This window comes from Pistacia vera, unplaced genomic scaffold (genome assembly GCF_008641045.1).
Source record: "Pistacia vera cultivar Batoury unplaced genomic scaffold, PisVer_v2 Contig291, whole genome shotgun sequence".
Classification (NCBI taxonomy): domain Eukaryota; kingdom Viridiplantae; phylum Streptophyta; class Magnoliopsida; order Sapindales; family Anacardiaceae; genus Pistacia; species Pistacia vera.
In genome coordinates this window covers 142,808-286,986 of record NW_022196103.1, presented here as the reverse complement: position 1 = coordinate 286,986, position 144,179 = coordinate 142,808, and the positions used below count along the sequence as shown (strand labels likewise).

The 144,179-nt window shown below is 36.2% G+C and overlaps 10 protein-coding genes across 14 annotated transcripts; 4 read left to right on the top strand and 6 right to left on the bottom strand.

Moving 5' to 3' along the window:
* The first annotated feature begins 50,137 nt into the window (after nt 1–50,137).
* On the top strand, nt 50,138–52,250 carry LOC116134783 (leucine-rich repeat receptor-like serine/threonine/tyrosine-protein kinase SOBIR1). The gene is given in 1 exon segment (XM_031420429.1): nt 50,138–52,250. A coding segment is annotated over 1 exon segment (1,911 nt). The 5' UTR covers nt 50,138–50,189; the 3' UTR covers nt 52,101–52,250.
* An 8,118-nt stretch (nt 52,251–60,368) lies between these two features.
* On the bottom strand, nt 60,369–61,512 carry LOC116134816 (protein JINGUBANG-like). Its single transcript, XM_031420467.1, has one exon. The coding sequence runs from the start codon at nt 61,500–61,502 to the stop codon at nt 60,405–60,407; it is 1,098 nt and encodes a 365-aa protein (XP_031276327.1). The 5' UTR covers nt 61,503–61,512; the 3' UTR covers nt 60,369–60,404.
* A 26,938-nt stretch (nt 61,513–88,450) lies between these two features.
* Nucleotides 88,451–89,680, bottom strand: LOC116134742 (aspartic proteinase nepenthesin-2-like). Its single transcript, XM_031420401.1, has one exon. It carries the CDS (start codon nt 89,678–89,680, stop codon nt 88,451–88,453), a length of 1,230 nt encoding a protein of 409 aa, XP_031276261.1.
* Nucleotides 89,681–95,103: 5,423 nt separating this feature from the next.
* On the top strand, nt 95,104–101,389 carry LOC116134725 (alpha/beta hydrolase domain-containing protein 17B). Of its 3 annotated transcripts, none has more exons than XM_031420385.1 (5): nt 95,104–95,540; nt 99,319–99,355; nt 99,442–99,678; nt 99,784–99,831; nt 100,832–101,389. In XM_031420385.1, exons 1-5 carry the CDS (start codon nt 95,239–95,241, stop codon nt 101,321–101,323), a joined length of 1,116 nt encoding a protein of 371 aa, XP_031276245.1. In that variant the 5' UTR covers nt 95,104–95,238; the 3' UTR covers nt 101,324–101,389. The 3 variants fall into 3 exon arrangements, with proteins under 3 accessions (XP_031276245.1, XP_031276244.1, XP_031276246.1); XM_031420384.1 differs by lacking the exons at nt 99,319–99,355; nt 99,442–99,678; nt 99,784–99,831; nt 100,832–101,389 and adding exons at nt 96,444–96,480; nt 96,567–96,803; nt 96,909–96,956; nt 97,958–98,679; XM_031420386.1 differs by lacking the exon at nt 95,104–95,540 and adding an exon at nt 98,956–99,012.
* Nucleotides 101,390–101,850: 461 nt separating this feature from the next.
* LOC116134724 (autophagy-related protein 16) lies at nt 101,851–104,835 on the top strand. Its single transcript, XM_031420383.1, has 5 exons — nt 101,851–101,976; nt 102,135–102,261; nt 102,352–102,533; nt 102,616–102,811; nt 103,541–104,835. Coding segments are annotated over exons 1-5 (1,533 nt in total). The 5' UTR covers nt 101,851–101,974; the 3' UTR covers nt 104,567–104,835.
* Nucleotides 104,836–106,501: 1,666 nt separating this feature from the next.
* Nucleotides 106,502–108,362, top strand: LOC116134727 (vignain). The gene is made up of 4 exons (XM_031420387.1): nt 106,502–107,182; nt 107,278–107,513; nt 107,592–107,732; nt 107,933–108,362. The coding sequence occupies exons 1-4, from the start codon at nt 106,735–106,737 to the stop codon at nt 108,194–108,196; spliced, it is 1,089 nt and encodes a 362-aa protein (XP_031276247.1). The 5' UTR covers nt 106,502–106,734; the 3' UTR covers nt 108,197–108,362.
* LOC116134729 (peptide methionine sulfoxide reductase-like) lies at nt 107,036–110,071 on the bottom strand. Of its 3 annotated transcripts, none has more exons than XR_004128796.1 (4): nt 109,633–110,071; nt 108,557–108,815; nt 107,635–107,751; nt 107,036–107,158 (listed from the first exon to the last, which is right to left on the bottom strand). XR_004128796.1 is itself a non-coding variant. In XM_031420390.1 (2 exons), exons 1-2 carry the CDS (start codon nt 109,942–109,944, stop codon nt 108,561–108,563), a joined length of 567 nt encoding a protein of 188 aa, XP_031276250.1. In that variant the 5' UTR covers nt 109,945–110,070; the 3' UTR covers nt 108,443–108,560. The 3 variants fall into 3 exon arrangements, 1 of the variants encoding a protein (XP_031276250.1); XR_004128795.1 differs by having other exon boundaries at nt 107,635–107,741; XM_031420390.1 differs by lacking the exons at nt 107,036–107,158; nt 107,635–107,751 and having other exon boundaries at nt 108,443–108,815; nt 109,633–110,070.
* Nucleotides 110,072–112,948: 2,877 nt separating this feature from the next.
* On the bottom strand, nt 112,949–115,400 carry LOC116134728 (BTB/POZ and TAZ domain-containing protein 1-like). Its single transcript, XM_031420388.1, has 5 exons — nt 115,177–115,400; nt 114,929–115,062; nt 114,359–114,662; nt 113,944–114,260; nt 112,949–113,153 (listed from the first exon to the last, which is right to left on the bottom strand). Exons 1-5 carry the CDS (start codon nt 115,315–115,317, stop codon nt 112,976–112,978), a joined length of 1,074 nt encoding a protein of 357 aa, XP_031276248.1. The 5' UTR covers nt 115,318–115,400; the 3' UTR covers nt 112,949–112,975.
* Nucleotides 115,401–124,327: 8,927 nt separating this feature from the next.
* On the bottom strand, nt 124,328–126,173 carry LOC116134788 (probable pectate lyase 5). The gene is made up of 4 exons (XM_031420433.1): nt 125,986–126,173; nt 125,120–125,860; nt 124,870–125,008; nt 124,328–124,775 (listed from the first exon to the last, which is right to left on the bottom strand). The coding sequence occupies exons 1-4, from the start codon at nt 126,102–126,104 to the stop codon at nt 124,554–124,556; spliced, it is 1,221 nt and encodes a 406-aa protein (XP_031276293.1). The 5' UTR covers nt 126,105–126,173; the 3' UTR covers nt 124,328–124,553.
* A 1,313-nt stretch (nt 126,174–127,486) lies between these two features.
* LOC116134741 (probable pectate lyase 5) lies at nt 127,487–131,181 on the bottom strand. The gene is made up of 5 exons (XM_031420400.1): nt 131,102–131,181; nt 129,078–129,194; nt 128,212–128,952; nt 127,962–128,100; nt 127,487–127,867 (listed from the first exon to the last, which is right to left on the bottom strand). The coding sequence occupies exons 1-5, from the start codon at nt 131,179–131,181 to the stop codon at nt 127,646–127,648; spliced, it is 1,299 nt and encodes a 432-aa protein (XP_031276260.1). The 3' UTR covers nt 127,487–127,645.
* Nucleotides 131,182–144,179: the final 12,998 nt, after the last annotated feature.

The window sequence follows — 144,179 nt, the reverse complement described above, 5'->3', positions numbered from 1 at the left end:
CGGAGCAGGACAACGCACGATGAAGCTTGTTTCCAAGGAANCATCCAGCAAATTGAAGGTTAATAAATCTAAACTCATTAAGCACAAGAATCCTAGATTGATTTCATTGGTTCTTGAATCTATCTCTAGCATCCAATACTACAATGGTGATTACCCAAGAAGCCTAACATGATTCATTTCTCAATCTCATCATATTCATCACATATAAACAGTCAATTTAGAGTAATCACACAATCAATCAAGTTCATATGAAAATAAAATCATTCAATCAATTAACCCATGAAATTCCGAACTACAATCAAAACGCTAACCCAAATTAGGTTAGTTCATGTCTAAATCAATAAAACAATTAAAAGAAATGAAAAATTCCAACTTCAACATCATGGACACAAGAGAAAAGGAAAAGAATGTCCCCAATTGATGAATCCACTGGTTTCACCTCGAATCTTCACACTTTGTTTAATCCAAAATCACTCAAAAATAAATCTAAGAAAATGGAAAAAACTGCTATCTATCTCTCCACGAATGCCCTAAACAAAAAGACTAAGTATTTCTTTTATACCTCGCCCAAAATCCTAAAACTTAGCCTAAAAATGAAACTGTGCGTTTTACAAAAACTGGAAAATGCAGACTTCGCCGTGGCGAAGAAGGAATCTTGCCGTGATAACAAAGGAGCTGAATCTGGTGTGTGATTGGCTCATTTCGCCGCGGCAAAGGACTACCTTCGCCGTGGCGAAGCTTCCTGAAGAATTCTGAAATTACAGAATTGCCCTACGCTTGCTTTTGAGTCCAGAAACTCCAAATCTGTCTTTATTAGCTCAAAATGTCCATTTTAACCTGAAACACGAAATGTAAGGAATTAAGTAGCAATTCAGGCAAAAATAAACTAAGAAGTATCTAAAATTCGGCCTAAAAGCTTAAATAAACTAGTATAATCCACGAATTATCAATAATTCTTTCTAAATTCACATGTTTAAATGCAATTATGCGATATGGAATGCAAACATTTCATTCTCTACCATCTACAAACTCATTTCAATATAACACATAATCATACTCATACATGCACTTCTCTTTGACATTTCATCTAACAACTTATGTGCACAAAGCAACTCTAATTTGACTACACTTCTATCTCTTTTCTAAGCCACCAAAAATTTGGTATAACATCCTCCATATTTAATGCAAAACCTGTCCAAAATGTACACTCCAAAATTTCTACTCCAATTCATCCAAATTTCATCAAATCTCACATCAAATATCAAATATACGAACACTACTTCTCATGGATATGTTCTAATCATCATTCAACACCAAATCCATCAACAATTCTTCATATAAAACACGCACACGCACACACACACACACACACACACACACATTATATATATATATTTCGGTTGGATTGTGTAGGTTGTGAGATTAGATACCCTACCTATAATTTTAATATGTATTTTCAACCTAACTTTTGTATTTCAGTCTAATTTTTGTATTTTAAATTCCACCTATTTTGCATACCCATATTATGATTTCAAACCTTATTTATTGTAAATAATAAAAATTAGAAATTTAAATNATATTACTTAAATCATACTTAGGGTAGGATTTACTTACCTTATATGTGAGCAATCCAACACTTTAAAAATCTTCTTTGAACCAACTCTCTTTCTCTTAAATCCTATGAACACAAATCATCAAAATTCAACATTTTAAAAATTAAAACTCACTTCTTGGTGTAAGGATTTTACCTAAGGATGCTTGGGATTGAAAATCCACTAAAAAGTACCCAAAATCTATGAATTTCCCTTGAAGAAGAATTGAAAAATTGAGAGGATTTGAAGGTGAAGATGGCGCGAAAATGGATGAAGAATGGCTAGGGTTTCATTCTTCAATTCTTGATATAACATATTATTATTATAGTTTCCCATTTTGCCCTTGCACTTTCTATGAAATTCCATCTGTGTCCCTTAGTCAATCACCAAAATGCCCTTATTTTTATTAACTTCTCCATGTTATTCTATCTCTTTTCACTCACTACTTTTTCAACTAATTATGAGTGAAAAGACCATTTTACCCCTAATGAATTTTTAAGGCATTTTCTTCACACTTTTTTCAAAATAACTTTAACAAAAATCAACTAAGGGTAAAAAAGCATAAGTAAAGCTATGTATCTCGATGTGGGCGTTATAGTAAGAGTGCATGTAGATAAGGACTATACTCACTCACATGGCCAGAGTTTTGAATCGATGCATCAACCGAGTCCGATCAGTAAAGAATAAGAAAGCATAAGAAAGAATAAGCAAGAAAACAAAGAATAGAAAAGAAAAGAAAGAATAGAAAAGTAAAGAAGAAGAAAGAAAAGAAAGAATAGAACAGAAAGAAAGAAACATAGAAAACAGAAAGAAAACAGAGCAAGAAACAAAAAAGTAGAAAGTAAATACATCTCTATGCATTTGTGCATGTGCATCATACTTATGCATGATACCATGATTTCTATCATAGGTAGTGAGAAATTAGAATAAAGAAAGAACAAAGAAAGTTAGATCGAAAGAACAGTGAGAACTAGAAATAGTGAAAGAATAGAGAAAGAACAAAGAAAGAATCAAGAAGAAGAAAAAGAGTAATGTAAGGAAAGAATACAGAATATGAGCAACAGAGATAGAGGAATAGTGTAGTGGATTTACTTACTGAGCAACTAGTGCTCACCCTGTTGTTTCTAAATGTTTTTGCAAGAAATAGGTAAGAAACGGTAGGATGGTTGTCGATAAGTGGAGAGAAACGGCACTACTGTCCACTGTTTTTAAGCTATTGTATATAATATTTTTGTTATGTAAAGAATTTAATGTATAAAGCAAAGAAAATTTTCAGGCCCATTATCTCTCACTTATATGCTTATGTGTATTATTATATTATGTTTCCCAAGTATACTAGCTAGAAAGAGTCACTACATTTTTGGTATCAGAGCAAAGATTTTGGGATTTGACAGTGTGCCACTCTCACTGCGTTGACGTTCCATAGCTGACTGTTGTAAGTTAATTCTTTCCTTACTCAAAGTAGCAAATGAGTTATTTGAGTTGATTCAAGTGTGGTTGTCTTGTAGATGAGACGTAGAACCCGAGCAAGTAGTAAGAAGACAATGAGTATGGGGGAACCTTTCAACCCGCCAGAACCTACTCCCCCTACCCTCGATGAGGCGAAAATCTGAAATATTATACAGCAAGTGTTAGAAGAGAGGCAGGGAAGAGTGGTACCAGAGAGAGTAGAAACCCCCATTCGTGTATCAACCACCATGGAAGAAAGAGAAAGACCAGTACCCCCAACTGTACAGAGCCATATTGAGCCTATTTATGGGCTGCCAAGCCAACACCAACCGTCGAAATTTAGAGGTACAACAGACCCATTAGTGGCAGAAGAGTGGTTTAGGTCTGTAGAGTATACGACAACACTTTTTCCCATGACAGACCGAGAGAAGATCCGGTATGCTAGTTTTCTATTTCGAGGTGATGCCCGAATTTGGTCGGAGTTAATGGAAGATACTCATGAGATATCAGTTATGACTTGGGGAGAGTTTAGGAGATTATTTAAGGCTGAGTACAGAATAGTTGATCGGGTTCATGAAAAGATCCAGGAGTTTATCGGTTTGTAATAGGGCACCAGTATAGTGAAAGAGTACTCAGTGAAATTTAATTCCCTGGCAAGGTTTGCGCTAAGTGTAGTGAGTACCTCAAAACTGAGAAGAGATAAGTTTGTGCATGGGCTGAAGCTAGAAATAGCCCGTGATGTAATGGCAGGTGTCGAGCCCCTCAGACCTATAGTGAGGTTTTGGAGCGAGCCTCAAGGGTTGAGATCTTTGTGAACAAGCTCACCCCAGCTGGTCCATCAACAGCGGGATTGAGTGAGCCATCTCCCGCTCCACACACAGAGAGAGAGAAGTGATGTTTTTAGAAATAGGGAGGTAAGAAATAAGAAGAAACTTCAGCCTGAGAAAAATAAAAGAGACTGGCAAAGTAAACGGCCAAGGACTATTGAGTTTTCCCCATGTCCAAAGTGTGGGAGAACGCACCCAAGTGAGTGTTTAAGGGAGTTAGGCCGGAACGTATGTTATAGGTGCTTACAGCCGGGGCACTTGATGAAAGATTATAAAGCCCCTCATGCACTCGCGACATAGACTTCCAGAGGTACCAATGCTCGGGTGTTTATAGTGGCACAGAGTGAAGCCAAGGGTAACCCGTCTGTAGTTACTAGTTAGTTATTATTTCATTCAATTCCTCTTTATACATTGATTGATTCTGGAGCTACTCACTCTTTTGTTACTCATGGCATGATAGAAAGATTAGGTTTGAAACCTATTAAAGTGAGTCAGCCTATTAAGATAGAATTACCTGATGGTGTTAATGTGGTTACCCATGAGATGCTACCAGGGGAGTCCATAGTGATCCACGGAAGGGAGCTACTAGTTGATTTGATAGTATTTGACATGCCTGACTTTGATGTTATTTTGGGCATGGATTTCCTAGGGAGGTATGGAGTAGAAATTGATTGTCGGAGGAAGAAAGCAAGATTTAATCTTGATGATGGAGATAAGTTTAGGTTTGGAGAGGGCCATCAACTGAGTATGTTAATTAGTAGTGTAAAGGCTAGAAAGATGTTAAGAAAAAGGTGTTCCGAGTACATTGCCCATCTGGTGCAAAGTAGTGACGTCCCACAACCAGAGATTCAGAATGTGCTACTAGTCTGAAAATTTTTAGATGTATTTTCAGAAGAATTGCCGGGTTTACCTCGGAAAGAGAAGTAGAATTTAACATTGAATTGGCACTAGGGACAGTACCAATTTCCAAAGCCCTTAACCGGATGGCCCCGACCGAGCTTAAGGAATTGAAGAAGCAACTCCAAGAACTCCTAGACAAGGGATTTATCCGACCTAGTCATTCTCCCTGGGGAGCTCCAATTTTGTTTGTGAAGAAGAATGACGGGTCGCTACGGATATGTATAGATTACAAAGAGTTGAGTAAAGTGACAGTGAAGAATAAGTACCCGCTACCTCATATAGATGACTTATTTGATCAGCTTAAAGGAGCAATAGTGTTTTCTAAGATTGATTTGAGGTCGGGTTATCATCAAGTAAGAGTAGCAGAATAGGAGATTGCCAAGACTACTTTTCAAGCTAGATATGGGCATTATGAGTTTGTGGTGATGCCTTTTAGGTTAACCAATGCCACAACAGTCTTTATGGACTTAATGAACCAAGTGTTTCATGATTGTCTTGATCAATTTATAGTGGTGTTTATTGATGACATCCTAGTTTATTCTAAGTCAAGAGAGGAGCATAAAGAACACTTAAGATTTGTGCTACAGCGATTGAGAGATAAGAAGCTGTGTGCTAAGTTTTCTAAGTGTGAGTTTTGGTTGGTTCAAATTATCTTTCTGGGCCACACTGTTTCTAAAGAAGGTATATCAGTGGATCCTAGCAAAGTGAAGGCAATCCTTGAGTGGAAAAAGCCAAAGACAGTGAAGGAGGTTAGAAGTTTCTTAGGACTAGTAGGCTATTATCGGTGGTTTGTAGCAGGATTTGCCCAGTTGGCTAAGCCGCTGACAGCTCTTACCAAACAGAGAACTCCTTTCATATGGTCAGATGCTTGTGAAGAAAGTTTTCAGGAGTTAAAGAAAAGATTAACCAATGCTCTCGTTTTGGTGTTACCTCAAAAAAGTGTAGATTACGACATTTATACAGATGCCTCACTACAGGGACTTGGTGCTGTGCTGATGCAGTTAGGTAGGGTAATAGCTTATGCTTCTCAACAGTTGAAAGAGTACAAGACGAGATACCCTACACATGATTTAGAGTTGGCACCTGTGGTCTTTGCATTAAAGATATGGAGGCATTACCTATATGGTGCAAAGAGTAATATCTACACCGATCACAAGAGTTTAAAGTATTTCTTCACTCAAATGGAGCTGAATATGAGACAGAGAAGATGGTTAAAGCTGGTGAAAGATTATGATTGTGACATTAAATATTAGCCTGGGAAAGCCAATGTAGTAGCTGATGCTTTAAGTAGAAAAACCTATTTGTCCTGACTCACAAGGCAGAAAGAATTATTAGAAGAATTGTGCAGAGAACAGATTGAGGTGATACCGAGAAGAATTGCTAGATTGGAAATTCAGTCCACTTTACTAGAAGAAATTAAAGAAAATCAAGTTGCCGATGAGCGGTGTTAGAAAATAAGTTAGCAAGTGCTTAAGGGCAAGATACCAGAATTCCACCTGCTAGATGGTGTCCTCCATTTTAGGAATCGCTTATGCATTCCCTAAGATACTGAGTTAAAGAAGAGAATTCTTATAAAGGCTCATGACACACTATACATTGCTCATCCTGGAGCCACTAAGATGTATCAAGACTTAAAGAAGGGCTATTGGTGGCCAGGTATGAAGAAAGATATCGGAGAATATGTGGCTACATGCCTAGTTTGTCAATAGGTGAAAGCAGAACACCAAAGGCCATCAGGTTTGCTTCAGCCATTCTGCATTCCTGAATGGAAATGGGAGAGTATATCAATGGATTTTATCACAGGTCTCCCACGAGTTCAGAATGGGTTTAATGCCATATGGGTGATAGTAGACAGATTAACTAAATCAACCCATTTTCTTCCAGTAAAGGAGAGTACTACCTCGGTCAATTGGCCCAGATTTATATTAAGGAGATAGTTAGACTTCATGGGGTCCCTAAGACAATAGTATATTCCAGATTTGTTTCAGCTTTCTGGACCAATTTACAGAGAAACTTGGGTACTAGTTTGGCATTTAGTAACCTATCACCCTCAGACAGATGGCCAGACTGAGAGAACGAATCAAATACTTGAGGATATGTTGAGGCCATGCTGTATGGATTATAGAATGTCTTGGCATGAGATGTTACCTTTGGTGGAGTTGCCTATAACAATAGTTATTAGTTTACAATTAAGATGGCTCCTTACGAAGCCTTGTATGTCAGATGGTGTAGATCTCCACTACATTGGGATGAGATAGGCGAGAAAAATGTTTTGCATACAGCTCTTGGGCCAGAAATAATGTAGAAAATGATAAAAGATGTCCAGTTGATCAGAAATAGAATGAAGCAAGCCCAAGATAGACAGAAAGTTATGCAGATATGAAGAGAAAAGATGTTGAGTTTAAAGTGGGTGATAAAGTGTTTCTAAAAGTTTCCCCCTATAGGCGAGTAATACGTTTTGGTGGCAAGGGAAAGTTGGCACTGAGATACATTGGTCCATTTGAAGTGTTACAATGAGTGGTAAAGGTAGCTTATAAGGTGGCACTACCACCGAGTATGGACAGAGTTCATAATGTGTTCCATGTCTCGATGCTTCTAAAGTATGTCAACGATCCCTCCCATATATTGACAATAAAGGAAGTGGACTTAGAAGAGAATCTCATTTATAAGGAGCGTCTAGTACAAATATTGGATAGAAAGGTTAAAGAGCTCCAAAATAAGAGTATCCCTTTAATGAAAGTCCTATGGAGAAATCATAAAGTTGAAGAAGCTACATAGGAGGTAGAGCAAGATATGCAGAACCATTAACCGGAGTTGTTTGTTTGAATTTCGGGGACGAAATTCTTTTAAGGGGGGCAAAATTGTAACGCCCACATTGAGGTAAGATATTTATGTTTTTATGCTTTTAATTCCTTGAGTTTTGCTTGTTTTAAGATGGAAGATTGAAAATTTGGGAAGTACAGACTTCATTGCGGCAAAGGAAGTTTGTCGCTGCGGCAACAAACTCTCTGCCCAAATCATGTTCTAGATTTTTCAAGCTTCGCCACAGCGAAGAATAAAATTCGTCATGGCTACGTATGCTTTGGAATGCTTCGCCGAGGCGAAGAAGAATTTTCGCCGGAGCAAAAAATTGGGTGGAAATCTTGAGAAGATTTTAGAGAAAATTTTCTTAAGGGAAAATGACCATTCTACCCCTAATTAGTTGTAAATGTGGGGAGTAAAAAGTAAGGAAATTTCATGGAGAATGCAATGAAGGTGAGGGCATTCTTGTAATTGACTAAAGGACAAAGATGAAATTTCCAAGAAAGTGTAAGGGCAAAATGGGAAAGTATGCATATTAATATGAGATATTAAGGGTTCAAGAAGTTAAACCCTATCATTCTCTACACCTCACACGCCACCTTCACTCTCAAATTCTCTCAATTCCTTCATCAAATTTTCAAGGTATTTAGAGGACTTTTGGTTGGATTTTTGGTAGAGATTCAATCCTAAGCATCCCAAGGTAAGAATTCTTGTAAATAGATGAGAGATTAATTTTTAAAGTGTTGAGTTCTTATAGTTTATATGCTTAGGATTTTAGAGAAAGAGAAAGTCTACCAAAGAGAAAGAGATTCTAGTGAAAGTACTCAAGTTCAAGGTAAGTAAATCCAACCCTAGCCCTTGATTTGAGCAATACTTGAGTAGAGGATTTCCTTATATGTATTTATATGCTTGAGTATTGAGAATTGATGATGAATTTGATGTTGAGTGTTGGTTTGAACTCCACCATGAGAAGTAGTATTTAGTATGAGATGAATTGGTGGAAGTTTGAAGAAATTACGAAGAGGTTGAGATAGAATTTTGAAGTGTGAATTTTCTATCCAGGTTTAAGGTTAATTGTAGAGACTTGTGCTACAAATTTTGGTAGCTAGAAAAAGAGATAGCAGTGTAGCTAATCTAGTGTTTATTTGTGCATACCACTTGTTTGATGAAATTCCAAAGTGAAGTGCATGTATGATTATGATAGTATAATATTTTGGAATGAGTTTGTAGACAGTAGAGAAAGTAGAGAATGACATGTTTACATGCCATATTGCATCTTTGCATTTCATTAAGAATTGAGAAAGAACAATAAGAAGAATCCATCTACATGCATACATGCATACAAGCACACTAAAGAATAAAGAGAAAGAAAGAAAAGCACTAAAGAACAAAGAGAAAGAAAGAAAAGTGCTAAAGAAAAGAAAAGAAAAGAAAGGTTCTTGCTATAGGGAACCCGTGGGTGACAAGAAGAAGAATATTCCCACATGCACGCCACCTTCAGTGAGCGGCCTAAGAATAACAAGAATAATTTATTCGGCCCGTAAGAGTGCATGTGGATGAGGGCTGTACCCAGAAGAATATACCTACATGCACGCCGCTTTTAATGAGTGGCCTAAGAAGAAAAAGAATTTGTATAGTTCGTAAGAGTTCATGTAGATGAGGACTGTACTCACTCACATGGCTAGGGTTCTGAATCCATGCATCAATCGAGTCTGATCGGAAAAGAATAAGAAAGAATAAGCAAGAAAAGAAAGAATAGAAAAGAAAAGAAGAAGAAGAAAGAAACATAGAAAAGAGAAAGAAAACAGAACAAGAAATAGAAAAGTAGAAAGTAAATACATCTCTATGCATTTGTGCATGTGCATCATACTTATGCATGATACCATGATTTCTATCATGGGTAGTGAGAAATTAGAATAAAGAAAGAACAAAGAAAGTTAGATCAAAAGAACAGTGAGAATTAGAAATAGTGAAAGAATAGAGAAAGAACAAAGAAAGAATCAAGAAGAAGAAAAAGAGTAATGTAAGGAAAGAATATAGAATATGAGCAACAGAGATAGAGGAATAGTATAGAGGATTTACTTATTGAGCAATTAGTGCTCACCCCATTGTTTCTAAATGTTTTTATAGGAAATAGGTGAGAAGCGGTCGGATGGTCATCGAGAAGCGGAGAGAAATGGCACTACTGTCCACTGTTTTTAAGCTATTGTATATAATATTTTTGTTATGTAAAGAATTTAATATATAAAGTAAAGAAAATTTTCGGGCCCATTATCTTTCACTTATATGCTTATGTGTATTATTATATTATGTTTCCTAAGTATACTAGCTAGAAGGATTCACTACAATGTAAGTGAGCTAACAAAAATAAAACATTAACTTTCGAAGATGGGTTTTGAGAGATTGAAGACGAACGAAACAGGGATCTGAATCTCAAAGCCTCTATTTTAAAAATCAGACCGGACCAGCCGGTCGGACCGGTTGGACAGGTCGGACTGGGACTCGGCAGCTTCTTCAGTCTAGTTTAGGTCTTATGGTTTTTTTGTAATATATCAAAATTATAAGGGTTAATTAGTAATTTTATGGGGGTGTTTTGGAGATATGTCAAAAGTTTAGGGATTAACTGGAATTTTTTGGGGCATTTTTGAAATAATTAAAAAATTTAGGGACTAATTTAAACTTTTAGGGGAATTTTTGTAATATATTAAAATTTGAGGGATTAATATGTAATTTTTAAAAAATAAAATTGTCGTTGACGTCATCGTTCCAACCGGTTGGACCGGTTGACCTGTGACTTGGGCAGCAAAACGGGTTGCCCTCTGATCCAGGTTTTAAAACAATGCTCAAAGCCATGTATGTAGAGTGTTTTTGTGGGTCGTTTTTTCCGAAGTAAGGTCATTGCAAAAGGCAAATACGTTAAACAACCTTTAAGGTTTTCAAAATTTTAAACTTATGTCAAGTATCGATCTTTCGTATTCAAACCGCCTTTATGATTTCGAATATTGTTCACTTGAAGGTTAAAAATGTAAATCCGCGTTCTACTGTTTTTGGGTATGAAGAGTGTTTTTTTAGGGTTGTTTTTCCGAAGTAAGTTTATTGCAAAATGCAAATGCATTAAACTGATTAAAGAGAAATGTTTTGACAAATTTCATATACAACCTTCATGATTTCGAAAATTTTCACTTAGCACACTGAAGGTTAAAAATGTAAATCCACCTTCAACCTTCAGGTGCTTTTCGGTTTGACTTTTGAGCTAGTTTTCTACTAAGTCCAAAATTATCAAGTTGATCAAACAAAATGCAACCCATCAATTGGAATTTTTTTACCTGTTTTATTTATAAATTATAAGATTTAAATAAATATTCTATTGAAGTTTGGATTTAATTTACAATGATATTAAAAATATTTTTTTTTTTCTATTTGTTCTTAGAATTTTTAAATATACCAAAATTGATATTTCACACAGTCGAATGTGATATAGTAAAAATTCAAGGGATGTTGTTTTTTACTTTTTAGAGGTTATATGAATAATGTTTCCTTATCATATTAGTAAGATTATCACACTAATTATATTGTTGAAATATCCATACTACTAAAATAATATTATGTATAGTGTAATATGATTACTAATTCTAAATTATATAATAGAGTTATATTGACAACCTTGAGATTTAATATAATAAACTTAATTAAATTTATGAAATAATAAAAATCTCCACTGTTAAATTATATGGGTTAAAATAATAGAATGAGAGCAATTTAATAAATATTTATTAAATTAAAGATATATGTTCTAGCGAACTAATAGTTTATTAATAATAAGAGAAATTTTATTATTTCAAAAATCTTAAAGTGAATTTCTGTAATTATAATAAACCTCAGAGGAGTTGACTTCATGTCCTTAACTCTTTATGATACTATTCTAATATCCACACATTAGCTTATCGACAACATACACTACACATCAACATATATGATTGTAAAATTTGGAAACAATGGTATCTATCAAAACTAAATTCTAAAAACAGTTACAAGACTCTAAAAACAATGTTTGGCACTAGGCTTTCAATGACAGAAAATTTCTGAAATAACTATCAAGCTGTTTCGGATATCCATGTTTTACATAATCCATCAAAGAGGGAATTCAAGCTATCGAGGTCAACTGCAAACTTATTATTTACTAAAGTATGAAACATTTCCACGGCTTTCAAAATACGTCCATTCTTGCAAAGTTTATCAAAGAAAATGCTATGTGTCTAAGAATCAAGTAAAACACCATCAAGTTTTATCTCACCAACTAAGTTCCGTGCATCTTTTACATTAGCTTTAAGAAAAAGGCCAGTTAACAAAATGTTATGTATAATCACATGAGGCCTAATTCCTTCTAAAATCATCTCTCAATAAAGACTAAGAACTTCGTTGACTTCTTTATTCTTGCAATACCAATTGATTAAAGTATTGTAGAAAACAACATTAGGTCCATATCCCTTTCTAGTTAAAATTTCTTCATTTATAAGATCAGTTTTTATGTTGTTTATTAGAGACAACTATCAGAGGTGCGCCACAAGGCAGCGAAGTCAAATTTGAAGTTCATTAGAGACTATACTTTAAATAATAGATGGAATCAATCAGAAGAGAGAAAATTTTTACAGCTATAAGACTTTTCTATTCCAATTTTTCAAGGCATCATACTTTGCGAGAGAATCGATGAGACATGAGGTAGAATCTTGAACTTTTCTATTAATGGTCTTGACATGCTATTCTCTCAACTAATTTCTCTTATTCAACGATAGTGGATGGATCATTATATATTTATTAACATTCATTTGTTGTTTATTGATTAAATTTTCCATCTTCTCCTCTTTGTTTTTATGTTTATCCTATGCAACACAAATTTTATGAGATAATTTTAATAATGTTTAATCAAGATGCTCATAATCACTGTTTGCTTATTGATTAAAATTTTCTTACGTCAATCGACAACACAACTACTTTTATAAGATAACTTAAAAATGCTTAATCAAAATGATTATATTAATTTAATCTTCTTTATAAAAATATTATTTAAGTGCAAAACATTTAACTTATTTATGACTTTCATTTTAAAATTAATATTTTCATTTTAAAAGAAGGACATTTATGACTTTTCAACATTCATAGGAAACCTTTGGTTTTTCCCTGCTTTCCGCCCTTTTTTTCCTTTCCTCTTTCCTCCCTTCTTTCTTTTCACTCTCTCCCCCCCTCTTCTTCCTCCCTTCTCATCGGGCTACCCCATGGCCAGATCAAGTTCTAACAATTGCATAGAGATTGGATCTGGCCTCTATTGGCCCAAAGAGGGTTAAATCTGACCTTTATCAAATTCAGCCTCACCATCATCATAAGCCAAATCTAGCCTTTAGGCACTAGATCCAACCTTTACGGTAGGGTTGTAAAAACCTTAAACCTAGTCAAGCTTGCCCTAGCTCGACTAGGACTATCAGTCGAGCAGCTCGGCTTAGCTTGACTTATTAAATACTCGAGCTCGACTCAAATAGTACTCGTAATAGGTGCCGAGCCAAGTTTGAGTTTACCTCGGCTTGGTTCGACTAGGCTTGCGAGTCAATATGGCTTGTTTGGGTTTTTATGTGATAATTACAAGTAATAGGTCTACTTTGTAATTGACATGCAAAAGGTGCAAAAGGTTTAAAATTGTTGTGCATTGCCGCACGCGGTTGCGCCTGGTTGCGTGTTGTTGCACGCCACCAGGCAATCCCAAGGGTCCTTCGTCTTGCCTTCATGCACGGTTGGCCCTCAATCAAGGGGGTATGTGCCTCACAACGCATTACCCTTGGCACATGGTGCCTAGGTGCTTGCTGGTGCAAGTACACTAGACTAACCCATCAAAGGATTCCACATAAGATGGTAAACCTAATGTCTGTGAAATATATCCTCTTAGGGATCGGGTGAACGTGGTCCTTCGACTTGAGATCACCAGAGTGCTGTGTGTAAATATTGATGTAATTTGACACTAGCCTAACGTCATCTCTTTTAGGGATTATCATAACGATGGTGATTGGTTACATCGAGATGTACACTATGGCTATGGTGGATCAATAAAGGATTCATCATTCCTGGTTACAGGAGATCTTATCTCAGCAAGATATTTGGTTGGAGAATTATGACCTCAAATTTGTGGCCATGATGAAATTGAGCTGGTGCTTGAACCCAATAGTCGTTAGATTCAAAACCAAATGTAGAACATGTCAAGGTAGCTTTTGAGGCAGACACTATTTCTGTACTTCAGACCTTAATGAGATGAAAGATGGTGAAACGGATCGAATTGCACAGTAACCATATTGAAGACAAGGTAAGCCTAAATAACTGATCCTTTACTTACCAGGGAATCATAATCCCTTGCTAGAGGCCAATCTTGATTGGTGTACGAAAACACTAATTACTTGATGCTTAATTAGTTATCAGGACACTGCTGGTAACGTGAAAAGCCTTTGGGTCACACACATAGAAGGTAGTTAAGTGAGAAGTGGAAATGGAAGGACAATCTTGTCCTTGGGCCGAAAAGGGTATTTTGGTAATTTGGGAGTCTAGGGGCATTTTTGTCATTATGGGCGAAAAGGGCACTTTGGTAATTTTGGTAAGGGGTTGATGCCATTATCCAATTTATTGGGAGAATTTTTAGCAAAACTGGAATCATATTAATTAAAATTAATATGGACAATATATATTTAATTTAATTTAATATATATTAAAGCCCATGTATTAAATATGATAAAAATATATATAAGAATATATGGATTAAATAAATAGTAATATTTATTTAATTAGAATATGTATTTATATAGGCAATAAATAAATAGGAATATTTATTTAATTAGGATTCATATTTAAGGAGAATATCTTTAAGAGATATCTTAATCCCTTATATCAAGGATTGCAATCCAATTCAAATGGGAATTAAAAGGATTGTAATCCAGTCCAAATAGGAATTAAGGATTTACAATCCTTATTGGATTCTTATTTGGGATTGCCTATATAAAGGGTCATTGGGTTTTGATTTAATAAAGCAATTATCAAAAAGTTTATTTTGCAAATTAAAGAGCAAAATTAACTCTCCCAAAAACCCTAGCCACCAACCATAGAGAGAGAAATTCTCTCTCCAAAATCCGCCATCTCCCTTAAGCCCTCTGATTGATCTAGTAGTCAATCTTAGGGTGATCCCGAGCTTGCCTTTGTGTGGGTACTGTCAGACTCGATTCTACGTTGGATCAATAGCGAAGTACTTGTGAACAATACTAGTGAATAGTACTCATAAATAGTACCCAATGAACAGTGTCATTGAATAGTATGATGAACAGTACGTGAACAGTGCATGAACAATACTGAAAGTTCTAATCTAGAGAAAGAGCCACCAACGAGAGGTATAATCCTATCCTTGTATGGGTTAAATTATGTAGGTTAATATATCGAAATTGTGATCTTAGGTAATTGAATCATGGCATGGCAAGAATTTTTTTTCGTTATTATTCCGTGCTTGCCACAACATGTTCCTACACCCACCCCAGCCAAGAAAATCCTTCCCTATAGCTATGCCAACTTACTCTTCGTAGACTCTATAGCCTTAGCCGAGGTGCCTCACAAATTCTCCATTCCAAACATGAGGTCCTATGATGGCACGACTGACCTAGATGACAACATAGCATCATACAAATAGCAGATGTTTGCCGCATCAATACCAAGAAACCTAAGAGAAGCCTACATGTGCAAGAGCTTCAGATCTAGCCTCTTAAGACTAGTATTACAATGGTACACCAACCTCGCCCACAACACCATAGGTTCATTCGCCCAGCTCACTGACACCTTCGTCGATCAGTTTACCAGTAGCAAGAAATTAGAAATGCTATCAGTCGAACTATACCAGGTCTATCAGAAAGGGGGTGAACCACTCTGAGAGTAAATTAGTCGGTTCAATAAAGAGAAGATATCCATCCCATCCTGCAATCTTGAAATAGTAGTGGATGCTTTCAAGAAGGGACTACTCCTTGAAGGGGAACTCTATAAAGATCTCACAAAGTTTGACTGCAACACCATGGAAGATGCCCTAGCTCGAGCAATCATCTAGATAGGTGGGAGGAGGACTAGATGAATTGTAGGATATACACACCTTACCAAGTGTTGTGAGTTCCACCATTATCATGGCCATAACAAAGTCGACTACATCTCTCTAAGGTTAGAGGTTATAGCCTTAGTAAAGAGGGGACACCTTTAAGACTTGCTGACAGACAAAGGCAAGAACACCATCAACAACATAAGTGACAAAAATCGATCCTCACTTCCCTAGACCCAAAACCAAAAGGCTTTTGCCACATGATATCCGATGAGTCAGAAGTCAGTGGAATGAGTTACTCCTCGGCCAAGATACATGTCCGAGCCAGCTATCACCCCGAAGCCTGCTCTACCCATTTACCCACACAAACACCTACCAAGTAGGTCATCAAATTTGAAGATGATAAGCTAGTCACCCTGACCTCTCTACACTATGATGCCCTCGTAATCACCCTACAGATCACGGATATCCTGGTCAAGAGAATATTCATGGATGGAGGTTCCTCAGCCAACATCCTCTTCTTGGAAGCTATAAAAACAGTGGGCTTGGATGAGTCAAATATCAATAGACGCTTCACCATCTTAGTCGGGTTCAACTCCGAATAGAAATATACCATCGGAGAGATCGCCCTTCTTATCTATGCTAGTGGCGTAAACTGACAAACAACTTTCCTTGTTCTTAATTGTCTCTCACCCTACAATGTCATCTTGGGTCGACCTTGGATCCATGACATGAGAATCGTCCCATCAACCTTCCACTAGACAGTCAGGTTTCCCACCAAATTGGAAGTGAGAGAGATTAGAGGCGATCTTAAGGCCTCAAGGGATTGTTACAAGAATTCCTTTAAAGGCAAGTCCCATGCATTATAGCAACTACAGACTCACCCGACTCTTCCAGCCAAGCCGGATCAGCCATCCATGGAAGAGTTGGATGAGGTCTAGATTCACCCAGACCATCCTGACTAGAAGGCTCAGATCAGATCCTCACTGAGTCTTAAGATAAGAGAGAGGTTCATCGACTTTCTCAAGTAGAATCATGACTACTTCACGTGGTACCACATGGATATGATAGGGATCAAGCCTAATGCAATTGTGCATCATCTCCAAGTCAACCCTGATTGCCACTCGGTCAGACAGGAAAGAAGAAAGTTCATTCTAGAGTGAAACTAAGTCATCAATAAAGGGGTAGATAGGCTGCTAAGTAATGGGCTCGTCCGAGAGATGCATTACCCTGATTGGCTCGCTAATGTTGTGGTTGTTCGAAAGAGAAATGGGAAGTAGTGACTCTACATAGATTTCACAGGGAACAAGGCATGCCCCAAAGACTCATTCCCATTCCCTCACATCGACATGCTGGTTGATGCTACAACCGACCATGAGTTGCTTAGCTTCATAAACTCCTTCTCTGGCTACAATCAAATACTTATGCATCTGGGCGATGAAGAGAAGACAACTTTATCACAAAGAAGGGCACCCATTGTTACAAAGTGATGCCTTTTGACCTCAAGAATGTTAGGGCCACCTACCAACGATTCGTTAACAAAATGTTCGCAGAACACTTGGGGGACACAATAGAAGTATACATCGACGGCATATTAGTCAAGTCCTTTATAGTCGAACAGCACTTGGATCACCTCAGTCAAGCCTTCCCAATCCTTAGGAAGTATAAAATGAAGCTCAGACCTAGTCAAGTGCTCATTTAGGGTCTCATTTGGTAAGTTTTTGGGATATATAGTGACTCAGCACGGGATAGAGGCTAACCCTAATCAAATCCAAGCCATCCTGAACATTCACTCACCCTCATGCATCAAGGACATCCAACGCCTTTCTAGAAGAGTGGTAACCTTGAGTCGGTTCATCTCTCGATCAGCCAACAAGTGCTACCACTTCTTCACGACCCTTTGAAAATTAAAGCAATTTGAATAGACCCTATCTTGCGAAGAATCCTTACAGCAACTAAAAAGGTACTTGACTTCTCCCCTACTACTTTCCAAGCCACTAACTGGGGAAAAACATTACACTTACTTGGCAATCTTGGAGTCAACCATCTCAACCATCTTGATTAGAAAGGATAATGGGAAATAGTTATTGGTCTACTATGTTAGAGAATGTGCCCTAGAGCCAATCAATTATTGTAAAATTTACTCTTTGTGATAATGTTTATTTATCAATAAAAGGCATATTCTTTTATATTGTGTAAATCATAATTGTGTGTATTGATATATGTTCTTAGGATGATAGAATAATGACGAGGGTATCAAGTGTTTCAAATCTTGATAGTGAGAACCCTATGATCACATATGGTGGCCATTCTAGAAATGTCCATAGCCCCAATACCAAGGATGCAAATAATGTGGTAAGACTATCATAGTGTTGAACGACCCTGTCAAAAGATAGTGACTGATCTCACTTGTCAAGGTTGTTTACTAACAATCTGGTGTAACACTTGGGTGCTTACTGTAGGCAAGTTCACTATATAGACCCACCAAAGGATTCCATATAGATGGTAACCCTAGTGTTTATAGAATAAATCCTCTAACGGATGGTGGTGCATGCGATCCTTAGACTTGAGATCACCAGAGTGCCTTGTGCACCAATTGGTGTAGTTTGACACTAGCCTAACATAGTTCTATTTAGAGCTAGCAGAACAATAGTGATTGGCTGCATTGAGAAGTGTATCAAGACTATGGTGGATTGACAAAGGATTCATCACTCCCGGGTATGAGAGAAGTTATCTCACTGCACAGTTAAGTAAATGACAATGACACTGAATCTATGGCCATAGTGGGATTGAGTTGTTGCTTAATCCAGTTTATTATTCTGGTCATTGATCCAGTAACTAAATACAAAGATATCGAGGATATCTGAGGTTGACACTATTTCTATACCTCGGCCTTGATGGGATAACAAATGATGAAAGGGTTTGACTGCACAGTAACCATATCATTGATAGGTAGCTATTTCATTGAATCTGAATCATCGGGTGGCCATGATGCCTTGCTAGAGGCCAATCTTGGTCTGTGTGTAATGAGACGATTAATTGGTGTCAATAATATTCATTATCGATATGATAAGAAGCCTATGCGTCACACACTTAGAAGATAGTTTAAGAATCAATTTGTGAAAGGATTATTTTCATCTTTTAGGATGAAAGAGTATTTTGGTAATCTCACAATGCAATTAAATTTGCTAAGGTTGTTGCTTGTATTCAATTTTAATATTGAAATCAAAATTAGTGAGATTATATTTAAATATATGTGCGCATATATTTAAATGGATTATTTTTAATTAAATGTTAATATATTAATTGATTTTAATAATAATAATTATTATTTAAAATTAAAATACCATAAAGGAGGTGTTTAGTTGCAAGGATGGATTAACATGAGAATCTATGGCTATTCCTAATAGGATTAGGGTTTTAATTAAGTGACACTATATAAGTGAAACTTAAATTAAAACATAATTAATAATTCATTCATTGAATTAAAAGAAACCCTAGCCACCCTATCTGACCCTCACGTTTTTCATTGATTGAAGAGAAGAAATTTTTCTCTTCTTGATTCGTTGATTATTCTTGAAGCCTTTTATTGTTCTAGCAAAACAATACAAAGGTTTTATGGATTATCTTCATGTGGATGACGTGAGTGCAATTCTATCGGGAAGCGAAATCAAATCAAAGACATTTGAAAGAGCCTCCAAATGTACGTAAGTATTCTAATCATTGTATGGATTTGCTTTTACACTAGTTTTCATTTTAACATGTAAAACATTATATCGTTGCCCGGATTTTGGGTTTTTGAGTAATGATTTATTCGGTTTTTAAATATTTTATTGAGTTTTTCTGCTGCGTGAATTTGACCATTTACATACAGTGGTATCAGAGCCTCAGGTAATAGATTATAATGTTTTAATTGATGTTTGATAACATGTGTATTTGACTAATAACAAGTTATAGTGTAAACTGATTTTTTTAAAATCTGGAAAAATTCTGTTCATTGCATGTTTTACATGATCAAATATTTGACTAATGTGTTGATTGAATTTGTTATTGGTTGGTTGGTTGGTGTCATGGTCAAATGCTTGTGCATTCAATTTGATTTGGATTAGCGCCATTATGTGAAAAACTGCAAAAGAGGTGAACTGCACGATTCACTGATCTGCGGCGTTCACCGCGACAAAATAACACTTGCGAAAAAATAGATCTCGCCACAGCGAAATAAAACTTCACTGCAACAAGAAACATTTTGGAAATCCTGAGCTTTCTAGAGGTTCGCACTTGCCATGGCGAAATAAATCTTTGTCGTGGCAACCGTGGTGTTTTTATACGTTGCCGCGGCTAAATAAAACTTTACCGTGGCAAGGAAGCTGCTGGACCATTTTTGTGTTTTTCGTGTAGGGACCAAACTATAGTTTATTAGAACCTTTAAAGCCAATAATTATTCTCACATTTAAGAGGGTAATTTAATAATTTCACCCTCCCAATCCAAAAATGTTTATTTTGAATGCATGCAATGTTCTTGTTTGAAAATTGCATGGTGCCTGCTACATGAGCCTTAGACCTTTGGTTTGTTCATTTAAAAATAAAACCTGCATGTCCTGCCTCTCTCTAATATCTCCATGTATTTCTTCTTCTCATCTCACTCCCCTCGTATGTAATGTGAGGTTTCTATTTTATGATGTAAATTAAAATAGGATTTTATTTTGCAAAATTTTTGTAATGATCGTGATGAAGAAATGAAAGAGCAATGAAGCGGAAAAACTTGAAGACCCAAGTTTTATTTTTTAAACTCTAGGTTGACCTACCGATTCCTTTAGGCTTGAAGAAATCGGTCTTAGTGGGCCATGTATCAACACGTTTAATTTTTTGCTTAGAATGCATGCTAAGGTTGAATGTTTCATAACATGCCGATCAATGTCATTCTGAAAGATAATAAATTGGTGAGACATAAAATAAAACCCCTCAAATAAAGGATATTAAGTCAATAATTAAAACGCCTTTTATCATCACTATTCGTTGGAACCTTGTTCGCCAAAGCGAAGAGTATACTTCTACCAGTGAGACTTAAAGCTCATTGGAGTTTTTCTTAATGGTGATGGGTTGACTTAAATGATATGTTTTGCTTGTTCGCCAAAGTGAAGGTTGATAAGCATATCATAGACATAGCAGAGAAGTACACTTGTTATGTGTACATGGCAACATGGAGTGTCTGCTTTACTTACATTGAGAATCACAAAGATGACAACCTACCACGCCCTAGACTCAAAGATGACAACTTGCCTCAACATGGTTAAAGAACTCCAGTTGGCCTTCAAGGAGTTCATCATCAACCAAGTCCCAAGGACTGAGAACACCCATGCTAATGCACTTGCCAACCTTGGCTTAGCCCTTCAAGGAACTTCCTAATCATCCATTCCATTCTTGTTCCTCCAATGGCCAGTCAACTGGAAAGAACCCCAAATAGAAACAAAGCTCATCCCAAACGAAACCTTGAAGTAATGGACATCAACTCGGTCAACAAATGGATGACACCCATCCTCTAGTACTTCAAAAAAGATGAACTCCCCTCTGATAAGAATGAAGCCCACCAGCTTAGAGCTAAAGTAGCTAGGTTCACCATCCATATGGGTCAGCTACTTAAGAAGTCATTCTCCGGGCCTTACCTCAAGTGCATCACTCCAGAAGAAGCTTAATATGTATTCGCAGAACTCCACAAAGGCAAGTGTGGGAACCTTGCTAGGGGACGTAGCCTGGCCCATCGAGTGATCACCTCTAGATTCTATTAGCTCATTATGCACTCGGACTTAGCCTTATATGTCAAGATGTGTGACAGTTACCAACGGTTTGCTCATGTCTCGCACTCACCCCCTAAATGACTGAACTCCATTCTCACCCCTTGGCCATTTATGAAGTAGGTGATGGACATCGTTGATAAGCTCCCAATCGCACCGAGCAACAAGTGTACATGTTAGCTGTCACCAACTATTTCACTAAGTGGATAGAGCCCAAGGCATTCACCCAAGTTAGAGACAGAGAGGTAAAAGGGTTCATCTAGAAAGAATTTCATCTGTTAGTTCTAGATACTGAAAGAGATAGTCACCGACAACAAATCTCAATTCATCAGCTTTAGATTTAGAGACTTTTGTGAAATGTAGGGGATCAAGCTCAGCTTCTCAACACCTCACAACCGTCAGACAAACGGCTAGGCCAAGTCAACCAACAAAACAATAATGTAGACTATGAAGAAGTGCCTTTAGAAAGCTAAGGGCGCATGGGCGAATGAACTACTAAGAGCCCTATGGTCTTACCAAACCACTGCTCGTTCGTCCACTGGTGAGACATCTTTCTCTCTTACATATGGTTCAAAAGTAATCATCCAAGCCAAGGTATCGGTACCATGTCCCAGACTTCAGTGGATGGATGAAGAGTCAAATGGACAGAATCTATGCCATAACCTGGATACCATCGATGAACTCTAGGAACAAGCCCATATTAGAAATGCCATTTACTAGTAGCATGTAGCTCGACATTACAACCAAAATGTCCAAGTACGAACATTCAAATAAGGTGACTGGGTCCTCTAAAAGTCTTTCAAAACACTAAGGAGATTAATGCCAGCAAACTCGGTCCTACTTGGGAGGGACATACGAGGTCACCAAGGTAGTCGGCAAGGGTGCCTATAAACTTTAGTCTCTAAAGGGTAAAGACATCAACCACAACTGGAACGCCATCCATCTCAAGCGCTATCACTTCTGATAGGCCACGACTCAACTCCATTTTTATGTTGTTAAAAGAGATGAGTGGGCTTGTCCACCTCCCCACCTTCAATCGGCTCAACCGAACTATGCCTCAAGGCACTTATGTTTCAATAAATTAATAAAACAATTCCAAAGACTATGCACTCACCTTTAGTTGGTCATGTTGACTCAGCCTCAAGGCATTTATGTTTTATTGATTGTCTCTCATCTTCAATTGGTCATGCCAACTCGGCCTCAAGGCATCAATGTTTATAAAAATCCTAATGTTCACAAGCTTTCATATTCAATCGGTCATACTAACTCAACCTCTATGGCACTTATGTTTTACTTATTATCTACAATATGCTTACACCTTCAGTCGACCCATATCGACTCGGCTGCCAAGCCTTAAGATTGACTTTCATTCAAACATAACACTATTAGTTGACCTGACCGACTCAATGGCACTCGACGCATTTCACTTTCAGTTGACCCATACAAACTCAAACACCAAGACTTAAATAGAATAGAAATTCAAATCTACCATGGTCAGTCAGACAACACTAACTCGGACTCGGAACACTTACACTTTAGACAAGTTAATACATCTACTAGAAAGTACAGTGAATAAACATCAACATGATATTCCATATATAGAAAGCCTTACAAAGCTGAGTCAACTACAAGGTAATGGGTGCTTCGCATCCCAAAATTACAAGTTAAAAAAAAAAACAGAAAGATACATTAAGGAGCACAATGTTTCGACTCGTCATCCCAAGTAGATTGCCACATGGTCGGCTTGACCTCCTTCCTCTTTCCAGTAGATTCCACCACAGCCGACTTGTCCTAAGGAGCAGCTTCAGTTGACCTAGCTAGAGAGCCTTCTAGGTCCTTAGCAAATTCCTCCATCTGATTTTTGGGATTCGGCTGGCTTGATCATCCTCTGCTTGACCTTCCCTCTGGCTGTCTCAGCCTCTATATCCTCCCAAACCTCGATATCATCATTGGGATTCTAATGTGCAGTGTTCTTGACCTTGAATTCCTTCATCAGCTCGACACGGACTTTGGTCATGGAATCCCTTACAATGGATTTGCATCACTTTCTAAGTGTGACCAACTCCTCTTCTTTCTCAGCCAACTTCCCATTTGACTTAGCCAGCTCATTTTTTACCTCTGCCAACTCCAACTTGGCCTGTCGCAACTTGGCAAAGCTCTCTTTCACCAGCTTCAGTATTGCGGTCTCCTAGTTGTGTAGACTAGTATTAGACTTGGTTAGCTCTAGGATTTTTTGCATCTTGGGCAACCGCGACCTTCTTCAAGTAAAGGCTCTTGCATAATGCCTACAAAAGAGCACACAATTAGAAAACTGAAACTTAACAAAAGTATTAAGTTAAGATATACATGAAGTTGCTGAGACACCCCCCATTCTACCACAATTGTCATCCCCATTTAAGTCAATCGACTCTCGTCCGCGGGGAGGAGAAAAAAGTCTGCCAGATTCCTATTCTAGCTGCGTCAGAATAAATAGAGGCCGTTGTTGGAAGGGTGATGGTTAGCATCCCACCGTCCTCATCAATCTAGACATTCTTCAATGACTCAACCTCGAACAACGACTATCTAGCTGGTGGAGTTGGCTCGATTCATTTCTCTCGAACCTTCTCCTTCGACACTCACTCTCTCTTCCTTTTGGCTTAGCATTGTGTGGCTACCTTACTCGCACTCGATAAGTCCACGTTAAGGTTTTTCATCAGCCTCTCTATAATGGAAAACTCTTTAGGTGTTAGAGGATTAAGAAACGAATGCTAGTAGAGGATGTAATTGTAGTAGCAAATCAGTAGCACGTGCCAAACTCGCTTCAGCTAAGGGAAAGAGGTACCTTTCCTTATAGTCGCAACCCCATCCCAAAGGTGACTCACCCTTAGGTTTGCTTCCTGTAGCACCACTCATGAATCTCGTTGTTCCTTCAATATGGTGAGAACCTTCCTTGTGGTCTTGACCAATCTATCGCCACTCTGCATGGCTTTGTTGAATGAGAGATCTACAAAAATAATGGAAGATAAGATTCAGTCATCAAAGTACAACGACAAGTGAATTAGTCACTCACTCGTGGCTCTCCAAGTGGATGGGATGTCACCCTATCCCCTTTCACCAAAGTTTCCCTTCCAATTCTTATCACTCGACTTGAGACATATCACCAAATGGAGTCGGTCATGATTCAGGGTTATGGTGTACCTTCTCTTGTCCTTGTCATGCTCCATCAGATAGTAAGAGTTTAATAACCTCCACCCGTTCAGTAGTATTTGAACCGGCATGATCATGAAGTGATTCAACACCTTCTAGACCAACTAAGGAATCGGTAGCTTGAACCTGTCATAAAAGTAAATGTAATACATGTCGATCCATCCTAGCATATCCCAATCGAACCTCTCATAATCTCTCGGGATCTTGATCTCCACCGAGTCAGCTATGTAATACATTATTTTTATCCTCCATTCATTATCTTGCTTTAGCTTTGTAGGATAATCCACTAGTAGGATACCACCACCTGATTGGCTTGGCTTAGCTCACCCCTAGAACTCCCACTTGTCGAGGCTCATCCTCAGAACTATTGCTCGGTTCTTCATTGGTCTCTTCCCCACTCTCCCCTTGTCATTCAGAATCATCACCACTCAACTCAGTAGGAGACAGTTCGGCCACAGCCATACTTAACTCCTTGGGTATCCCTACTAGTACGTTACCTACTTCTAGCATTACCACCATAGTAGGAGTACTCTCATACTCATCTCCCATTTCCATCTCCATCTGACTCGCCCCACCGGAATCAGTATGCAAGATCAAAGAATCCTTTACAATACTTCAACTCTATCTCACTTCACTCAACTTGGTTTGGCTGACCGAACAAAGACCCATCCTTGACCTAAACCTCCACACCTAACTCTCATAACTTGAACACACTTGACTTAGTTAAGAACACCAAGACGAGCCAAAGGAGACACTGGATAACTTAGCCTTTTCTTCTTTCCTCCAAAACCCAAAAACCAAGAACAACGCCGAAGCTATCCAGCTCAAACTACCAAAAAACACTCCCCACTCAAAATATACTTCTTCCTCCACTAAAATCACACTAAGGAGACACCAATTATGACCTAAACCAATCGAAACTTCCAGTGAACAGGTCCCAACACCGTATTCCAGAAAACCCCAACCTTTTCTACCACCTAAACACACTAGAAATTCCCTGAAATCACCCTAAATCGCTTCTAAAGTTGTCAGAGTTCAAAAAAGGTTCAAAGAAATGCAAGAACAACAAAAACTTGAAGTGAAATTAGAGATTTATCGTGAAAGAAGAGGAAAATTGTGAAGGGAAAAACTTCTTTGTAGAGTCTTCTTTCTAGAAACAAGAACATGAAGAAGTGAATGGTCACCCCAAACGCATTTCCCCACTTTCTAAATGCCTAGCCTGTTAGAGGTGGCACATGATAGCTGTCAATTGGTAGCGACTGTTTGAATTCCCGCTTGAAATGAAGGCGAAATCTCATTCTTACATGTGTCAAGTGATAAGCTCATCTCGGGAGCTATAATCCTTCATTTTCCTTCTCAAAATGCGTAGAAACCTTACCCTACATGCATTGCATTCTCCTGGCACTATCAAATCTCACTCGGATAGAAATCATCTCATTTGATCGAGCTGCATGTGGACTACACCTTGAAATGTAAAAATTTTCCACTTAAGTTCTCACAAGCAGACTACGCTTGCACTCGGCTCAATTAGCCAAGTAGAGACATCTACCAAGGATGCTCCTTGCATCCTCCCACTCAGCTCGGTCAATCAAATGAGGATACCTTCAAAGGATGTACCTCGCATCCTCCTACTTGGCTCGGTCACCTGAGTGGGGACATCTACAAAGGATGTACCTCTTATCCTCCTGTTTGGCTCGACTGACCGAGTGGGGACATCTATGATAGAGGCACTTTGCTTTATTCCTCATAATATAACACCTTCACTCGGCTAAGGGTACACTCGCTTGCCCTGGGACACCATCATCCAGCCTAGTTAACCTCAATTCAGATCGATTACTCTCCAAGCTTAGTACTCCTTAACTCAGAGAGTGGTGGGCTAACTATATGGGCCAAAAATCATCTTGGGCTTTATTAGACCTTAGCAGGTAACTTCTACTATGTAGGCCCAAGGTCGTGGCATAGTTTTTGTTAGGCCTACATGAGAGTTCGTGTCATGGGCCATACCCCATGACCTAAACCCAACCTCTATCAGATTAGGCATCACCATTAGCCTACCTAGGCCAAGCCCATTGGTCCTTGATAACTTCTAAGGGTTCAGAATCCCACTAAAACCCTAATACACCTTTTAGAGTAAGTGCACTAGAGCCAATGTTTTAGCTCTTGTAAACTTATTTCAAATAAATGAATAAAAAGGTATCGCTTATTTATGAGCATATATACTATAGCATCTATTTACTGCATGTAAAGAAAAATAGTATATGTCCTTAGAAAGGTTGAAACCAGTGATGAAGGAATCAAGTGTTACAAACCTTAATTGTAAGAAGCCTATAAGCAAAAATGGTGGCCCTTCTTAAACTATCTGTAGTCATAGTATAAATTTGACCAAGGATACAGATTATATAGAGAGACTGTCATCGTGTTGAACAACCCTATCGAAAGGTAGTGATAGATCTCACATGTCAAGGTTGTGGGCATCAACCTAGTGCAACGCATGGGTGCTTGCTTGTGCAAGTACACTAGACTGGACCATTAGACGATTCCACACAAGATGGTAAACCTAGTGTTTGCGGAATATATCCTCTTACAGATGGTGATGCATGTGGTCCTTCGACTTGAGATCACCAGAGTGTCGTGTGTAAATATCGATGTGATTTGACACTAGCCTAACGTCGACTCTTTTAGGGATTACCAAAATGGTGGTGATTGGTTACATCGAGAAGTACACTATGGCTATCGTGGATCAATAAAGGATTCATCACTCCTAGTTATAGGAGATCTTATCTCATCAAGATATTTGGTTAATGAACTATGGCCTCAAATTTGTGGCCACGGTGGAATTGAGATGGTTCTCTAATCCAATTTTATAGTCGTCAGATTCAAGAACCAAATATAGAACATGTCAAGGTAGCTTTTGAGGTAGACACTATTTCTGTACCTCAAACCTTGTTGAGATAAAAGATGATGAAATGGATCGAATTGCAAGATAACCATACCGAAGACAAGGTCAGCCTAAATCACTGATTCATTACTTACCAAAGAATCATGATGCCCTGCAAGAGGCCAATCTAGATTAGTGTACGAAAACACTAATTGCTTGATACTTAATTAGTTATCGGGACACTGCCAGTAAAGTGAAGAGCCTTCGGGTCATACACATAGAAGGTAGTTAAGTGAGAAATGGTAATGGAAGGAAAATCTTGTCTTTGGGCTGAAAAGGGTATTTCAATAATTTGGGAGTCCAGGGGTATTTTTGTCATTATGAGCAAAAAAGGCACTTTGGTAATTTTACTAAGGGGTTGATGCCATCATCCAATTTATTGGGAGAATTTTAGCAAAATTGGAATCATAATTAATATGGAGAATATATATTTAATTTAATTAAAGTTATATTAAAACCCATATATTAAATATGATAAACATATATGGATTAAATAAATAGTAATATTTATTTAACTAGAATATGTATTTATATAGGAAATAAATAAATATGAATATTTATTTAATTATGATTCATATTTAAGGAGAATATCTTTAAGAGATATTCTAATCCTTTATATCAAGGATTGCAATCCAATTCAAATAGGAATTAAAAGGATTGTAATCCAATCCAAATACAAATTAAAGATTTACAATCCTTATTGGATTCTCATTTGGGATTGCCTATATAAAGGGTCATTGGGTTTTGATTTAATAGAGCAATTCTCATAAAGTTAATTTTGCAAATTGAATAGCAAAATTAACTCTCGCATTCATGCCAAACCTTAGCCACCTTGTGAGTTTTTCTCACACTAATTTCTGCCACCTTCACTTAAGCCCTTCGATTGATCTAGCAGTCAATCCTAGGGTGATCCTAAGCCTGCCTTTGTGTGGATATTGACAGACTTGACCCTACGTTGGATCAATAATGAAGTACCTATAAACAGTACCGTGAACAGTGCTCGTGAACAATACCCATGAATAGTACTGAAAGTTCTAATCTAGAGAAGGAGCCGCCAATGGGAGGTATATCACATTCACATAACTTGTATGGTTGTTTTAATTTATGTTGATTAATTTAGTCAAAATCGTGATCTTGGGTAAGGGAATTGTGCCAAGGCAAGAATAAAATTTTTGTTATTCCGTGCTTGCCACAACATGATTCCCAAAAGTGGTATCAGAGCTTTGATTTGACTATTAATTGCATATATGTGATTTAGTGCTAGATTGGCATGTGTAGGTTTTAATTTTAACTTTAAACCTGCTATTTTTGGATTCAATTGTGTTGATGAGTTTTTTGAATATAGGTTGGATTAGGGTTTTCAAATTGGCGGCTGAAATTTTGGGGTTACGCGTTGCCACTGTCCATGGTTGTGCATTGGCACGCGTAGCCCCCTGCTCCTTGGCAATAAGTTGCCGCATGTAGCCACCTGACCATGGTTGTGTGTGGCTACACATAGCCACTCAAACAGGGTTGTGCATGGGTGCGCACAGCCCTGAGGTAACCTGCCCCTCCTGTTGCACATTTGTGTGCGTGGTAGGCTCCCGCATTCTACACATTTGGCATACGTGGCAGTTCCTCCTTTTGCGCATTGCTGCACATAGCTGATCCTAGTTATGCGTCGCCATATGCCACTAGGATGCCTCAATGTCCCTTGGCCATGCCTTCATGTACAACTGGCCTTCTCGAGGCTGTGCACCTCATAGCGCATGGCGCATGCCGCGCATGCAAGCACTTGGCGACTGCCCTTACCATGCGTGCAAGCATGCAACAATGCCTTGCCTTGGTAAGACATTTCTAGGCATTAATGTGCCCAATTGCCCAGGACTTATGTGCTTCGCACTACATGCATGGGCCTAGTGGGAGTGGCCCGTTTTGGGCTACTAGGATTTAATGGTTGTTGCTGTCAATGAGGATAAACCCCACAATCTTTCCTGAGGGAATTAGGGGGTTGAAAAGGAATTATTTCGTTGCCGTGGGATAAGGGTATTTTAGGGATTGGAGAAAAGTATTTTGAACTTTTACGCTTAGCAATCAATAAAAGAATAAGTTGTTGTTATTTTGGACTGTTTAGTCATTTTTTAAACTAGATAGGGACTAAATTGTAATTTTACAAAGTTTAGGGACCCATAAAACTCTACAAAATTAAAGGGGTAGTGAAATTTACCTGATAATTCAAATATGGTAAATTTGAATTTATGCATTATATGATTGGTGTCTATTATGCATGGTGTTTGGTACTTGGCCATAGACCTTAGGTTTTATTATTTTGGATTTGTTTGTTTTAAATAGGGCTTGCGTGTCCTGCCTTACCTCCCATTCTCCAATGTAAATTCTCTTCTCATCTAAATCCCCTCAAATGTAACTCGAGGTCTCTTTGAATTAATATGTAAAAGTAGAATAGGCTTTGAAGACGAGGCGAAGTCATGACAAATCCCGAAGATGTTTTATTCTTTGTAATAGAATATTAAACCTAGGGTGACCTACCAACTTCCTCTAAGCTCAAGCAAATTGGTGTTAGAATGGCCATGTACCAACACGAGTTTGTTGAGTATCTTATTTGTGGAAGCATGCTAAGGTTGAATGCCAAATGATAACATGCTAAATAAGATAATAAAATGGTGAGAATGATTAAAGCATAAACCCCTCATAAAAGATATTAAGTCAAANCTACTTTTTCAACTAATTTTGAGTGAAAAGACCATTTTACCCTTAATGCAAGTTTAAGGCATTTTCTTCATATTCTCTTAAAATCACTTTAACAAAAATTAACTAAGGGCTATAAAAACATAAATTAAATCATGTACCTCCATGTTGGGCGTTACAATGAGGAGATCGCTCCATGAGGAGTAAAACAAAGCGAACCTCTAACACAAGAGTCGTGTAGGTCTAAGAGAATACATCGTGAGCTTCAGAGGTAAAGTGGCGACATATTGGTCTATGAAGACATGAGCCCAGAACCTACAATGACACCTTGTTGAATCCAGATTCTGCAAAATGGCTTGAAGCCATGAAATCTGAAATGGACTCCATGTACCAGAAGCAAGTATGGGATCTAAGGGATCTAGCCAAACGGGTCAAACCCATAGGGTCTTCAAGAAGAAGACTGACATGGATGGGAATGTCCAAACCTATAAGGCATAGTTGGTAGCAAAAGGTTTCAAACAAAAGCATGGGATAGACTATGATGAAACATTTTCACCAATAGCGATGCTAAAGTCAATTAGGATTATGCTAGCTATTGCTGCATACCACGACTATGAAATTTGGCAAATGGATGTTAAAACTACTTTCTTGAATAGAGACTTTTGTTCTTGATGGACAAGTAGGAAAGGTATGCAAGTTGAAGAGATCGATTTATGGACTCAAGCAAGCATCAAAGAGCTAAAACATTCGTTTTGACAAATCCGTAAAGAAATTTAGGTTTATACAAAACAAAGACAAGCCTTGTGTATACAAGAAAATCAATGGAAGCACAGTGGCATTCCTAGTGTTGTATGTTGATGAAATATTGATCATTGGGAATGATATACCAAACTTCCAAATGGTAAAGACTTGGTTATCCAAGTGCTTCTCCATGAAGGACTTATGGGAAGCAACTGTTAGAAAATTGATGAGCAGAGGTAGCGGAAAAACAAAAATTATTACCCATCGATTACTCTGATTTTGCCAAGATCAGGGTATATATATATTACATGCTTGGATTGATATAACAAAGATCCATGCAAGGATTAGATTATACTAGCATTTGGAGGCTTCGTGAGTATCTCTGAATGTGATTTTGCTACCGATTCAAGAGTGGAATCGAACTCATGTTGTCCACACTAAGACACTACATCAGAGACCAAGAATTAACTTTGCTAGAGTTAATTCTTGGCTTTAAGGAACATGGATTTTGGAAGATTGAATGAAGAGAAAGGAAGAGAGAAATTTTCTCTTCAAAATCTCTCACCCACAGCTCAAATGAAAGAATGTTGCTCAAAACCTATTTTTGTTTTCTTTACATAATAAAGCAAAATTTCCATTCCACCCCCAAAGTTTAGCAACAACCCAAACTTAGGTGGAATGGCATATAGGTTCCGTATTTAATTATTTAGTTAAATATTAATATTAACTTCAATAATTAAATTTTTAATTTTGCTAAATTACTCCAATAATAAAATTGGACATAGGCTACAACCTCAATAAATTTAATTACATAGCAAAATTATCAATACTCCTTTTCATCTAAAAGACGAATATGCCCTTTCAAAGTTTACCATCCTTAAACCGTCTCCTAAGTGTGTGACCTGTAGGCTTCTCATCATACCGGTAGTGAGTAGTATCGCGATTGACACTAATCAATCATCTCACTACACACAGACCAAGATTAGCCCTTAGCAAGGCATCATGGCCACCTGATAGATTCGGATTTAGCGAAACAAATACCTATCAATGATATGGTTACTATGCAATCAAATCCTTTCATCATCTGTTATCTCATCAAGACTGAGGTATAGAAATAGTGTCAACCTCAATTACTCTTGATGTGTGTGTATTCAGTTACTAGACTAATGACCGGAACAATAAGTTACATTAGGCAACAACTCAATCACAATGTGGCCACAACTTTAGTGTCATTGTCCTTTACTGAATTGCGCAGTGAAATAACTTCTCCCGTACTCGGGAGTGATGAATCTTCTATCGATTCACTATAGTCTTGATACACTCTTTGATGCAGCCAACCACTATCGTATTGATGGATCTAAATAGAACTATGCTAGGCTAGTGTCAAACTACACCAATTACTGTACAATGCGCTCTAGTGATCTCAAGTCCAAGGATCACATGCACCACCATTCATTAGAGGATTTATTCCACAGACACTAGGGTTGCCATCTATATGGTATCCTTTGGTGCATCAGTCTAGTGAACTTGCCTACAGCAAGCACCCATGGGTTACACCAGATTGTCGCCAAACAACCTTGACAAGTGAGATCAGTCATTGCCTTTCGACAGGGTCGTTCAACACTATGATAGTCTTACTGTATTATTTATGTCCTTGGTCAGAATGATATTGGGGCTACGGACATTTCTAAAATGGTCACCATATGTGATCATAGGGTTCTCACTATCAAGATTTGAAACAGTTGATACCCTTATTATGGTTCTACCATCCTAAGGACATATATCAATACATACTACTAAGATTTACATGATATAGTAGAAAATGCCTTTTATTGATTAATAAATATTATTACAAAGAGTCAATACCATAATAATTGATTGGCTCTAGGGCACATATTCCGACAGTAACCTAAATCCACAATATAAAGATCTAACGTGATAGATCTCGTAGGTTGTTGGGCCTAAGTCAAAGTCTATACATTGACAAAATATTGAAAAGATTTAGTATAGAAGATTCAAAGAATTGTTACCTTCCAATGTTACATGGCATGTATCTCTCTAAAGGTATTTGTCCTAAAACACAAGAGGAGAGAGATAGGATTGGAGGTATTCCTTATGCTTCGACAGTAGGATCCATAATGTGGGCCATGTTATGTACTAGGATTGATGTCTCATATGCCTTGAGCATTTGTAGTAGATATCTATCGGATCCAGATGAAACACACAAGACAAAGTCAAGAACATCCTTAAGTACTGTAGAGGACTAAGGATATATTCTTGGTCTATGGAGGAGAAAATGATCTCACTGTAAGAGGATACAGTGATGCTAGTTTTCAAGCTGACAAAAATGACTATTGATCATAGTCAGGCTACGTGTTCTATCATAATGGGGCAAGTGAATTGGAAAGGTTCAAAACAAAACACTGTAGTGGATTCTACAGCGGAAGCCGAGAACATCACATTGGGTGATGTGGCCAAAGAGGTTGTTTGGATCAAGAAGTTCATTACTAAACTAGAGGTGGTTCCAAGCATTGTTGATCCAGTTGTGCTTTATTGCGATAACAATGGTGCCATAGCTTAGGTTAAAGAACCACGATCTCACCAACAATCCAAGCATATACTCTAGCGATACCATCTTATTAGAGAAATGGTGAAAAGAGGTGACATACAAATCGACAGAGTACCTACTGACGATAACATCACAATCCCACTTACAAGAGCTTTGTCACAGCAAAAGTGTGATAAGCACATAGCATCATATGGGATCAAACGTATGAATGATTGGCTATTGCACAAGTGGGAGATTGTTTGAGTGGTGCACTAGAGCAATGTTTTAGCTCTTGTAAACTAATTTCAAATAAATGAATAAAAAGGCATCGCTTATTTATGAGCATATATACTATAGCATATATTTACTGCATGTAAACAAAATAGTATACATCCATAGAAAGGTTGAAACCAGTGACAAGGGAATTAAGCATTATAAATCTTACTAGTGAGAACCCTATGAGCATAAATGTTGGCCCTTCTTAAACTATCCATAGTCATAGTATAAATCTGACCAAGGACATATTAGTCATAGTATAAATCTGACCAAGGAAATAAATTATATGAAAAGACTATCTTCACGTTGAATGACCCTATCAAAAGGTAGTGATAGATCTCACATGTCAAGGTTGTGGGCATCAACCTGGTGCAACACATGGGTGCTTGCTTGTGTAAGTACACTAGACTTACCCATCAGAGGATTCCATAGAAGAATGTAAAGCTAGTGTCTGTGGAATATATCCTCTTATGGATGGTGCATGTGGTCCTTTGACTTGAGATCACCATAGCGTCGTGTGTTAATATTGAAGTGATTTGACACTAGCCTAACGTCGTCTCTTTTAGGGATTACCAAAACAGTGGTGATTGGTTACATCGAGAAGTACGCTATGGCAATGGTGGATCAACAAACGATTCATCACTCCTAATTGTAGAATATCTTATCTCGGTAAGATATTTGGTTAAAGAACTACGACCTCAAATCTATGGTCATGGTGGAATCGAGTTGGTGCTCAAATCCAATTTTATAGTTGTTAGATTCAAGAACCAAGTATAGAACATGTCAAGGTAGCTTTTGAGGTAGACACTAATTATGTACCTCAAACCTTGATGAGATAAAAGATGATGAAATGGATCAAATTACACGGTAACCATACTGAAGAGCATGGAAGCCTAAATCGTCAATTTTTAACTTACCAAGGAATCATGATGCCTTGCTAGAGGCCAATTTTGATTGGTGTATGAAACACTAATTGCTTGAAGCTTAATTAGTTATCGAGACACTGCCGACAAAGGGAAGAGCCTTCAGGTCACACACATAGAAGGTAGTTAAGTGAGAAATGGAAATGGGAGGACAATCTTGTCCTTAGGCCGAAAAGGGTATTTCAATAATTTGGGAGTCCAAGGGCATTTTCATCATTATGGGCAAAAAGGGCACTTTGGTAATTTTGCTAAGGGGTTGATGCCATTATCTAATTTATTGGGAGATTTTTTAGCAAAATTTGAATCATATTAATTCTAATTAATATGGAGATTATATATTTAGGAAATAAATAAATAGGAATATTTATTTAATTAGGATTCATATTTAAGGAGAATATCTTTAAGAGATTCTAATCCCTTATATCAAGGATTGTAATCCAATTCAAATATGAATTAAAAGAATTGTAATCCAATCCAAATAGGAATTAAGCATTTACAATCCTTATTGGATTCTTATTCGAGATTGCCTATATAAAGGGTCATTGGGTTGATTTAATAGAGCAATTCTCATAAAGTTAATTTTGCAAATTGAATAGCAAAATTAACTCTCCCATTCACACCAAACCCTAGCCACCTTGTGAGTTTTTCTCACACTAATTTCTGCCACCTTCATTTAAGCCCTTCGATTGATCTAGCAGTCAATCCTAGGGTGAATAGTACCCCATGTACAATGCCAATGAATAGTACTGAAAGTTCTAATCTAGAGAAGGAGCCGCCAATGGGAGGTATATCACATAACCTTGTATGGTTGTTTTAATTTACGTTGATAAATTTAGTCGAAATCGTGATCTTGGGTAATGGAATCATGCCATGGCAAGAATAAAATTTTTGTTATTTTGCCCTAGCCATGACACGGTTCCTATAACTCCTACCTTCTATTTGGCTTTTATTCTAATTCACTCAAGATCCTGTATCTTATGTGAATTAAGACTTTCAATCCGACTAAGGCAAGTAAATCAAGGTCTTTCCTATTTACTCGTACTCTATCATTATGGATTCAAAGTCCTGCTAAGATTCGAAGATCCTATGACCACTATATAAAGAAAGGTCCTTCCTTTCATCGGGGAAAAATTTCAATACCACCTACTAGCTCCTAAGCTCTTGCTCCTAAAAGTTATACACCTACACTATAGTTCTAGTCTCTGACTAAACTTTTGGTAACCCTTCCTTCCCTTAGTCTTCACTAAATATCCTTATTTAGCCTTACTAACTTGAGCGTCGAAGTGCCTATGGCAGGCACCACACTAGTGTCTTACATAAGCTTCACGCTTGTCTACTTTGTGTATAGGTTCAGCAGATTGTCAATGGTCTCAACCTCACAAGATCAGACCTGATTCTGTAACCATAGATTTTACCGTCTACACTTAATAGTGATAATATGCATTATTAGCTTTATTCCACTTGTTTTGGTTGCTACTTGCTAGATGGGAAAACTTTACTATTATGTTGATATTATTTGTGATTGAGTTGACATTTTAAGTTTTTCACATGTATCCTAAGTTTTATAGTATAAATTTATGGTTAATAAATTGTGTTAGGCAGGACCACTTACAAGTTTTATTTGCTTTTTACAAGTACGGCCTCGACATCCACTAGCCAACTGACATTGGATGATTTAACTCCCTATAACTCCAATAATGAAACAACGAGTATGCAACCAAGTGTTAGTGGCCCACCGAATGAAGATGCAAATGATAATCTCTTTCAAAGGAGAAAGAGAACTAAGACATCTACCATATGAACTTAATTTAAAGAAGTGGTCCTTCCTAATAGTGTGAAAAAAGCAGAATGTTGTTAGAGTAGGTGCCCTAGAGCCAATCAATTATTGTAGAATTGACTCTTTGTCATAATGTTCATTAATCAATAAAAGACATTTTATTCTATATCGCATAAATCATTATTACTGCAATATGTATTGATATATGTCCTTAGGATGGTAGAACGGTGACGAGGGTATCAAGTGTTTCAAATCTTGATAGTGAGAACCCTATGAGCACATATGGTGGCCATTCTAGAAATGTTTGTAGCCCTATTATTATTCTGAATTAAGGGCACAGATAATACGGTAAGGCTATCATAGTGTTGAATGACCTTGTCGAAAGGCAGTGACTGATCTCACTTGTCAAGGTTGTTTGGTGACAACCTGGTGCAACACATGGGTGCTTGTTGTATGCGAATACACTGTAGCAAGTTAACTGGACTGACCCACCAGAGGATTCCATATGGATGGTAACCCTAGTGTCTATGGAACAAATCCTCTAATGAATGGTGGTGCATGTGATCCTTAGACTTGAGATCACCAAAGCGCCATGTGCACCGATTGGTACAGTTTGACACTAGTCTAACGCAGTTCTATTCAGAGCTGTCAATACAGTGGTGATTGGCTCCATCAAGGAGTGTATCAAGACTATGGTGGATAGATAGAGGATTCATCACTCCCAGGTATGGGAGAAGTTATCTCATGGCGCAATTCAGTATATGGCAATGACATTAAAACTGTGGCCACAGTGGGATTGAGTTGTTGCTCTATCCAGATTATAATACATGTCATTGGTCCAGAAACTGAATACGTAATATTGAGAGTAACCGAAGGTTGACACTATTTCTATGCCTTCGTCTTGTCGAGATAACGTATGATGAAAAGATCGAATTGTACGGTAACCATATCGTTGATAGGTAGCTACTTTGCTAAATCCGAATCTATTGGGTGGTCATGATGCCTTGCTAGGGGCCAATCTTGGTCTGTGTATAGTGAGACAATTAATTGGTGTTAATCATGATACTACACACTGCCAGTATGATAAGGAGCCTCTGGGTCACACACATAAAAGATAATTTGGGAGCCAGGAAGTTAGAAGGGCGTTTTTGTCTTTTTGGGCGAAAGGGTATTTTGGTAATTTTACAGTGCAATTAAATTTGCTGAGGTCGTAGCCTTTATATAATTTGTTAGAAAAATTAAATAAGTGAAATTACGTTTAAATATATGTTCGCATATATTTAAATATATTATCATTATTGTCAAATGTTAATATATATTAATTGATTTTAATTGAGATAATGATGAACTAAAATAAATATCTAATTGGGAGTGTTTGGAAACAAGGGGTGTTTGGGTTGGAGCCCAAGCCTACTCCATACGAGAATAGGGCAATTAAACTTTACTATAAAAGAAAAGTTTTAATTGTAAAAGAAGTGAGATTTTTCATTCATTACTTTTCATTAAAAAGGAGAAAACACACAGCCCCAAAACTCTCTCCCAGGCCAGATTTAGTTTTTGATTGAAAATGAAAGTACTCTTCACTTCTTCTTGTTTCTTAAGGCTAAAAAGGATCTAGCAAATCCCTCTTTAGTTCCTCGCGATTGTCTTCGTGTGGACTACATTAGTTCGATCCTATACTTGGGTCGGTAGCAAAATATGTTTAGAGATAACTTGGAGGAGCCTCCAAATGTGTGTATGATTTCTTAAACTCTACATTAATTTTCTGCAGATTCTTGTTTTGATATAAACTGCAAATTTGTGCCCTGATCTTGGTTCTATGGAACGATCCGTATTGTTAAATGTTTTTTTTTTTGTTTTCTGCTGCGTAAATGGATCGCTTCCTAACAAATGTGTCCATTGTAAATACAAGCTTCAAATGACTACATCCAGAAGCACTACACAATTTGCAAGAGATTTAGAAAGGTGTATGAAGCGAGTAGCTTCCATTGGTCAACAACATATTAATTTTCCCCCAGCTGATTCTAGTGTTGGAGCATCTATCCTTCCTGTTCTTATCGGCAAGTTTGACATGATAGTGATGAGGGAATTGGTTGCACAATGGGTGCTTATGCATGACCACCTGTAAAATGCCTCCCTAGCTGGGTATTTCCTAAGTATCCCTTGGTCATTGAGAACCTAGAAAAGACACGCCTAGGAAATGAGTTTTTTTAAAAAGCATGATATTAAACATCCCATATCCATAAAATGATTCAAGAAATTTAGCTTCCTATGGAGTTATTATCATAAGTGTATAATATCATTTAACATTTTTCATTCATTTGACAAGGAAATGGTCATACTAGGTTTATTAAAACATATTTACTTCAACATCCATAAACCAAAAACCATTTGATGATATTTTATAACAAATATTCAAAACATAGCAAAAGCATTCCTTCATGCGCATGTCATTCCCTAGTAGCCTCTCCCAGCTTCAAGCTTAAATTCTTACTTGCAAAACATTTTTAAAAAAAAATCGTGGGGTGAGCGCTAATTGCTCACTAAGGGAATATGGCCTTTCGTAAACTATTAAGGTTCATTATACAAGCTTATTACTCAGGACCTTACCTACCTACAAGACATGACCTTCATTCATTGACATTATCAAGTTCATAAAACATGTTATACACTTTAGACTTTCCTCATAAACATAAGTCATAACATAACCATATGTAACACCCGCATTGAGGTATGTAACTCCATTTATGCTTTAACGCCCTTAGTTTCATTTATTTTAAGGTGAAAGATTGAAAATTAAAGTTGCAGACTTCGCAGCGGCAAAGGGTTTTTATTGCCGCGGCATTGTACACACTGCCTAATTCATGTTTCAGAATTTGCAGGCTTCGCCGCGGCAATGTATGCTCTGGAATACTTTGCCGAGGTGAAGGAACAATTTCGCTGGGGCAAAGAACTTGTTGGAATTTTTGAGAAAATTCTAGAGAACTTCCTTAAAGGCAAAATGGTTATTCCACCCATAATTAGTTGAAAATGTGGGGAGTGAAAAGTAGTAGAATTTCATGGAGAATGTAATTGAGATGAGGGTATTATCGTAATTGACTAAAGGAAAAAGATGGAATTTCATGGAAAGTGCAAAGGCAAAATGGGAAAGTATAGTAATATAATGAGATCTTAAGGGTTCAAGACTTGAAACCCTACCATTCTCTACTCCTTCACATGCCACCTTCATCCCCAATTCTCTCAGTTTTCTTCCACAAAGTTCCAAGGAAATTTAGAGGATTTTGGTAGATTTTCAATCCTAAGCATCCAAAGGTAAGAATTCTTGCGATAAGATGTGAGATTAATTTGTAAAGTGTTGAATTATTATAGTTTATATGCTTATGGTTTAAGAGGAAGAGGAAGTCTACCAAAGAGAGAGATTCTAGTGTGCAGTACTCAAGTTCAAGGTATAAATCCAACCCTAGTCATGATTTGAGCAAGAATTGTGTAGAGAAATTTTATATACATTTATGTGCTTGAATGTTGAGAATTGTTGATGGAATTGATGTTGAGTTTGGTTAGAATTCCACCATGAGAAATAGTGTGTAGTATGAGATGAATTTGTGGAAGTTTGAAGAAGTTATGAAAAGAGTTAGAATAGAATTTTGAAGTGTGAATTTCCTGGCTAGGTTTGGTGTTAATTTTAGGAGCTTTGCTCCAAATTTTGGTGGTTAGAAGTAGATATGGGGATGTAATCACCTTAGTGCTTTGTTTGTGCCTACAAAGTGTTTGATGAAATTTCAAAGAGAAATGCACGTATGAGTATGTTAGTTCATTATTTTGATATGAGTTTGTAGATGGTAGAGAAAGTAGAGAATGACATGCTTACATGCCATATTGCATTCTTGCATTTAAACATTTGAATTTAGAAAGAATAACAAGAAAAAGCCCATCTACATGCATACATGCATATAAGCACACTAAAGATCAAAGAGAAAGAAAATAAAAGAAATTGAATACTAATTTCTAAAAGAAAGATAAAAGAAAAGAAGGTTGTTGCGATGGGGAACCTGTGAGTGACAAGAAGAAGAATATTCCCACATGCATGCCACCTTCAGTGAGTGGCCTAAGAATAAGAAAGAAGAATTTGTACAGTCCGTAAGAGTGCATGTGGATGAGGACTGTACCCAGAAGAACATACTTACGTGCACGCCACATTCAGTGAGCGACCTAAGAAGAAGAAAGAAGAATTTGTACAGTCCGTAAGAAGTGCATGTAGATGAGGACTATACTCACTCACATGACCAGGGTTCCGAATCCATGTCTCAATCGAGTCCGATCGGCAAACAAGAAAAGAATAGAGAAGAAAGAAGAGAAAAGAAGAAAGAAAGAAACGAACAAGAAAGAAAAGAAAGAATAGAAAAAGAAGAAAGAAAGAAAAGAATAGAAAAGAATAGAAAAGCAAAGAAAGAAAAGAAAGAATAGCAAGAAAAGAAAGAACAGAAAGAAAGAAAGAAAGAAAGAAAAGAAATAGAGTAAGTAAACAGAAAAACAGTAAAGAAAATGCATCTCTTATGCATTTGTGCATATGCATTATGCCATGACTACTATTCAGAATTAGTTTCCTGCTTATACTTACATGTTAGTAAGTGAGAGAAGTAAGAATTTTAGAAAGAACAGAGAAAAGTAAAATAGAATAGTTGATGTAAGGAAAGAAGTTCAGAATACGTTTAACGGAGGAAGAAGAATGGTATAACGGATTTACTTACTGAGCAATTAGTGCTCACTCCATTGATTTCACTGTTTTGTAGGTAGTAGATGAGAAACAATCATAGGGAACGTTGAGAAGCGGAAAAGAATAGCACTACTGTCCAGTCGTATTTTGAGTTTATGTATATAACTTTTTATATAAATGTAGAGAATTTGTTTATAAAGTAAAGAAAATTTCTGGGCCCACTATCTTATACTTGTATACTTATATGTTCTTTATATCATATATAGTGATTTCATATCTTATTTTCCCAAAGTATACTAGCTAGAGAGAGTTATTACACTCACACTTTTGCAAAATAATTTGTGCTTCCTGAAAAGAAATAGCATTTATCCTAGACTCCAATCTTGTAGCAATATTTACTATAGCGGCATCATACTCAGAACTTAAACCATCAAGAATTTGGTTCATTAGTTCTTCATCAAAGATTAAAATTCCACTAGCTGACAATGTCTCAGCAAATCCTTTCATCTTTATGAAATATTCATGGATAATAAGATTATCTTTGTGTAATAGCCACTACTACTCAAAAGATTATAATGAAATACATATAAAATAACATAAAGAAAATTGGGCCCAAGTTTTTCTTTTATTAAACATATATACATACTTTTTCACATAAACATTTTTACACAAAATGTATAAGTATACAAAAGTCATCAAAAACATCAGGGACAGTGTAGCCACTCCCTCTCGCACGCCGACATCCATCCGACACGTCCTCACCTATCCTGCAAAACATGGGAAACAACGGGGTGACACTAAAACAATGCTCAGTAAGTAAATCCTCTACTCATACTAGCCCCGTAACTCTCTTTCTCTAATTCTTCTACAACTCCTCATTCAATAACTCTTTGGGTACTTTCTCTTTTCTCTTCTCTTTCTCTTAGAACTCTTTTCTCATAACTCTTTCATAATCACGACCCCATCTCACCGGGGGCACGGCCGGGACTCACTCCCACTCTGCGTGATCTTACTTATTCTAGCCGATCGGACTCGGTTATGCATGGATTGGAACCCTTGGCCATGTGAGTCTATAATCTCTCTCTCTCGGTACTCGGTATAGCCCTCATCCGCATGCACTCTCACGCTACACCACTTCTCTAGCTGATACTCATGCCGCTCTCTCAATGCGGCGCACATGCGGGAATACTCTACCCATTACTCACGGGTTCCCCATCGCACAACCTACTCTATTCTCTTCTCTTAACTCTTAAGGAACTTATACTCAAACTCTACTAAATCTCAGCTACTTCTCACGCGTATAAACTAAGGTGTAGAGCTAACTCTTCTCTTAATACACTAATGAAATGCCAACTACAAGATTTCCTCAAAACAGTCATTCTGCACCAGTCACACTAAAATGGCCATAACTTTGCTATACATCTCGGATTACTACGGTTCTGGTCTCGTTTTAAAGCTTAGAAACAGCTACAACTTCTCTGTTTTGTCTCAGCCCAGTTCGAACCGTAAGATACTCAAAAATTACTGAAAAGTTACGGCAGTGACAGGGCAGATTTCACTTAGGCATTTCCTCAAACATCTCATGTGCAATAAACATCCTACGAAATTACTACTAAACTTCATTTTTCTAGCCATCCAAATTGGGGAAAAACTCCCTCAATACTCATAATCCCTGTCAAGAAAAACACTCCCAAAAAGGATTACAAAACATCTCTCACACTTCCTCTCAACCTCCATTCTCAATACACATATCAACAACACTTCTATATTAATCAATCCAACTACTAAGACTAAGCACACATCTCATCTCAATTTTCAGTAGGTATACCATGTACATACATATTAAAATAAGTCTCTACTCAAAGCTTATTCATAACTCAACTTGGTTGGATTTACTTACCTTGTGCAAGATGGGTTCCTTAGCACTTTTCCTTCCCTTTGTGGACTTGTCTCTTCTCTACAACTCAAAACAACCACAGGCAGCAACACACCATAAGACCTCACTATAAATACAAGAAAACTCACATCTAAAGCATGAATTCTTACCTTAGGGAGCTTTAGATGAAATCTTTACTCAAAACCCCTCTAATTCCCTTAGAACTCTGGAAAATTGAGTGGAGAAATTGAGAGGATATTGGCAATTGGAAGAGGCGTGGAATGAAAAATGAGTAAGGGTTTTCTCTACACTTTACTCTTTTAGCTCATATTATAAGCTTCATTTCCATTTTGCCCTTGTCCATTCTTGAAAATTCCATCTAATCCTTTGATTCTTTACAACTACACCCCATTCAAACACAATCTCTACTAAATTTCCTTTCATTTTACTCCCCACTTTTCTACTAATTAGGGGTAGAATGGTCATTGTGTCCCAAAAGAAGAATTCTCTAGAAACTCAAGAATCTTTGTTTTAGCTCTTCGCCGCGGCGAAGCATTTTTCGTCGCCTCGGCGAAATAGGGCAGAACCTACCCGTAATGCCACTTCTCCCTCCTCGGCCGCGGCGAAGTTTAATATTCTTCGCCCCGGCGAAGATTGGATTTCCAAACTTCACCAAAATTCAACCAATTTCAAGGTAACCATTCAACCAACTCAACATACAAACTCAATTGAAACTGAAACAGTAAACTTTTTAACTAATACAGTAATTCTTAAGTACATACCTCATTACACATGTATAGATTATCTGACTCAATATAGTTGGATCTACAATGTTTATCCAAAACCCCAAAAAATCCAAAGGCAGCCTACTTCCAACCATCTTCACATATCATGTGCAACTCATACTCAATATTCAAAGGTCATGGGATCACACCACCTAAGTTCAATACACTCAAAGATAGATACAACACCTATAATATCTTTTTCATTCCTTTATCAAAGATAGATACACTCAAAATTTCATTACAAAATGCTTGATTCGAATTTCACACCACTTTGCTTTTTATTAACTTGATAACAGACTTAGCTTGCTACTTTAGCTTTCATCTCTTTCCATGTCTGCTACAATAAATAGTTAAATAGTGTCATCAAACTCTGCTAATTTTTATATATTTTTTTGGACACTTTCTATATCATATTATTTAATTAGTATATTGCAAACAAGAAACCAGTTATCTTTTAAGGTAGATTCCTAGGGCATCAAACCATTGCATAAATACATTCACAACATATTCTTTTCATGACCACTTGCTTTTTGTGCACGGCTGTCTTCATTCATAACTTAAGTTTTTGAAAAATAGATGATGTTAAAACATTAGATATGGTAATGCGAAAAATAAAAGATAAAAAATCAATTTACAGGGATTGAATTGATCTTTTTCGTTTTTTTTAATCAAAGATAGATACACACAAAATTTCATTCAAGATATTTCACAAACAGATGATGAGCTTTCTGAAAAAAACTATCATCCAGGAATTTTTTTTTTAAATCAATAATTTTTCTTTGTGCCCTGTTTTTAAAAAAAAAAAAAAAAAAAAAGAAAAAAAACACAAGATGTTAATATACTTTCATACTTGCAAGTTCCAGAAATACAAAGGGAATGCCTGTTAACATGTTTACTCTCTTAGAAAAGGATAATATAGTGCCTTACTATCCTGAAGAACATAATCTTGGAAATGTTTCGAGAGAAGTCAACCAGAAATTTTCGGAGGAACACATATCAGATGTTGGAATTGAGGCATGGACATCATGTTTTAATTTTAATTTTTTACGTTTCACTTTCATGCATTTTCATTTTCTAAACGTCGTGCAGTTCTTAATTTGCTAATTAATAATTATTCATGTGATTTTTAGGTATAAACACCAAAAAAAGGAAAACAAGAGGTCCTACGCGCTACATAAAAATCATTACATTAGAAAAAGGAGAAAAATTGCCTGTAGAATTTGATGAAGATCATCAGGCTGTTGGTGAAAACTCAACAGATTTTGTTTGGTTTTTTGGACAAACGGTTCGGAATAAGTCATGTTGTCCTTTACAAATAAAGGAGTGAAAAGAACTTAAAGAACATGAAATTAACCATATGTGGACCATTATCAAGGTGAGACAGATAAGAAATAAATATTTATAATATTTTGTATTTTATTTAATAAATTAAAGTGTAGAATTTGAAACTTATTTATCTTATATGCTTTTCAAGAGAAGTTTGTATTTGAAGAAGTAGAAGGAAGTAAAGAAGCCATTTTTGGTCACATGAATGTCTTATATAGGGATTACAGATACAAAATGAAAAAAAGATATTTTGATTCAAAACCAACTTACCAAAGTCGTCTGAAAAACAAGCCTAAACTTGTTCATATGGACGATTGGAAGTATTTGGTTAATTATTGCAGTGAGGCAACCTTTCAAGTAAGCACAGCTATTTAAGTTACATTTTAGCATAATTACTATATAATTATAAGATATAAATATAATTGCTTATTTTATCATTACACAGGAAATGAGTAACAAGAATAAGACAAACAGATCAAAGCGATTTATGCCTCCTTACATAGGAACTAAAAGTTATGTCTGACTCAAACATCAAATCGTATGAATTTGCTTTCAAATATGAGATTAAGTTTAATAATTCACTTTCATTATTTTTTTAATCAATATGTTCATAACTTTTACTATGACAGCAAAAGAAAAATGGATATTCTCCTTCTTGTGTTGAAGTTTGGATAGAATCTCGCAAAAGAAAGAAAGATAAGTAAATTGAATCCAGTATAGAAGACATTATTGTAATAGCTTTGTATTCTCTTTAACTACTTTTTTATTTTTTATTATGCACACACATCCAAGCTAATACCATAAATTTGTTTTGCAATCACATCGATTAAAAAAACAACAAGTAGAAGGACAAATCTTATTAAATGATGATGAAATATTTGAATAGGTCCTTGGTCCAAAGAAGAATGGCTATTTGTGTGCTTATGGTCCAGGAAAAAGTATTACCGAATATTTTGGAAGTAGATCAACTAAAGCACAACTTATGAAACAAGTACAAACAACTAGGAAGGAAGCAAATGAAAGGGTGGAGGAGGCAAAGAGGGAAGCAAATGAGAAATTAGAAGTGAAAAAGCAAATGGAGGAGATGAATAGACGATGGGAAGAGAAGTTCACGATGATGCTTACAACTCAAGGTCAACAATCTTCAACAAATAACTAAATCCTTTTGGATGAAATTGTAAGTTATTTTGAAAANACTTTTTAACTAATACAGTAATTCTTAAGTACATACCTCAAGTGGGATATTACAATTCTCCCCCCCTTAAAAGAATTTCATCCCCGAAATTCACATGAATAACTCCGGGTATCTCTCCTACATGTCCTGTTCTGTCTCCCATGTGGCCTCCTCTACTTTGTGATTCCTCCAAAGAACCTTCACTAGTGGCATACTCTTGTTCCGAAGCTCTTTAATCTTCCGATCTAAAATCTGTACAGGGCGCTCCTCATACACAAGATTCTCTACAAGGTCGACATCTTCTATACTCAAGATATGGAAGGGATCACTTACATACTTCCGCAGCATTGAGACATGGAAGACATCATGTACCTTGTCCATACGAGGTGGTAGTGCCAACCTGTAGGCAACTTTTCCAATTCGTTGTAATACTTCAAATGGACCAATATATCTTGATGCTAACTTTCCTTTGTTCCCGAAGCGCATTACTCGTTTATAAGGGGAAACTTTCGAAAATACCTTATCACCCACTTGGAACTCCACTTCTTTTCTCTTTAAGTCGGCATAACTCTTCTGTCTGTCTTGGGCTTGCTTCATTTTGTTTCGGATTAATCTTACATCCTCTATCATTTTCTGTGTCATTTCTGGCCCAAGAGCCGTACCCAACTCACTCCTTTCACCAATCTCATCCCAAAGTAGTAGAGACCTACATCGTCTACCATACAAAGCCTCATAAGGTGCCATCTTTATTGTAGACTGATAACTGTTATTGTAGGCAAACTCCACTAAAGGTAACATTTCATGCCATGTCATTCTATAATCCATACAGCAGGCTCTCAACATGTCCTCAAGCACCTGGTTCGTTCTCTCTGTTTGGCCATCTGTCTGAGGATGATAGGCTGTACTGAATGCCAAACGGGTACCCAAATTTCTTTGCAAACTAGTCCAGAANTGTTAATTATAGCAATATTTGTACAATTAATTTTAATTGAAGCAATAAATTATAAATTATTTGTTCCATAGCAAATAATTATAATATTTAGCTGCAAATTAAAGTATTTATAGCAAGTTATTTCAATATTTAGCTATTAACAAACTATGTCTATAGTAACTGAATTTCACATATAGATATGACTTCAATATGTTCATAGCAAATAATTATAATATTTAGCTACAAATCAAAAGTATTAATAGTAAGTAATTTCAATATTTAGCTATTAACATAGTATGTCCATAGCAATATCTTTTCATATACAGATATGACTTTTATATGTTTGTAGCAAAAAAATTAACATTCAGCTATGAATTCACTAAATATGTGGCAAATGATATTTTTATTTAGTTACGATTTTAGTTATCACGTAGCGAAAAGGTTAATATATTTGCTATAGATATTATTTTTGTGGCAGAAATTTCCAAGATTTAGTTATAAATTTATATTTTTGTAGATAAAATGCAAACATAGCTATACAGACTATTCTTCGTGGCTATAAAGACAAAGTATTTGCTACAAGCATATTATTGTTATGGCAAAAACATTTAAGTTTTTAGTTACATATTAATCTCATCTATAGCAAAAAATATAAACTGGTAGCTACGTAAGCAAAAAGTTACATGTTTAGCTACGCCACTTCTAGTTATGATAAACTACAAACATTGAATTTGTAGATAAACCATTTAGCTACGTAAATTCATACTTTTAACTACAATGAACGCTATGGCTAGAAATGCATAATGTTGTAGTGAATGTCAAGCCAATCTATTTCTAGTAGTGTGTCTTTGCTATTTTCTTTATTGAATTCAAGAGTGTATAATCCCGATTTTGTGAGAGGGAGGTGCCTATTTATATTCGTTGTGCTCAAGGTAATGATTACATTTTTACTAGTAGCTTAGTGCCGTGCAAATCTCTCATGTCTTCCCATTCATTGAAAACTCAAAAAATATCCTTAAATTAAATGGGTTTGTACAGGTATACGAACCAAATTCATTCATAGACAAATGTGTGAGTCAATTGAGTTGTTAACAGCTATATTCTATCTATCTTTGGAGACATGGCAGGTTCTGAATGGGGAAAACTCTTTCTGAACTTTGATTAGTGCTTGGTGATGTCAGTATAGATCGGCCCTTATTTTAGGCATAACAACAATAGATGTAATTATGATTGTATATATAAAACATTGCAGCCCAACAGAAACGGCAGAGAGCCACCATTCTATTTAAGAACATTTTCAAAAGAAAGACCAATTCAACGATATTGCGCATCAACCCAAATACGTTCAGGCATATTCTAATCCCATGTTTTTGACTAAAATATCATATAAAATGAAGTAAGATTAACAAACTAATTAATTCACTATCTAATGAAATAAAATATTTATAAATTCAATTTTAATAATTTATCAAAAGTCTAAGTAAAACAGATTAGTCGTTTGATGTTACAAACCGAGCAGCTGAGAAATTGTAATTTGTAAGGATGTTGTAGTTTGTGGACCTGCCCTTCGTAAAAATTTCAAGATACAGACAAGTCTTTCCTCCATATTGGTCCCAACTCCCAAGTCTTGCCCTAATAAAACGGCAAGGCTGATCCCACGGGGACGTTTACTTACTTTAGTTGAGTCATTGTCTTAGTCTTCCCTATTCTTTAATATGACAATTGACAAGTAAATATATTAATGAAATGGTTCTCATGTGTCTCCTAAATTCTTCTTTCAATTTTATTTTATTTTTTTTAATTTTGATGATCGCGATGTCCGAACCAATTTACGCATATTTTAACTAATCACTCGAGACTTTAAAACTATCAACTAAGTAAAAGCTTTAGTAACTACCAACTAGAAATATATTGAAATTCAAAACCTTTTGAATAATACACTTAAGAGTGTTTCTATCGAACTACTTAATTACTTAAAAATAGTTATTCTTGTTTCACTTAATAGTTTAATATAATTAATTATTATATTATTTAAGTTAAGTGCCCGATAAATTCTTAGATTTTCTGAATAATTTGGAAACTTACCATTAATAAGTTGGATTTTTTGGTGACATCAACTTTAATTTAGAGTACTCAAAATGAACCAAGAACTTTTAATTAAAATATTGTTTACACACCGATCAATCGATCTCAGGTCAAATTCAAAAGATGGACACTATGATATGATCCAAGGGCTGAAAATTGGCAGCAGACCTGGAAACTTAATGGTTGACTCAAAACCCTTACAAGGGGTATTGACTTGGAAAACTTCACATTAGCTTCCAAAACTCAACTTATTTTCATCTTCGTGGAGTACGTTGAGAGAAAAAACAGCGAGCTGTAATAATTTTAATTTTCTTCAGGACCAAAAACACTTTTCAATATCCTTATTCACCCTTCTTCTCATCTTTCTTCCTGCTTTCTGCTCTGCAAACATTAAACACATTGTATATACATGAACTTGTTTTTGTCTACCTGTTATTCTATTAATAAAAATCATTGTTGTTTGTTAAACCTGCAGGTTAAGAATTTATAAGGTGAACTGAAGTTATTGAAATATATATATATATATATATATATATAAGAAATTTAGGTGAGAAAAAATGACCCTCAAAAAATCAAGTTTACTGTGCGAAAGGCAAATTACCGGAAAGAAATTTGAAAATTCAACAAGAATGGGCTCCACAGCCATGTTTTTTCCACGCGGTATTGCTTATAAAAATCTTCCATGTTAAAACACTAAGACCAACCCATCAATCAAACAGCTCTTGAATTATTCATCGTAGCAAGCGTTGCCACCAAAAACAATGGCTTTCTCTCCGCCTAAACTCCCCCTCTTTCTTTTCACTCTCTTCTCTTTACTCTTCTTCAGTCGTGCAAAACTCAGTATTGATCCTTCTGATTACAGAGCCCTCTCCATTATCCTTAAAGACTTGGACATCAGCGACAGTCAACGCCTCATTTCCACTAATCCATGCAACACCGCCGGCGTTTTTTGTGAGAGGAGGCTCTCAAAGAATAACACCTACATCCTGAAGATAACTAGACTCCTTTTCAATTCTAAGGGCCTTACTGGGTTTGTCTCTCCATCAATTGGACGGCTTTCACAGCTCAAACAGTTGTCTCTAGCTAACAACTCTTTGGTTGACCGGCTACCGCCCCAGATCGTTGACTGCAAGAAACTTGAAACTCTTGACATCCAGAACAACCAATTTTCTGGTAAAATCCCAGCAAATTTGTCTTCGTTGATACGGCTTCGAGTTCTTGATCTTTCAGGGAATAAATTTTCTGGGAATTTGAATTTCTTGAAATATTTTCCAAATTTGGAATATCTTTCTGTCGCAAACAATCTTTTTTCCGGGAAAATTCCACCTTCTATACGGTCTTTTCGCAACCTCCAACACTTTGATTTCTCGGGAAATAATTTCCTTGATGGTCCAGTACCAGTGATAAGCAAAACTGGATCCTCATCGATTCAGTATCCAAAAAGGTACATTTTAGCTGAGGCTCCAACTACAGGAAGGAATAATTCTCTGGGTCCGGCTCCAGCTCCAGGTTCAAAAAAAAACGATTCTAGTGCTCAAGTTCCTAGTCCATCACCATCAACTCCCAAGCACAAAAAAAACAGTAAAAGGAAGCTAAGTGGATGGATTTTAGGATTTCTTGCCGGAGCACTAGCAGGTACCATTTCTGGTTTTGTCTTTTCGGTGTTGTTTAAGTTAATCTTGGCAGCGATTAAAGGTGGAGGTAGAGATTCTGGTCCAGCAATATACAGTCCATTAATAAAGAAAGCTGAAGACTTGGCTTTCCTGGAAAAAGATGATGGTCTGGCTTCTTTGGAAATCATAGGGTCAGGTGGGTGTGGACAAGTTTTCAAGGCTGAGTTGCCAGGAAGCAATGGCAAGATGATTGCTATTAAAAAGGTTATTCAGCCTCCCAAGGATGCAGCAGAGTTGACTGATGAAGATAGCAAGTTATTGAACAAGAAAATGAGGCAAATTCGGTCTGAGATCAATACTGTTGGGCAAATTAGGCACAGAAACCTTTTACCTTTGTTGGCTCATATATCTCGACCTGACTGTCATTTACTTGTGTACGAATTTATGAAAAATGGAAGTTTACAAGATATTTTGAATGATGTTTCTCAAGGCAACAGAGAATTAGATTGGCAAACTAGACACAAGATCGCATTGGGTGTGGCAGCTGGACTTGAATATCTTCACACAAGTCATAGCCCGCGCATTATTCATTGAGATTTAAAACCCGCAAATGTGCTTTTGGATGATGATATGGAAGCAAGAATCGCTGATTTTGGGCTTGCAAAGCAAATGCCTGATGCTCAAACACATATCACCACTTCAAATTTGGCGGGAACTGTGGGTTACATATCTCCAGAGTATCACCAGACATTGAAATTCACTGACAAGTGTGACATATATAGTTTCGGGGTGTTGCTAGCAGTTTTGGTGATGGGAAAACTTCCTTCTGATGAGTTCTTCCAGCATACAGAAGAGATGAGCTTGGTGAAGTGGATGAGAAATGTAATGACTTCCGAAAATCCTAACAAAGCGATTGACTCCAAGCTGTTGGGCAATGGGTTTGAGGAACAAATGCTTTTGGTCTTAAAGATCGCATGCTTTTGCACTGTAGACAATCCTAAGGACAGGCCCAATAGCAAAGATGTTAGGTGCATGTTGTCCCAAATTAAGAAAAATTAGTTAATTATGCAAGGGAATGTTTTCTCAAGATGTGTTAGAATAAGGCAACATGTGATAAACATCCTATGCCTTTGGTTTGATCCAAGTCTGTAAGATGTATAATTATTACCCTTTTCTGAACTTGTGTATCGTTGCAGAAAGTTATAACATACTTCTTTCATATGATTGGAGTTCTTTTACTTTTTCCTCTATAAATTCAGTTACATATATTAAGGTAATTAGTATCAATATCATTTTTTTTTTTCCCTCTTATGCCTTATGTCGTTGGGGCGTCCATCATTTCATAATAATGAGATTACTTTCAAATAATAATGCTACCACCATAATATAACGTGACAGCTTACAATTGGTTAACTGTAATTTATCAAGTAGAATCCATTACGAATTACCAATTCCGAGCAACCACTTCCAGGTTGTAGAGGAAGTATATGAAAAGAGGTTGCATTGTGTAACATTTTCCTTTCCAAATTGACAGCCCATTATATTCCTTTCTTTTAACAAACATGAAGCATTGTATGCCTTGGGGCAATATTCATGAATCTTGCAAAAAACTAGTACACGTTAAATAAAGTAATGTTATATCCACAAACTTTCTCTTACAACCCTTTGGCATTTCACAATTGGTTGCGAACTGATCAATTCCGATGCTACCACATCGAAGGTTATGAGATTAAATTATGATCTAACATTATTTATAACTAAATTCAATGTATTTTTGAGGAAAAAGGCAAGTATCTTTTGAGACTAAAAGTTAGATTCAACTTATTTATTACCAAAATTAAAAAAAAAAAAAAAAATCAGATTGCTTTACTGCATCTCTAAATTTATAAGATTAAAATAAGCAAAATTTGAGCTTGTACCATAACTATATCTGAATTTATTAAATATTAAAATTTTAATATCTTTTACATTTTGTATATTTAATTTAACAAAAACACTCTTTTTGCATCTTTCTAATCAACAACTATCAAATATTTCGTAAAGCTTCACTACAAATTCTACTTTCATAAGTTTTTATTAGTAAACTATACCACCGACTTCCAATAATTAATTTTTGGTGTACTGGTAAAATAGGTATCATCATTTTGTCACAAAGAAGTAGCACTAAAAGACCAGAAAATAGCTGCACACAGAAACACCGAACACGGTCATACACGCTCCTTTAATGCTTAGAAGTCATTGGTTCCCTTCATATTACGTTCATTTCTTCATCAAAGGTGGACGACTGCGAAATTAGCAGGGTCTTCTACAGTTCCAAGGTGGTTAATTAATCACTTCATACTAACCACACTTGGCATCACCATCAAGCCTTTCATTTTGCAAAGGAATTATTGCAAGATCCACTGCACTTTGCAGTAAACCAATCCCAGGTCAATAGTTCATTCTGTAAAGAAATTCCACAAAATTTTATGAAAGTAGAGTAAAAGTTACATCATCCATGTAGTTTTTTCATTTATTATGGATTAAAAAAAATAGAAAACAAGAAAACGTGTCTCTGGAAGGGACCAATCAATTTCACGTTTCTACTTTTCAAGTCTTTTCCTATTTTCCACAGAAAGCCAAATAATTTTTAGTACCGGACGATAATAGAGCTTAATCTTCTACACCTTTAAGTCTTTGACAGTCTCGCAAAGAGTGTTCAGATGGTAAGACTTGTAAACTCCCAAACAGTTTCTTCTAGCCTGCTTATTTATCCACTTATTTGATACAATATAGACATGGTAAACAACTATGGTGCTAGAGAAAGTCAAACCAAATAACGTGCGCTAATTCACATGCAAATGGAATTGGGTTACCCAATATGAGAATGCAGGATGAGAAATGCGAGGAAGAACTTCTGCAGAAAGCAATGCTTAAATCAACCAAGGAAAAGCTAGCTCCTCATTCATATCTATGGAGTTCAATTATCAGACTTAACAGCTAGAAGATAAACACCCCCTCTCTGATTAGAATGACTCTAGGTATATTAACTTCTCTTACACAACTTAAAAATAACAGAGTCATTGGATCCTTACCCAAAAAAAAAAAAAATGACAATAATCAACCCTGAAAACAGGCCCATATAAAGAGGATAAAGATTAATAATAGTGGTGCTGTCAACTCACCCTATTTTCATGATATCAACCAGAAATAATCCTTGTCAATACACACATAAATTTCATTGTTTCTAACCTACTTTTTGTATCTAAAACCAAAACAGACCCGAATAAACTGAAGAAGTTCCATACAAATGGCAAATTTCGAAGCAAAACATTGCAGACCATAGGACCTCTTTCATTAGAAAAACTCTGAAGCTGTAATACGTTGTGAATACTAAGGTAGGAATCTAAAGCATCAATAAGAAAATATTAAAAATTTTAAGTCTCACTAGCAGAAAAGTGCAACAATGACTCCAAATGATTTACCATATTAACACATATAATTACAACAACAAAGAAGGTTGAGAATCATAATTTCAATTAATAAATTTACAAACCATATATGTAGAAACATGAAACTGAACTGGATGAAACGTCCTTGACTCTCCAATATTACATTTACTAATAAAAAATCCTCTTTCAATTTCATAGCATAGCAAATAGAAGACCTTAGTAAAGTTTGTCTCGAGTACCATTGTAGCTCAAAAATCCAGCAGTAACTGAGGAAGAATCCTCTCCAAATGATGGCTTCAACCTTAATGACACCCTCCGCTTCGGCAATTGCAGCAGCCCGTTGCACAGCCTCTGCATTAAGACAAGACTTGAACAAAATGCTATACACAGCAAATTTTAGCCTTGTAAAGAAACAACGAATTCAACCAATAAAGCAACCTGTAACAAATACTCGGAGAAGTTCACAACTCAGCTTCACCGCATTTGCATTAGCTGCATCATAAGAGATTAACATAGAGAAATACCAATCAAACTTGGTTACCATTCAACAAGTATTCACCGAAACAAATAACAATGATAAGAGTTACCAGAAGTGGGCCGTTTTTCTTGGATGTCCCAGCTCCTACCTGATCCAATTATATTTGTTTAGAGACCAATTACAGCTAAATAAAATATATATATATATAATTGATATAAACAAATAGTACCTCGCAGTCCGTAGCATCATTACCACCGTTCCTTTCACGCTCTATAACGGTGAAGAATTAATGGGGTTGATAGAAGGGAGGAGGGGAAAAAGAGTGAGAATTACAAACCTAGAAATCTTCTGGTCCATATTTGCTAAAGATCGCATGAATTAAATCCTAATTATTATGTACAAAATTCACTTTATATATTATACACATTAATTCGGAGAAATTATCCGTAAAAGTTATGGAATTGGAAGCCTTACAGATCAAAAGTGTCGGCCTCCATTGGTGAAGCTTCGAGCCTTTGACTATGAATGAACACTTGTCGATCGCAAGCTGAAATTGAAAGCACATCTAACTCTCTGCGTTGATGTTTTATTGAATTAATAAATATTTTTTCCATGATAACTAACAAATGTGCCCTTATAGCTCCGTGGTAGAGCTCATCTTGTAAACTGAAGGTCCGATTTCGATCCTGCGTGAGGGCTTTTTTCATTTTGTATTGTTACACCGCTGTCGTATTTTTTTTGAACGGACCGTTTTCTCTCCGTCTATTTTTTATTTGTGTATGTCACACGCTGTAGTTTGTTACATTTTTAATTTTGTACTGTTACAGGCTGTCGTCTAACCTGTCAGTCGCTAAACGACATCGTTTACCTCGGTCCATCCAGAACTCATTAACTAACTTAGACTTGAAAAACACACTAAACTTCTGTGTATTAACCTTCTCTTGAGCTCTTTACTTGCATTGGCTTTTGTATGAAACCTCGATCCCCTTCCTCTCAAAACGGCTAATCTATTTCAGAAACTCAGTAGAACAAATCAAATCTAAGAATCTTCACATGTCACAAAATCCCTTTAAATTTCCCGAAATTCACACCTCCTCTTATTACACAAACAACCCCATATTATTTTCAGATCCTTCAACACAGACAGTGCCGTCTTTACTCAAAATTGCAATTTTTCCTAGTTTCCCTTTGGGTATTGCTTGAATCCGATTTCTCATGTGGGTTTGATCATTGAAGGTTATTGAGGCCGGAAGAGTGGAGACTGATGATGCCAGACGATTTGGGCGGATAGTGTGAAGAGAGGAGAAAGAAGATGAATAGCAAAGTACAAGAAGCTTAGGAAGCGTCTGAGCGAAAAACTTAGGCTTATTAGGTGAGGATTTCGGTTTTTAGTGGTGCTTTTCCATCAAGTCTCCTTGGGACAATTTTTGTTTGGACTAGTTTATAGTAATCTTAATAATCATTTAATTATAAATTTGGGGACTTCTTTAGAATCTTGATGCGGAATTCATGTCTTTGAGCTCACATAATATGTTTTACGCAATTAACTTGTAGGTATTTTATTTACAATCACGATATAGAATTGCATAGTTAGATAACATTCTTATTGTGAATGTGCTGCTAGGAATCAAAATTATCGACATATATCATATTGCGTTCTTTCCTGCTCGGCTCTAGGCTTTATTTTTTATGTTAAATAGATATTACTTTGTTGAGCACACTAATATTGTTGAGTTTTGAGTGATTTTATGTCAGAAATTATATTGATATAGCTATTGATGACTTACAATATTACTTCAAACTCCTAGATTTAGTCATATTGGGTTGTTTTCTAGCCTTCTTACCGGAATGAGATGTGTAGTTGATTATTCTCTCTATGTAGATTTGATTACTTGTTCTGATTAGTTCTTTACTTTGAAGAAGTTTGTTTCCTCAGTGCTAGATGTCTGTATATAGATTCTGGCTAGTTAAAGAACAAACTTGTAATTTAGTATCATGGTAAAGTTAAGATTGTTGAGACTAGTGTGCCGATTGTGAATGACATAAGTTGAGATAAGGTTGAAGTAGAACCAACTGCACATGATTGACGGAGTAATATTAGGTTTGCCATTTCAACATAGCCTATCATCTCCTTTAGGAGGTCCAAATGGTTCCGGTTGAAGGGTTCCAATGACGATGCTTGAGATAGAACCGGAATGTGGTTTAGGTAGAAAAGTTACCATGGCCTTTGATTAATTTGAGTGTATGGTTTGTACAGAGCAGAGATGGAAATACTGGTTTCTGTAGTTGACTTAAATACATTTTATTTAGTTGAAATTTTAAATTTTAGGTTGTTATCCATGTAAAAGGAATCACTGTGAAAATTACCACTTTTCCATTATTTATTTTTTCTAAAGTTGCCCTTTACCACAGTAAGCTGGAGTGTTTAAATAGCAGGTGCATGTGTGACATGATCCTTTTCTTCATGGTTTTTTCATGTGGTAGCCTCATGGCACTATCACAAATTTTTGATTTAATCACCCTATGAATGCAACATCTTTAGGCTGGTATTCTGTTTGGTATTGAATATTTTTCATTTCGGGGCAGTTTGATAAAATATCTTTTAAACAAAATCGCCATCAATTATCACTCTATGTGACATGATCCTTTTTCTTCATGTTTTTGTCATTCGGTAGCCTCGTAGTCATTATCAAAATTTTGATTTAATCAACCCCTATGAATGCCACATCTTTGGTGGATTCTGTTGTAGTATTGAATTTTTTTCATTTTGGGCAGTTTGATATATCCTTTGAACAAAATCACCATCAATTATCACTCTCTGTCCATATGATCCTTTTCTTCATGTTTTTTTGTCATTTCGTACCTCGTAGTCACTATCACAAAATTTTGATTTAATCAACCCCTATGATGCTAACATCTTTAGCTGGTATTCTGTTGTGTATTGAATTTTTCATTTTGGGGTAGTTTGATAAAATATCTATTTAAACAAAATCGCCATCAATTATCACTCTCTGTGACATATGATCCTTTTCTTCATGGTTTTTGTCATGTCGTAGCCTCGTAGTCACTATCACAAAATTTTGATTTAATCAACCCCTTTGAATGCTAACATCTTTAGTTGTTATTCTGTTGTAGTATTGAATTTTTTCATTTTGGGGTTGTTTGATAAATTATCTATTTAAACAAAATCGCCATCAATTATCACTCCTTGTCTATGAAAGGGGATTTCAGTTTGATTAGTGATTGTTTTGATGACAATCAAACGTGTTTTTAGAATTTGTGACTTAAATATGTTCATATTCATATATGATGCTTCACAGTAGTCTGGGATCTAGATAAACAGCTTGGACCTTCACTTTCAATCGCTTCAATGAAGGTTGATTCTGCTTTTTTTGCGGGCATACTTGTATTGTTGTGATCCCAATATAACATCTCCTAAGTGAGAAAATATTGATCATTTAACTAACAATTACCTGGAATTACTCTGTTTTAACAAGGCATTTCTCCATCAGTGAATAAATTGTTGATTGACATCAAGGGCACATCTCCTTTGTACCAGTATACCAGATTAAGCTGGGGACTCGTTTGTGAGTGTAGATCCTCGAAATAGTGGCAAGGTATATATGGATGTTAAAAATAAGCTCGAGGTCTCTCTTTGAAGTCTTATCCAAAGAAGGAAAACAACAAAACATATTGCACACATACGCACAATTCAAGGTATGACTGTTGGTGCTATTATGAAGCCGAAGCTTATTGGTTCAGACTTTGAACATGAACATAAAAAGACAACTGAGTGGAAGTATTCTCTAGATATGCCACTGTGAATAAAAGAACGGTAGAGGCAGTTTGGGTTGTTGGTGGATGCAGGTAAGACAGCATTATTCAGAAAATCACGAATCATCATACATTTTATTATTTTATGTTGATGATGGAGCCTCTTACATTTAAAGCATAGATTATTGCTGTCACAAATCTGTCTTGGGGTATGCATATAATTATTATAATGATAAAATGAGGTATCTTTAGGTAATCCTAGAAGAATATTTAGGGAAAAAAAAAAATTACTTAGTTATTAAACATCTAATGACAAATTACGTGAGAGTCGTGTTGATTTAGAAACAGATAATTTTTGGATGGTTTTCATTCAATAAGAAATGAGATTGGTTGTTGGATACATTAATCCTTGGCCACTAAACCACACATGCACATGCGACTCATTCTTAAGGAGATTGGTAATATGGAACTTGAGAGTTAACTATTTTTTTTTCATCTAAACAATAGTTTAATGACATTTTTCTATCCATTGACTTCGAAAATATCACTTTACAATCCAAATTTATATTCCAACAGGGAATAGAGAGTAAACTTAATCTAGATTGTTGGGTCTTTTGAAGAGGGGAGACCGATGAGTCTTTTGATGGTAGAAAGTTGGATTTTGATGGTTAAAATTGATTGGAATTTGACTTAGAAGAGACGGTTGCATAAACCCTAATCATTCGGTTGCCAGTGATTAGCGAGGTTGACAGGAGTAAAGTTTGAGAGGTTTTGGTGAGTGGTGATTAAGGAAAAAAATGGTGGTGGTGTGAGGCCATAACAATGTTAAAATCGAAAATAGAATATAAATTTGGGTAGTAAAGTGGTATTTTAAAAGTCGGTAGGTGAAAAAATGTTATTAATACATTATTTGGGTAGGAAAAAGTCGTTTACTCGGAACTTGAAGGCTACAACCAGGAACCATGACTGAAACAAATTATTAAACCTTTTAAGAGTAAAAAAAACCAGGATTTACCTTTGAAATGCTGAACTCACTGTTACAAGTTCTATTTGAGAAGTCTACAAATTACAGCAGCACTTACGCAACAAAAAGGAAAAAAAACTCAAAATAGAGGATTGTTAAAACATAAAAGTGGCATGACTCATAGCTTTGTAAGATATAATTAATGAAAGTTCCTCCCCACTAATCAGGAACGTAAATGTTGGAAAAGCTGACCAGTAGTTAGCTTTATTCAGCAATCTAAGTTCTGAACCATCAAATTTGACAACATGATCATCATCAACCTAGCTCTCTTGCAATAATTTGTTGGAGCAAATATAAAATTCTTCATCTCTCACTATGAAATATAATATAATAGTAGGAGCACCAACCTAGCTTAAGCATGACTGCAGTGGACTGCATGTGATGCAACTTTTTTTTACGAGTTTCTTCGAACAAGACAGGCTGAAACCCACTTTGCTCTTTAGAAGACATGTCTGTGGAGTAAAAAAAGAAAACTTGTTCACCATTTATGGAGTAAATTAGTGGATGAAGTTTTTTACATGCACTAACTGGTGGGAAAGAAGGTTTAAAATTAATAATGAATTCAAATCATATGATTGAATACAAAACTACATTCATTGTATATATTCAACAAGCTAGCAAATTAATTAATTATTTTAACTTTTCTTTTTCTTTGGTTAACTATTTTTAATTACAAATACATTTGAAAGGGACTTCTTGTTCAGCTTCTTTTTCCGCACTTCCCACACTTTAATTTCTCCATCAAGGCTACCACTACAAATCGAGACGACACCGTTGCACCCACCTCTTTTGATGTTTACCAACGATTTTACTGGTTTTTCATGCCCTTTTAAGATTGTAATACAACGATAACCATTCTCCCCACACTGCCAAACCCTCACCGTTCGATCAGCTGATCCACTCACTATCAAATCATCAACATTGATCAAACACAATATAGCTCCTGTATGACCCCGCAATGCTTCCACAAACACCATCTGATCACCGTTGTTTTCTCTCCCCCACACCACAATCGAATGGTCACAACCACCCGAAAACAAAAGCGAACCGTCACCCTTCAATGCAAGAGCATTGACTGTTGACTTATGCCTCTCTAATGTTGCAATTAACGTGTGTTTACCATCTTTATCAACTTTCTCCCAAGCTCTTATAAGTCCATCGGCTGACGCTGTGTAAACGACGCCGACATCCGATACGGCCACTGCGTTTACGGCATCTTCATGCGCTTTTACAGATTCTAAGCACCGATAAGTTGTGGGGTTCCATATCTTAAAACTTTTGTCCCAAGAAACTGAATACATTAACCCTTCTTTGACTACTAAATCTGAAACTGTATCCCAGTGTTCAAGCCAAAGCCGCTTCTTGTGACGCCTGACAGTCGTGTAGTTTTTGGGCAACATGAAGTGGAGAAAACGGTCTTTGACAGTGGGTAGTGTGGAGACAAGTTGGTGTTTTTTCGATGGTGTCATTTGCCAGACTCTGATTTTGCAGTCTTGATGGGCGGTGAAGACTTTTGTACTGCTAAAAGCTATAGACTTGACGGATCCAGCAGATAAATCATTGCTATATGTATCGATAAGGGTATAGTTAGATAAATCGAATACGCTGATTTCATTGATGGAGGCCACGTAGAGAAGGTTGTTGCGGGCTGCAAGGCAGCTGATATGAGGGTTTGGAATTTTAAGAGTGGTAATGCATTGATGTTGGAATTTTTCATGAGAGAGTGAAGAGAAACTATGCCCATTGGAAGACATGATTTTTTTTGGGTTTTGGGAGAGCAAACGGGAGAGTGAGAAATGAGAAATATATAATAATCGAGACTGAGGTTAGGGTTGTAGAACATGTGGAAATTATTTTAATGGAGCAATTAGTTTTGGGTTTTATGAAGTTGAAACGTGGCAAGTGTAGCAGTGGACAGCTGAATTAATTGAGGGCCTACGAATCAATTGAAAGTGGCGCATGGCTGTTAGATGCCGACGTGGTGTAAGAATAGGCGGCACAAATCTAAACGTTGAAAAGTCCACACAACACAGAAAGATTAAAAATAAAAAGTAAAGGTCATTAAGTAAACAATACCACAAATTGATTAGCAATCCATAAGCCCTAAAACACGTGTGGTTGGATTTGTGAGACTGGGATTAATAAATTACACAAAAACGCAACAATCAGAGATGTCCAATCGATCTTGACGGGATTAAACAAGATGTGTGCGTGGTTATGTATAACTAGTTAAGAACAGATTAGAAAATAGATAATGAAAGGATAAGAAACGATTTTTAAAGTGGTTCGACAAGTTAAGAACAAGTCTACATTCACTATTATGTTATTGCTTTATGTTTACCTTATACATAGATTGATTACAGGGAAAAAGAACCTAAAAATGAGGATCAACACTCTTTAAGTGGGTTTCATATTCTTGTATGAATGATTGATCCCCCAAAACTGAGGTGGTTTCTATTTTTTATACACCATTGACAATGGTTGGGAATTATTGTTACGGGGTGGATTACACGCATAATCCCTCGTAATTCGAATCTAAGTAAGCATTCCCATACGTAAAATTGATCACTCATCCTTAATACTGATAATCTTACTAATGAAGTCATCTGTTGTGGGGATAACACATGAGAAGAGCATGGCCATTAGGTTCTTTTGCCTTACACACAGACTGATTACAGAGAAAAAGAACAATAAATAAGGATCAACTCTCTTTAAGTGGGTTTTCTGTTCTTGTGCGAATGGTCTGTCCTCAAAAAATGAGGTGGTTTCTCCTTTTTATACACTATCTAATAGTGGTTGAGAGTTATTGTTATAGGATAGATTATACGTATAATCCCCTTGAATGTGCATTCCCGTGCCATGCTTAACACCGATAATCTTGCTAATAATGTCATCTGTTGGGGGTGACACGTGGAGCAAGCATGGCCGTTAAGTCCCGGCATGATGTAGGGACAGGTGGGACTAATCTAATCGTTGAAAAATCCGCACAACGCAGAAAGATTAAAAAAACAAAAACAAAAGTAAAGGTCATTAATTAACAATCCCATAAATTGATTAGCAATCCATAAGCAAAAAACAAGTGTCGCGGAATTTGTGAGACTGGGATTAATAAATTAGCAATTCCTTGAAAAAGTATAGTTGTATATTTGATTTTGGAAACATCGCTGAAACGCATATATTTATGGGTTCTGTTTCTGAAGTATTTTAAAACATGTGATCAACCACTACGACATAATCATAACCAAAGCACCAAAAGATAGTTAATTTCAATAACCTGAATCCGAGCAAACGTAATGAGATCTTCTTTTACCATTACGCATCCTGGGGACAATCAAATATCGTTCGTACATGAAAGATGCCTGGGCACGCTTCAGATCGATCCCGTCGTTCACATCCCTTTGCTCATACATTCCCATAATATATGGATAAAGAGCCATCACTGCTTACACTCCCGTTGCTTAATAAGACCTTTTTTTCGTGGTTTCATATAAAGCTGCATGCAGTATTAATTGAAACAGGGCTAATCTGTTAAGCTCAGCGTAAGTTGTTCCAGAATCAATCAGGCGCAGACCGCCAAGTCCACCCTCTGCATGTTGAAATTAAGACCTTCTCTAGGAATTCCATTCATTAATTTCTCACCAGATCCTCTACGTTTTTGAAAAAGTATAAGCTGAAGTTTTTGCTGTGAGATAATTCTGGACGCACAGAGAAAAATCATAGTGAGTCTATTGCTTGGTATTGTTCCTAGCTATAGCAGATGGTGATCGAAAAGAAGAATGAGTCTTGCAATATAATTTTAGGGGAAAATCCAAGGGGATTCCACCAAGGATGGATCTCTGATCGATGCCTAAGTCAGCATGTTGATTTATATTATTAAAGAGAAATAAAGAGAGCTTAATCATGCATCTAAATCTTGAAAGTGAAACCCTTTACCTGATGATGAAATCTTTCTTTATTTATACAGTGTATTCATCACAAGTGACAAATGAAGTCTAAGGGAGAACCCATATGAGAGTTTTCAAGAATCATATGATTGTATATTTCTGTGTGTGTGAACTATACAAAGGAGGCCTCTATATATAGTGGAGAAGGCCAAAGTTAATAAAGAAATACACTATATGGAAAGATTCTAACCTAGCATAATTACAGGAAATTATAGCATAATTACAGGAATAATCATATATTCTATGGATATTATAAGATATTAATATATATATTCTAGGGATATTATAAGATACTAATATATATACTAACATCCCCCTTCAAACTCTTGGTGGCGAAGTCAACTGGAGTTTGGAAACAAGATCACCAAGTCGACCAGGTGGATGGTATTTCGTAAAAATATCAGCAAGATTATCTTCAGAAGAAACTGAATGTAACTAGAGGACGCCCTGCTGAAGGTGGTGGCGGTTGAAGTGACAATCAATCTCAATATGTTTAGTACAACACATCATTATGCGCAATTTGGATGGCACTACGATTATCACAGTGAAGAGGAGAACTTATTGATTGAGGAACACCCATATCTTTCAGAAGCCAGCATAACCACAAAAGTTCATATGTCGTATCAGCAAGAGCGCGATACTCGGCCTCAATGCTAAAACGGGCAACAACAGACTGTTTCTTACTATGCCAGGAAATCAAAGAAGTACCAAGTAAGAAACAATAACTAGTGGTGGAGCAACGATCAATAGGATCACCAACCCAATCTGCATCAGAATAGGCCTGTAGCTCCAAAGAGGAGTGGGATGAGAAGTGCAGACCATGAAACATAGTACCCTTGATGTAGCGTAGAATTCAAATAACCACAGCAAAATGGGTAGATCGAGGTGCACTCATAAACTGAGTGACCAGATGAACTGTTGACTAATGTGTCAAAAGGTTACAATTGTAATTTGAACAACTTTGGCTACAATTGTAATACTATGTCGTTTTACTCTTTCATTACTTAGCTAAAGTAACTTTACTCTTTCAGTGTTACTTTACTCTTTCATTACAAATTCATATATAGCGATATTGCTATACTTATTCAATTAATGAAAATTAGTCTCTACAGATCGTTTGCTCTAAATTCACTCTCTCAAATTTCATCTTCTCATTTGTTCTTTGTTATTTCGATATGGTATTAGAGCATTGACTAGCATCAATGGCGAAAGATTCTGGCAAAAATTCTAGCTCTTCTTCCTTGCTTAACAGCTTCGAAGAGATGTTGAGAGATTATGTTCAGCGTTCCACCTCAGCTCAAGCATCAAGCTTGCAAGTTATTAATCCGAAGCTCACACGCAATAATTACCGGTTTTGGAGCTCACAAGTCTTGTTTACGGTTGGATCACATGAACTTGAGGATCATTTGCTTGGTAAAATTCAATGTCCCTCTCCTCTTTTACTGTCTAATTCTGAAATTGATAGTGACCTACGTCAACTTAGAGGCGATCTTAAAACTAGTTCTGATTCTATTGGTGATAAGTTGAATCCTGCATATGTTATGTGGAAACGTACTGATAGATTCCTTGTAAGCTAGCTTCTGGCTTCTATATCTGAGAGTATGTTTGGAGTTGTGTCTAAGTGTCGTTACTCTTTAGAAATTTGGAGTGCTTTTGCAAACAAGTTTATAAGTGATTCCAAAGCAAGAGCATTACACCTTAAAAATTTGTTACAGACAACACACAAGTGTAATTTGACTATTGCAGATTACATAAAGAAAATGAAAGAAATAGATGAGAGCTTATCTACTAGTGGATTGGTTGTCTCTAATGAAGATCTCTTACAATATGTCTTAGACGGTCTAGGGCCTGAATATGATGCAGTAGTGGTGAACCTTACCTCTAGGCTTGAATCGAAGGTTGATAATGTCACATTGCAGGAGGCTCAATTTTTATTGCAAAAGTATGAGATTAGGTTGGAAAAATTTAACTCCACTGATTTGTATAATAGCTCTGCCAATTTAACATCTGTTAGCAATCTTGGAGTACTTAGTGATGTGACTAATGCAGCTTCCCCAGTTAATTCACATTCTAATGCTAAACCTCCTCCTATTCCACATCCTTATGTTTTTTCCACACTCATCTCATTAGGAAATCCACACTATCAACAATAGTATGTTGTTCCAACAACTGAGAATTACAATACCAGCTCTATGCAACAATCTTTTCCTATGTTTAACTCCAGACCTGCTGGTTTTCAATCATACGGAAGGGGTAGAGGTAGAAGCTTTGGCAAAAACAGACTAATATGTCAAGTTTGTAACAAGGCTAGTCACTCGGCTGTCCAGTGCTATCATCGTTTCAATTTAGCCTATAATGGTGCCTACAATGGTGTTTTTAATGGAACTCAATAGCAAACTCACAATGGTTATGGTCCATCACCACAAATGTCTCATGTTCAGCAGCCTTTCCTTGTCTATAGTTTATCCACTGCACATGGATCCTCAGTACCAATGACCAATCCTCAGCAGCATTACTCTAATACCTATACTACTACTAATCCAAACACTACTCATCCAAGACCTCAACAATTTACCAACAACAGTTTGCAAAATCCAGCCTGTCCATAACCTCAGTTTCCACAACCTCAGTCTGAAAATGTCCCACCTTCCTCTATTGGTGTTCCTAGTCAACAGATGACATGAAACAATCAAGCTTTTCTTGCTGCCACCGGTACAGGGTCTTTTATTCAGAACAATAATGGAATTGTTGGCTCATACTCACAACATAATTCCCCAACCATGCCTTCTGCTCTTGCCACTTCTTTCACTCCATCTGATCCTGCGTGGTACATGGATTCAAGTGCCACATATCATGTTGCCACAGATTTAAGCCACCTAAGTGTCAGTAAGAGTTATGATGGTGTAAGTCAGCTTCAAGTAGGTAATGGTGCGTATCTTCCTATTTTACATACTGGCCATACTTCTTTGCTTAGTACTCTTCATTCTAAATGTTTATATCTTAAAAACATTTTCTGTGTACCTTCCATTACTAAGAATCTCCTCAGCATTTCCAAATTTATTGTTGAGAATGATGTTGTTGTAGAGTTTAATGCTGATTGTTGTTATGTTAAGGACATATTGACCAGAGCAACATAACTACAAGGGGAACTCAAGGGAGGTCTGTACTAGTTGAATATTCATTTGCCCAATTCCTTCTATCCACAATCATCTTTAATGTGTCCTGTTGTTTCCTAGTCCAGTCCTGTTATGTCCAGTAGTCATAATGCAGTGTCTAGCTCATGTGAAGGTATGTTTAGCTCTTGTTCAAATGTGTGCAACTCTAGCGTTCAGAATACTGTTGCTTTACATTGTAATCTGTCTCGGTCTGTGCTTAATGATACTATCCCTTGTAACATCTTCTCTATTAATACAAATAATAATCTTTGTTTTCCTAATGCAATTTTTCCTACTATGAGTGAAATAGTGCCTATCAATTCTGTTGCTACTTGTTTCACTGCTGATAAAGTTGATACTGATTGTATGACATGGCATAAACATTTAGGACACCCTCATTCCCTCATTTTGCAGAAAATCATTGCAACTTTACCTAAGAATGTTTTACTTAAGTCTAAAACATTGTCTAGTTCTCCATCTAATTTTTGTGATGCATGTCAGTTAGGAAAATTACATCTTACTAGTTTTCCATCATCCACATCTCAAGCTATTGCACCACTTGAACTAATTCACAGTGACATATGAGGTCCTGCCCCTTTGTAACACCCCACTTGAGGTACGTACTTAAGATTTGTTGTATTACTTAAAGGATTCACTGTTTCAGCTTCAATTGAGTTTGTTTGTTGTTGTGGTTAGTTGGTTAGCCTTTAATGAAAATGGTATGTTGTATTGGTTAAGTGTTTGCCTTGGTTTGGTTGAAATTTGGTGAAGTTTGGAAATTTGAGCTTCACCAGGGTGAAGAAGAAGCTTCGTCGTGGCAATGAGGAGCTGCACCCACGGGTAGGCTTTGCCATGTTTCACCGGGGCGACGTATTGTTCTTCGCCGCGGCGAAGATCCTAAGAAAAAGTTACTTGAGTTTTCTAGAGAATTCTTTCTTTGGGGCACAATGACCATTCTACCCCTAATTAGTAGGAAAAGTGGGGAGTAAAATGTAAGGACATTTCATGGAGAATAGGTTAGTGTGGGGGTGTGAGTGAAATGAATCAAAGGATATAGATGGACTTTCCAAGAAAGGACAAGGGCAAAATGGGAAAGGAATGTTACAATATGAGCTAAAAAGGGTTAAGTGTAGAGAAACCCATTAATTCATCCATTCCCACCGCCTCTTCCATTCTCTAATTTCTCTCAATTTCTCCATCCAATCTTCCAAGATTTCTAAGGAGTTTAGAGAGCTTTTGGGAAATTTTTGGTAGAGATTTCATCTAAAGCATCCTAAGGTAAGGATTCTTGCTTTAGATATAGATTTGCTTGTATTTGTATCTTGAAGCCTCATTGTTTTATGGTTTAAAGGTATATAGAAGGGACAAGGTACTGAGGAGAAGTATTAGTGGAACCTCTCCATTAAAGGTAAGTAAATCCAACCTAAGTTGAGATTTCAGACTCCATTTGAGTAGAGATTGTGTATGTATATGTATGTATTATGCTTGTTGAGAGATTAAGATGTTATCAGTATTTATCTATGTTGATATTGAATATAATTGAGTTATGAGAAGTGTTGTGATTGCATGATGATGAGTTGAGTTTGATTGAAGTTGGAGGGAGTTTTGAGCAAACCCTATGGGAGTGTTTTGCCTTGACGGGAAATTAGAGTGTATGAGGGAGTTTTCTCCCATTTTGGATGGCTAGAGAATGAAGTATAGTAGTACTTATAGTAGAGTTTTATATGCACATGAGTTATATGATGAAATGCTCAAGAGAAACATGAGTAAGAGTAGAAAACCTTCATTATTATTACTTAGCATAATTGCATTTCACTAGTGCATTCATCCATATGCATTAATTATGCATTAGAGGAAGAGTAGAAAACTTTGAGTGTGAACTTTAGTGAAGAGAAAGAGAGATTGATCACAAGAGAATAAAAGAGAGAAAAGAAAATTTTGGGCCCAATTTCTTTATACTATTTTATATGTATTTCATTATATATATTGTTGAGTATTTGAGTGGGAAGAAGCTATTACACCCTTTACCTTCCTCTAAAGGTTTTAGATATTATGTTCAATTCTTGGACGACTATAGTAGATATACATGGCTTTTTCCACTAAGGACTAAAGTTGAAGTTAAATCAGTCTTTATTAAGTTTCACACTCTTGCTAAGAGACAGTTTGGTCACAAAGTTAAATGCTTACAGTCTGATCAAGGAGGAAAGTACATTGCATTGCATTCTTATCTCACTGACTTAGGCATTAAATTTAGACATTCCTGTTCCCATATGCACCAACAAAATGGTAGATGTGAAAGAAAATATAGGCACATAGTGGAGATAGGTTTAATCTTGCTTGCTCATGCATCTATGCCTCTTCAATTTTGGTGGTTAGCCTTGAAACTGCAATTTTTCTCATCAATAGAATGCCTACAGTTACTATAGCTTATTTGTCTTCTTATCAGCAGTTATTCAAGGTTCAACCAGTTTATGAGTCTTTGAAAGTGTTTGGGTGTTCATGCTTTCCTTTTCTTAGACCTTCTAATAAACACAAATTTCAGTTTTATTCTACAAAATGTGTGTTTGTAGGCTATAGTTTGGTTCATAAGGGGTATAAGTGTTTGAAACCAAATGGAAAATCATTATTACTCCTTGTGTCAAATTCAATGAGTCTGAATTCCCTTTTTCACAAAGTAGTACTCTCTCCACTACCATTTCTCAGTCTTCCTCTGAGTCTCATGTTTCTTCTGCCCATAGAAAATCCTTTCCTTTTATTCTCTCTTTCTTTTCTACCTCTTCAACAAGTCAGGCTCCTATTCCCTCTGTAGTGCCAAGCTCATTACAACAGTCTACTAACAACACTTCAACATCAGACCAATTCTGTCATGTTCACATCACTCCTACACCAGATATTAGTTTTATCAGCCTTAACACATCATCCACGTCTTCTCCTAGTACCTCTTTCAGTCCCAATTCTCTACACTACCCTACTACTCAACCTTTAGAATAGGCATCTCTTAACATTTCTTCTCTCCCTATCATACCATCAGCATCAGTTTTACCACCTTGCTTACTTGAGGTTGATCTTACATTATCAAAATTCACTGAAGCTTCATAGCCTACCCTGCCACCTCAGCCAGCCATTACTAATAACCATCCTATGGTGACAAGAACCAAAGCAGCTACTATATCTTTTCCTTCCATTGTTCTGCTTACAGAACAGAATATTACTGAACCAGAACCAGAACCTGCCATAGTGTTTAAGGCTTTAGCTAATCCTAAATGGAAAGAGGCAATGCAATTTGAATTTGATGCTTTGGTGCACAATCAAACCTGGACATTAGTTCCCCCTTCTTCTAATGTAAATGTGGTGGGGAACAAATGGGTTTTTAGAACAAAATTCAATGCTGATGGTTCCTTGTAGAAGTATAAAGCTAGGTTAGTGGCAAAGGGTTTTCAGCAAACTCCTAGCCTTGACTACTTTGAAACCTTTAGTCCTGTAGTCAAAACTTCCACCATTAGAATCATTCTTACCTTGGCTGTTACACATGGATGGGATGTGCAACAAGTTGATGTTAATAATGTTTTTTTGAATGGCTCTTTGAAAGAAGAGGTTTACATGAAGCAACCTATCGGTTTTGAGGATTCAACTCAACCCTCCTATGTGTGCAAACTAAACAAAGCCCTCTATGGACTCAAACAAGCTCCAAGAGCTTGGTTTGACAAGTTAAAATCAGCTTTACTCAGCCAAGGATTTTTGAATTCTGTTTCAGATTCTAGTTTATTCACTCTTAAGCAAGGATCTTTACTTATCTATGTCTTAGTATATTTTGATGATATCCTTTTAACAGGCTCTGATTCAGCCTATATTGCTCAACTTATGCAAAGTTTAAATGATCAATTTGCTCTTAAAACTCTTAGATCATTGCATTATTTTCTTGGTTTGGAGGCTACAAGGACCTGTAGTGGTATTCACTTAAAGCAAACCAAATATGCCTCGGATCTTTTAGTTAAAACAAGAATGAATGATGCTCATGCTTGCTTCACTCCCATGGCTATAGGGACAAAATTATTTTTTGCTGACAGTAATCTATTTGAGCACCCTAGTCTATACAGAAGCACCATATGAGCCCTTCAGTATCTTACTCTTACAAGACCTGATCTTAGTTTTCCTGTTAATAAACTAAGTCAGTTTCTATCTACCCTTACTGATCTTCAATGGCAAGCATGCAAGAGAATTCTTCGATATGTTAAAGGGACACTTAATTATGGACTGCATTTTCAATCAGCTCATCCTCTCACTATTGAATGCTATGCTGATGCTGATTGGGGTAGCAATTTAGAGGATAAAAGATCCATTAGTGGTTATTGTGTATATATGGGTCCTAACTTAATTCAATGGAGTTCAAGAAAACAGAGAGTTGTAACTTTATCTTCCATTGAAGCTGAATATAGGGCTTTAGCACAAATTGCCACAAAAGTGGCCTGGTTACAGAGTATATTTTATGAGTTAGGAATTCTGTTCCACACCAAACCTGTGATTTGGTATGATAACATTAGTGCAACAACTTTGGCCTCTAAGCCGATGTTTCATGCACGAACCAAACACATCAAAATAGATGCACATTATATCCGAGAGCAAGTACTAGCCAATAAGGTTGTCATTCAATATGTACCATCTAACCTTCAAATAGCTGATGTCTTAACTAAAGCATTGTCTGCTTCGCAATTTGCTGAACTAAGGCAAAAATTGATAGTTGTGAGCAAAGCAGAGTTGTGAGCAGTAAGTCTTCATAATCTGCTCAGAAAACAATAGTTGTGAGCAGAGCAGAGTTGTGAGTAGTAAGTCTTCTTAATATGCTCAGTTTTGTGGTTGCTTATTGACAGTTGTGAGCATTCAGTTGCATTATCTGCTTATTGACAATTGTGAGCAGTAAGTCTTCATAATCTGCTTGTTGACAGTTGACAGTTGTGTTTTTAGTTCAATTGCTTAGTTTTGTGAATCATACAGAGGATTGTTGTAGTTTGACAGTTGTGTTTTTAGTTCAGTTGCTTAATTTTGTGAATCATACAGAGAATTGTTGTAGTTTGAAAAATGCACAAAGGAGAACGCAGTTTTGTGGTATTTTAGTTAGACCTTTCAGTTCAGTTGTACTTTGCTGTGTTGTGGTATTTCAGTTGGATTTTTCTGTTCAGCTATACTTTGTTGTAGTTTGAAAAATACACAAAGGAGAATACAGTTCTGTGGTATTTCAGTTGGACATTTCAGTTTAGCTGTACTTTGCTGTGTTGTAGTATTTCAGTTGGACATTTCAGTTCAGTTGTACTTGGCTGTGTTGTGGTATTTCAGTTGGACATTTTAGTTTAGCTGTACTTGGTTGTGTTGTGGTATTTCAGTTGGACATATTTAGTTCAGCTGTACTTGGTTATGTTGTGGTATTTGTAGTTTGAAAAATTCAGAAAGGAGAATGCAGTTCTGTGGTATTTCAGTTGGACATTTTAGTTCAGCTGTACTTGGCTGTGTTGTGGTATTTCAGTTGGACATATTTAGTTCAGCTGTACTTGGCTATGTTGTGGTATTTGTAGTTTGAAAAATTCAGAAAGGAGAATGCAGTTCTGTGGTATTTCAGTTGGACATTTTAGTTCAGCTGTACTTGGCTGTGTTGTGGTATTTCAGTTGGTTTTTTCAGTTCAGTTGTACTTTATTGTGTATTTTGAAAAGTGCACAAAGGAGAATGTTGTGTTTCATATTAGTTTGTGACATTTCAGCACAGTAATGGACATTTCAGTTCAGCTGTAATCTGTTGTGTATTTTGAAAGGTGTAGTAGTTCGAAAAGAAGAATGTTGTGTTTTAGATCTGTTTCTTTTATTAGAGCACAAAGGTACAGTAGTTCAAATTTTTTTTTTTTTTTCTTGATGCAAAAAGAAGCTCAGCACTTAGTGGCATTTCAGCATAAAAGAGCACGGCTCAGAGCAGTGCAGTTTAGTTTTATTGTCACTTTGGTTACTGCAAAAAGAAGAAGCATTTCTTTTAAAATGCTGCAAATGTGCAATACAACAGTTTTATGTTGCTGCAAACAAGGACAAAAGCACCTTTCTGTATCAAAATCCCTCTCAAAGCCTTCTGGAGCTTGGTTTGAGGGGGAATATTGACTAGATTTGTTTAGAATTCCTCTCACTACTCAATGGAGCTTGGTTTGAGGGGGAATGTTGACTAATGTGTCAAAAGGTTATAATTGTAATTTGAACAACTTTGGCTACAATTGTAATACTGTGTCGTTTTACTCTTTCATTACTTAGCTAAAGTAACTTTACTCTTTCAGTGTTACTTTACTCTTTCATTACAGATTCATATATAGCGATATTGCTGTACTTATTCAATTAATGAAAATCAGTCTCTACAGATCGTCTGCTCTAAATTCACTCTCTCAAATTTCATCTTCTCATTTGTTCTTTGTTATTTCGACATGAACATCATATGAAATGTCAGGCCTGGTGACAACAAGATAAATAAGACTACCAACTAACTGTCGATAAAGAGTTACATCTACAAGTGGAGAACCGTTAGTGGCCAGAAGCTTAGTATTATACTCAAGTGGACTAGTGGCTATCTTGCTATTTGTCAACCTAGCTTTGGAAAGTAAATCAGAGGCATATTTTGCTTGAGTGAGATAATAACCATCCTGATTTGAAGTAACTTTAAGGCCAAGGAAGTAGTTAAGATGTCCCAAATCTTGCATTTCAAAATTTTGACTAAGAAAAGTTTGAAGATCTCAAATACCAACAATATCATCACCAATAATAATCATATCGTCTACATAGAGAAGAAGAAGGATAGCACCTGCCCCAATAGTGCGAAGAAAGAGTGCAAAATCATATGGGCTAGAAAGAAAAACTTGTTGAGAAACCACTAACTGAAATTTCTCAAACCAAGCTCAAGGAGCCTGTTTGAGCCCATAAAGTGCACGACGAAGACGACAAACTTTATGTGGAGGATGCTCATAGCCAGATGGAGGCTGCATGTAAACTTCTTCAGTAAGATCACCATTAAGGAAGGCGTTTTTAACATCCATTTGAAAAAGTTCCCAACGCCAGACAGCAGCAACTGCAAGTAAAGATCTGACAGAGGTAGGTCTAGCAACAGGAGCAAAAGTCTCCTCATAGTCAATCCCATAATCCTGGGTGAACCCCTTAGTAACAAGTCGAGCCTTGTAACGTTCAACTGATCCATCTACTGGAGTCTTGATTTTATAAATCCACCTGTATCCCACTGCAGTTTTACCATGAGGCAAGTCCACTAGATCCCAAGTATGTGTTTTAACAAGAGCATTCAATTCATCAGACATAGCTTGTTGCCAGATAGGGTCAGTACAAGCCTCACAATAATTGTGAAGTTCGTGGAGGGTGGCAAGGACAGAGAAACAGTGATAATCACGAAGATGAGTAGGAGAAACACTTACCCAACTGGAACGACGAGGTTCAGGGAGTGGAGAAGACGGAGGAATGGGTGGTGTGGCAGGTGGTCCATCAAACGCATCAGCTGGATTGGGTGCAACAATGGAAGAATTGTTTGAGGAGCTCGGAATCTTTGTAGAAGAGTCAGAAAATAGAGCAATAGAGGGATCAGTGAATATGAGTGAGTGGTTAGAGGAGGAAGGGGAGAACGTGGATATGTTAGTAAATGGTTTGTGTTCCCCAAACTCCACATGACGAGAGACTCGAAGACGTTTAGAGATAGGATCATAACAACGATAACCTTTTTGAGTTAAGCCATAACCAAGAAAACAGCATAACCGAGAACGGGGTTCAAGTTTGGTCCGTTCACGAGGAGGAAGAGTAACAAAACAGGCACAACCAAAGACACAAAATAATGAATAGTTAGGAACCATACCATAGAGAAGCTCATAAGGAGATTTGTTGTGAAGTATAGGTGACGGTACCCGATTGATTGTGTACATAGCAGTAAGAGCAGCTTCACCCCAAAACTTTTCAGGTAAAGAAGCAGAAAGTAAAAGAGCTCTTACAATATCAAGGATATGCAATGTTTTCGTTCGGCACGACCATTTTGTTGAGAGGTATAGGGACAAGAACGATGTGACAGTGTGCCTTGTTGATTCAGGAACTCAAGGAGAGTTTTGTCATTGTATTCCATGGCATTATCTGAACAAAAACTTTAATGGTACGAGAAAATTGAGTTTGTACCCTTTTGTGAAAAGTTTGGTAAACACGAACAAGCTCAAATCGATGCTATAACAAGTATAGCCATGTATAACGAGAATAATCATCAACAAAGATAACAAAATAATGAGATCCCCCCTCAATAGGAGTCGGTGTAGGACCCTAAATATTAGAGTGAATCAAATCAAAGGTGTAGTCGAAAAAGAGTCACTTATATTAAAAGGTAAATGAGTTTGTTTGCCAAGTTGATAGGAAACACAATCAAAAGACTCAAAACCTATAGAACCTAGGTGACCTTGGGAGGCCAAAAGATGAACATGAAGTATAGAGGCATGACCCAACCGAGAATGTCATAATTGGGAAGAGATGGCAGGAGCAACAATGGAGCGAGATAGATGGGATGGAAGCTGCAAAGAAGCGAACTCGAACAGACGTCCAATCTTATGGCTTGTCCCAATGAGTTGACCTGTCTGTGGATCCTGCACATCAACACCAGCATTAGAAAAGGTAAGCTGAAGACCTAATTCACAAAGTTGACTAACTGAAAGAAGATTTAAGGATAACTTGGGAACAAGATAGGTGTTGTCAACAGATAAGGTAGGGGAGGAAATAGACCCAATGTGACTAACAGATAAATGAGAACCATCAGCAGTACATATGATAGGATTGGGTGACAAAGTAGATTTTTGTGAAAAAATGGTGGAATCAGAGGTCATGTGATTACAACATGCAGAATCAAAAAACCAAGGAGATGTACCTGAGGTGACCGACAAAGCACTAGAAGACCGGGATAAAACCTGATGAATTAATGCCTCAATGTCAGTAGCAATGAGAGTAGTGGACACTGAAGAAAGCTCAACAGCAGACTCAAGAGCAGAATGAGTAGTTGGAGCCACGGCAGTAGCTTGCAACAAGGGGACTTGAGACTGATTTTTGTTCTGCAATTTTTGACATTTTGTAACAGAGTGACCTGGATGTTTGCAGTACTTGCAGAATACAGTCTTTGAGGATTGAGAAGGGAAACGACCCGAGGCTGGAGAAGATCCAAAGGTACTCTTAGGGATGGCAGCAACAACTAAATCTGGAGTTTGCATCTTCATGGTTGAATGACAATTTTCTTCGGAAATAAGTTCGATAACTGCAGTCTCAAGAGTGGGAAGAGGTGTGCGATGCAAAAGAGAGGCCCGAATAGATTCAAAATCCTCACGAAGTGCCATCGTAAAATGCATAAACTTACGACGATCACGGTAGGTTGCAAACAACGCAATGTCATCAGAACATTTGAGTTGAGGATCTACAGTCGACAATTGTTCCCAAATATTATTAACTTGAGAATAAAAATCAGCAATGGACTGACCTGATTCCTAACGCATCTGATAGAGCTTAGTCTTAAGTTGGAACTGCAACGAAGCATCATGAGTGCAGTTGTATCGTTTAGCAAGAAAATCCCAAGCAACTTTAGCATTACCAAGCTTGTGAAGTAGGCTATTGATGGATGGGACAGAAGTATTGATAAACCAAGACAATATTTTATAATGAATACTATGCCAATCTTCAAGCCGACATGCAAACTTATCAAGACTCTCACCATCTTGTTGCTTGGGTGCAAGAATATCACCAGAAACATAACGCCACAATTTTCGTCCTTTAAGAAATACTTCCATATTTTGAGCCCACATATTATAATTTGAGCCATCTAAAATGGTATCAATAGGACGAACAATGGTATCAAGGGTGGGAGAGGAGTGAGACATACTTTTTTTGGGGGGGAGGGGGGATGTCAACGGTCAACGGGTGGACTTGGGCTGGACTGTGAACCAAATGGGCTGATTTAAAGAAGAAAGAAAAATGGGCTAGGAAGGCTTACTTGGATTGGGCCTTGAAGGTGGCTGTAACAGGCTTGATATTTCTGCTGGAAATGTGCAGACTATTCAGAAGGCGCGTGCAGAAGCGTATCGGGAAAATCTTGACATAGAAACACTGATAAAATTCTCAAGACTCCATTTATGATCAGATTTGATAAAAAAAAAAAAAAAAAAAAAAAAGGAAGCAAAAATCAGATGTAAAGCCACGAAAATCCCACTGTCAGTGTAGGAAAAGCCAAGGTTGGTGCGGAAGGAAACACCAATGAAACGGCTTGCACGGACAGGAAGATCAGAGTAGTAGCTCTGATACCATGTTGAAATAAAGAGAGTTTTCAGGAATCATATGATTGTATATTTCTGTGTGTGTCAACTATACAAAGGAGGCCTCTATATATAGTGGAGAAGGCCAAAGTTAATAAGGAAATACACTATATGGAAAGATTCTAACCTAGCATGATTACAGGAAATTATAGCATAATTACAAGAATAATCATATATTCTAGGGATATTATAAGATACTAATATATATACTAACAAATTGAATTATATACTTATCAATCTATATAGACCAAAAATTAAGGGAAATTTAAATTACATGCCGATGGCTTCTCTCATGTTTTCTGCTTAATTTATTTTTATAACTTATTTTTACAACTTATATTTACTACAGCACCCAACCAAGGTAATTATATAAATGTGGTAGGAATCTTTTCTATGACTCAAATACAAGATTCATTAGATATAACTAATCACAGTGGCTAAAAGGTTTGTCATCCGGCCACAATGGGAGATGTGCTAATGGAAATTTTATTAACCTGATATTTAATTTGTGATTCAATCTTTTTAATTGAAGTGGAAGATCTCTTTTTGCCTAATATAATCTATAAATTATCTAAACAATCCAACAAGCAGCGGGATATTGTATCTCCAAAGTTAAATCTCTTCGGAGACTATGAAACTATTGTTCCAATTAATTTCATAATTTCACTATCGGTTCTTTTTATTTTTAAATAATGATCACAATGTACGATCTTAGAGTACATACTCTGGACAGTTAAAATCGTATATGAAAGAAACCTAAAAATTCTTTAAATCAATCCCTACATTCACATCTCTTTGTTGATACATCCCTAGAATTGATATTGTATCATTGCTTCATTTCATAGCCAACAAAATTGATCGGAAGTGTTATCAATCCAAGCATTCTGGTCACTCAGAGGATAAGGCTCTTTATTATCCGCAAACTAGAAGGATATCTCTGGCAGCTGTTTGGTATATCGATGCTTCATGTTGTAGCATAACTCCCTTTCATTAGTAACATCAGTTTCTGGTTCCAAATAAATTTTTGATTTCAGTTTCTCTACTAATTGAATCAAGGCTAATCTGTGAATCCGGAATCAACCAACAAACCTTCCAGTCCACCCTCTACATGTTGAAACACCCACTCTGGAATTTCTTTTGCTTTCTCACCACCAACGTAAAGACCTCTACGCTTTTGAAATAGTACTAACCTTCACTATTTTTAGATAATGCGGCCGTGGAATGTCCGGAAATTATGGCTGCTGATCCAGAGCGTATTTGGCTATGACCGATGCTAGCGTTGGATGATATGCAATACGTAAGAGAGCTCATAGAAACTTAATTGTCCTACCAATGAATATATGTGAGTGCTTAGACCCACAATTCCTGGCACATCTAAACCTAGGACATCTGAATTACTGTGACCGCACCCAAAAACCACGTTAAACATAGTATAGTTTCGACCCGGTTGGAAACTGTCTTTAAACAATAACGATTCTATTGAGGAGTAAAAAACAGTAGGTGTTCTGAAGAAAAAATCAGTCTTCGTGTTTATTACTTTTCAATTACTCATTTGTACAATGTTTTATACTTACATGATAACTCAACATAATTAACTATGGTTAACATCTAACCAAGGTTTATCTCAATAGTAAACTGACTTCCAACTAATTCTAAACTACTGCAGAATTACACATAACAGAATTACTGCAGCACATCATCTTAACACCCCCCCTCTAGTTGGAGGGTGAAAGAGGTCAAGAACACCCAACTTGGATAACAACTTTGAATGAAGAGGACTTGCAAGAGCTTTAGTTAGAAGATCAGCAAGCTGTTCTGAGGGTGGATCATAAGCAGTTTTGATCAGGCCTAGCTTGAGTTGTTCCCTCACAATGTGGCAATCAATGTCGATGTGTTTGGTCCTTTCATGAAAGATGGGATTGGATGCAATGTGGTTGGCAGCCTGGTTATCACAGTGAAGAGGAACAGGAAGTAGACTAGTGAAGCCAAGTTCAGTAAAAAGTTGTATGAGCCAAATAATTTCACACACAGTAGAGGCCATGGCCCTATACTCAGCTTCGGAGGAGGACTTGGAAACAGTGGCCTGCCTTTTTGACTTCCATGAAATTAAGGATTTGCCAAGGAAAATACAATAACCTGTAACAGATTTCCTTGTCATGAGGCAAGATGCCCAATCCAAGTCACAAAAGGCTGATAAGTCCATATGATTCTGAGTTGGAAAAAATAGACCCAAACCTGGAGCTGTCTTGATGTATTTAACTACATTAAGGGTTGCATTCATGTGTGACTATTTGGGGCTATGCATGAACTGACTTAATAGATTGACAGAAAAACTCAAATCTGGTCTTGTCATGCATAAGTATAACAACTTACCCACCAATCTTTGATAGATGCTAGGATCAGCAAGTAATGGATCATTACCAGGAGGAAAACTTTCATCATAAGTAGTAGATGTTAACTTCACGGTGGAGTCCATTGGAATTACAGAAGGTTTAGAGCCAGATAACCCAGATGTAGATATGAGCTCAAAAGAATATTTTCTTTGACACAAAGTGATCCCTTTACACGATCTAGACACCTCAAAACCCAAAAAATACTTCAGCATCCCTAAACCCTTCAGCGTAAAATTAGACTGCAGAAGCTTCTTAGTATGATGGATCATATCAATGTTGTCCCCTGTGATGACAATATCATCCACATAGACTAACACTAACACAATGTGAGAATCAAGTCTTCTAATGAACAAAGAGTAATCAACCTTAGTTGAGTAAAACCTCTAGCAATTAAAGCTTGTGTAAGCTTATAATTCCAAGCTCTAGAAGCTTGTTTTAGGCCATAAAGTGACTTGTGCAACTTACAAACAATATTCTGCACACCCCCCCCCCCCCCCCTCTTTGCCCTTTTTGCTTTGCAAAACCTTGAGGTAGATTCATATATATTTCCTCTTGTAAATCACCTTGTAAAAACGCATTGTTTACATCCATTTGGTATAAAGGCCAATTATTCATAGAAGCTAGGGATAAAATGGTTCGAATGGTGACCATTTTGACCACATGGGAAAAGGTTTCTGCATAATCGATGCCAGCTTTTTGAGTGTATCCCTTAGTGACAAGCCGAGCCTTATATCTTTCCAAAGAACCATCAGCTCTATACTTGAGCTTATAAACCCATTTACAACCAATAGGGGTTTTACCAGGGGGTAAAGGGACAAGAGACCAGGTTTTATTCAGCTCTAAAGCCTGTATTTCCTTTTGCATTGCAACCACCCAATTAGGATCTTGAGATGCTAAAGAAAAGGAGGAAGGTTCTACCAAATGTTGAGATGTTAAGTAAGCTTTGTAAGCAGGGGAAATATGATCATATGACACATAATTGGAAATAGGATATGATATAAAATTGGTTGTAGGTGAAGGTTTAATGGAAGGACACACGAAATCTATGGTCCAAATGGGGGGTCTTGTAGGTCTATTGGATTTTCTAATGGGTGGTAAATGCTGGTGGGAAACAAGGGAAAGATGCTGATCATTTAAAGAGGCAGTATGAGGTGCTATAGGGTCTGAATTTTGGTGATGAATAGGGGAATTAATATGGTCTGTAGGTTCTGAATTTTGGACAGGTATAACAGAAGAAGTGGACTCAATGTCAAGGAAATTTGTATCAATGGGAAAACATTTCTGTGTAGATTTGGACCAAGTGAAAGGAAACATTGTTCCATAAAAAATAACATCTCTTGTAACTATGACACAATGAGACGAAAGGTTATAGAGTAAGTATCCTTTTTGAGTCAAGGAATAACCCAAAAATACACAAGGATTAGATCTAGGTGATAACTTGTCTTTAGAGGTGAGGATAGTAGCATAACCCAAACAACCAAATACTTTCATATGATCCAATGAAGGAGGTTTACCAAAAAATTTCTCAAAAGGAGATAACCCTTTTAAAATAGAAGAAGGAAACCTATTAATAAGATATACCGCTGTTTGCACACAATATCCCAAAAAATGACTTGGCATATTAAATTGAAACTTTAAAGCTCTAGCTACTTCAAGAATATGTCTATGTTTCCTCTCAACAATGCCATTTTGTTGAGAAGAATAGGCACATAAACTCTGATGTATAATCCCTATGCTAGTAAATAGATCATGACAGGCTTTATTGAAGAATTCAAGACCATTGTCACTCCTAATACATTTGGGAGTGAAATGATATTGGGTACACACCATTTGAAGAAAATGTTTGATGGTATTAAACACATCAGATTTATACTACATTAGAAATAACCAGGTTACTCTAGAATAGTCATCCACTAGAGTAAGAAAATACCTAGCGTTTCCATGTGTTGGTATCCTATATGGACCCCAAACATCAACATGTAATAGGTCAAATATGTGGCTAGAATTTGAGTGACTGTGAGGAAAAGGAACCCTAGTCTGTTTGGCTAATGGACAAACATGGCAGTGAGGAGGGTTAGACACATTTAATCGTCCATTCATACGATGCAAAATTGTATAAGGTGCATGCTCTAACCTTTGGTGCCACAAATCAATATTAGTAGAACAATTAGTAACCATAAAGGAACCAGGTGAATCAACACTTTTATTCAACTGTAAATCAAAAGGTACATTATTGTTTGAACAAGACACTGCTGAAAATTGATTTGAAACACTGCAAACAGCCTTATTTGATATATCTAAGTTTGACAATATAGAGTTTTGTGACATTGGATCAAGAAAATACAAGCCTTGGTTATGCTTACCAATCCCCTTCAATTTGCCATTGTAAAAATCCTGAATTAGACAAAAATCAGGGTAAAAATTCATAGCACAATTGTTAGAGACTGTAAATTTTGAGACTGAAAGTAGTTTGTGTTTAAAGGCCGGTATATGTAAAACTTTTGAAAGATGCATACCATTGTCCAAAATAACAGAACCTATATGTGCAATGTGAGTTTTAGTTCCATCGGGTAATCCTACAAGTGATTTTGAGGAAGGCCTTATGGTAATGGGGGATTGTAGCATGGAGTAATTACATGTCATATGATCAGTAGCCCTTGTATCTATAATCCAAGCATTACTATTTAAACAGGAAAATAGAGCATTATGAGTACTATTGAAAGTACCTGCTAGATTTGCAGTTGAGGAATCCGAAGGATTAACATTCTCCTTTCCCAACAACTGCAGAATGTGGTTATACTGCTCCGATGTCAGAACATGACCAACTGATGTATTGACAGGTTTTGCATCTACACCTTCCATAGCTGAATTTTGCGCTTGCACCTGATTAGCAGAAAATTTAGCTGTTGAACCATTTTTTCTTTTTGTAAATTGATAGTCGGATGGATAGCCATTCAATTTGTAACAATTTTCATGCTTATGTCCACCTAAGTGACAGTACTCGCACTCAATATAGGGTTTCTTTCCTTTATACTTCTGCCCTTGGTTCTGGTTCTTACCATTATTCTGAGCATAAAGTGCTGTAGTAACCTCTGAATTAGTGTTCAACCCAGCTAAAACCCTCTGACTTTCATCTTGGTTAACTACGGAGTAAGCTTGCTTAACACTTGGCAAAGGATTCATCAATAAAATCTGACTCCTAACCATAGAGTATGAATCATTCAAACCCATCAGAAATTGTAACAATTTCTGTTGGTTGAGATGCTCAAGATATGCCTTAGCCGAGGTGCTATCTGGAGTAGGTAGACTTACTAAAGAATTCAACTCATTCCACAACGACTTGAGTTTATTGAAATAGCTTGCAACAGAGTTAGTTCCTTGTGTAAGATTCACAATTTCTCTGTGAATTCCATAAACTCTAGTCCCATTGACTTTGTGATACTGCTCTTTCAAATCTTGCCAAACTTGAGAGGCATTGGATGAATATACAATCCCGTTAAAGATCTCCTTCGAAACTGAATTAAAGATCCAAGCTAGAACTAGAGAGTTGCATTTTTCCCACTGTGGAACCAAATTAGGATGCACAGATGACTTTGTACAAACTCCATTAACAAACCCTAGCTTGTTCTTAGCACATAGGGAAACAGTCATCGCTCTGCTCCAGATTCCGTAGTTGTCTGTTCCAACAAGTTGTTCAGATACAAGAACTGATCCAGGCGTATCTGAAGGGTGAACATAGAGAGGCGAATTTGAGTCAATCGTAGCCACAACTAATTCCTCTGCCATCGTCAACTATACTGGAACTTGCTGGGATTTGAGCTGAAATTGAAGAAATTAGCAAGATCTGATTTCCTTCGTGCTGGATTAGAAGAAGATTAGAAGTTTGATTGAACTCCTTCGAGCTGGATTAGAAGAAGATTAGAAGTTTGATTGCAGAAAAAAAATTCCTGCTCTGATACCATGTTGAGGAGTAAAAAACAGCAGGGTTCTGAAGAAAAAATCAGTCTTCGTGTTTATTACTTTTCAATTACTCATTTGTACAATGTTTTATACTTACATGATAACTCAACATAATTAACTATGGTTAACATCTAACCAAGGTTTATCTCAATAGTAAACTGACTTCCAACTAATTCTAAACTACTGCAGAATTACACATAACAGAATTACTGTAGCACATCACCATCTTAACAGATTCTTTGGCTAGGTTTCCTATCGAGTGTCCACCGTCCATGTATGTTGTGACATATCGCAACTAGAGTAAGCCGCATCATAGCATTCATCAGTTTCACATCCGACCGGTTCATAACTAGATGATTTAGAAGGATCGAATATGGGTATAGTTTGCTCGTAACAATCGATGCAATCGAGGCACTGCAGCCACATGAGACTGCTTCCAGTGTCAGGAATTGCATAGGTGTCTAATGGAGGAGCGCCAATGCTATATCTCATGCCAAAGTCTTCAGATATTTCCTCCACAGGAGACATTGGGTATTTCGTGGAATTTGAAGAATTCTTTGATCTGAGCCAACTAAAATAAGCAGTGCGGGCCGAAGATTTACGTAAAGAAGCTCTCAAAAGATCAAGAGGAGAGGCATTTGGGTCATAAAAAGGTGATTCTGGTGAGCTACGATGAATAAGAGGAGCAATAAAACCTCTATCTGCCTTTTGACAATAATCGAAATCATAGAAATAAATATTAGTGAGAATATCATCGATAACGCCATGGCTAAAAGCACAAAAGATTTCAATTTGTACGTCTGAATCGGAGAAACTGATCACTATTTAAACAAGTGTGTACTGAATTTGATATTAAAGAATAAATTGAAAACAAAACAAAAAAACATATAATATCATGCATACTTAAATTAGATAGTAATAGCAGATAGCTAACTAATTACAGTCGATGGTTATATCCTTATTGAACATGGTCATTGAATATATAAATCAGAAAATTGATTTAGCTAGATCTCATGAAACAACGAACGTAATAAAGACGTGTACGAGAGGAAACCAATGCCCCAAAATTGTTCAGCATTAACTGACCGTAACAGTAGAAGTTTTAAAATTCTTATTTCATGTCAAATTATTCTTCCTAAATTGAGAGAATCGAAATCCCTTGAATATACAGTGTTAAATACGACAGTTTTGCATAATTCCCCTTTGTAATTAGCTTGATGATGGTATAAATTCCAATAAGGGTTGTTGAAATGGATAAGTTGACCATTATTGACTAGACTAAGATCCTCACTAAATCAGAGCTGAGGTCCAACTTTTAAAGGCTTGTGATTAATGACTATAAAATAAGAAAATATGTACTAAACATATAGATCTGAACCATAAATAAAATAAAAAGCACATGTGTCATACAATCTTTAAAAGTTCAAATGAGCTCAAATCATGAGAGGGTAAGGCTTTATCTAAGCTCACACCTCTCTTGACACCTTGGTGAATAGTTAATTAACTATTACAACTGCAAATTCACCCACATCTATAGACTTTGGTTCACGCCCTAACATGTTTTAGAATTTTATTTAAATTATAAAAACAATAATTGATAAAAATTTAAAACATTCATAAACAAGAACAATTTTAGAATAAGATAAAAGTAGATTAACTAATTAGCATTCTATATATAATTTGTATCTCGATTATTTGTTCATATTATACTACATGAAGTAATGTATCAAAGGACATTGTTATAGGCACAGGCAGTGGGCTTACATGTTAAGAAGGTGGGTGTACAAGCAAAAATGACTTATGTAGTAAAATAAATAAATTAGAAGAGAAATTCTGAGAGGATGCAAATGTAATAATATAATGGAAGAGGGATTCAATAAAGGCAGCAATATGAAGGATATATATATATATATATTGTCTCCCAATTCTGATCACTTGGGTCTTTTACATGCAAGTGCAATATTCGAGTGCTATTTATACAATCTAAAGAACAAATTATTTAATTAAAAAATGATAAATAAGATTTAAATAGAGTTTTTAATATGATAAATCACATCTTCACAAAAGAAAAATCTGGTTTCATTTCCATTAAAATACAACACTGTGTATTATAAATTCTTATTAATGATATTTGTAATACTTGGTTTGATTGATTTTTAATTTTTATTAATTTAAATTTACTTTTACTTTTAATTTTGATAACTATAACTCTAAAGCTTTGAAGTAAAAATATGAAAAAGGTAAACAAATTTTTTTTTTTTTTTTTTTTATTACAATTATATCTCCACTTAAACGGGAAGATGGGAACTAAAGACAAAAGTAGTGAAAGGTGGAAAACACTTCTCCAAATTTTACTTTAACCATTTAAAATGGATTGTAAATAGCAGTGTCAGGCAAGTCAAGCCGCTCGCGAGTAGCTTGGGCTCGAGCTACTTGAGTGGCAAGTCGAGCCAAGCTTGAGCTTCCCAATACTCAGTTTGAGTGGCTAGCGAGCTTACTCGAGCTTGATAGGGGATATATGCAAGTTTTACAACTATTAGGGGTATATGTAATTTATCATTTTACCTTCAAAATTATGTCAAAGTGACATTTACATCACATTTCAATTTGTTTCACTGAAACCCTAATCCAATTTCTCTCTGCAACTGCCGCGACTCCGCTCCTCTCCCGAACTCTCCACAGCCACTACGACTCAGATACTCTACCACTCTCCAACCTTAGTTTACTTTCTTTGACTCTTTATACCCTTCTTTCTTCTATTTTGAATCTCGATTATGGAGGTTTCTCTTAGAAAATTTCCTAATTGTGGGCTAACATTAATTATATTTTAATTTAATCGAAATTGGGTAAACGTGTAATCCAAATGAGTTATTCTGATGAGCTCTATGGTATCGTTCTAGGATTCCCAATACGCTTCATTATAATAATCCCGGTTGACAACGCGTGTAGGCTTGGGCTTATAACGAGTGATAGAATTCATATGATTGTTTATTGTTCATTATTAATTATGAATTCAATTTTGGAAAATCTCTTTCACTTTCTTGATCTCTTTCTCTGATGATCCAGTAAATATTCCTCTCTATTTGAATTTCTTTTTAATTTCTCTGAATTAATAGCTGAATTTTGTTTTTTATGATTCATAAAATAATAAAATATGTATTATGATGGAAATGATGGTGGATGGTGTTAGTGACTGGAAGTTTTAATCTTCTGGGGAGCTTTATTTTGGTGCTTTGTGTTGAAACTTCAGAAAGAACTGGAAGGAATAAGGGATAGAATGTATAGGTGGTGGTTTCACAAAAACTTTCAGAACTCACTTTTGTTCCATACTTTCTTTCATTTTGAAAGCATCTCCATATTTGCTTAGGTGATTTGAGCTCGAGCTCAATCTAGAGTTTCGAACTAGGGCTTGGCTTGATTACCTGTGCAGATTGAGCTGGAGCTAGAGTTAGAGCTTGTGTTCGATCTACATAGGTAATCAAGTCAAGCCTGAGTCAAGCTCGAGCCCCCATATTTATGTTGAGCTCGAGCTCGAGCTTAACATCCTAAGTTCGATCAAGTTCGAGCTAAAGCTCCAACTATTTCTACTGGACCAAGCTTGAGCTTCCCAATGTTCAACTCGGTTTGGTTCGATTATACTCTTAGTTGTAAAATAAATTTATTGAAATCCAAAAATCCACAACACACTGGCATATATATAATTGTTCAATTTTCAAATAAACAAGTTGATTCCGTTTTTGTTTCCACTTTTTTCAATATATTTAATATTGTAAGAGAACAAAATATAGAAACATAATTATAAAAAGAACACAGCCTTCAGTCATTGTTTACAAATAACCTCTTTAGTTTTTTTTTTTTTTACTTGATATGATTCTATAAAACCATATGTTCTTTTTAACTATCATTTATTTACTGTTTGGATCATGGATGTCCTCATTTATTTCTGATTCATTAATTGATTTCCAATATGTATCTGTATTTATTTTCATTTTTATTTTTAGTTTAGTTTAGTTCTGGACTTTGTAATAGCATGCAGATAATTAGAAGAAGAGGTGCTCGACGTGTGGTGATCTTTTTTTATGTTTTTTCTTTTCTAGTTCTCTAAATTTTAATTACTAGGTAGAACTCCAGGGGCCGAAACATCAATTTTCTAAAATAAACATAATTGAAATATTGGTTCACGTCTGTCTTAAAATTTTTTAGACACTAAATGGGTTTTAGATAATCAATCTTAAATAATCAATTCTAATGTCCATCTCTTTTCCTTTTGTAGTATCAATCAATTACAATTTACAATTTATAAATTTAGACATGAAGTCTATATTCCTGGCTCTATGCATTGTCTTCAATTTAATGATCATGGGGTCATGGCATTACGCGTATAAAAACCTTTATTCTGAATTATATAATTTCTTGAAAATTTGTTCTCTAAATTGAGATTTTTTTTTCTTAAAGAAAGGGTTGCTAATGAATAAACACCGTTTATAAGCATTAGTATAATGATGTGAGTACTAATCTGATATTTAAAAAAAAAAAAAAATGGAGACAAATGATAATAAAACGCAATTAAACCACCACTGGTCTCTCAAGAGGAGGATCTAACATGATCTCCCAAATCTGAGTTTCATTAAGAGTAAAAGAGCAAAAGAATGATCTAACATGATTTTCCGAATTCAAATCTCTACGGTCACTAATGGAGGTGGTCACTGGAGTTTGTACCCGATCGATATTATATATATATATATGTGTGTGTTGTGTGTGTATGTTTATTGATTAATAGATATCTCAATCCTTTGAGATTATTGGAAGTAATTAACTAAACACATGAATCTAGAAGGAAAATATTCCAATTCTAAGACACATCACATCACATCATATCACATCCTATAGGATACATGGGACAGTCAAATTTGGTAATTGAAAGAAACCCGAGCCTGCATCACTTGTATCCCGACATTAATATCCCTTTGTTGAAAGATTCCTAAACGCGAAAGCCCATCTTTAACACCTCTCTTTATGGCTAAGCAAAATTGCCCTAAATTATTATCAATCCAAGCGTTCTTGTCTTTTAGAGGAAAAGTTGCTTCGGTGCCCCTAAACCGGAATTCTATCTCCGGCAGAATATTAGTAGTACCTCGATACTTGTTATCATAACACAATTCCCATTTTTCACCACTAACATCTCTTTTCTCTACCATATCAGTTGGCATAAAATCCTTTACTTTCCGTATCAACGCATCAAAGGCCAAAGGATTAAGTTCGGTAAACGTGGCTCCAGTATCAATAATCAGACCACCAGATTCACCCTCCACATATCCAAATACTGACTCCGGTATATCTACCTTTTCACCCTCAACATAAATGCCGTCTACGTCTTTAAAAATGTACAAACCTTTACTATTAGGAGCCAATGCGGTGGTGAGATGCCCAGTAATGGGCGAAAAACCAATCCGGACTTCGCTACGGCCTATGCTAGCATTAGAAAAGAAGATGTAAGAGAAGTCAATGAAACTTGACTGTCCTATAAGTGAAGAACTGTGATTACTTAGACCCATAATTCCTGGAACTTTGAAACCGAATGTATCTTTATTATCTTGACCACATCCGAAAGTCATGTTAAACATGGGATATTTTCGGTTAAGGCCGTCTTGAAACGTTAATGTTTCCATGGCTATATGTCCTCTACTGCTGGTACCGATATCCTGGAATGATAGATTGTAAGAACAATCGGGATCTAAGCCATTGCAATTAGTACTGTAAGCCGTGTTCTTGCAATTATCTGACGAACATTTTATTGATTCGTAGGTTGATGATTTTTTAGGATCAAAAGTTGGTGAGGTTTGGGTGTAACAATTAGTGCAACCGCATTGCAACCAAATGAGGTTGCTTGCAGTGTCAGGAATTGCGAAGGTCTCCAATGGCGGGGTGCCGATGCCGAATTTCATTAAATTGTGTTTGCCCATTTGAACAACCGGGGATAATGGATATAATAGATCATCTTCCGAGCTTGAAAAAGTTTTGGCATTTGGGTTATGGAAAGGGGATTCTGGGGTTCCTTGGAGTGGGAGAGGTAAACAAAAGGCAAAACATACCAAAATCACCCTTGAAAATGAGAATACCATTGCGGAAGCCATGTTTGAACCCAGGATGGTTTCATTTTGCTACTTGGACGTTTTACGTAAAGAGGGATGGTTCACTATTTTTGGCAAGTGACTCAGAAATCGGTTTTCAGTTGATGTTTTTCCCTGAAACTTAATCGATTCCAAAACCGAATGCGCTTTGTATAGTTAATAATAGTTAGATATTTTTAGTGGTTGAGATTTATTCAAATTTAAAAGATTTAATATTAGAGTCTTAATTGAATTATATTGAATTATACTCCGAAACAGCCAAACAAGTTAGGCTCGTTGCCAAGAAACGATTTTTGTCATTTTTTAGCCTTTTGGAATCATTTAGACGGGTTTTTGGACTTTTTATCATTTTTAGGGGTGTTTTTGCAAGTGTTTGAAGTTTTGGGACTTTTAAGAATTTTGCCGCTAATTGTTTAATTTTCCTTTTTTTTATTTCTTGGATTTTCGATTAGGGTTTTTTTAGAGAGTAAACAACTTTTTCCCATCCAAATAATGGTTTAATGACACTTTCTCACCCACCGACTTTTAAAATACTATATTACTATCCAAATTTATATTCCGTTTCCAATTCCAACATCGTTACAACCCCAAGCTACCACCATTCTCTTTCCCAATCATCACTAACCAAAACCCCTCAAACTCTACTCCTGCCAACCCACCAATCATCGATAATAGAGCGATTAAGGTTTACGTAGCTGCCCCTCTCAAGTCAAATTTCGATCAATCTCAATCACCAAAAATAATCAATCTTCTATCACAAAAGGATTTGTCGGCCTCCCCTCTTCAAAAGCCCTAACAGTATAGACTGAGTTTATTCTTTGTTCACTGTCAGAATATAAATTTGGATAATAAAGTGGTATTTTAAAAATTTGTAAGTGAGAAAGTGTCATTAAAACATTATTTGGGTGGGAAATGGCTGTTAACTCCTTTTTAGGGGAACTATTTAAAGTTTGGTTCAACAGTAACATGAGAGTTTTTGATGAATTTTATATGAAGGAAATATTGAGAACCTTTTATGGTTAATATTTCAATTAGATGAATTTTATATGAATGAAATATTAAGAACCTTTTATGGTTAATATTTCAATTAATCCAGTATCTGATTCTTGATACAATTTTTTTTTTAGATTATAATTCTTGATACAATTCGGTGATAGTTTATCATATAATTTGTTTCTTGAAATTTCGGTTATCCTTTTAATTGCTTCGGCATCATTTTAAAGTGTCCGCTCACACTAATGTATATTGTATGTAATATCATGTGAGAATTTAAACATTCTGCTGAAATTTGTATTCAGTAAACTTTGAAAAACAAAATTTTCTATATAGATAGAAAATATATTTTTTTTAATACAAGACTAGATGCAAAAAACTATGTTTGAATTAATTTTTATATTGATATAAAGAAATAATTAATCATATTTTGGTTGATTAATTAAAAGTAAAATAAACTTTTATATTCCAACTTTGTGTAGTCGGTAACTACATTAATTATAGATTGATGTGGTAAAGAAATCCATCTTTATATAGTTAATGTAATGCTGAAACATCAATAAACTACATATATTAAAACCTTAACTTTGAACGGACAATATTATTAAGAAAATCAATTTATTGGATATTTATCTAGATTTCAACTGCGAAATGAAAATTTCATCTTTTTCAGAGAGAAAAAGTTCGAAACTATTTCTTCCTTAAAATTAAGCATTTCATACTTTCGATGAAGTTTATTATTCCTATAGGGTCTCTCTCCAGGATTTAAATGATAAAACAATAGTTCTCTGTTGATGCTCGATTTTGACACCAACTAATCACACATGAAAAATACTGAACTGACTCAGAAGACACATGTGTATATGGGGATATTGGGTTGAATAAGAGATGAAGAACAATGTTTAAAGTTGTTCGGATGCTTAAATAAGCGAATCCTACGTCCACTTGTATTGTATTAATATATGAGATAAGGTCGCTTCGAGCGAGCTGATTTACAGCTTAAAGAATACAAGTGAATACACAAGAGAGAGAGAGAGAGAGAGAGAGAATATATGCTATTTCAAAGAAAAATTAGCTAATTTCACAAACAGGAGAGGAGCCCTCTATTTATAGTGGGATGAATTCGAGTGATTTCCTCGACTTGTGCAGGGAATGGACACGTGGAACGTTTCCAACCTTTCATTACTCTGACGCATATCCACTACACTGGCAGGAGCATGCCACTCACGTCAGCATGCGATGTGGCTGCGTTTGAACGGCTACAGAACCTATCTAAGCTCTGTCCGCCCACGCTGACAAGGCTTGGCGTCAGCCCTACTTTTTCAAGCATAACATTTTCCAAATTAATTTAAGTACAAGCATCAACAACCATGAAATCATGCTTGTAATTCTATCAAAAGCTCTAGAACACTGATGTTATAAGCCCCTATTTACTGTGGATAAATTTAAGCATAAACTTTAACAATAATATATTTCTGTTCTTGTGCATTTTAATCTATGAATGGTGCTAAATAAAAAATTCGATTCTTAAATAAATCGATTTTAGTAATTGTAATGATCGCAACGCAAGTACAAATGTAATCATAATTATTGTATCTCTACGAGTGAGGAAGATTCTATTCATTACTCATATTAATTTAATTTAGCCCTACACTATACAATGTGGATTATGAAGAGTAAAGTTAGGTGTATAAAACAGTAAACTTTGTGATATATAGTGTAAGTCTGACAGAAAGTATACTGTTTTATACACCTAAATTTATGAATTAATTAAAGGAATTTTATCACAACTGATATATACAATAAGTAATGATATTAGGTGTCCATTATGTCTCATGCAATAAAAGTACATTAAATATAATAGGTTAATAGAAATTAGGGTTTTAAGAGATATGATTGGAACTTAAAAATTAGAGTAGACATATTTTTAGAGAAGTCATTTAAGGTAAAAAAAAAAAAAGTATTTTTTACGAAGTTAAAAACCAAAATTTTTGGCTTTTTCTAATTACGTGGAAGTATCACTAATTCTCAATAAAATAGATTCTCAGTTTTTAAGAAGTGGTGAAACTAAACAATCAATAATTATCTAATATAAAAGATTAACTTTTTCTAAGTCTTCATAGATAAAAACAAGCATACCCTTATACCTTATAATACATCGTAACATTAATCATGTTTATTCCCTATTCATATTATTAGTTGAAGTGGATGATTAGAAAATTTCTAGTAAATCATTAATTCATATAGTATTTAAACATATGTTCTTTTTTTTTTGTTGGTGTTCAGGTCAGCTTGTACAAACCTCAACTAATTCTTTGAGGTCTAAAGTTAACGGTCAGATAAACCTTCAATAACTATCCCTTATTAATAGTCGTAGAAATTCGAACTCATGACCTTTTGAATAATACATCCAAGAGTCTCAAGTGAACCATCAAACTATCTAGAGATAGTTAAATTTATATGCATGGGGTGTACTCAATATATCTATGTCTAATCCACGGATGTATTAAATATGATGCCTTGAGACGGATGTAAAGCTAAACAAATAGCTTATGCTCCAATAACTGGGGACAGTGTTGGTTGTAAGAGACGTAAATCCACCATAGAAAGTTGAAGTAGTTTCCAATTTTTCCTATATTAAGCATGTGGTAGGAATTTTGTCGACATGCAAGTTTATATTATAAGGCGTTAGCTGGTAAGTCGGTATTAATAAGTTGAATGGGACTTGGTTATCAACATACTGACGAAAATCAAAATTTCTTTGGTAAACGTAAAACAGAGTTAATAAATTAAGAAAAACTAGGAAAAGAAGAATGAAAAAGAGAGAGAGAGAAGAGGAGACATGTGGGCAGTCCCTCTTTCTCGAGGGAATTGTCTTCAACTTCACCAACATACTCCTTCTCATCGCATATGTGTTCATCATTTGACACTCTGTATCCTCCCTCGGCTTCACACTCCTTCCCTGGATTCAATATTCTGCAAACCAACAACTAATATATTTATTAATCTATTCAATCCATCACTATACTTAACCCACAATTTCTACTACTTCAATTCTGTTTAACTCAAAGTACCTTCGAATGGAAGTTAAAAATCAGGTGACGGTAGATCAAACTCTCAATTACAATATGTTTATGAAATGGGACCCAGGTGCAGGTGTTTTACGATTAAAGGCATCCATCGGTAAATCTCAGAGCACTAATTGCTGCCATTAATCACTGTGATACTGATGAAGAAGAAGTTTTATGAGTTCCACGTGTGATCTATGTGAAATTACAAGAATGGCCATCTTTAAGCTTGAGAATAGCATTCATGCTTCATTTCTGTTTCTGTCTCATCAAATGAAATCAGGATATGGTCCCCGCCTTGGACACTGCCCCAAAGTGTTTCCGTTGGAAATCATAGAGCCACGTGTAACCAAATGGGACAACCTGGAATTCAAGTGTTACGCTATTTAAATAATTCATATTTTTTTTATCTTGTGGCCCAAATTTTTTATTTATTTCATTCATCCCCATTTTCTTCACTTTTCATATGTACACATTCTCTATCAAAACAAATACCTTTTTTTTTTTCTATTTTTTTTAATCAATCTATTTAATAGCAAATTTCATTATTTTATGATTAATTAGTTTCCCAATTATGAAAATTAAATATGTAATATCTTATAGTTTGAATGAAATATAAAAGTATGATTACTCTTTACTTTGAACTTTTTTTTTTTTTCTAATGTTAGATCACATGATTAGATAATATATCCACCATTGATGGAATTTAATCTCACATAAAAGTTTAAAATATATTCTAATAAATGAATAGAATCCTTTCAATAATATATATTTTTTTATCAAATGGAAATCATATTTATTAGATATTTTAATAACATATTTATGAAAATAAAAAATTAGGAGAAGGTTCCGGGGCACAACTTTTTTTCACACAAAATATGACATAATTTATGAGTCATTAGATTAATGCATTTTGAGTGGTTAAGATTCAATACAACTTGCATAATTAATGCACATTATGAATTTTATAATATAAATACATTTTCAACCGTTGAAATATATTAATCTAACGGCTTATAAATTGTGTCAAAAATTGTGTAAAAAAAAAAAAAGGGGTGCTCCACTTTTTTATCACAAAATATAGACGCTCCCGAGCCTTCCCTCAATTTTGTTTCAAATTTATATTGGGGGTAGAATGCAAGGACAAAAACCCAAAAGTTTCAATTAGAGAAGAACACTACGTAATTATGGTAATAAAGAGGGGTACAATTCTGAAAAAGTGAAAAAAAAAACAAAATTGAAGGTCGGGAATGAACACGTGAGCGAGACCGCGGTCTCATGCGCATGTTCACGAGACAACTGGTAAGCCTATCATTGAAATAAACTAATCCTACTTAACCCACCAAACACTGTACAAATCAAACTTTCTCTCTCTCTCGTTAAGCTAAATAGTAAATAATACTGGAACAACAAAAAAGGAAAACAAATAGAAGAGAAAAGCAGGAATGTTCATCTTCTCTTCATTCTGAAACTTCACCTTAACAGTTCACATTGGGAGTTATGGGTGGGGTGACTTCGTCTATGGCTGCTAAATTTGCCTTTTTCCCACCAAACCCGCCGTCCTACAAGCTAAATACCAAGGATGCCACTGGTCTCTTGCTCATGGACCCCTTCCCTCACCGTGAAAACATCGACGTTTTACGCTTGCCCACTCGTCGCGGCACTGAGATCGCGGCCGTCTATGTCAGGTACCCCATGGCCACCACTACTCTTTTGTACTCTCATGGCAATGCAGCTGATATCGGCCAGATGTACGAGCTCTTCATCGAATTGAGTATTCACTTGCGTGTTAATCTCATGGGGTATTTCACTTTCTCCTCTTTTCTATTTTTTTTTCTATAATATGGGGCGCTGTATTTGAATTTTGGTATATTTAGTTTAATTTAGTTAGGTTAACGGTGGAGTGACACAACAGCTAGTTTAGAGTACTCCATCAAAAATTGTCGTGGTTTTACCTTCACGGTTTCGGTACGGTCAGTTTTCAGATCTGGGCTTCGGCTAAAACATGTGTTAGTGTGAAAATTGGTAAATGTAACTCTTGATGGTTACTCGTCAGAAAAGAAAGACAAGTTTACATGGTTGATAAGGTTTAATTAACTGTAAAGTCGTACAAATAGAAATGAAGATTAGGTTTTTTTGTAGTCTTAGTTTAGATGTTATTTGGGCCTTTCAGTTTTCCTTTGTCTTGAAACTTTTCAAGCTGTTGGGTTCTACTTTAGTTTAGTCTCTGTTGATGATACTATCTAGAGTTGAACTTGCGGAGGAAGGGATATTGGGAATGAGAGGACCTATTCTTGTTGTGTAGCCTTCTGTTGCTAATTAATAAAGAAGCCAACAGATCTCTCTAAACGAAAAAGCCAAGTACCAAGAAAGGTGACTATGCCGAAAGAATTAATCAGGTATTGTCCAAAGATGGAAATGTTTGGGTGGCAAGATGACTTTATTTGATGCGTGCAATAGCTAGATTCTAAGTAAATTATGGAGCATGAAGGTAATTTACATAATTTCTACACCTTTTTATGGGTAATACGTATGGCATGGGCTAAATTGAACCTTTACTCCCTAGTTGAGCAGAATTTTTTGGTTTGTAGCTGACTGCAAGTTGTTGGGATTAAGGCTTTTTTTAAATTTTGCATTGTCTGGCTTCTATTTGGTATAAAAATCTTTATCCAATATTTAAACATTTTTTGGTTCAATAAATGCAGATATGACTACTCCGGCTATGGGCAGTCATCGGGAAAGGTAACTGCCTCATGATTCCTGTTATTATTCTATTCAAGTAATTGAAATGTCAATCACTCATGACAGATGTGTATTCTTTTGTTCAGCCCACTGAGCAGAATACTTATGCAGATATTGAAGCTGCATACAAGTGTCTAGAAGAAAGCTATGGTGCTAATCAGGAAAACATCATCCTTTATGGTCAGTCTGTTGGAAGTGGACCTACTTTGGATCTTGCAGCCCGTTTGCCTCGACTAAGAGCTGTTGTTCTACATAGTCCCATACTTTCAGGATTAAGAGTCATGTATCCTGTAAAGCGCACTTACTGGTTTGACATCTATAAGGTTAGTATTTTTGTTCTCTGATCTATTTGCCATATATTCTCATATTTTGGGGAATAATTTATGTTTATTTGTTTGTGAGGATGACATTACTTGAGTTTTGTGCAGAACATTGATAAAATCCCGTTGGTAAAGTGCCCTGTACTGATTATTCATGTAAGTATTCACAGCACAATACTTTTCATCTGCAAATTGTATGAGCTTACAAAAAAAAATTATATTCTTGATAATTGTGGCATTATATTCTTCTTTCTGGCTTTGCATAGACAAGTTGATAAATGCCATGGCCAAGCAACTACAACACTCATGAAAGAAATATTTGGATGCAGTTGGACCTCATTTATACCTTTTCTCTAACAGTGTGCTGAAGTGCTTGTATTAACTTAAAATGGAATTCCTCAAATAGTGGTGGTGAAATTTGAATCTAAAGTTAAATTTTGTGGAGATTGTTAAGAAAGGTAGGCGTTAGAAGGTTGGAACTAACTGTTGAAGAACAGGTCAAAGTGGATGACCCAGTGATATGCAATTTAGACCAATGTAATGTGGTACCGTAGAGCAGAGCAAGTTGGTTCAAGTCAATGTCTAAGTTACTACGTGGACAAGAAATAAGAATTAAAGTTTATGTTTTAAATGAGTATGTGAGAGTGATCCAGATGTAGCAAAAATTTGAATTACTGACTTCAAGGGTCTGGAATAAGTGTAGTTGAAATGAATTTAGTGGTACTGGCGAGTGGAGCATGATATAATGCAGTATGAACCTAGTGGCCATCTTTACTGAAACTGACAAGCCATTTTTATCCCTTTCTGGCTGAATCTAAAAACCTGTATCACTTCTATCTCCCTTGTATGTTTTTTATCAAAATCTCATTGGTAACTAAGTTATGTATGCTTGGATGGTAACCATCACAAGGCTACATTTTTCCATTCTTTCAAGGTCATGGCTTTTCTTCTTTCTTGATTTGAAAAGTTACTGATGTTTTAAAATTTCTCTTTGGTGATATCTATGTCTAAATTTCTCATGATTTAGCCACTAATTGCAGTGTCTTTTGAAACTTGTCATTTAATTGCGTTTATAGAAATGTAGTTGGTTTTTCTTGTTTCTTAGTGTCTACATTGAACAAATTCTTCAATTTTAATTTGTGTGGTTTGCTGTTCAGGGTACTTCTGATGAGGTTGTTGATTGCTCTCATGGAAAGCAACTTTGGGAACTATGCCAAGAGAAATATGAACCCTTGTGGCTCAAAGGAGGAAATCACTGTGATCTGGAACTCTTTCCAGAATACCTTAGGCATCTCAAGAAATTTATATCAAGTGTTGAAAAAGCACCTTCACGAAGGAGCAGTTCACGTAGGAGCGTTGACGGGCTTGAACATTCCAGACGGAGTACAGATTGTTTCGAAGCACCAAGGAAGAGTACAGATCGCAGAGAAAAACCAAGAAAAAGCACAGACAGGCCTGAAAAACTCAGACTTCATGAGTACAAATTTAACAATATTGACAAGCTAGAAAAGTTAAGAGTCCCTTTGGACCAGATGGATAGGTCTCGGAGAAGTGTGGAATACCATGAGAAATCTAGGAGAAGCATCGATCAACAGCTAGAAAGAGCACGGAAGAGTGTGGACTGGTTGGATCGAATTCGAGCTGGTTAAATACATCAAGTCATTTATTAAGACTTTTAGACTGATTGAGTTTGTGATGGAGAGATGGGGATAGCAAGAAAAAGATGGGGAAAATTATTTGGGATTAAACATTTTTAACTTAATGATTTTTACAATGTGTATTCTGGTGTTGTATAATGACTATGTCATGGTTTGTAGAGTTTGGTATATTGGGTTTCAACATCCTTCATTGCTAATGAAACAACACTAACTTTTTTTCATTTCATGATCCAGTAAGCTTTTCAGTACTCATAATCCTACTTGGAAATCCAAGAACAACAGGCAAATTTTATTAGCATACGAATGTTTCAAGTAAACTTGAGTATGTAATTAACTAATTTTGTTTTTCATCAAGCTGTTGGGTTCTACTTTAGTTTAGTCTCTGTTGATGATACTGTCTAGAGTTGAACTTGTGGAGGAAAGGACATTGGGAATTCGAGGACCTATTCTTGCTGTGTAGCCTTCTGTTGCTAATTAATAAAGAAGCCAACAGATCTCTCGAAACGAAAAAGCCAAGTACCAAGACAGGTGACTATGCCGAAAGAATTAATCAGGTATTGTCCAAAGCTGGAAATGTTTGGGTGGCAAGATGACTTTATTTGATGCGTGCAATAGCTAGATTCTAAGTAAATTATGGAGCATGAAGGTAATTTACATAATTTCTACACCTTTTTATGGGTAATACGTATGGCATGGGCTAAATTGAACCTTTACTCCCTAGTTGAGCAGAATTTTTTGGTTTGTAGCTGACTGCAAGTTGTTGGGATTAAGGCTTTTTTTAAATTTTGCATTGTCTGGCTTCTATTTGGTATAAAAATCTTTATCCAATATTTAAACATTTTTTGGTTCAATAAATGCAGATATGACTACTCCGGCTATGGGCAGTCATCAGGAAAGGTAACTGCCTCATGATTCCTTTTATTATTCTATTTAAGTAATTGAAATGTCAATCACTCATGACAGATGTGTATTCTTTTGTTCAGCCCACTGAGCAGAATACTTATGCAGATATTGAAGCTGCATACAAGTGTCTAGAAGAAAGCTATGGTGCTAAGCAGGAAAACATCATCCTTTATGGTCAGTCTGTTGGAAGTGGACCTACTTTGGATCTTGCAGCCCGTTTGCCTCGACTAAGAGCTGTTGTTCTACATAGTCCCATACTTTCAGGATTAAGAGTCATGTATCCTGTAAAGCGCACTTACTGGTTTGACATCTATAAGGTTAGTATTTTTGTTCTCTGATCTATTTGCCATATATTCTCATATTTTGGGGAATAATTTATGTTTATTTGTTTGTGAGGATGACATTACTTAAGTTTTGTGCAGAACATTGATAAAATCCCGTTGGTAAAGTGCCCTGTACTGATTATTCATGTAAGTATTCACAGCACAATACTTTTCATCTGCAAATTGTATGAACTTATAAAAAAAATTTCTATTCTTGATAATTGTGGCATTATATTCTTCTTCTGGCTTTGCATAGACAAGTTGATAAATGCCATGGCCAAGCAACTACAACACTCATGAAAGAAATATTTGGAGGCAGTTGGACCTCATTTATACCTTTTCTCTAACAGTTTGCTGAAGTGCATGTATTAACCTAAAATGGAATTCCTTAAATAGTGGTGGTGAAATTTGAATCTGAAGTTAAATTTTGTGGAGATTGTTAAGAAAGGTAGGTGTTAGAAGGTTGGAACTAACTGTTGAAGAACAGGTCAAAGTGGATGACCCAGTGATATGCAATTTAGACCAATGTAATGTGGTACCGTAGTGCAGAGCAAGTTGGTTCAAGTCAATGTCTAAGTTACTACGTGGACAAGAAATAAGAATTAAAGTTTATGTTTTAAATGAGTATGTGAGAGTGATCCAGATGGAGCAAAAATATGAATTACTGACTTCAAGGGTCTGGAATAAGTGTAGTTGAAATGAATTTAGTGGTACTGGCGAGTGGAGCATGATATAATGCAGTATGAACCTAGTGGCCATTTTTACTGAAACTGACAAGCCATTTTTATCCCTTTCTGGCTTAATCTAAAAACCTGTATCACTTCTATCTCCCTTGTATGTTTATTATCAAAATCTCATTGTTACCTAAGTTCTGTATGCTTGGATAGTAACCATCACAAGGCTACATTTTTCCATTCTTTCAAGGTCATGGCTTTTCTTCTTTCTTGATTTGAGAAGTTACTGATGTTTTAAAATTTCTCTTTAGTGATATCTATGTCTAAATTTCTTATGATTTAGCCACTAATTGCAGTGGCTTTTGAAACTTATCATTTAATTGCGTTTATAGAAATGTAGTTGGTTTTTCTTGTTTCTTAGTGTCTACATTGAACAAATTCTTCAATTTTAATTTGTGTGGTTTGCTGTTCAGGGTACTTCTGATGAGGTTGTTGATTGCTCTCATGGAAAGCAACTTTGGGAACTATGCCAAGAGAAATATGAACCCTTGTGGCTCAAAGGAGGAAATCACTGTGATCTGGAACTCTTTCCAGAATACCTTAGGCATCTCAAGAAATTTATATCAAGTGTTGAAAAAGCACCTTCACGAAGGAGCAGTTCACGTAGGAGCGTTGACGGGCTTGAACATTCCAGACGGAGTACAGATTGTTTCGAAGCACCAAGGAAGAGTACAGATCGCAGAGAAAAACCAAGAAAAAGCACAGACAGGCCTGAAAAACTCAGACTTCATGAGTACAAATTTAACAATATTGACAAGCTAGAAAAGTTAAGAGTCCCTTTGGACCAGATGGATAGGTCTCGGAGAAGTGTGGAATACCATGAGAAATCTAGGAGAAGCATCGATCAACAGCTAGAAAGAGCACGGAAGAGTGTGGACTGGTTGGATCGAATTCGAGCTGGTTAAATACATCAAGTCATTTATTAAGACTTTTAGACTGATTGAGTTTGTGATGGAGAGATTGGGATAGCAAGAAAAAGATGGGGAAAATTATTTGGGATTAAACATTTTTAACTTAATGATTTTTACAATGTGTATTCTGGTGTTGTATAATGACTATGTCATGGTTTGTAGAGTTTGGTATATTGGGATTCAACATCCTTCATTGTTAATGAAACAACACTAACTTTTTTTCATTTCATGATCCAGTAAGCTTTTCAGTACTCATAATCCTACTTGGAAATCCAAGAACAACAGGCAAATTTTATTAGCATACGAATGTTTCAAGTAAACTTGAGTATGTAATTAACTAATTTTGTTTTTCATTAATCACTAATTATAAACGCGGATTGGAGCTTTCAGATTTTTTTTTTTTTTTTTTTTTAATGATCCGTAATTACCGACCCGGAAGGAGGCCCGACCCTCCAGCTCGCAAAGTAAACGGGTCGGGTTGTGAGATGACTCTTTAGATAAATATAATTTCTCTTTGTAAAATTTTCCAGAAATACTCTTTGATCTTCAATCTTCTTCCGTCGAGTCGACTTAACGACAGGACCTGTCTCCGGGCAAAGCCCAATTTGAAACAACATCTCAAATTAACAATCGGATTGGATCAATATGTATGTGTTATAATCGAGCACTTTTATTTCGCTGTTTATTTTGTTTGGTTCCCGAGAAAAGAAAGGAAGAGAAAGAATGCATTGTCTACTATTTAAGCTTTTAACTGGAATTTGATGAATCAGTAACGATAAGATTAATGTACAAATTATGATTTCAGGTCACAAGAAGAAATTGCGAAGGAAGCTATAACGCACGCTTTGAAGGCGCTGCGGAAACGGCATTTGGTTGAAGAAGGCGCTCATGCTCCCGCTATTATCGCTCTTTCTCGGCCCATAATTTCTCAGGTCTTTCATGATTATAGTGCATCTCTTTTTGTAATTTCAGTTTGTTAACGATAATATTGTTATTGAGTTAGTTATGTGATGTTAATAAAGGGGTCAGAATGGAAAGAGAAAGCTGAAAATCTGGAAACGGAACTTCAGCAATGTTACAAAGCCCAATCTAGGTTGTCGGAGCAACTTGTGGTTGAAGTAGCCGAGTCCAGAGCTTCTAAAAATTTGTTACAAGAGAAAGAATCACAAATTAATTCTCTACAGGAGGAATTGGGGAAAATAAGGTTGTGTGTTTTTCCTCTTTGTTTTATTCTTTGCTTACCAGCTAGGTGGATTTTAACATGAGACTAAATTTATGAATTGTAGGGATGAATGTTCTCAATTGAAGACGGATTTGGAAGAAAAGATTACAGCTCTAGAATTAGTTATGGCGGAGAACAAGGAAATCCGAGCACAACTAGAAAAAATGACCATTAAAGCTAAGGATGCAGAGGCTGAAAATAAGATGTTGGTTGATCGATTGATGCTGCAAAAGATGCAGGATGCTGAACGGCTAAACGAGGTATTTGATATTCTTGTCCTGATTAAAATGGAGGTATTGGATGTGCTGTAGTTTCATACTAACGCTATTTAGTTGTTTTAACAAGGGACCTGGGATATTATTCCAAGTAATTGCAATGACATGTATATATAATTTTTAATGTTTATATCTGTGTCATTTAGGTGTAAGCAGATTCCAGAGGATTGTATGCCCATTGTTTGGACACACACATGCACTCTATTTTCTCCACCAATCTTTAAGCAATAAATAAAATCTGTATTTACTATATTTTGTTAAGATTATATTGAGCAGTACTGTGATCATGTGTTTGGTTTCAGAGAGGAGATGGTGGTCTTCTGACTTCTTCTTGGTTTTGTTTTGTATATAGTGTTCTGGGGCTACCTTCGTTTGCTCTTGTTAAATTATTGGGAGATGCAATCTATATGCCTCCTTTTATCCGGGGTTTGCAACTTCTCTTTTGTAGATAAGTTACAATTTAATTATTACAACTAAATACACTTTTATGAATATTTGACAGGGGGAAGGTGCATTGACAACATTATTTTTAAATTACGTGCATTTCTCAGACTTTGAATTGTATATTTTGCTTTAGTGTTGGAATTTGTTTTAGTTTCTATCTATTTTCATCTGAAATATGTACCCTATTGCAGAATTTGGAAAGCACTGTATATTCTACCTTCTTAACTACTTTAGTAATTATTTAAATTGAATTTTCTTTCATTGTTGTAGGCAAATGCGCTTTATGAAGATTTGATGGAACGGCACAAGGCCAGTGGACTGGAGAATCTTGCGAAGCAGCAAGTAGATGGTGTTGTCCGCCGAAGTGAAGAAGGTGCTGAGGACTTTATGGACTCAACTGTTTCTTCTGCATGCAAACACAAGATCAATGCCCACAACGGTGGCTGTGCATCCATATTGTTTGAGTACAACTCTGACAGATTGATTAGTGGGGGACAGGACAAGTCAATCAAACTGTGGGACACAAACACTGGATCTCTAAGTAATACCCTTTATGGTTGCCTCGGCTCTGTTCTTGATCTTTCTATTACCCATGATAATAGATCTGTCATTGCAGCAAGTAGCTCGAACAACTTATATGTATGGGATGTCTACTCTGGGCGTGTTCGTCATAGTCTCACTGGTCATGCAGATAAAGTGTGTGCTGTAGATGTGAGTAAAATTTCAAGCCGTCACGTTGTGAGTGCAGCTTATGATCGCACAATAAAAGTTTGGGATTTGCAGAAAGGTTATTGTGTCAACACCATCATTTTCCACAGCAACTGCAATGCTCTTGCATTCAGCATGGATGGACAAACCATATTTTCTGGTCATGTTGACGGGAATTTGCGTTTATGGGATATTCAGACGGGAAAGCTGCTTAGTGAAGTTGCTGCACACGCACCTGCAGCTGTCACATCTATCTCTCTGTCTAGAGGAGGAAACGTAGTATTGACTAGTGGACGAGACAACATGCACAATTTATTTGATATTCGGTCTCTGGAAGTTTGTCGCTCATTAAGAGCAACTGGAAATCGAGTGGCATCTAATTGGAGCAGATCCTGCATCAGTCCACATGAGAACTATGTTGCTGCTGGCTCAGCTGATGGATCTGTATGTATCTGGTCGATATCGAAAGCTGATATAGTCAACACTCTGAAGGAACACAGTGCCCCAGTTCTGTGTTGTTCGTGGAGTGGCCTCGGGAAACCTCTAGCATCCGCTGACAAGAATGGAATTGTTTGTATTTGGACATGATAGTTCTATTACACGTGTAAATATGTCGAAACTGAAACGATTATTCAGGTTCCTGATTTTATTATCAACCATTCAAAAGATTCTTGACGTTGAATATAATACTAGACATTTGATTTTGGGTAAGAGCAGGTGAGCAGTGTTAGTATATAGTGGGCAATAATGTGTTACAATTGGGAAAACAAGTAAAAAGTTGGGTTCTGCCTGCGTAAATAGGCGGGTATGTTGATGAATTACAAGCTATTGTCTTACTTGATAGAAGGAATTTGTCCGATTCTTTATTTGTGTAAATGCACTATTCAATTGCTTGTATTGTTTTCTGGCGGTTTTATTTCATTTCATTACTTAAACCAAGTACAATGTGAAGCTTGAGTTGAAGTAGACGTAATGGAAGTTTCTTTTAAGACTTTGTAATTACTTATTAATTGCCTTGATAAGTGGTAATGTAGTATACCCACAACAATCATTGCAATATTTTTACTTCCCACGATCAATAATGTTTCTTGTGGGCAATACTACACTTATAAGTTACAATTCAATCTCGCAAGCTATTAGTTAGCTTGTAGTGAATTTCACCTATCCAATTACGAGTTATCATGTTGAGGTTGTGAGTAAAAGTTTGTAAGATTGGGTTGTAAACCAATCTTTATTGGTTTCTTATTGTTGATATTTCACGGCTCACGTACTCTATTGTATACATTTTGTTGGATTATATTTTCTTGGTATTCTAATTGAATAACTTAACTATCTACATTCTTTCTTTCATATCTTTATCTTTTTATCAACTATTTAGAAGAGCTTTTTGTTTTACACAACGTGTAACAGCTTTTAATAAATTCAATTTTCTAAAAAAAATCTCTTTAATGAAGTTTTGCTTAAAAGAATTATATTTGACTTAAATAATCCATGACACCAGAAGAGAATATGAAAATGAATTGGATTGAAACAACCCAATCAAGGAAAAATATTATAAGTACTTAAAATAGTTTTCTGTTTTGTTAATTAATATCAATTTGTGAACGTCAATTCACAATATAACTTTTTTCAAATTATGCTCTTGTTTCGTGGCCCAATGATTTATTACGCGTAGGAATTGGGTGCGTTTTGGAGGGTTGAACAAACTTATAAAAGTGGGAATTATTGTTTTAAAACAATTAAGGCACGGCACCATTAATTTTCATGACATATGGGCATCGCTTCTTTTTTTATTCTGCTTAAGTAGCAAGAAATTGCTATACATATATCAAAATATGCTAAAAATGGGCATGTATGTTGTAAGTTGTAACGTGGAAATGAGCAGTCACCCATTTATCACGCTACAATAGTCCTCTAAGTAATAACTTGGACTCCCTACCCCTAGTCAATTTTACTTTACTATGTTTGGACCAATCACTTAACCTCTATCTACATTCTTTTCTTACTATTGATATAGGACATGTATGTTATTATTGTTATATTTTATATCTGATAAACCTAAGTCTTGAGCTTATAAGGCCAGCTAAATATTATTAGCTAGTATTTCGGGGAATTCACAAACATGAGGCCTAATATATGAAATTTATATATAAATACAGTTATACAATTATAATATATAGAAATCCTTAAAACTTATCCTTCAAAACCGATTTCAATGTAAAAGCCTTTTTGTTTCAGTTAAAGGCATAAAATGCAGTTTTTCCCACTAGGCACTAGCTGAAACATCGTGGCAAAAACAAAACCTCCATGGACGTCACTTGTTTTTCTTCCTTTTCTCCCTTATTTATGATTTATGTGATAACGTGTTTTCCATGGAATGATCACACCATTAAGCCTCCACAAGTTTTCTATGTTAACACCTAGCTAACTGACTCTTCAAAAATATAAAAAAAAAAAAAAAAACCCACTTCTTCATTTCTTCTGTCTATAAGCAACTCAAACTAACTAACTTGCTAATAGATGTGAGAACAATCTCTACAGCTTCTTCTCCATTACTAACAACCCCATTTTTATTCCTTTCTACATTATTATAGCTTGTTCATTCCCACAAGGAATTTGTAACTTCTTCATTCATTATCTCTTTGTTTTCTTCATCTTTATTTGTTATATTATCTTGTCACTTTCTCATTCCTCCATATAAACCACTTCTCAACTTCTCCAACTTCATATCATTTTGTGTTCAAACATCTTAGTGAATGAAAATGAAGAAGCTTTTCTTAGTTGTTCTTTTATTGGCTCTGGCTCTTGGCATTGCTCAAAGTTTCGATTTCCATGAAAAGGAGTTGGAGTCTGAGGAAAGCTTGTGGGATTTGTACGAGAGATGGAGGAGCCATCACACAGTTTCCAGAAGTTTTGATGAGAAAAATAAGCGATTTAATGTGTTCAAGCATAATGTTATGCATGTCCACAATACTAATAAGATGGACAAGCCTTATAAGTTGAAGTTGAACAAGTTTGCGGACTTGACTAACCATGAATTCAGAAATACTTACTCCGGCTCCAACGTTAAGCATCACAGAATGTTCCAAGGGGCGCCAAGAGGTAACGGGAGCTTCATGTATGAGAAGGTAGATCTTGTCCCACCGTCTGTTGATTGGAGAAAAAAAGGCTCTGTCAACCCTGTAAAGGACCAAGGCAAATGCGGTAACATCATTTTCTATTTCTATAATCTTGTTATTGTGACCATTACACTCAACTAAAAGCGATATAAAAGTTTCATGTTTTTTGATATGTTATAGGAAGTTGTTGGGCATTTTCAACAATTGCAGCAGTTGAAGGTATTAATCATATTAAGACAAATAAGCTTGTGTCGTTGTCTGAGCAAGAGCTGGTAGATTGTGACACTTCTGAAAACCAAGGATGTAATGGAGGGCTAATGGATTTGGCATTTGAGTTCATCACGAAAAAGGGAGGCATAACAACAGAGAGTAATTATCCTTACCAAGCTAATGATGGAACTTGTGATGTTGCAAAGGTACAAATTTTACTGGATTTAAGCATTTATTTTTTTGATGATGGCGAAATAATAAAACTATATTCAATCGATTTGTAGGAGAATTCTCCTGCAGTGTCAATTGATGGGCATGAGAATGTACCTGCTAATGATGAGGATGCATTGCTTAAAGCTGTTGCAAACCAGCCAGTTGCAGTGGCTATTGATGCTGGGGGTTCAGATTTCCAGTTCTATTCTGAGGTAAAGATCCTGAATCACTCTTGAATTATAAACACCCAATCAACTTGATAAAATTTCATTCACAACAATTTTTTACTTGCACTGCTCTCGTGGGAAGCAAACTGATTTTAATATAGTCCTCAATAATACATCAAATAAAACACTCTTAAATTTGAACAACTAACTAGATTGCCTTTCAATATGTTTGAATTTGTTTGCAGGGTGTATTTACAGGAAAATGTGGCACAGAGTTGGACCATGGTGTTGCAGTTGTGGGTTATGGAATTACACTTGATGGAACCAAGTATTGGATTGTGAGGAACTCTTGGGGACCTGAATGGGGAGAGAAGGGTTACATAAGAATGCAGCGAGGCATCTCGAGCAAAGAGGGACTGTGTGGCATAGCTATGGAGGCTTCATATCCCATTAAGAAATCTTCAACTAACCCAATTGGACCTTCACATTCTCTAAAAGATGAACTCTAATTCATGTTCACCATTGTCTTGAGCTCTGCTCTCAACCTTTAGCTATTTATATCTTCTGTGATAAAAGTTGCATGCCTCATGGCATCACGATTCATCAATATGTTTTTTCTCAGATTTTAATGCTATGTATCAGTAACAACTTCATCAATGAATAATGTTTTTCTCAGATTGAATGCTAGGTATCAGTAAGAACAGTTTCGTAAATGGGAATAGAAAAATCAATTTAAAAAATAATCCAAGACCAGGGAATCATAAACTGAGGCAACTTATTCATATAATAATGCAATTCATCCATGAATACACCGAACAACAAAGCTCCTTATTGTGCAATAAGTGGAGATAAAAGGTTAAAAAACATACTTTGTCAACCATTACATCTGATGGGATCATTGCAACCCTTTTCAGCTGATTGTTTGAGTCCTTTACCTCCTCCCTTTTCCAGATACTGCTGATGATATTCTTCTGCTCTGTAAAATCTCTTTGCAGGAAGAATTTCAGTGACAATCTTCCTATCCTTGAGCTCCAACTGCTTAACTTCCATGGACTCTCGGGCTAAACGAGCCTGGGTCTCATTGTAATAGTAGATTCCTGATCTATATTGCGCACCCACATCACCACCCTGACACATCAATCATCAAAGTACTTGGAAAGAGCCAACAGCATAACTCAAGTTTAGATTCTAATATTGATCCTACCAGTCTGGGATTGTTATTTCCTTGAATGTAATCACTCTAACTTTGAAATAATTAGCTTAAAAATAAATGAAAGTATGTTCTATAAATCTCATTTTAAAATTGTTGTGAACTTCAAAAACTGTAGATATGTGTTTGATCAATTGGGTTTTCAGATTGTTGTTACATATGTAAAGATAAAAAAAGAAATTTATTTTTTAATATTTTCATAAATATAAAACTATATTTTGATCAATTTTTAATAAACATTATATATATTAAATAAATTATCATTTTATGAATAACTAAGATAAATTAGAAAACAACTTCAATTGATTGGCAATGGTTGGACAGTCAACAACAATAAGGTTCGATGGCATCCGCTGCAGCGGATGTCATCAAATTGGTGTAAGTCAATTAGTTGAATTAGGTTTACACCACAAGTTATTCAAAAAAAAAAAATTGATAGACTCGATGAGTCAATTTCCCGATTTCTACAGAAAGATTTCAATATTCTGTCATTCATTAAACATTATCCTTTTATCTTATGAGTCATCAGTATTATTAAACAGTATCTATACTCTTCAATTGATTGAACTTTGAGATTTCCAGAGTTTAATTTATTGCTTCCTGTATCGTTATCAAAATCCTCAATAAAAAATTCATTATTATAAATACACTTCCTTTCTCCAATCTTGCATTATTAATGAGACTATATATTAAGCAAAGAATAAAGTTAAAATTCAAGGTGCAATGATAACATACCTGGCGGTTGAGGGTTGTAGGGTCATGACGGCCCCAAAAAACAGAGAGGAGATTTGTATACGGGCAAACTTGCGGGTCAAACTGAACCCGAATCACCTCCACATGGTTGGTTGTTCTAGAGCACACAAGTCTGTAATTTGGATCCGGAACGTGGCCTTGAGAATACCCAACTTCAGTCTTCACTACACCCACCACTCGCTGAAACGCTAGTTCCACTCCCCAGAAGCACCCCGCTCCGAACTGGGCAAATTCATGTGCCGGGTTTTCGGGATGGTCTTGATCCGGTTCCAGAGCTGGGTTGTTGGCTGCCATTTTCAAAATCCCGTTAGCGTTGATGGTAATTGGTTCTGCAATAGTTATAGTGAATATGTGACCCCTTTTATAAGAAGAGGGAAGAGCGAAGAGTAAGTGTGATGAATCTGAACTGAATCATGAGTACTGTTCATTATTCGCACAATTCAAATGAATCTTCTCAATCACTTGTGACGTCAGGTTACAAAGTTTAGATTTCGACATTGTTACGTTTACATCGGGCTTGGGTTCATTGGGTTGGGCTGTAGCCGCTCTACAACCCAATACTGAAAAGGCCGATAGAGGCTTTGACCATAATGAGTTACAGATAAGAAAAAAGAAAATTGGTTGGATATTATACGAATAAAACAACTCTAGTCTTTGTGGCTTGTGTGGGGAATACGATTTTGAAGTTTATCATATTATATTTATGCAGCAAGACATTTTCATGTCTTTAGCCGTGACACAATCTATATGATTACGATGTCCATGCTTATCAATTCAATTGAATTAATTTAATACTGTAGCCAGGTCATAAACTTTTGGCCTTAATCCTAGGAATCAGAATGCTTGAAAAAGAGTGTGGGATTGTTAATAGGTGGGTCATTTTTCTGCTGGTTAAGGCTTAAACAACAAAGCATTTGATGGGCTGTTAGTGCTAAATTTATAAAGTAAAAAAGTGTCAAATGATCTCTCTCTCTGGTATTTAGTGTTCAGTGGACCTGCAAGTTGCAGCCCTGAAAGCCTTTTCTGCGAAGAAGAAGGTACCTTTGAAAGTCATGATGTTTTAGGACCCTCTCTGAATTTCTCAACCTCGTGTTGAGTGTTGGCATGCCTTTTAAGAATTGAATCTGCTATGGAAACAAGAGAAGATTTAAGTAGGGCCAAGATGGGATTCCTTGTTGTTGAAGTGCCGTCTCCAAGAACTGCAATATTATGCCTTTTTCTTAAACACATTGAGCATCTCACCACCACATAGTGACCTTTTCCAGACCAACTTTTACAATTTTCACATAAGAGAGACCAATATTCCGGACTAACTTTTACAATTTTCACATAAGAGAGACCAATATTCCAGACCAACTTTTACAATTTTCACATAAGAGAGACCAATATTCCAGTCATTAGCTGGAAAAATTTGCCATCATAACTTTAATTTGATATGCCCTCGTAGAAACACAATAATATATATGAAACAGCAGTTTCTTTTTACACATGCAAGAGTTTTCAGGCCGTTGAAGAAAGAAATATTTGTAAATGAAATATACAGTCACTAAGCACGATCCCACCTGACTATACTTTCTTAACAAAGATGATTGCATATCACACACTATCATGTAAAAGGATTATGAAGTTTCTGAAGGCAGAAGCAGAGCAGCCTTTTAAGTCATGCTCAATCTGATTAAGTAAATGAAATGGGGTATTGGATTCGGGAAGCTATTAATGAGAAAAATATGAAATTAAATACTTTACAATGGGTCAATTTTAGGATGCAAAATAATCAAATATGACTACAAATACAATTGTCTAGTTTGGTTTCACCATCATTAAGTGGCCACTGGCCAACATTTTTTTCCCCCGCTGGTTGAAGCCTTCTGAATCAAAGAATATGTGTGTTGTTACGATTTCTCATACTAACGATAAATGCGCGAGAGCCTTCAGGGAAGTTCGCGCAAGAGTGTATTAAAAATTGAAAATATGATGTTGAACCAATGAAAAAAACTATAATAAAGCGTGAAAATAAATAAAAAGTAAACAAAAGAACTTTTAAAATGAATCGAATGCAAAGTGCAAATCCTCCATCCACTATTATCTTATTACTTTTCTTGTGTGTTTTTGGTGTGTTTATAAAAGACTATTTACTCTCAAATGAGATAATTGCTCCTAGCTATTGAGGAAAATGAAATTATGGATCTCTTCTTTGGGTTGAAAGGACCCATATTTATTCTGCTGCATAAGCGAACTTGCTTATGAAGTAATTCTCTCATTGCATGACACGTGACCTAACAAATCGTTCTTATTGAAAACTTACTACTGATATAGCCCTCTCATGAGATGACAAGCAAACTAGATGACAATTCAGTCTTAAACCTTATTGATGAAGTAACCTATGGTAACGTTGTAAATTAGATGACACGCGACCTTGACAGATGCATAGTCACAAAACGCATGGCAAGAGCTCATACTCCATTTGCATAGTCACTAAACATGTGGTGTGTAGCACGTTTTTAGGAGCAAAGCATCTTCACCACCTAGGTTTCCGAGGTGGAAGAAACAATAATTGTTATTCAATCTAAACCGACACATAAGTCAAATTTCAGAAAGATTTTCCCTAGCTGAGGAGAAGCTTTCACCAGACTTCTAGAAAAGATGATTAATTTATAAAAGGTTATGCTTTTTCTAATTAAGATTAATTTAAGCCCGACAGCTAGTGCAAAGCTCACTTCAGAAAATTATGCTGGAACAAGTAATCAGACCAAATAGACAAAAGTATACATCATGTGTGAGTTAGCTAGGACTTTTTCATAATTGCTACTTTTTTTTACTTCACCTGTGGAGGTCTCCGATTACTCTTGTTTTGTGCTGGAGGCTCCATTGAGTTCTTAATGGGGCAGAAAGAATAGTTATTAGAAATGACACAATGTACCCAGAAAAAAAAAAAATTCCCCAAGTCTAATTTTCACTTTTGTTTTCAAGTTTCAACCATGTGGATTATGTATTCAAGTTTGACAACTTGTAAATGAATAACTATCATTGGGTGGCCTAGCGATAAAAGAGCAAAAAGAAGTTTCATGAACTCTCAAGAAAAACTTAGTAGATGAATATATGAAAGTTAAAAAGAAGATTCAGCCAGGTTATAAGAAACTTTCATATATTGGGGAGATCAAGCATTACAAACAGCCACACTCCGACATACAAGCTTTTCCACTCTTACCACATTTGATTATTTCAAATATAATCAAACTGAAAATACAAACTCACTCTAATTTACAAGCGACTCGACACTATTCCCATATAAATGAAAGAACTGAAACACTGTAATGACTTATGATCATAACTTGAAGTTTCTCATTCCATGATCACTCATTGTCCGCTGTGATTCTTCCATTCTCTTTCTCTTGTGCAAAGACAAGGAAGATATAGTTCTGGCTGATACAACCTTCCTCACCAGAAGCCTCCACCGAGTATCATCACTCTTTTTCTCCACTTGTGCTCTCAACTTGAATTGCCTGTCACATTACAAAAATGACAATTTTAATGATTTTTTCTACCGGAAACAATTGTCCCTATCGCACCAGAAAAAGACATGAAAAAGGGGATCCACTTGATTAGATATATATATATTTGTAAGAGCACAACTAGAAGGTGAGACCTATCCCTTTCAAGGGAACTTACGAGAGGCTGGAGATATTTTATCTTTAGGCCCAGGCTAAAACAAAAATGAAATATAAACAATATTTTGAAAGGTCACATTAACAAGACCTCCTGGCTTGTCTTTTATAAATTATTGCGTTATGGCAGTCCATTCATTCCTATAACAATCTAATCAACATCATTAGTGAAATGCTCACTACCAACTCTCGTTGGTCTGTGTGAAGCATCACCATCTACGAGTGGGACTACCATGAAAAGATCAAAGATAAATTATGCAATTGCCATTTTTAAGACCTAATGAAAGGCACAGGACCATGCCAGCAGCTTAGTTTTTGGAAATATCAAAATAAATGAGTGATCTATAGGATATAGTCAAAATAAGGATAAGAACGACAAATTGGGTCCAGCACTTTTTAAATCTCTCCTAATTATCAGTTTATCTATGTAAACTGTTACTCTATTACTTAATATCAGACTTCAAATCCTAGGACCCGATTGTTTCAAAAGCGTCAACTTGATAAAATTGAACCATTAAACATAAAGAGAAATCCAGTTATCAGCATATGAAAAAATTACAGTTTCTGTTAACATCATGATAATTAACCATTGGAAGATAAGTAAAGTTGGGTGAAAGGGATTAATCACCTGCAAAGAGGAACCCTGCAAGAATCAGATTGCTCACACATTAATGAGTGAAGTCTAAGGAGCTGCCACGTCCGCTTGCACCGCAAGCACCCTCCGCTTACCCTCCTCTTACATGTCCCAAAGTGCCGGATCAACAGCTGCAGACCTTGACACGTGCCGAATTTACTGCAAGGGCCCCTGCATTTGGTGGGCTCCATGTCATATGGCCCCACACTGGTGCATCCTTCTGTGCATATGTGCTCCAAGCATTCCATTGCCTCGCTTAGCTGTAAATACAAACTCTGTTCCTCTCTGTGCCTTCTTGACCTCTTCCTTCTCTGAAATCACATTTTGTAAAATTAAATTAAATAAACACGTATAATGGTTTTTTTCACTAACGGTAAAAATTAGAAGAAGGGTAACAAGAGTAATTTACCAATTCAGCTTCATCCATGAATTGAAGAATCTGAAGCTCCAGCCATGGATCGTGATCTTGCATAAATTTCCAACCTTCAGTCTTCTCAACAGCCTTGAACCGGCTGGCAATAAACTTCATACATTTGAGGGAAAGATCTGGTGCATCGCAAAGCCTGGCGAGTTGAAGCACGTCCACCACATTCTCTATCGTCAGCCGTCCACTTAAACCCTTTGTGCATCGCTGCTTCAGCCGCGGCACCAAGTAGACGTGTGATAAAGCCAGGAGGTGGATGCTGTATTTCCCTATCTGCTCCTCGGTGCACCTGCGCCACACGCCAGGGAAATTTAAGTCATATAAAAAAATCTACAAGTAATCAATATTGGTCGTCTGGTCCTAGATTTTTACTGGTTACTCAGCCGACCAGCTTACATGGTTAGAACATGCCACGTGTAATTCAAAGGTTTGTCAAATTTTCTAAATAATGATTCTTAACGCCGTCGAGTTCGACCAAAGAGCTTAAAGCCGTTGGATTAAAACCACGTGCAAAATATGAAACAAAATGAACGGCAGAGATTAAAAGGTAATCACCTGGACGTGTACAGAAATCCAACAAAAGAGGAAACGGCACCAGAAGGAACGCCGAGAATCGGAATGACTTTCTCGGATCTCCGTTGCTTAGGTGGCCCTTCAATGATGTTCTCCAACACCGGTGACGCTGATCCCTGAATTTCACCATGCAAGAGAAGAAAAAATCATATCTTTAAAAGCAAAAATGCAATAAGCAGCAATGTTGAGTAGAATAAACAGAAAGTGTTAGAAAAGATAAATAACCATACCAGGATGGCGGCGTGAACTGGGATGCGAAGGCCATCGGAAGTGAGAATTTCGAAATCGGGTTCGTAAAAGACGGTTTGTTTGGTGAGTGTAGTGAGATGAAGATCGCAGGAGATAGTTGTTGCGCGTAGAGGTTCTTCCATTGAAAGAGAGGAAGGGAGGGAAAGAAAGAATAATAGAATGAAATGAGTTATTCGTTGAGTGTTGTGTTTGTGCGAGGCGAATGAGTTTGGTGGCCTCAGTTTTATAGACAGCTTAATGGAGAAAAAGCGGTTCTTTAAGGGTATAACGACGGAATGGAATAGTTAAAATGTTACTAACTTTCTCTAAATCTACCACACAGTTTCCACAGGTTCGTACGCGCTGACCTATAATTCTTCTGAATTTCCTAAATTTTATTTAATTCTTTTATCTTTTTCATAACAAACATTTATGGAATGAGTTGCCAAATAATTTTATTTAGTTCATAGTTTTATATAATTAAGCAATTTTGTCAAAAATATGGTTTCAGATGCTATTTTTTTTTAAATAAATAATTGAATTAATAGAATTTTAAATTTCGTGATTAAGTAGGTTTAAGTTCCTCCAATTTTGTTTAAGAAAGATTCTTTCACGACAAACACTTATCTACGTACGTAATTGGTGGTCAAACCTCTTGATTTCAATTTTTAATTTATTTACTTGTTCAATGCAATATTTTTAAGTAATTATTATTTTATTTTAGAAGTTATCAAGTTTATAATTATTGTTACGCCTAACTTATATGCTGACATCATCTCCATTAATCAAGACTCAGCAGACTTTTCTACTAATAAGCTCTTAGCATTCATCTCCACCAAGCAGGGTTCACCAAGCGCAAGAAGAGAAAGTATAATAAATGTCTCATCTTTAAACCGACTCACAGAGGCATTTTGTGCAACTATTTGCCGAAATTTCATTTAATTTAAGGATATAGGTTAAAGCTCTCATGGAATCAGAATGAAAGAAGATTTTTACCAAATTAAGGTAATTTGTAAATGTACTCATTACTTTGAGCTGAAAAAATTATAAATAGGCAGTTCCACTCCTCAAAACATGATCAATTTTACACATTTTTTACGGTAAAAATAACAAAGATACACTACTAGAAAGAGATTCTCTTATCTTTTCTTATAAAACTTCAATCACTTGTAATCACGAGAAATCGCTCTCTTTGTAATCTTCACTAGCGATCACAAGGGAAACCATAATACAATCATAGTGGACGTAGGACTTGCTCATAACATTCAAACCACTATGAAAATCTATCTTGTTAACTTGTTATTTACGCACTAACTAACAAGCATCATCACTGCACCATAAACACATCTCACAATCATCTCACGTGTAACTTCTTAATACTTTGCACGTGCGTAGTTGTTGGTGTCAAAATCACGTATCAACAGTTATATTATAAAATTGTGAACGAAAACTTGTTTTCAACTTATATATAACTTACAGATCATCAATAAGAAAAAAAAATATGACAGCGATTAAGCTTGTGATTTTTTTTTTTTTTTTTTTGATAAGGTAAGAATTAAATAAAAGAAGCAAAATTTTGTACAAAAATATGAGGGACATTCCCCAAGCGAAGACTAAAACTCTCAGTCAATAAACACATAGAAAAACCACAAAGTGACAAACGGCATAAAAAGAGCACGTAGGCTCCCCACAAATCTAATCAGGTAAATTCCATATCACCTGGAGTTGGGCCGAGATCTCATACCTGGGTGCTAAACCCAAAATCTTGACCTAAATTGAATCACAAATAGCCGATACAATATCCCTACGAGAGCTGCAATGATGATAGAACACATGATTATTTCGTTCATACCACAGAAAATAATTGTAACTGAAAGGGCTAACAGTGGAATAAGGTGGTTAAAGTCCCTTTTGCGCCTAAGATGCAAGCTAACCCATTGGAACAAAGGAAACCAAAAAAAAAAAAAGGTCATGCAAAGAGCGTCCTGGCAATAACCTCCCACCAAACATAACTAGAGAAGTCACAGCTAAAAAATAGATGATCATGAGTTTCTATAGCAGACCTACATAGAAGACAATGGAAGATGTAATGACACCATGAGAGCTGAAACGATCCATAGTGCGAAGCTGACCAAAAGAAGCAAACCATAAAATGAAGAAGTGGCATGGAACATGCCCTAGAAACCACAACAGATGATGAATCAAGTTCACATCTCGTCTATCCCGTAAAACAATCCAAGCTGAATCAATAGAGAATCTGCCAAAAGAGTGACCCTTCCACACAAAATGATCAGGAAGGTCCACTGAAGGTTGCATTGTAACAGAGTTCTAGATATACTAAAGATCTACACTACCCAAAGGAAAATCTCACGAACCACCTCGAATAATATCTTAAACCTAAGCGTCCCATGGAAAACTAATAGAAGTCAAAGTTTTGAAAGGAAACAAATCACATAAAAGCCCCTATAGTAGCCAATAATCCTGCCATAAAAAGGTGTCTTTGCCATCACTGATAGAAGTCACAATAAGACCATGGCACCAATCCCTGCTGAGTAGGATCTTCCTCCAAGACCATGTAGTCCAAGAGGTAACTCGAATTTGCCAAAATGACTGATAGCGAAGCAGAACCAAACGAATCCAAGAGGACCAAATAGAAGAGAGATCACTAAGCAATCTCCAGACATGCTTAAGAATAGCTGCCCTATTCCAATCTCGAATCCTTTTAATCCCCAGACCACCATCTCTCAACGAATAGCAAACACAAGGCCATGCAACATGAGCACACAAAGGGAACATACAAATACCCTTCCAAAGAAAAGATGTCAAAATACTCTCAATCCGTCTAACAGTAGCTATCAAAAGAAGAAACATGAAGACCAGTAAACCTGTATGGAGAAAAGCACCGACTTGATCAACTGAAGCTAGCTTGCATAGGTCAAAGATGCCCAAGTCCATAACCTAATCTAGGACAAAATCCGCTCCAATAAAGGCCTACAATCAGAATGCCAAAGCCGAGTAGAGATCAAAGGATTAAACTTGTGATTTGGCATGTGTTACCTCAAGAAAAACATATAGTATCATTATAGTTAATGTAGAATTTGTGATCATTTTTAATAACAATATGTCAATATTTTATCATATGTTTTATATATATACTGTAATAAGATTACCAAAAATGAAAATAAATGTGAATTTTTTTTTTTTTTTGGTTGGGATAATGTGTATCTATTGTTTGTATTCTTAATATGTAGTCAAAGAAATTTTGATGATTTGATCAATTTTTATTCATATATTAATTATTATTAAAAGGAAGAAAAAATTAAGATTTATTTAATTGTTTCTTGCGTAGCATCTAATCTTTACCCAAAAACTTCCCAAGCTTTCGGTGACATGTTACAGAAGGCTGTGAACAACAAGAATCTGATAGGCGCGTGAGGAGAATATGCGAGAATCAGTAATTAGTAAATAATTTTCTATATTTTAGAAGTGAGATGAAATTTGAGTTGAAGTTATATAAAAATCGGTGGATGATATTTTAGAAGCTGATGTGGAAAGGATAAAGCAAGTTTGTTTATGAGCCAGGGTTAAGGCCGAGTTATAATAAACGGCCTTTGGTGATTCGAATAGCCCAAACTCAGTCTGATGTGTAACTCGTTCTAATCCATCCACCTGGACAATCCCATCCAATTGGAGGAACGTCACCAGGGTCCACGGTGGTGCGCTGCGCTGCCAGATTAAAATTCTTAAAACGAGATATTATTGTTTAATAATCAGGGTTTAATGTTGTTAATTGGAGAGTTGATTCGGGGAGATTTCTTTATAGAAATAAATAAATAGCAAATTGATAATCAGATTAATCCAACTGGAACAGTGACAACATAGTGACTGTGTGAATGGTGTTTTCATTCATGGAAATAGCATATTTCTTATTAAAAATAATTTAATTTAATAAGCTGCACATGAATCACATGATTTTATTGTTTATATTTGGTCAGCTATGTAATTGTTAGTAGTTATTTTAGTGTTAAAATAAATTTTTTAAATAGACCATAAAGTAATTAAGCAATGTGTTACGATTTTCATTTACAGACTTCATGCTTCTTAATTATTCTACTACTTTTATGATTAACATTTTTTCCAACTTTTACTGGTCAAAAGTTGCATACTCTACCACTTGACATATAGTCACGTAAAATAAGAATGAAGCCCAAATAGGCCCAACATTTTCAAAACTCAACAGCATTGTCAGGTGTACTGGAACCCAGATACTGTTTTTCATCAAGTTATGTTTATAATTTTACATCTATGATTGTAACCATCTTCATTCATCAATCAAACGTTGCAATAATACATTATACATCTATCTTTTTGCTTCGTCTTATAGCTTTTCTTAAGATATTCTTGATAATCAAACCACTTCAAAATTGACAAGAAATCACATTCAAATACCTCTTCTATAAGCTCTTGAAATTGCTTGGCTATCTTCACCATAATGCTGTCTTTCCTGCCACCCTTCTCATCCTTATTACATTAAAGCTTGCGCAGTAACTAGTAAGATATTTATATCATCTCTTCACAAATTGTTGAACTATTCTTACACGGTTCATTTAATTTGACTAACCACTATAAGCCCTTTGATGATTTGATCAGTGTAATACTGTAAGCAGATGGTCAATCATAGTATTCATACTGTTGCGTCCGTGAAGTAGTCAAGCTCTCGCTCGGCCTCTGCCCCGTCGCGGAATGCTTGCAAACAGTGAGAAGTTCTCAAGGAGATGTGCATGTGGGTTAGCTTATAAAATATTGTAGAGTAAAATCAAAGTCTTAATGGAGGAGGTTTTAAAATTGGAAAGTGAAAATGTGGAAAATGATGATGGAATTCAATATTGGTCCCACCTTGAGCAGTATAAACATGTGTTTTTCGCATTATCTACACACATACAAAAAAAAAAAAAAAAAAATTAAGAGCTCTTTAATTGCTTACTTTATCTCTAGTTTTATTTAAGGTTTTCCTTTGTTGGAGTTAAAACTTAATTCAGTTCATCGGAATAGAAAAGTTGTGCTTCTCTTAGTATTTATTTGTCGTTATATAATGAGAAACTGAAGCTACTCAAATCTTTGTACACTTGATTGAAGGAGGCGAATATGTGCTTGTTTCATTCAATGGCAACTATGCGACAGAGGTTGCGCCATAGTGATCGCCATAGAGGGCATTCAAGAGAGTAGTGAATTATAGCCAATATGCTTGCCTGGGAGAAACTCTGGGCAGTTGGCAAAAATAATGTCATTCTTCGTAAAGCATTCCTCAGTCGCTGATAATGATGATACTCGGGGCCGTAGTCAAATCGGAGGGACATGATAGTGGAGGAATTCAAACACAATTCTAACAATCAATCTCATGATTATAGAATACTGAATTTAAAGATAAAGAATTAAAAAAACTTGATTCTATCATGGCTTCTGCATTCCTTGAATTCCTTGTAAGTAGTGGCCGGTCTTCCTTTCCAGAAACGTTCCAGAATAACGACTTCCAAATGGGGTTCAACGTACCAGAATAACAACTTCCAAATGAGATTTAGCATACAATCACATTTTAGTAAATAAACCTAACCAATTTGTATCAATTTATTAGGTCCTCCGATTAAATGTCCAATAAACTCTAAAGCCCATTACAGGTCCAATCTCATACTTGTCGTCAAATCAAATTATTTAAAATGAAGTGTATTAGATAAATTTTAGAATGATCACATAAATCCATCAAATATATCATCCATCAAATATATCATTGGACTATGCATTTACCAATTTTATCAAACCAAATCACAATTAATGTTAACCCAGATTACGACATTTTCTAACAGATAAGGCCATGTTTTTGTGAGTGCTTGTGCAAAGCGCGATGCATGGGAGGCTCTACAAGGTGAAGTTGCCCCATAATCGGTAATGAAGTTGGGCTTGGGTCTATACTACTTTTTTATTAACATGTTTTTCATTTATAATTATTAAATTTTTTATATATTTATGAGCATATTATAGGTCGATTTTCAATTTGTATGAAGGGTTTATTCTTATACAAAATCAGATGCAGTCAATTTAATTTAACAAGGTAGACATAAAACACATGATTTTATAGTTTATATTTATTGATACTTGATTTTGACACCGACGACTTACACGTGCAAAGTACTAAGCGGACTTAGAAATCACATTTGATAAGGAAACATGAAATGAGACAATGAATGGGAATCGATATTTAAAGTGGTTCGGATGCTCAAAAGCAAAACCTACGTCCACTGCTATTGAATTAATAGATGGGTAAAATCAGGTCGCGTGTGACGAGTTGAGTTACAATCTAGAGGAAATACAGAGAGAGAGAGAGAAAGTGTGTAAGCTGTTTTAGACTAAGATCAACCAATCCCGTAAATAAGAGGGGTGTCCTCTATTTATAATGAGAGAGTTCAAGGTAATGATTACAAGTCTGCAAGTGGGTAAGTGTCGTGAAAATTCTTCTTTGCATCTCATTGGTTATCTGCACGAGAAATATCCTCAAATTGCGTAGGGCTTGGACAGGTGGATAATTCCTAACCACTCGCAAGTCTGACATTCACCTGTTACATTGATAAGAACCATACCTCTTCCATCACTATGCGACGTGGCAGCGTCTGAACGACACAAAATCTTCATGAATTTTGATTGGCTCTGGCTGACGAGAGTCTACATCAGCCCTAACTTATCGGGCATAACAATATTAATATTAATTCTAACTCGTGGGTCAGAATTAATCCCAACTTTTAAGCAAGTTCATGATGTATATTACTGGAGATCGTTAACACAGAGTTAATAACATTTTCATCCTTGAAGTTTGACAAAATATAATTAGGTACTGTATATCAGGAAAAGTCACTTCAATCCCTGTTACATTCTATTCTATTTGTTAAATGATGTAAGGGCTTTTTTGTCCTTCTAAACGAATAACTTAATGATGTAGCACACTTACAAGTGCAGGAGTGGGGAAGGGGTTGCTGGTTTTTTTTTTTTTAATCTATTATATTAATATTTTCTTAATTTATTTTATTTTATTATTGAATTTTAAGCACTGTAGTTAAAAATTTCATAAGTTATATGTGGAAAAAGATAAAAATAAGAGCTTTGGTCTGCACAGGCAATTATCTCTAATGTCATAAAACCTTAGAGACAAATTAATTTCCCCTGTTCTCAACTCATTATAGCAAATAATGTAGTACAACACAGTGGGGAAAACCCAAATTGCATGTTGGGCTGTCATCCAGATTGATTTTTCACAAGCCGTTTCCACTTATTTTAATGTGCACCAATGGAGTGTGTATGGAGATGGAAATAACCTGGAATAATTTGTGCTCTTTTGTTCTACCTGAAGAAAATGACTTGTATCTGTACACTAAAATTTCACCTCCACCATTTTTTCAAGCAGGTTATTACAACCAAAAACAGTCATTATCGCTGTACTAAATTTCTCAAACCGTTTTGTCAATAGATTTGAAAATTTATGTAGGAAGTATCATATTCCAGAATTTCGCAACTATCACCATTTTTTCTAGAGCGGCTGCTACTGAGCACGAAAAAGACAATCGTTCCATACATATATATATATATTTATATAATATATATATATTATATATATAATATATGTGTGTATGGGTCTCATCTCATTGATTATCAGAAACTTTGACCAGACTAATTTGGGCAGAGTGGCAGACCTATCCTCCCGGCAATCCTGCGTAGACCATGTTAGCAGTTCCCTGCGACTGCCTGCTAGGCCTTGCCAGTTTTAAAAGCTTCATATATCGTTGAACTTCAAAAAATAATATTGGTGATTGGTTCAATCCAATTGAATTTATAAGAATTCCAGAAGAGTCAGAGTCCCCTTGCCTCTACTCAAGGCAAGCAGACTTAGAATTGTTGATTTGAACCATAAATGATGAATTTGGACTTTATGTGGTCAGGCTTCAGTAAAGCTGTGGCATTCTATATTTAGGTCACTTTCCATGTCTGCCACTCCGTAGTTTCCAAGAGTGATACAAATACATATGAATGGATGGGATTTGTAAATGTTTATCCTAATACCATAACTAGTATATTATCTTCTCCAGAGATTCGTCCCCCGTGAAGCAAATTTGATCCGTCTCAAAGTCTTCACACTGCTCATTTTGTTAACTAGTCATGTGGGATAAATGATAGGCATAGCTGACCAACCATTAAAGGGAGATAGCTGTTCAAGAGACAACCCTAAACCATGTCAACATCTGGCCAACTAGTTGGAGAGAAGTCGTATCAAACAACGATCAACAACAACCTGCCACGTAAACCCAACCACAAAGAGGCAACTGTCCACATATCCCACTTCGGAACCTGCATGTGCGACCGCCGCCATATGATAAATATGTTGAAATGTTAGAACTTTTGTCAAAGATGTAGTTGTAAACCAATTTCAGTTTGGTCATAAAACCACTCTATCAAAAGCGTCCATGTGGTTCTCCTTTTCTTCCCCAATAACTATTTTTCTAATCTATGGAAAATCTCTTGTGGACCCATCCCGCAATACTGATCTAATAAAATCACTTCAATTTTAATGCATTGGTGAAAGAGCAACGGTTTCTGTAATTTTTGGTCAAACGTAGTCTGCAGAATGTGAAGGCATTTATGTTCTCTAGGAAAAGAGTATTGCGTGGAGTATGTGGGTGGTGGACATTGCTGTATGGGAATCCATATTTTAAAAGTATTCAACATTGACCAATCGATGATGATTCATCGAAGCTAATTTCTCGGTAGCCAACAGGAGAACCCCATCTGTAAAATTCAAGTTTCTAATCAATTAAATAATTCAAATTAGTTATCCTTTCTTATGTCTTCACTTGCAATTTCCCATTTGCTTTTGTTGTCTTTTGGTTTCTAATATTTTACTGCATTTATGGCTTATGCACGAGTGTGTATGTCATTCATGTGTGTATTTTTGACAGAAGAAAAGACACAAACAGGAGTTCGATATAAATAAGAATATTTAGTATAATCAACACTTCTGCACTTGTTTTCTCTCAGCCCATCAAGATTCTTAAAGAATCATCGATGGTTTCTAAGGTTACAGGTCGAGGGTGTATCATCAGAGTTGAAAAAAAGAAAGGAAAAAATCAAAAAAAGACAAAGGGTAGAAAACAAAAGTAAACAGAAAAAAAAAATAGAGGGAAGAAAAAGCCAAGTAAATACTATTGGATATGCTTTTTCTTCAATTTCCTCGTTTGTCTTCTACTCCTTTTCTAAGTACCTAATTAATATAGTCCAACAACCACATCAAATCACTCCAAGAAATTAATGTTGTTCAAATGTGGCGCGCGGCCAGAATCATCTAGCAACGTGATCCCCTCCTGCAATTAAGCGCACCAGAAGCGCCAGTTATGGAACCGACAAGCGAAGATGGCTTTGCGCCTAAGCTCGAAGCTCTAGCGTAGCTGGACGAGGCGCCTGCACCTGATGGCGTAAAAAAGGCACCATTTACCATCAGGTCACCCTCGGATCTCCAGTTCCAATTCTTCCATTCACTTTGTGGTGCATCTTCATACTTTGTAACCTGCATGAAATTATAAGCAAAATGTGTTAAATCTTGAACACAATTAGAGAATGGTTAGAACAGGGGGGTTGAGTGATGGAATTTAGGTCCATACTTCTTTACTGAATCTGTCATCAGGTGCAACAAATCTGTTTCCTTGACTATTAATGGTTGGTCCAGCACTTCCTCCAATGGCATACATTTCCCAATGAGTATAGTCATTGTTTACCACATGGAAATATCCATGTCTACATCTGAAAATTCGAAAACAGACAATATATTAGTGGGGAGAGATCACAATATCTAGAGACTATAATTATACACTTTTTTCTTCTTTTCGTTAAATTGATGATGATGATAATTACCTTGGCATTCTTTGGACAAGGCCTTCTCCAAAGTGGTTAAAGGCTATAGTGACTTGCATGTTCTTGTCTTGAGTGTAGGAATCACTGTGGCCCAGCAACATGACCTTATCATGGTGGGTCATGTAATTGTTCGAAATGGTGATGGCACTTGACCCGTGAATGGCATCAACGAGTCCATCTTGACAATTTGATAGAGAACAATGATCAACCCAGATGTGGGTTCCACCGAATATGGACACTCCATCACCGTCTGACACTGTTCTCCATCCGTAGTGCTTTGGGGAGTCCCTCACCATGGCATTTCCTCCTTGTTTACAGTCATGAATATGTAAACCATGAATTATAATATTAGTAACGAACTGTATAGTAATGCATGGACCACCGGCTATATGAACACTGGCACCTCGACCGTCAATTGTCTTGAAAGAGTTCATAATCAGTTCTTCCTTCAATTGAATGGTCATATCGCGAGCAAAAATGATCCACAACGGTTCATCTTGAATAACAGCATGCCTCAGGGTCCCTGGCTTCGGGTTGACTGGGTCTTGGTCGCTAGGATCAGTGACTACATAAATTTTACCGTCTCTGCCACCAACGGCATTCTTGCCGAAACCAATTGCGCAATCAGCTAGTCTCTGCCGGTTCTTCTCCCAGTTGGGGTCGCACCTCCAGCAATCGTCAATAGGATTTCCAGTTCCACAAGACAAATAACCCAAGTTCCTCCTGGACGCATTGAGTTTCCTGTATACCCCCAAAAAATGAAACACATTATTAGAAAATTTATATAATATAAACTACCATAAATGGAAATGGGGTTGTTAAAGAATTAGTAGTGGTGGAGCCATGGTGTTACAATATAAATATACCTGTGTACTTCTTGTACAACGGATTCCGGGTCTTGAACAGGGGAGGAGGAAATGAGAGCTGGGGACAGGAAGAGGAGACAGAAGAGGAAGAAACAGAGAGAAACAGAAGGGATAGACATTTTCAATTTCCCTCTTCTTCACTAGACAGTACTTAGTGAGAGTAAAGAGTAAAGAGTAATGAGGAAGACGAGAGAGTGGTGAGTGTGGGAAGAAATTAGAGGGGTATATATAAAGATGTTAAAGCCGGAGTAAAGGGCGTGATTAAACTAAACATGTGGGTCCTCTGTGCTTCGTGATTTCAGGTTTTACGGGATTCCACCAGTTAGGTAGTTTTGGTCGTTAAGCAAAGCATTTGAAGTCAAAATTTTACTACATGAAAAAATACCGCCATCATCCTCCTCCTCTGCTCTTTTTTCTAAGGCAGACTTAGCTGTCTGATGGATATTAGTTAGAACCTCCAACATACCGACCTTTTTACCTCAAAAGAAACGAAAAACGAATATAACATCAAAATTACAGTAATTAAGTTTCTAAGATAATTAATGATTAGTGTTTGTAATTAATTATGTTAATCTTCTGATCCACGCCAGGAATTCTTTGATTCATGTCATGCTCATGCATACCAAATCGAAAACGCCTATATTGATTTTGCTTCTTTGTAAATTTTAAATGGAGCTTGTTAAGCTATTATAATGATAAACACGAACAATATTGCCTTCTGTGAAACCATCGTGATGATGCAGCAGCTTTAATTGGTTGCTCCATTCTAATTAAGCCACGATTAAAACACTTAATTTGTTTTTGTTTTCTTAATTGGGGTTTTTTCAATTTAATCTAATCAGAAAGGACACAAGTTTTATAACACACAAAAAATAGAACATTCTTTTAATAAATTTATCATTTTTTGTGTGTATTTTTCTGATTAGTTTTTAAAAAAAAAATGTTTGCAAATTGATAAAACCCATTTTTTAATTCGTAAGCTATTATAATATACACCAAAATGGAATGATAAACATGGAACATTTGTAGCAAATTGATCATGCAGCATTTGCTACACGCCACGCACAAGATTCACTGTCTATTCAAGGATGAATTTTCTCTTTTTTTTTTTTTTTTTTTAGTATTATTAATGGAAATTAAAATAAAGATGAGTAATCTCTATTAGTCTTGATAAAAGAGCAAAAGAAGATTTTATGAGTTTTTAAGTTTGAATCTCTTCAAACATTAGTAGGAATAGTCATTGAGACTTACCTGATCGATAGTTTTAAAGTCTCGAAAGATTAGTTATAATATGCAAACTGAACCAAATAATTTAGACCGACAATTCTAAACCGCGAAAGATTCCGGTGATTAAAAAAGAAAAAAATAGAGAAGAAATTTGTGTGACAGACGCACATGCTTTTGCCCACTAAATCAAACAATGTAGGCCCAAATATTTTCTTAGCTTTGTTTTGTTTATTGTATGTGCTCTTCTTATCAAAAATTTACACCTGGAGAGGGAAGAAAAAGCCAAGTAAATACTATTGGATATGCTTTTTCTTCAATTTCCTCGTTTGTCTTCTACTCCTTTTCTAAGTACCTAATTAATAGTAGTCCAACAACACATCAAATCACTCCAAGAAATTAATGTTGTTCAAATGTGGCGGGCGGCCAGAATCATCTAGCAACGCGATCCCCTCCTGCAATTAAGCGCACCAGAAGCGCCAGTTATGGAACCGACAAGCGAAGACGGCTTTGCGCCTAAGCTCGAAGCTTTAGCGTAGCTGGACGAGGCGCCTGCACCTGATGGCGTAAAAAATGCACCATTTACCATCAGGTCACCCTCGGATCTCCAGTTCCAATTCTTCCATTCACTTTGTGGTGCATCTTCATACTTTGTAACCTGCATGAAATTATAAGCAAAATGTGTTAAATCTTGAACAGAATTAGAGAATGGTTAGAACAGAGAGGTTGAGTGATGGAATTTAGGTCCATACTTCTTTACTGAATCTGTCATCAGGTGCAACAAATCTGTTTCCTTGACTATTAATGGTTGGTCCAGCACTTCCTCCAATGGCATACATTTCCCAATGAGTATAGTCATTGTTTACCACATGGAAATATCCATGTCTACATCTGAAAATTCGAAAACAGACAATATATTAGTGGGGAGAGATCACAATATCTAGAGACTATAATTATACACTTTTTTCTTCTTTTCGTTAAATTGATGATGATGATAATTACCTTGGCATTCTTTGGACAAGGCCTTCTCCAAAGTGGTTAAAGGCTATAGTGACTTGCATGTTCTTGTCTTGAGTGTAGGAATCACTGTGGCCCAGCAACATGACCTTATCATGGTGGGTCATGTAATTGTTCGAAATGGTGATGGCACTTGACCCGTGAATGGCATCAACGAGTCCATCTTGACAATTTGATAGAGAACAATGATCAACCCAGATGTGGGTTCCACCGAATATGGACACTCCATCACCGTCTGACACTGTTCTCCATCCGTAGTGCTTTGGGGAGTCCCTCACCATGGCATTTCCTCCTTGTTTACAGTCATGAATATGTAAACCATGAATTATAATATTAGTAACGAACTGTATAGTAATGCATGGACCACCGGCTATATGAACACTGGCACCTCGACCGTCAATTGTCTTGAAAGAGTTCATAATCAGTTCTTCCTTCAATTGAATGGTCATATCGCGAGCAAAAATGATCCACAACGGTTCATCTTGAATAACAGCATGCCTCAGGGTCCCTGGCTTCGGGTTGACTGGGTCTTGGTCGCTAGGATCAGTGACTACATAAATTTTACCGTCTCTGCCACCAACGGCATTCTTGCCGAAACCAATTGCGCAATCAGCTAGTCTCTGCCGGTTCTTCTCCCAGTTGGGGTCGCACCTCCAGCAATCGTCAATAGGATTTCCAGTTCCACAAGACAAATAACCCAAGTTCCTCCTGGACGCATTGAGTTTCCTGTATACCCCCAAAAAATGAAACACATTATTAGAAAATTTATATAATATAAACTACCATAAATGGAAATGGGGTTGTTAAAGAATTAGTAGTGGTGGAGCCATGGTGTTACAATATAAATATACCTGTGTACTTCTTGTACAACGGATTCCGGGTCTTGAACAGGGGAGGAGGAAATGAGAGCTGGGGACAGGAAGAGGAGACAGAAGAGGAAGAAACAGAGAGAAACAGAAGGGATNTCTCTTCATTATAGCTAACCCTATCTGATCGTGTGATTAGAATGTCAGTTTAATAAGTCAGCTAATTACTTCTGGTTTTCACTTTAATTTCATTAATTATTTAAATATATTATTTGTTCATGCTCACTTTAACTCGCGAATTTTGTTTAATAAGTCAGAACAAGTATGGTTAGGACCATAAATATATATTACTTTGGACAATTTATTTAATTAATTAACTCATCTATACATTAGCGGAAACATGAATTAAGTCATTAATTTTAATTTTAATTAATTTACCTTATGAACAAAATTGGATAAATGCAGAAATGAACGGGGAATTTGCAAAATTCTCGGAAGTGGAAATATTTGTCTACACTTGCTCTTGACTATGATGACCTTTGTTGACTTTAGATTTGCAATGAGGCAGAAATTACGAGGCCCTTTGTTGACTTTCCCATGTTAATGCTTACCGCAGGTGACGTAGAGAAATTTTGACTTTTTTTTATTTTCGGCCTTAAATTTGTGATCAATTTTCATGGTCAACACATGCTGAGACTGATTAGGCCTAAGGTTGAGTGAGCCTTATTTTTATGGATCAAGCCCGAAATACTTGCCCATTTGACACCTCTATCAAGTCTTTGTTTCTTCACATACTTTGAAACATAAAGTATTGGCTATTATAGAACACTATACACGTTCATTTTATAAGATAATGATTTTTGGTTTTAAAATTTTATATTGATATATTGTTATAACATTTGTATTCATAATCTTAATTTCCCATTTTAAGTATATTAGGCTTTTGACTTTAGCGACACATGATTTATTAAAAAATAATACTATACTTATAAAATGTATATACAAAGTGACATGTCACATTGTAATAGAGAGAGTGAGTATGTAAAATCACAAACTAATTAAATAAAGACAAATAATATGACAGATAAGGGATAATGCTACTTCAAACTTTGTAAGAGTACCATACTCTTTGCTAAATTGAAGAATCACAAAATTATATCCATTAATATTTACAAGTGTGGGTAGTTGAGCAACGGGTAATTCAATATTTGTAATATCCTTTTGTTAATATACATGTGTGATGTGTCATAATATGAATTCATGTTAAATCCTTAAACATAAAAATAAAAGCTTAATTATTCTTTTGTATTATTATGATAAGATTAGTGCGTATTATTGTTATATTACAAACCTAACTAATGCATATGTATATGTGTGATGGTTTGCTTCTGAATTCATGTTTGCTCACTACCATGAATAACGAGTGATGCTCACATCATTTTTTTTATTATTATTATTTCAATCATATTATAGTTAAAATTTGTTAAGATGGGCCGATGGAAAGCCTGGTCCATATTTTAAAAGGAAACGTTATTAGTTGGAAAACCAAATCAAACCCAAACATGGTTGATGTAGTTGGTTAAGTGTTTGTATAAAAGCCTAAGTAAATGCACCAAATATGGTCGCGTTCCTCTACCCCATGAACAGTATGAGGTCCAACCCACCCTACCCTTATTTAAGGGACTTGTACTCGTTCCACCGACACCCTTTGTCTCTTCACAAAATTAATCCACTTAATTTTGGTTAAACAAAATCAGTCATTTTTTTTAATCACTCGTGAGTGTCTATATCATTTTATGAGAACCTCAATTAATCTTCCTAAGTATTGGAATTATCGGTTGGATAAGAGTTTTAATAGTCACCGTTATTAGTGCCTAAGGGGACTCAAACTCAAAAGTTCATGAAATTTCATTTTGCTCTTTTATCATCAGGTTACCCACTCGTAGACAACGTCTTGTGGTGCAACAAGGTTCAAGCGCGATAGAGCTCTCACCCTCTCCAGTGTCCCTTTCCAATGGACTTGGGCTGAGTCTGTCATTGAGAACGTTTCTCCGGACTACAATTCAAACATTGAGGGCGTCAGATTTTCAAGCTGGCTCTTCTCAGTTCGTTCACTGTTACTAAGAGAATCTTGGTACCCAATGGTCATGTTTAATTAGCTTCTATATAACATTATTGGGATCACACATCCAACCGTGAATAATCTACAACTACTTTGTTTATTCATTTAATTAATTGAAAAGTGTAAGTTCAAATGATTAGCATAATGCATGTGTGACCATATTATTATATAACATCATATATTTGTATGGTCGTGTTCCTCTACCCCATGAACACTATGAGGTCCAACCCACCCTACCCTTATTTAAGGGACTTGTACAGTTGTACCAGTTCCACCGACACCCTTTGTCTCTTCACAAAATTATAAGCCACTTAATTTTGGTTAAACAAAATCAGCTTTTGTTTTTCTTTTTTGTTTTTCTTTTTTTTTTTATCACCCTGAGTGTCTAGGTCATTTTATGAGAACCTCAATTAATCCTCCTAGGTATTGGAATTGTCAGCTGGATAAAAGCTTTAATGGTCACTCTTATTAGTGCCTAAGGAGACTCTAACTTAGAAGCTTATAAAATCTCATTTTGTTCTTTTATCATCAGGTCACCAACTCATAGACAGTGTCTCATGGCACAACAGGGTTTGTAACATCCACATCAAGGTACGTAATTTTATTTATGCCCTAATACCCTTAGTTGAATTTCTTTGAAGTTACCTTAGACAAATATGAAGAAAATTCCTTAAAACTTCATTAGAGGTAAAATGGTATTTTCACTCATAATTGGTTGAAAAAGTGGGAAGTGAAGGAAGCAAAATAATGTGAAGATAATAAAATAAGGGTATTTTGGTAATTGACTAAAGGATATAGATGAAATTTCATAGAAAGTACAAGGGTAAAATGGGAATATATATATTTATTTAGTTATAAGGTTGCAATGACCTAAACCCTAGCCATTCTAACCCTTATTCACGCCACCCTTCACTCCCATTTTATCTCAATTTTCTTCACTAAATTTCAAAGGAAAATCATAGGATTTTGTTTGGATTTTTATAGATTTTCAATCCTAAAGCGTCCAAAGGTAAGATTCTAACAAAAAGAGTGTGATTAAACTTTAAAGTTTTAAATTCTTATGGTTTTTATATGATTTAGGTCCAAGAGGAAGAGACTTTTAGCAAAAGGAGGTGATATCACACATATGGTCGTGTTCCTCTACCAAATGAACAGTATGAGGTCCAACCCACCCTACCCTTATTTAAGGGACTTGTACTAGTTCCACCAACACCCTTTATCCCTTGACAAAATTATAATCCACTTAATTTTAGTTAAATAAAATCAGCCATTTTTTTTTTAATCACCGTGAGTGTCTAGGTCATTTTATAAGAACCTCAATTAATCCTCCTAAGTATTGGAATTGTCGATTGGATAAGAGCCATAGTGGTCACCCTTATTAGTGCCTAGGGGGACTCGAACTCAAAAGCTTATGAAATCTCATTTTGCTCTTTTATCATTAGGTCACCAACTCGTAGACAGCGTCTCGTGGTCCAACAAAGTTCGAGCGCGACAAAGCTCTCACCCTCTCTGATGCCCCTTTCCAAGGGACTTGGGCCCAGTTTGTCGTTGAGAACGTTTCTCCATACTATAATTTGAACGCCAAGAGTGTCGGATTTTCAAGCTGACTCTTCTCAGTTTGCTCGCCGTTACTAAGGGAATCTTGATACCCAGTGATCATATTTAATTAACTTCTATATAACATTATTGGATCGCACATCCAACCGTGAATGATCTACAACTACTATATACTTTTGTTTATTCATTTAATTAATTGAAAAGTGTAAGTTCAAATTATTAGCATAATGCATGTGTGAAAGATCATATATTTGTATTTCATCAAACGGTGACGTATGGCATGATCAGAATCAGATGAGGCCTCTGATTAAAATTTCCAAAGAGGAGATTGGAGCTTGAGCATGACGTAATGACATAAAAGAGTTGGTAAGGTATGGTAACGTGTACAGTAAAAGCAGGGGAGCATGAGAAAAATGTGAAAGTGTTAAAATGTTAATAGGTATAGATTAGATTTTTCTGGTTGGCTATGTCGGAGTTTTGAACACGTGTACTTCCAGCTAAGACGCTCAAAAAGTGCAGAAAAAAGTGTTGTGTTGGTGACTGGTGAGTCTTGTTACGTCCAGTGTCATCCACTTTCTCCTGTAGGTTTGCAGTGACTTTCTTTTATCCACCTTCCATTTTTATTCAAGCATGTGGAAGACTTGTGAAATCAAATTAATGTTCAAATTCTGTCTTATCAGTTAACAATAATTATTTATGGTATGATATAAATTAAATAATTTGATACAATAATTTTGTCATAATGTAACAAAGTGTTGTATATAGTAAATTAGGGGTGCCCAGTTCCTGGTACCCTATATTTTTTAAAGAAACCAAAATCGAAACTGGAATCGACGATTCCTTAAAATTTGAAACTGGAACCGACAGTTATAGTTCCGGTTCCAAGTACCGTGTAAACTTCAATGACCCCCAAAAGTTTTTAAAATAGAAAAAAAAACCCTTAAAAACTTACAAATACACCCCCTTGGCACTTGTTAAACAAAATAAAATAAAAAAATGACAAATTGAAAATTACAAACTCTGTTACTTTGTAAAGGTAAATTCTTAAAAGTCAAACCAACTTACTTTAAATGTTATAAAATATAAATACAGTAAAACCTCTCTATAGTGATACTTTATATAAGAATAACCTTCATATAGTCATAAAAAAAATATAGTCCCAACTTGGGCCAGTTATAGATAAGAATAAATTTCACATTGTAATAAATTATAATTTTTCTAAGTCTCGTCTTAAGGAACTTGCCTCTACATAGTAATAATTATATGCATATTGCAAAAAATATATGTTATGTAACATTAAAGCTTTAGATAAAATAAAATATTTATCTAAAGTTGTTTGACAATGATTTATACTGTAGAGTTGTTACCACCTTTTTTATCTTGCAGGTTTATAATAAGTCGCCAACATGGACGCCTTCTTATTGAAGCTAAAATATTTCTAACTTCTCAAGTATGTTTAGAGCTTATTGACACAAAACTTTTGGTATTTCCGCACTATCATCCTCAGGATTATCTCCTTCCTCTTCTTGTCTAATTTTAGTAATGTTTTTTTTCTTCAGTTAAATCATACATGACTTGTTATTCATTTGGATGATTGAGGAACACATTAATATCCATTTGATTAGTGTAGTGAAATTGTCGAATCTGATCACTCAATTATGCAATAACTCTTTGATATCTATTTTTTACTATCCTCATGCCACAAAAACAATTTTGAAATCATAATACTACTAAAACATGAATGTAAATCCTAATACTACTAAAACATGAATTATATGTTAGAGTAGGTGCCCTAGAGCCAATCAATTATTATAAAATTGACTTTGTAATAAATGTTTATTTATCAATAAAAATGACATATTCTTCTATATCGTGTATGTAATGATATATATCCTTAGAATGGTAGAACCGTGATGAGGGTATTAAGTGTTTCAAATCTTGATAGTGAGAACCCAATGATCACATATGGTGGCCATTCTAAAAATGTCCGTAGCCCCAGTATTATTCTGACCAAGGACACAGATAATACGGTAAGACTATCATAGTGTTGAACGACCTTGTCGAAAGACAGTGACTGATCTCACTTGTCAAGGTTGTTTGCCGACAACCTGGTGCAACGCGTGGGTGCTTGCTAGAGGCAAGTCCACTGGACAGACCCACCAGAGGATTCCATATGGATGGTAACCCAAGTGTCAATGGAATAAATCCTCTAACGAATGGTGGTGCATGTGATCTTTAGACTTGAGGTCACCGGAGTGCCTTGTGCACTGATTGGTGTAGTTTGACACTAGCCCAACGCAGTTCTATTCAGAGCTGTCAATACGATAGTGATTGGCTGCATCAAAGAGTATATCAAGACTATGGTGGATCGACAAATGATTCATCACTCTCAGGTACGGGAAAAGTTATCTCACGGCGCAATTCAGTGAATGGCAATGACACTAAAATTATGGCCACAGGGGGATTGAGTTGTTGCTCAATCCAATTTATTATTCCAGTCATTGGTCCAGTAACTGAATACATAGGTATCGAGGATAACTAAGGTTGACACTATTTTTGTACCTCAGTCTCGATGAGATAACATATGATGAAAGGATTGGATTGCATGGTGGTAGCCTGCCAAATGCACCAAATTAATTAACCTTACTAACCTAACTACTAAATTGCATATAGGGTGAGCAAGGGTCGATCCCACAGGGAATGCTTCGATTAAATTCTATATTCTAAAACAATGGAAACAACAGAAAAATAAAATAAAACCCTAAACAGTAGACATGACAACAGTAATGAAAGGGGGTTGTAGTCGAGGCAAACTAAATAAAACAAAGAAATCTCTAATGGTAGAAAATATCATGTTAAAAGCAATCAGTTCTCGGTTCAAGATCCATCTAAACATGCATTGGACATGAACTAACCGTAACACTATTCGATCTCATTATTATGGAACTACTGACCCTAGGAAACAACAAGCTCGATTACCCGAATTTTCCCTTAATTGTCACTACTGAAATAAGCTCTCAAAGTAGATCCCAACCCTTAAACAACCTAGAATAAGCTCTTTAAGTTTAATTCAATGACAGCCTTAAGAATTAGAAAAATAGATCAATCTAAGCAACAATCTCGCAAGCTCGGATTATTTAACTTAGGTTATGTTATTCAAGATGACAGATTGAAAACTTATCCATAATCATCTATCATCATATGTTACTCATTGAATAGAAAAAAGAGAATTACGTATCACAATTCCTAATTCTAACAGGTAAAATTCTGATTAAATAATTTAGCAGGCTAAAACTAAATCACTCAAACAAGAATCATAAACAATTAAAACAGAATAACATAAACAATTCCAATAAAAACGAGATTAAGAACAATGTTACTGAAGTCAAGTTACACCAATGACATGAATTTAGGCTTCAAAATCCCCTTGAACTGACGAAGAAAGATCAGCCGCACATCTTGACCTGGAAAGTAAAAAACTAAAAAACAAAACTCCACTACCGTCTCCTTTGGTTAACCTAACACTCCTCAATAAATAACATGTTTTCTTCTTAATTCTACCCCAGGAATCATGGAAAATCTTTCCTAGACATTTCCTAAAAGATAAACTTCCAGATTTGTCAAAATCTTATCAGATATGGAAAACAGAATTCGTCTCCACCTTGCACCAGGATTCTCGCAATGTAAAAGATCTTTTCTGGACTCGGTCACTTTATAAAAATTGTAGTCTCAGATTTCTAGATGAATCTGGGCTTTTGAATCACCCGCTTTCGATACCTGACACTCCAATTAGGCTCGTTCGAAGATTCAATCCTCAGCCAGGAATTCCTTCTGCGACTAGGATTCTAGGTCCGGTTTTGCAACAACTAATGAAGACCCAAACGAACTCGAATTCTCACCCATAATACCTTCCTGGAAAGCTTGATTCGTCAACTTTACTTCTTCTGAAGAACACTTTTGCAATCGAGAAATTTGACTCTATGAAAAACCTGAAAAACGCCTCACTGGTTAGAATAACAAAAATCTGGAATTTCCTAATCTTTTTTCAATTATTTCCTAAAGTCTATTCAAATATGCCAAACTTACAAAATAAACTCTAATCAACTCAACTAGGCATAAAACATAACAAAAACATAATATGGAAGGAATAAAGAATATATAAAATCCACTCTATCACACGGTAATTATATCATTAACAGGTAGCTGTTTCACTGAATCCGAATCTATCGGGTGGCCATGATGCCTTGTTAGGAGCCAATCTTGGTCTGTGAATAGTGAGACGATTAATTGGTGTTAATCGCGATACTACTCACTGCCAATGTGATAAGGAGCCTACGGGTCACACACTTAGAAGATAATTTAAGAATCGTTTTTGTGAAAGGGGTATTTTTGTCTTCTAGGACGAAAGGGTATTTTGATAATCTCATAGTGCAATTAAATTTGCTGAGGTTGTTGCCTGTATTTAATTTTAATATTAAAATTAAAATTAGTAAGATTATATTTAAATATATGTGCGCATATATTTAAATGGATTATTATTAATAATTAAATGTTAATATATATATATTAATTGATTTTAATTATATTAATAATCAATTAAAATTAAAATACCATAAATGGTGTGTTTGGTTGCAAGGATGGATTAACTTAAGAGTCCATGGCTATTCCTATTGGGATTAGGGTTTTTAATTAAGTGACACTATATAAGTGAAACTTAATTAAAACATAACATATAATTTTTCATTCATTGATTGAAAAGAAAAACCCTAGCCACCTTTTCTTCTATCTCTCACGTTTTTCATAGTGTGTGAATCAAAGAATTTTTTTTCTCTGATTCACTTGATTCTTAAAGCCTTCTATTAGTTCCAGCAAAACTATGGTAGGTTTTACGGATTATCTTCGTGTGGACGACGTTCGTGCAATTCTCTTCTTGAATCGACAAACAAAATCAAAGTATTGAAGGAGCCTCCAAACGTTGGTAATGTGTTCTTGATCCTTGTATGGATTATTTACTATGATTTATATTGTACAGATTTTCTGTTTATTAACCTGTAAGAATTTGATCTATACCCGAATCTTGGCGTAGAAAGTGATTAATTTCTGTTTTAATTTGTGATTTTTTCATTGCCTTCTTGAGATCAATCACTAACAGTGGTATCAGAGCCTCGGGTATTAGATTATGTTGTTTAATTGATGTTTGATAACATGTGTATTTGCTTGATAACATGTTATTGCATGATTTGAAGGTTTTTAAATCTGGAAAAATTTTGTATGTTGAATGTTTTAATTAATTGATTGATTAAATAATGTGTTGATTGAATGTGTATTGGTTGGTTGATGTCCTGGTCGAATGTTTAAGCATTCGATTTGATTTGGATCCGCGTCATTATGTGAAAAACTGCAAAAGACGTTATTATGTGATTCACTGTTTTGCAGTGTTAGTCGCGGCGAAATAACACTTCGCCACGGCGAGATGCAAAAAGTGAATTTGGCCGTGGCAAAATGCTGGAAAAGTAGATTTAGCCGCAGCATGAATCTCTCTGGAACGTTTTCTGTTTTCTGGAAGTTCACGGTAGCCGCAGTGAAATAAAAGTTCGCTGCAATGACCATGTGTATGAACTTCCTACTATTCCGTTTTTGCTTTTCGTTTTTCACATAGGGGCTAAATTGCAATTTTTGAACCTTTAAAGCCAATATTCATTCTGCATGTTTAAGAGGGTAACTTGATACTTCAACCCACCCAATTCAAAAATTGATTGTTTTTTAATGTATACAATGTTCTTGTTTGATAATTGCTTGGGTTTGTTTGTAAATTTTATAAACAAATAGGACCTGCGTGTCTTGCCTCTCTCTCTTATATTTCCATGTGTTTCTTCTTCTCATCTCACTCCCCTCGTATGTAATGTGAGGTTTCTATTTTATCGATGTAAATTAGAATATGATTTTTATTATAAAAATACTTTGTAATGATTGTGAAGAAGAAACGAAGGAGCTATGAAGAGGAATAACTTGAAGACCCAAGATTTACTTTTAAACCCCTAGGTTGACCCACCGATTCCTTTAGGCTTGAGGAAATTGATTTTAGTGGGCCATGTACTGGCAAATTTTATTTTGTTTAGAATGCATGCTAAGGTTTAATGTTCAATAACATGCCAAACAATAACATTCTAACAAAGATAATAAACTGGTGAGACATTAAATAAAACCCCCTAACTTAAGTATATTAAGTCACGTATGCCTTCCATCACCATGGTTTTAATCAAACCACTGTTCTTCGGAATCTTGTTCGCCAAACGAAAGGGAACACTTCTACCAGTGGGAGGTTAAAATTCATTAGAGTTTTCCTTAATGGTGATGGGTCGACTTAAAATGACAGTTTTGCTTGTTAGCCAAAGTGAAGTTTGATAAATGCGTCATAAGCATAATAGAGAAGTACACTCGTTATGTGTACATGGTGACATGTAGTGTCCACTCTATTGATACCGGGAATCACACTTGACGATGACGGCTAGGCCATTGGCTTGTTGGCTTGCTTCACATTTGAGGTTAATAGTGGGAGTTATCAATTGGTGTGGATTAAGTTTGTTGGCCTACCTAATCAACCTATTTTGGCTTGTTCGCCAAAGCAAAGGTTTGAAATGAGCCAGATGGGATCTCAGTCCACTAGGAAAGCCAACAGGCTTTCCTGAGTTAATAGTGAGGGCTATCGGCTTGAGGAAAATGGTGGAAGCGATTATTTAATAAAAAAGTCTTATTAAATAATGAAAATAAACATGATAATAACTTTACCTTTCTATATTGTAGATTCATTTAAAATGAGCAATATCAACCTATGATCGATAATCAAGAAAGAAAACAAACTGGATTGATCTAATTTCTTGGATTGGTATCTAAATCTTCAGATTGTATTGAAGTCCAAAAAGAAATTACATATTCTTGACAAGCCTTATTTGGCTGATCTTGATCCTGATGCCACTCAGGAAGTAAAGGAAACTTATCAAAGGTTCCTTGACGATGCTGATACTATTTAATGCTTTATGGTAGCATCGATGACACTTGAGCTGCAAAAGCAGCATGAGAATATGGACGCTGTTGCCATAATTTTGCACCTCAAGGAGCTTTTTGAAGTAAACACTCGACATGAGAGGTACAAGGTGTCAAGTGAGTTGTTTAAAAGTCGCATGATTGGGGGAGCCCAAGTTGGTCCTCATGTGCTCAATATGATTGGGTACATAGAAAGGCTTGAGACTTTGGGATTTGGGTTGGATGCAGAATTACAAATGGATTTAATTCTGCAATCCTTACCTGATACTTTTTCATCGTTCATACTGATCTTCAATATGAATACCATGATGAAACCTCTATTAGAGCTTCTGAACATGCTGAGGACTGCAGAGTAGGACATGAAAAAGTCCAAGCCTGTTTTACTGGTTGCTACCAGTAAAGGAAAGGGTAAGGGCAACAGAAAAGTCAAGGCCAATCCCAAGCCCAAGCCCATAGGACATGATGCTCTCAAGTCTAAGGGTGGCGTTAGGAAAGGTGGGAAGGTAGTCTGGTAGCCTGCTTCTATTATGGCAAGCATGGCCATTGCAGGAAACACTGCAAGGCTTTCCTCGCGAACAAGAAGAAGTCAGATGCTTCGACTTTAGGTATGTCTATGATTGAGATTAACTTCTATCCTTCAACATTTTAGGTCATTGACATAGGATGTGGTACTCACATTTATAATGATGTGCAAGAACTAAGGCAAAGTAGATTGCTCGCCATGGGAGAAGTGAACCTACGAGTTGGAAATAGAGCACATGTGGCTGCATTAGCTGTAGGGACTTATTGTTTATCTTTACCTACGGGTTTATTATTAGAACTCAAAGATTGTTATTTTGTACCTGCGATTTCTAGAAACATTATTTCAGTATCCGTTTTGGATAATATAGGATATCGTTTTGAAATTTCTAATGGATTGTTGTCCTTTAGTTTGAATGGTATTCTATTTGGAATTGCAAGGTTATATAACGGATTATATGTTCTTGATTTAAACAATAAGGATATTCTCAATTGAAACTAAGAAAGCTAAACATAACGATCAAAACCATACATACCTCTAGCATTATAGATTGGGTTATGTTAATCATACCCGCAGTACAAAACTTCAAAGGGATGGAGTTTTGGACCCTTTTGACTTCCAGTCATTTGAGGTATGCGATTCATACCTTTTAGGAAAGATGACCAAGTCACCTTTCACAGGACAAAGTGAAAGGGCTACTGAACTGTTAGACATCACCCATAGTGATGTATGTGGTCCACTAACAGTTAAAGCCAGAGGTGGATATTCCTATTTTATCACATTTACTAATGATTTCAGTAGATATGGTTATATCTACCTTATGAGACATAAATCTGAAGCCTTTGATAAGTTCAAAGAATTCAGGAATGAAGTACAGAATATGTTGGGCAAAAGTATTAAGGTTCTTTGGTCAGATCGAGGAGATGAATACTTGAGCTTAGGGTTTTCTGAATACCTATAGGAATGTGGGATAGTATCACAACTTACCCCTCCGTATACACCCCAGCACAATGGAGTGTTTGAGAGGAGGAATAACACCTTACTTGACATGGATAGGTCCATGATGAGTTTTAGTGATCTACCTGCATCATTCTAGGGTTATGCCCTAGAGACTGCGACTTGTGTATTGAACCGTATGCCGTTAAAGTCTGTAGATAAGACTTCATATGAACTATGGAGTGGGCGAAAGCCCATTTTGTCTTATCTAAGGATTTGGGATTGTGAAGCTTATGTCAAGAAATTGACTTCGAACAAGCTGGACCCAAAATCTGAGAGATACATTTTTATAGGGTATTCTAGGGAAACCAAAGGGTACTATTTCTACCACCTAGAAGAGTGCAAAATTTTTGTCCCTCGTACTGGTGTCTTCTTAGAAAAGGAATTTTTCTTAAGAAGTACTAGTGGGAGAAAAGTAGAACTTAATGAAGTTCTAGAACCACAAGGTACATTAGATGTAGAACAGGAAGATGTGCCACAGGAAGTGGTTGAACATCGTGGGAGGTCACTCCACAATCCATGGATCAAAGTGAACCACCTCAAGTAGCATAGGAGCTACGTATGTTTAGGAGTGTACGCAATGAGCCAGAGAGATACGGTTATCTCGTGACTCAACATGATGACGTACTAGTCTACCAAGACAATGAACCCAGAACCTATGAAAACGCTATATCGGACCCAGATTTCATTAAATAGCTTGAAGCCATGATAACTGAGATGGACTCCATGTACCAGAAACAAGTATGGTCTCTGGTGGAACCACCTGAAAGGGTAAAACCCAAAATTTGTGAATGAGTCTTCAAAAAGAAGACTGACATGGATGGCAATGTGCACACTTATAAGGCACGACTAGTTGCCAAAGGTTTCAAACAAATTCATGGTATTGACTATGAAGAAACCTTTTCGCCGATTGCCATGATTAAATCCATTCGAATTATGCTTGCGATTACAGCATATCATGATTATGAGATTTGGCAAATGGATGTCAAAAACGGCTTTCCTGAACGGAAACCTTGAAGAGGATGTGTATATGACATAACCCGATGGTTTCGCTCTTGATGGTCAAGCTGATAAGGTATGCAAGTTGTAGAGATCCATTTATGGACTCAAGCAAGCTTCAAGGAGCTGGAATATTCATTTCAATGAAGTCATAAAAGAATTCGTTTTATCAAGAACGAAGATGAGTCTTGTGTTTACAAGAAAGTGAGTGGAAGCGTAGTGACATTCTTAGTATTGTATGTCAATGACATACTTCTAATCGGGAATGATATACCAAACTTGTAATCAGTAAAGACTTGGTTATCCAAGTACTTCTTCATGAAGGACTTAGGAGAAACAGCCTACATCCTCGAAGTAAAGATCTAGATCATGTAGGTTGCTTGGCCTAAGTCAGAGTACATACATTGACAAGGTACTGAAGAGATCCAGTATGAAGGAATCCAAGAAGGGATTTCTTTCGATGTCACATGATGTCTATCTCTTTAAGGATATGTGTCCTAAAACACACGATGAGAGAGATAGAATAAAGAGGATTCCATATGCGTCAACAATTGGATCCATCATGTATGTCATGTTGTGTACTCGGATTTATGTCTCATGTGCATTGAACACTTGTAGCAGATATCAATCGGATCTAGGTGAGCATCACTGGATAGCTGTCAAGAACATCCTTAAGTACATAAATAGGACTAAGGACATGTTCTTGGTATATGGAGGGGAAGATGAGCTCACTATAAGAGGATACAATGATTCTAGTTTCTAAACGGATAAAGATGATTATCAATCGCAATCAAGGTTTGTATTTTGTCTCAATGGGGGTGTAGTGAGTTGGAAGTGCTCCAAGCAAAGCACTGTAGTGGACTCTACAATGGAGGCTGAGTATATTGCATTATCCAATGCGGCTAAGGAGGCAATCTGGATTAAGAAGTTTGTCACTGAACTTGGTATGGTTTTCGCAATTGTTGATCCAATAGATGTCTATTGTGACAGCAAATGGAGCAATCACTCAAGCAAAGGAACCACGATCTCACCAGAAGTCCAGAAACATACTCAGATGTTTTCATCTCATCAGAGAAATGGTTGAAAGGAAAATTATACATATCAGTACAGTGCATACTGATGACAATCTCGCCGATCCACTGATGAAGCCGCTGTCACAGCAGAAGCATGAAAACACTTAAGGTCATTCGGTATTAAATACATGAATGATTGGCTATAGTACAAATGGGAGATTATTAGAGTAGGTGCCCTAGAGCCAATCAATTATTGTAACATTGAATTTGTAATAAATGTTTATTTATCAATAAAAAGGGCAATTCTTCTATATCGTGTATGTAATGATATAGGATGGTAGAACTGTGACGAGGGTATCAAGTGTTTCAAATCTTGATGGTAAGAACCCAATGATCACATATGGTGGCCATTCTAGAAATGTCAGTAGCTCCAATATTATTCTGACCAAGGACACAAATAATACGGTAAGGCTATCATAGTGTTGAACAACCTTGTCGAAAGGTAGTGACGGATCTCACTTGTCAAGGTTGTTTGCCGACAACCTGGTGCAACGCATGGGTGCTTGCTAGAGGCAAGTTCACTGGACAGACCCACCAGAGGATTTCATATGGATGGTAACCCCAGTGTCAATGAAATAAATCCTCTAACGAATGGTGGTGCATGTGATCCTTAGACTTGAGGTCACCAGAGTGCCTTGTGCACCGATTGGTGTGGTTTGACACTAACCCAACGCAGTTCTATTCAGAGCTGTCAATACGGTAGTGATTGGCTGCATCAAAGAGTGTATCAAGACTATGGTGGATTGACAGAGGATTCATCACTCCCGGGTATGGGAAAAGTTATCTCACAGCGCAATTCAGTGAATGACAATGACACTGAAATTGTGGCCATAGTG

What these genes read in the sequence shown, in the direction of transcription:
- LOC116134816 (XM_031420467.1), bottom strand. Translation starts at nt 61,502, where the DNA reads ATGTCTTCCAATGGGCATAGTTTCTCTTCACTCTCTCATGAAAAATTC.
- LOC116134742 (XM_031420401.1), bottom strand. Translation starts at nt 89,680, where the DNA reads ATGGCTTCCGCAATGGTATTCTCATTTTCAAGGGTGATTTTGGTATGT.
- LOC116134725 (XM_031420385.1), top strand. Translation starts at nt 95,239, where the DNA reads ATGGGTGGGGTGACTTCGTCTATGGCTGCTAAATTTGCCTTTTTCCCA. An exon ending in ACTGGTTTGACATCTATAAG is followed by an intron (nt 99,679 to 99,783) that starts GTTAGTATTTTT and finishes AGTTTTGTGCAG; the next exon opens with AACATTGATAAAATCCCGTT. An exon ending in GCCCTGTACTGATTATTCAT is followed by an intron (nt 99,832 to 100,831) that starts GTAAGTATTCAC and finishes TTTGCTGTTCAG; the next exon opens with GGTACTTCTGATGAGGTTGT.
- LOC116134724 (XM_031420383.1), top strand. An exon ending in CTCGGCCCATAATTTCTCAG is followed by an intron (nt 102,262 to 102,351) that starts GTCTTTCATGAT and finishes ATGTTAATAAAG; the next exon opens with GGGTCAGAATGGAAAGAGAA. An exon ending in GAGGAATTGGGGAAAATAAG is followed by an intron (nt 102,534 to 102,615) that starts GTTGTGTGTTTT and finishes TATGAATTGTAG; the next exon opens with GGATGAATGTTCTCAATTGA.
- LOC116134727 (XM_031420387.1), top strand. Translation starts at nt 106,735, where the DNA reads ATGAAAATGAAGAAGCTTTTCTTAGTTGTTCTTTTATTGGCTCTGGCT. An exon ending in AAAGGACCAAGGCAAATGCG is followed by an intron (nt 107,183 to 107,277) that starts GTAACATCATTT and finishes GATATGTTATAG; the next exon opens with GAAGTTGTTGGGCATTTTCA. An exon ending in GAACTTGTGATGTTGCAAAG is followed by an intron (nt 107,514 to 107,591) that starts GTACAAATTTTA and finishes ATCGATTTGTAG; the next exon opens with GAGAATTCTCCTGCAGTGTC.
- LOC116134729 (XM_031420390.1), bottom strand. Translation starts at nt 109,944, where the DNA reads ATGGCAGCCAACAACCCAGCTCTGGAACCGGATCAAGACCATCCCGAA. An exon ending in CTACAACCCTCAACCGCCAG is followed by an intron (nt 108,816 to 109,632) that starts GTATGTTATCAT and finishes TTGATGTGTCAG; the next exon opens with GGTGGTGATGTGGGTGCGCA.
- LOC116134728 (XM_031420388.1), bottom strand. Translation starts at nt 115,317, where the DNA reads ATGGAAGAACCTCTACGCGCAACAACTATCTCCTGCGATCTTCATCTC. An exon ending in TCATGGATGAAGCTGAATTG is followed by an intron (nt 114,261 to 114,358) that starts GTAAATTACTCT and finishes ATGTGATTTCAG; the next exon opens with AGAAGGAAGAGGTCAAGAAG. An exon ending in TGCAGGGTTCCTCTTTGCAG is followed by an intron (nt 113,154 to 113,943) that starts GTGATTAATCCC and finishes GTAATGTGACAG; the next exon opens with GCAATTCAAGTTGAGAGCAC.
- LOC116134788 (XM_031420433.1), bottom strand. Translation starts at nt 126,104, where the DNA reads ATGTCTATCCCTTCTGTTTCTCTCTGTTTCTTCCTCTTCTGTCTCCTC. An exon ending in GTTGTACAAGAAGTACACAG is followed by an intron (nt 125,861 to 125,985) that starts GTATATTTATAT and finishes GGGGGTATACAG; the next exon opens with GAAACTCAATGCGTCCAGGA. An exon ending in CTTGTCCAAAGAATGCCAAG is followed by an intron (nt 125,009 to 125,119) that starts GTAATTATCATC and finishes TCGAATTTTCAG; the next exon opens with ATGTAGACATGGATATTTCC.